Below are 114,701 nucleotides of genomic sequence, written 5' to 3'. Positions count from 1 at the left end.
GCTCGGGCACTTATCCTGGCCTTCCAAATGACTGCAGTTCCCATCGTCCCTCACCATTACCCATGCTGGCTAGAGCTAGTGCGAGTTGCAGTCCAACGACATCTGGAGGGCTGTGCGTTCCTCGTCCTGCCTTCGCCTAAGAATAGTGTTCCATCTGCGACATGTTAGAATTTCAGCCTCTGCCACGGACTCGCGGTGTGGCCTTCCAGCCTTTCCCAACCTGGCACTCCCATCTTCCCCAGCCAGCATGGCTGATGGGAAAGGGAGTCTAACGCATCTAGAGGGCACCAAGCAATTCTCTGCGTTTCAGGCCTCCATCTACAGCAGGAAGTTCTTGTTTTGAGGCTCCCAGCACAATAAAAGTCTGGAAAGCAGTTTGCAAATACATACATACATACATGACAGAGAGTCACATTTACTATACATAAGAGGTGGTATGAAGGGGGAAAGGGTACCCAGTGGTGGCTTTGTGCTAGCGGAAAGCGTTCCCACTAACGAAAGGTGGGGTACACAATGTTTGTTGGCGCCCATTATCTACTGCATCCAGATAGTCCCTCAGGCCTTCAGAGCAGCTTTTGGGGGAGGGGGCGCGCAGGGAGCACCGCCAGCGAGTAGTGAAAATTGGCTGCCCGGCCTTGTGCAAGAAGAAACGCTTTCTACTCGTGCACAGTCACAGCTGGGCTGAATCCACACATAGCAGTTATACCGTTATACCATTATCGTAACTATTGGTGCCCAATGGTGTCATGTGTACCAATAGTTATGATAACGGTATGATAACAGTATAACCGCTATGTGTAGTAGATTCAGCCCTGGTTAAACCCAATTTCTATCATACTTTGAACTTTTTTGTCAGGCAGGACACCTGCACCTTGCACAGTGGTTAGACAGGCAGAAATGTAGCTGGTGAAACTTTCCCTAGCACTGTATCTCCTTGCAGGGACTACTTTATTTTTGGGTTTCTGTCATGTAGCTCTTAAAGGTACACGAGTCTGGCTCCCACCACATAGAAGAAAGCTATGACTGCTATCACTGTGCAGAGAGTTTTGCAATTCATATTTTGTTATTGCACACAGCTACGTAAGTCACTGTTCCCATTTTACAGATAGGGAACCGAAGGTACAACAGTGACTCAGTCAGTGAGATCAAAGCTGAGAAGGGACATGAATCCTGGTCTTCCTGATAAAACTCCACTGCTCTTATCGTAACAATAGCAGCTACAAAACGACTGTCCCCTCCTGCCCTAAATTACATGCTGAAATGAAGGAAGCTTGGGGTAACTAGGGTGGATTTTTGTGTGGAAGGACTGTGAGCTGCAGTCAGTTCTAGCACTGAAACCAAGTTCTTGGACTCCAGATTCTTAAATTCTAAGTGTATGCCTTTTGCACCAGGCTCTGGTTTGCGGGCCTTAGTGTTCTAGGAAAAATAAAAAGATCCTACACACTTGAAGTCTGCCCACCTCTGTTCTAGTCCACTTTGTAGATCCCTTCCCAGTTCCATAGTGATTTTTTCTATAACTAATTTAAATTCACAATAAGGGAAGTGAAAAAGAACCATGTTGCTAAAGCATGAAAGGACCATATTTCTAAAAATGTTAAGACCAACAATTCACATTTCTTTAAATACATCATAAGTAGGAATCCAGCCAAGAGAAGATTGGACTCTTAAATGACAAGGGAGTGAACGGTGTGTTAATGGAGGACAGAGAGAATGCAGAGGAGCTTAATGAAATCTTTGTGTCTTCACTGCGGAAGATGTAGGACAGGTACCCATGCCTGAGCTAACATTTTCAGAGAGAACCAAACAACTGAGTCAAATAGACATGATAAGAGTTGACATTCTAAGGCATATCAACGAAGTAAAATTAATGAAGCAACAGGTTTGGACAGCATCCTCTCACGAGTTAATAACTCAATGGTAAAATTGCTGACCTAACAACAAATATACAACTTGTTGATTTTTAAAAGAGATCATGGGGGGAGGGAATCCAGGAAATTACAGGGCACATCTGTTTTGGCTAATTGGAGAGAAAGGTTATCACAGTGATCAAACGTATAGGAGAACAAGCTTTGCAAAAGAAAAATGAGCATGGTTCTGCTAAGGGAACTCCTGCCTCACCCACCTTTTGCAGTTCTTTGAAAAGACAGAGATGATCTGATAGACATTGTTTACTGGGGTTTCATACAGTTTTTGACAAAGTTGTTCACTGAAGGCTCCTGAGTATGCTTTGCAGTCAAGGGGTAAGGGGACAGTCCTCTTATGGATCACTAACTGGTTAAAGACCAGGAAGCAAAGAGTAGGAATAAATTTTACAGTTTTCACAAAGCATGGATGTAAGAAGCGTGGTCCCCTAATGATCTGAATTGGGATGCAGAAACAATATCAGTTGCTGGGGAGCAAGAGCAGGAGATGATTATTGTCTTTGTGAGCTGCTTGTGGGCTTCCTGGAGGCATCTGGTTGGCCACAGAGGGAAAAAGGAAGCTGGACTGGATGTCACAAGAAATCACATAGGGGAGCCCTCTTGTGGAAATCATCTGTGATCTATCTATCTATCTATCTATCTATCTATCTATCTATCTATCTATCATTTATTTCTATACCGCCCAATAGCTGAAGCTCTCTGGGCGGTTCACAAAAATTAATTAATTAATCTACTGGCAGACTATAACAAATGTATTACAGTGAGGGTCACATCTTTTGCAGTCGCAGCTCAAAAAATCTGTCATCGCTTTTTAATGACATCTGCTGTGAATTGCCAAGGAGATCATTTATTATAACATAAAGCTGCATGAGCTTGTCCAGTTTGTTCATTTGGTATATTTCTGTTATAGAAACTGTTTTGTATTCTCAGCACCAGTTTTTAATGAACTTATTTGTTTTAACACTTGTATGGTTATTCTGTTTTATTGTGGCCTGATCTTAGCATTTTTATATTCTTCTTTTCTATTTTTTGTATAGCCCCCCTCCCCCCCAATTCTACTTTTTGGTACTCATTATAGGATGTTTTTGCTTTGGGCTTATGTTATATATACAGCTGTATTGCAACTTGTATTTGTAAAGGCCTTTGTGCTATGGACAAATAATAAACAATACAATACAAATAGGGGAGCCACTTGCCTGTGGTGGCTGGAGAGGCAGCGGCTGGCTTTTTAGCTCCCAGGTGGAGCATAATTCCTGCTGAGGATGGTGCTCGGGCATCCTGAATAGGGAATGGCCATCTTCACGACCAAGGTGGAAGGATGATAAGCGGTGATAGCTGCTTAAAAATAAATAATCACATGGTTTGGCTGTGATTGGCAACAGCCCTTCAAGGTCTAAGACAGAGATTCCCCACCGCAGCTCTGCTGAGAGTCTTCTAACTACAGGTTTGAACCTGGGACTTCTGTGGGGAAAGCTTATGCTCTGCCAATGAACTATGGACCCCTTGTGTTCTAAATGAGGTTCGCCAGGGACATCACTTTGAGAAAGAACATAGGAAGCTGCCTTATACTGAGTCCGACCATTGGTCCATCTAGCCTGGTATTGTAGACAATCAGCTGGTTCACACAATCAAACAGCCTTTATTTAAGCCACAATGGGCTGTGGCATGTGCCAGTGGCCATTTTGAATATTCACTGCCAGGCTGCAGCTTGTCATGTCATGGGAATGTGGGCAGGAGGGTTGTGTAACCCTTGCACAAACCTAGAACAGGCCATGGATTATGGGAGTGTTGTTTAACCCTCACAGAACCTCCACCACCCAGTTTTGCACAACACAACAAGCCACAGCTGGGCAGTGAATATTGTGCACATTTGTTCATTGGGGCTGTTTGCATGACATGAGAGCCCACCATGGGCTATTTAACCCACAGTGAGGCTGTGACGTGTGTGGGGTGCCACCACTTTGAATATGCAACCCCTACTCAGGGGCTGCTGTGTCCTGCGAACCTGGTGGGTGTGGGTTATGTGAGGGTTAAACAACCCTCGCATAACCAATGGTCTGTTTTAACCTTTGCATAACTCACACTCACTGGGTTTGCACAACACAAAACCCCTGGAGGAGGGGTTGGATATGCAAGTTGGTGCCAGCAGATGTCGTGGCTTGTCATGGGTTAAAAAACCCATGATGAGTTATGGTGTATCATCCAAACGTGGCCATTGACTGGCACCAGCTGTCCAAGGTTTCAGGTAGGATTTTTTCCCAGTCCTACCTGGAGATGCCAGGAATTGAGCCTGGAACCTTCTGCATGCAAAGCACGTGCTCTGCCACTGAACTATGGCCCCTCCGCAGTGGCTGTTATCTGAGCAAGTATTTCAGGACATTTTATGATGGAATTCTACCTAAATGTTTGGACTGTTGAGGGACAGCCTTTTATTAGCTGCCATCCTTAGGCAGTTTATGGAACTGATGGATTGATACAGTATTTATATCCCGCTTTTCCCCTCCAAGAAGCAGTCACTCAGAGTGGCTAACAAAGTATAAAAGCACGAGGACAAAAATAACTACAATCCATCAGTTAAACAAAATTACAAGACTGAAAGCAGCATCAAGAGTAAACAATGCAAAGAGCCAAAACAAACAATTATATCATATAAGCCATGTTGGGCAGAAACGAAGATGGGCTGGAAAGTTTTAAATTGACTGATAAGCACTTTTCTTCAAGTATGATAAACACAAGGGATGCAGACTGGCCCTTCTGAAAATGGAAAGGCTCTTTCCATTCAGGGAAGGGGCTGAGAACCAGCAGAGGCTCTTGCTGGGACACAGGGAGGGGGCCAGTGTTTGCCAGTTGGAAAAAACTGCCTGCCTCCTTCCCTCTTCCATCAGTGGGAACGTCCTATCAGTTGAGTTCAACTCACAGGAACTCTGGACCCAGGATGGTCAGAGGCCCTACTTTACAGAGGCTGTTTCTGTTTTGGAGAGCTGGAAGAGGAAGTCCTTTATTTGAAGGTGTCCTCTATTTGAAGGGCTGTTCAAGTCTGGTTTAAGTCAACCAACTATAAGGAAGGAGAGCAACAGCCTGGAGGTTGCCCGTCACCAGTTAGCAGCAGGGCAGCAGACTGACCAGCAGGCATACAGGTCACCTGGGTCAGTCTTCTCCACTATGGTAAGATGTACTGTATTTCTATTTAAATGATACTTATTTCTAGCTTTGCACATATACATATAAATTTGCATGTGCAAATGTTATGCAGTTGATGTCCTTTCTTGTCCTCTTTTTTAGTTGTGCAGTTCCTCTTTTTTTGGCAGTGCAGAAGTGGCCACCCTAACCCCCACCCCTTAATGAATGTATGGCCCAAAGTGATTTGTCAGATGTGAGCAGGGAAAGCAAATACACAGTCTTCTGTGCTAGCCCCACTGAAACAAACCAGAGATTCACAGGAGCGAAGGAAGTGTTTGTGCTGGGTTGTGCACAGTGACATAAAACCATCATCAAGACAGAGGAATAGAGCTCCTAAGCCATTGTCGTACCCAATATGCTGGACAGTTTTTCAATGCAATTTTTATTTTAATCCTAAAAAAAAAAAGTGATCTCATAAGCAATCATTTTCTGCATGGCAATTCGGGAATGACTACCTTGCTCATTGTCTCACGTCTCAGTATATGCTGGAAATATTGAGTATATACACATAGACACAAAAATGCTTTTATACACATTTTCAAAGCAAGTAGCAGCCAAGAAATGGCAGCTGTTCCAGTACAAGTCAGGAAGCAAATTTCTCCCAAAGGTACCACAGAGCCAAACAGAAGAAGCCTTTAGCAATGATAAAGCTTTATTATTTGGAAAGCTCCCCCCCCCGCTTTTTTTTCCTTATGTAAGCAAAATATGAAGAGCAAATGACTAAATGGCTGAACTTTTTGCACCAACAATGCTGTTGTTCTTGTTATGTGAATTGCGTAGGACAGCCAGGAAGTCAGTAGCCATATCTAGCAAATTCCTAGAATCTGTTTCTGATTGGACCTGGCCCTACCATTCGCCAACTGAGGCAGCCACCGCAGGCAGCTGATTTTGGGTGACATGAAAAGGAAGCAAATTGTTAGTTATTAAATGTATTGTTGTATTTTCACTGTCAGGGAGGGGGAGAGATCATTTGGGATTTTCTGCCTCAGGTGCCAAAATAACAACATGACTGGCCTTGAATACTATGCATCTTGACTTGTGTGTATATATGTGTGTGTGTTCGGGGGGGTGTGTGATTTGCTCCTCCTCTTCCTGGGCCTGGGGATGGCAGGGTAGTGGTCATCATTGAAATTAACCACACACTGAATTGAGCCCATAGCCAGAGGTGGACTAGCGGGACCCTGCCCCACCCCTACTTTCTCTCCGACGTCCCCCACCCCCATTTTTTTAAACAAACAAAAACAGTTTACAATTTTGTCCTCAAAAGGCTTGCAGACCACTGCCCTCCCGACTTTTTTGGTGCCTCCCCCGCTCCCCAGAACTTTTAGGCTGGTTATGGGCCTGCACTGAATCAAAGGAGACTACATGGCTGGACATAATGGGTGTCAAACAGTTATGGAGCATTTACAGAAAGAATAGCCACAGTGATTTCCACAAAGAATTACAGTTCTCTTCTATTTTGTTTCAGTTTTCACTTTGAGAACAGGCGCCGCTTTTTCACAATTTTTGTGAACCGCCCAGAGCGCTTCAGCTATTGGGCGGTATAGACATACATGCATACATACGTGCGTACGTAAATAAATAAATAAATAAATTTTCTCTGTGTTTTCTTGCCACCAGGTTACATGTTTCTTGAAAGTATGCCAGGGTTCAGAACACCTCTCCAGTGGGTTGTTGCTTTTTTCTGGATCAGGGAACTTTCCCAGAGGATTTTCTTCAATCTCTGAGCTACTACATCCAAGTGTCCTTCATGGTGGGCACCACATGATTTTTACTTGATATCTCTAGCAACTTTTGACCATGAGCTATACTGACCACTTGAATGGGAGGCAAGTTTGCAGAATCTGATTTCATTTCATGCATCACACCTGCATGAACAGGTAACAACAATCTGTCACAAAAAAGTAGGGATAGGGGAGAATTTCATTTGGTCTGCATTTTTTGGTGAACCAACGTAATTCACATTTCCCAGTCTAATACACAGATCAGAATACTGCTCCTGGACATGATCTAGTATCTCTTCCGTTCCATCTACCACATCATAAAGAATCCACTTCGGTAAAAGGTCATTCTGCCAGATTAAAAGAGCTGGAGAGATGCTGCTGGACTTTTCAAGCTGCAGGGTTTTGTTTTGTTTTAATCATGAATGAATAAATGAATGAATGAAAAGAAAACAGCTGCTGCTGGTTTATGAGAATTCATGGGGCAGGTTTTCCTAACAAGACAATTTCACTGTGGGTGGTCATGGCTCACAAAAGACAGTGTACAAACACACACACACACTGGCAGAACAATGACTGTGGGTGCAGATCATACAGATGCTTAATCCCATACCTAGATGCAAAAGCTGACTGACCTGATGAGACAAGGATAGCCTTGGATACTTGTTACCAGAGTAGAACATTCCATACCTGGTTTTTTAAAAAGGGACCACGGAACACTTCCTGCTTACTTTATCTCTGCTCCCCCCATTTACCTCATGAGAGAACCTTGGCAAAAAGATAAAAACAACCAGCACTGGATTCAGGAGAAAAGGGAATCCACATCAAGCATTTGTATGATACGTGCAAGGGGGAATATAGCTTGCGATTCTGATTTAGGAAATCTTACCAGCACATGCACCGGAGCAGGGGTAGGTAACATGCTGCAAGTGGCCACATGCAGCCCCCCAGTGCAGCCCCCACCATCTCCCTAAATTTGGGGAACTCAAAAACAGTTTTTCCCTCCAAACAAAATGGCGTCCATAGCTGCTACGGAGCCCCTAAAAGGTCAAAATTCACTTGTAAACAAGTGTTGCTGTAATAGCAACTACAGATGCCATTTTGTTATTTTCTATTTCTTTTTTAATTCCCACCCCCCATTTCTGGCACCCACGGGGGGAGGGGGTGGCCTGCAGGGGGGTCCATGGGGCAAAAATGGGCCCTGGAGCTCCTAAAGTTTCCCATCCCTGCACTAGAGCCAGCTTTCCCCAATCTGGTATGCCCCAGATGTTTTGGACTTCAATCCCTATCAGGCCCAACCAGCAGGGCCAATGCTGGGAGTTATCGTCCAAAACATCTAGAAGGCACCAGGTTGGGGAAGGCTTCCTAGACCTATATTTTCACTTCTTGGCCCCTGGCGACATCTCCTCTCTCATCTCTACTGTTCCCTTTTTTTTGGCTCCTTGACAACCTTTCCTCCTTTTACTTTTGTGCTTTCTGACATGCTCATTCAACCATTTCGTTTTATAAGAACATAAGGTATCGCTTTATACCAAGCCAAGAAGTATCTTGGACCAGGAGCACCTTTTGAGGGTCTCCATCAGAGTCCTTTCCCAACACTGAACAAGAGATCTTTTAACCTTGGGATGGACAATGTCTGGAGGTCTGGGGGCCCTCTGGGCTCCCACTGTGGTTTAACCTGAGATGTTGGATAATGAACCTGGGAAATCAGATTGCATGCAAACTCTATGCTGTACATCAAGCTACAGCCCATACTCAAAGCCACCTCCAACTTCTCCCTCAGTTCTTTCCTGAACATCCACTTCTACCAAATTTTGCTTTACCATCTCCATTTCAAAGCATGTATCTGCCATAAAGTCAATAGGCAGCTTTAGGGAACCTCTATAGCCCTATTCAACACAAAAGAGGGCTTTCCTGGTGGCTGCTCGTCATCGTGTTTTTAATTGCATTTTGATGTATTTGTTACTGTTTTTATCAAGTTTTATTAGTGATTGTAAGCCGCCTTGAGTGCCATTTTTGGTAGAAAGGCTGGGCACAAATCAAATCGACCAATATTCACACATTCCGAAAGCGTGTTGTTTGAACATGCAAGGGAGAGGGAGCATGCCAGCTTCCTCGCTCTTGTCACCCTGTGTGCGTGCAGGACAACTGTCTGAAGTGAAGAACCTCCTGTGTCCATGGGGGCTCTTCACATGATTCGGAAAGCTGGATATCAGACGAGAGTGATGTCATGGGGCTGGGGCAACGTATTCCCCCTCCTCGCATGTTTAAACATCACACTTTTAAGGATGCCTGAATGGAGTTTATCTCTCAGGGTGCTTTCAGAAGAAGCTATTATCATGCCATCACCCTGCCTCCACAGAATTTTACAAGGGATACAGATGTTATCATCTTCCATTTGTAACCCCACCATGTTTTACCACTGCTTCTGCTGTCTTTTTTCTTAGCACACACACACAAAATCCATTAAGGAGGAAAAGATGGAATTTTTGCAAGGTATTGTTTGATTGGTAGCGCTAAGATACTTCTGTCAAGAAGCTCCCTCAGTTTCAGCCTCCTCTCGGTAATATGACAAACTTTACAGGGCTGTTGTGAGGATTAATACTGAGGGAACATGAGTGAAGTACTTTGAACCCTCTAAAGTGCAGATAAAGACATCTTTATTCTGGCCAGGCGTTTGGCACATAAGCTGGTCTGCTGCTGAAAGGGTATTTAACTGGTTGCTGTCTACTTCTTTTATTGTTGTGTCTATATATTTTATTGTGTTTTTAATTGTGTCTGTAATTTATTTCTTTTTTATGTTTTATGTTTTTAATTAAAATTGTGTTTTTAATCTGTATTTTATTATTGTTGGTTGTCTCGAGTGCCATTTTTGGCAGAAAGGCAGGATATAAATTATTATTACATTTATACTCTGCCTTTTATTTCCTTTTGCAAGGAACTCAGGCAGCTTACATGGCCCTCCTCCTCTCCCTTTTTATCTTCACAAGAACCCTGTGAGGTACTTCAGACTGAGAGTCTGTGACTGGCCCAAAGTCACCCAGTGAGCTTCATGCCTGAGTAGGGACTAGAAGCCAGATCTTCCAAGTCCCAGTCCAAGACTCTAACCATTACACCACACAGGCTGTCTTCAAATGTAATAGATAAATTAAAAATAAATAAATGGATGGATGCTAAGAATCGTTCTTACTATTCTTTGTCAAGACCTGCCATTTCTTTTTGTCCCACTTCAACAGAAGTCTTCACAGTATGGACACGTCACTTCTGAGTTCGATGCAGCACCCTGTGTGCCATAAGCACCATCAGAAATGTAAAATTGAGAGGCAGTATTCTCTATTTTCTTTCCTATTCTTACACATACTTTTCATTTTCAGTAGGCTAAATTTTAAAGAGGAGGATGGAAAGGCAATATGTATACCCTTCGCCACCACCCACTGATATTCATCTTAGGCGCTAGCTATAGAACAATCTATGTCACCACTGGAAAGAAGCCATATCTGGAGTTGATCGGCCCAAGTCTGAAAAGATGCTTCTGCTTTGCTTTCACTGATGTCAATGCTTTATAGATGCCTAACATTAGTGTGGTGGTAAGCTGCTGTGGTGGTGGTTCGCTGTAGGCCATTTTGTAACATAACAAAACTGTTTTGGAGCATTGTGTCATTTCGAAAGGACATGCTTTCAAAACTGAATCCATTTTCTCTACTTTGATGGGTTATCAGTGTGTGAGAAGAAAATGACATTCATCACAGCTTGGACAACAATGATTACATTAATACTCTGTGAACAAACGTACATTGGAACTGGGACTCACTAGGGGGTTGTTCAGATATTCAGGCATTCTGAAGTCACTAAGGAGTGAAAATGCCTTTGAAAATAAATAAAATGGTCCAGAAACTGCAGCCTGTCCAAAATAGGGTGGCAAGATTGTTAACAGGTATCGGGCGATTCAGTCATATGACTGTACCAGCTTCCAGTCTGTTTCCAGGCCCAATTCAAAGTACGGGTTTGGACATTTAAAGTTCTCCACAGTTTGGGATAGCTGGAGGGTTGCCTGCTCCTACATACATCTACCTGAACCCTGAGATCCTCTTTGGAGGCCCTGCTTCTGGTGCCTCTGGCAAATTAAGTAGGTTGGCTGGCTATCAGGGTGCCACTACCTTCTCAGTAGCTGCACCCTGGCTATGGAATGCCCTCCCAGAAGGATTCACCTGGCACCTTCTTTGTGGTCATTTTGGCACCAGGTGAAGACCTTTTTATTTTCCCAGGCCTTTCCATGGTGTGGTGTTTTTTTTTAAAGCCTTAAATTTTAATCCACTGCTGTTATATGGTGTATTGTTAGTTATGCTGTGAATTGGTCTTAGATCTCTCTCTCTCTCTCTCTCTCTCTCTCTCTGTCTCTCTCTCTGTGTCTGTCTCTGCTTGGTAAAGTTTTGTGCTGAAGTTGTTTTTGTGGCTTGTATTTTAACATTGTATTTCATTATTTTATATCGTGAGCTGTCTAGAGAATGATGTTATTGGATGGCCTATATACATATCATAAATAAATAAATAAGTAAATAAATGCAGAGGCTGTTAAAAACCAAGTTACATTTTTCTTAGTCAGGTTGGAACTAGCTGTTACAGAAAAGTGGAGCTGCAGCAGCAAACACCTGTCCCCCTCTCCTCCATAACTTCTGGGGATAATCAATGCACATTACATTATTATTTATACCAGGGGTGAGGAACCTGTAGCCCTCCAAATATTATTGGACTGCAAGTCCCATCAGCCCTAGCCAGCACGGCCAATTCCAAGGGATGATGGGAGTTGTAGTCCAGCAACACCTAGAGGCCCACACATTCCCCACCCCTGATTTATACCATGCCATCAGTGTACATGGTGACTTATAGCAGGGGTGTTGCATCTCTTTCAGCCAGAAGGACAAATCCAATTTTGGAGAGGCTTGTGTGGGCAGCATTCTAGTGGTGGGCAGACCCAAAGGGGGCAGGGCAAAAGGAGTGGGGCCAAGCACCCCAAATACCTGGATGTTTTAGCTTAAAGCACTTACTGCCAGCAGCTAAGCTTTAGGAGAGGCAATTCAGCCTCTTAGGATGAAGAAAAATGCCACAAAATGAATGGCAGTCGGAGAAAAGGAGGTATGCCGGGGTAGGGGTGTGGCTTTCTGGGGAACCCCGCAGGGCTAAACCACGATACCAGCTCAGCCAGATTTGGCTTGTGGGCCTTAGCTTCAACTCCCCCTGCCTTATAGAGTAACGTGGCAACACAGACAGGTCCTTCTTGCTCCTCAGGAGCTTACAATATGTACATTTGGGGAAGGAGGGACAGACAGACAGGGAAGCATATACCAAGTACTGTTCCACAGAGACTGGTTACAGGTGAGAATGAGGATTAAGCAGTGGAGTCTGATGGCTCCAGTGTCAGTGGGATGGTGTATCCGTTCCAGGGTTCAGTCAGAACTCTAACTGTGAAGCACCTTGGACAGCTCCTTTAAGTTCTGACTGGTTCTGACTGAAACCCGGAGCAGACCCACCATCCCACTGACATCGGAGCCACCAGCCTCCGCGGGGATTTAGGGGATAAGCCAAAGGCTACATGGGGAAGGCCTGTTTGGAGGAGGAAACTGCAGAGTCATTTAAAGAAAGTAGCAGGAGATCTCCGAGCAGCTGCAGGGGGAAGAGTTGAAGGAGTGGAGGTTGTGAGCAAGGGAATAATGGGAAACAAGGGCTGAGGCTGTGGATGTAAGAACAAGTAGTTTGTGCTGAATGCAGAAGGAGATGGGATGCATGGTATAGTGCAACTGTGCTCTTCCCAGAAGTGGAATCAGACAGCTGGAAGGAAGAAGCTAGGGAATATTGGGGGAAGTTGCTATTGAAGGAAAAAGAGCAGGGAAAAGGAAAACTAGCCTCTGTGCAAAGCTACTGTATATGCTATATATATATAATGGCGGGGACTGTCATGCGGGAAGAGGAAGAAATAAATATGTAGGAATGCTCCTGCTGGATCAGATCTAGGGTGTCCACCTAGGCACTGCCAAAAAGGAAGACATCCATCAAGAAAAAAAGGGGACAAAAGAGGATACTGATTTGCATAAATTTTCATACGCTAATTTATTTGTGTAGGTACAATTTAGAAATAATTACTATAAGTTGAAATACAACACATCTGACCATAGTGGGGAAGATTGTGACCTGGGTGACCTCTGTGCCTTGCTCAGTTTGCGGTTGTCCAGGCACTAACTGTGGATGGACAACTTCCAGGCTCCTGTGCTCCCGCCATTCTTTATCTTTAAACCAGACTTGGGATGGCCCATCAAATAGGCGACACCTTCAGATACAGAACTCTCCTCTCACAGCCCTTCAAACAGAGGACTGTCCTCTGTAAAGTAGGACACATGGCCATTCTAAGATCCACCTGGTTCAGCATTCTGTCTCCAACAGTGGCCAAACAGATGCCTTTGGAAAGCGCACAAACAGGGCATGTAGGAGATACTCCTCCCATGTAGTTCATTCTCAGCATCTAGAAATGAAAGATGTAATGCCTCTGAACCACGCCCACCTCCAAGTTTCAGGGGGCCCTGGGCAAAGTACTCCTTGGTGAGCCCTGGCAGGGTTACCTGATAGTGGTGGCCAAACTCCAGACAGCACTGGGTGGCACCATTTTTATTTCCTACAATGCCCCAGAATGATGCTACGTCAGGAGCATTGTGGGAAATTAAAATGGTGGCTAGGCCCACCAGAAATGGGAGGAATTAAAGCAGGGGGCCAGGGCAGGAATCAGTGGTGAGCCCAGCCAGAGCATTGGGGCCCTAGCAGATGCCCAAGGATGCCAGGTGCTGATGTCAACCCATCTCTGAATGGGGGGCCCAGGGGGGAGGGGGTCCATCTAACAGTGCCACTTAGACTTTGGAGCTCCACCCATCCTGTCTCAGGCTCCATATAGGGCACCTATGTTTGGGAAGAATTTTACAAGTTCCAAATAACCTTCCTTCCCCATACATTTATAGTGTAAATCTGAATCTTTTTAACCTCCGTGTGTTTGAACTTTGGGGCGCCGAGTGGCTATTTATTTAATTATTTTTTTGGACACCAATATGTTTAATACAGAGTTCATTCCCTTTCTCCATTACATCATGATGTTAGACTTCCTAAGGTTGGTCCAGACTCAGAGAGTGGAAAAATGGCAGCCAGCCATCTCCTTCCCTTCACCCTTGGGCCTTCCACTGAGAACACTGTAGCCAGCCACAGGAACCCGGCTTCTCTCTCTCTCTCTCTCTATATATATATATATATATATATATATATATATATATGCATTTTAAGTCCTATCATACTATTTGAAAAACATCTGGTTTACTTTAGCAAGAGTGATTTTGTAGATTACAGTTAAGTAGATAATTGGGAAAAGATGCTGTTTATAGAAAGCGAAATAAAAAGACAGCCAGTTCAGGAGATGTGTAAAAGTTCCTTGATAAAGAATTGGGAAGATAAAAGAACATTATGTCTATTCCTTCACAGCCCACTTAATAAGTTACATTTTCATAAATCATGTTACATTTTTGTATAACCAATACATAAAGAGAGTTTAACGGTCAAGCCAGTTTATCTTAGGGCCAGACAGTAATTATGCCAATGCGGAGTCTGTCTCAAAGTGCTCTGTGTAGAAGTTACTTGCAACATGCCTTCAGTGGCTTTACACCACTATCGTGATGTCTCCGGGCTAAAGGAGATGTGATGCTCAATCATATGTAGTTTTTCACCAACTGAAAACAACATGAAAGAAAATACAACTCCAGAAGTTGCAACCCTTAACCCTTAACCCTTTCTGCTATGGAAATCTTTCCTCTTTAAAAAAAATATCTCAAAGCTGCTTTTTTAAATTCTGGGGGAACATTACAGGTACCATATCTTTTCTTTTATGAGAGGAAAAATAGTTTGGACAGGGGACAATCTTTAGTGGGTAGAAAAACATGAGGGGGAAAGTTAAGAAGTTTCCCACCACATCCTGGGTTGGATCCAGAACCATTTTCCACCAGTGGGAAGAAATTGAGGGTTGGGGAACCCTCTGGAGAAGATTTGGAGGGCACACAGGGGACTGCAGAGGCAGGGGTGGGAAGAATGAGGAAGACCCATTCTGCAAGAGGTATCCTTCTGCTGTGTAGAATGACAGTTCTGGGTCCATAGCACTATGTGGCTGCATTTTGTAAAAAAAGAACAAGAACAAGAAGAAGGAGAAGGAGAAGAAGGAGAAGTTGTTGGAGGAAAAACTATACACGATTGAGCATTACATATAGCTTCGCCTCCAGATAGTGGTAGTGCAAACCTGCCTGTGAAAAGCCATTCCAGGTTAGCAGGGCATTATTTTTGAAGCATCTACATTGCTCTTATTTATATGCACACACAATAATCACAATCCTGAATCCATTTACTTTGAGATAATGTCCCATTGGTTTTGATTAAATAAATCGGCCCAGCCACTGGACACATAGCACTTTTGTCCTAGCCTGCATTGGGTTTATACAAACAATAACATACAAAATTTATTTCTAACCAGCCAACATAATTAGGGGTGGGGAGCGAATCTAGAAGTAGTGATCTCATGCTTTCTGTAAGTAGTTGGGACAAGGCAAATTAGATCAAATTTAGGTCCCTTCCTACCCTAGCTGAGGTCAACAAGGTTGTTCACTTGAGTAATTAGAACAAATTTGTACATCAGGAAGCTGTATTTTATTAGTAGTCTCACTTTATTAAGCACTTTTATCCTTGGGACCCACCTGCCATGGTCAGAAAGCTTTTTGATCCCACACTGAAATTTAGAAAATAATTCCCATACTTAGGCGTAATCCATTTATACAGACATACCTGGGAGAACACTCTGTTGAACTCAGTGGGGCTTATTTCTGAGTAGACATGCACAGGATTGCACTGATAGCCTATTGTGTTCCACAGGGCACCCCCACATCCACTCCTGGCAACTGGGTGCGACACTTTACATAAACACTGTATTATGCATGCTAAAAATAAGAAGGTACATTTCTTTCCATCTAGAACCTGTGGGTCATGTTGTACCGATTTTTCCATCCAGAAGAATGTATAAAGTAAGTCCTAAGAAGTGTCAGTATAGCAAGCTGTTGCTGTCTTATTATTATCATTATTATTGTCCTGGGAAAAGAAATGTCTACAGTTATATTTTTTTTAAAAAATCATCAACTGTTATATGCGGCACATGAATAACATGATGTAATCTACATAAAATTCCAGTAGGATTCATCTCTATTTTGTAGCATGATCAAGACAGATTTGTGTTTATTACTTTTACTCATCTGAGCCTGCAGTGCCGAAGGATTTGGCACCGTCGCTATTCTCTTTGAATGGTAAGCTGGCAAATAGAAACAGTGGCTGCTATAGTTTACTATACCTCTGAGGTGTGCTAATTAAGGCCCTTCTGTATCTGCTAAATTGTAAAATAAACAGAACCACCCCCGCCCCCCAAAAGGAACCAAGCTTTTCTCATCTGACATTGCAGCAAGGTACCAGGGGGTTCAAAGTCATATGGTTTTGATCCTTCAAGTTGTACGAAGAGTTGAAGTCATTCTTGGCTACCTCCTCTTCTGCAGTACTTTCCTAGACAGTAGAAGGGAAGAAACAGGCAAAGGCATCTTTGGCATGTTAGAATCTTTTCAGTGGTTTCATCTGTGTTGAAAGGGGCCCAGGAATTCCAGATGACATGGCTCTGAATGACCACTCAACAGCATGTAATGGTTTGTGATACAACATGTACTACAGCCTTCCCCAAGCTGGTGCCCTCCTGATGTGTTGGACTGTAACTGGCAAAATTCCCAGCCACTGATGGGGAATTATGGAAGCTGTGGTCCAAGAAATCTGGAGGGCAGTGGGTTGCAGAAGGCTGATGGACGACATCTCTCAGGAGGGGTTGATTCTCAACCTTCACACACACGGAATCCATTATAAGACGGATTAGATGCATGGGAAGATCCACTTCTGATGACTTGAACCCACAAAAATGGTCTTGAGAGAATCAGTCCTAAGATATTGAATAAGATTGATGGTCCATTACTGGACTGCTCAAGCCAATCCTAGAGGTCAGGCAGCCCAGAGACCATATATGGTCCAAAACTCTTTGTATCATATGGCCTCAAGCTGCAAATGTGTTTACATTATACACAGTCCTGATAAACACAGATGTTGAAGGAGCAATGATGGAGTTGGACTGCTATCAATTTCAGTGCAACATTCTTAGTTTTCTGTTTCCTTCTGGGGCAGAGCATAGTTCTGGCTTGTGAAAACTGCACGAATTTCTGACCATAGCATATTTACTAACATCAGCAAGTTCTAGTCCAAAAGAAAACTAAGAAGTCTTGTTTTGGTAAAATGAGCATCCCGCTTACAGAGACTGCAGCCAGGTGTTTCCCTGGTATGATTTATTTCTGGATATGTTTAAATAAAGAGGTGCTAGTCAATGGTATTCAAAATGGTGGCTGACCAATAAAATGTCTTGCATGCAGTGGAACTGGTTGTTTACATAGACCAGCCTTCCCCAACCTGGTGCCCTCCAGATATTTTGAACAGCACCTCCAACATCCCTGATCATTAGCCATGCTGGTTGGGGTTGATGGGTGTTGCAGTCCAAAACATCTGGAAGGCACCAGGTTGGGGAAGACTGACACAGACCATGGCAGGCTGACCTGTCTGGTATAGGCTGCACCTTAAAATGAAGATGGCTGTTGCTTTCTAGTTGGTCTCTCTGCACTTCCCATTGTTAAGAGAAGATATTTTGGATACTGGTGCATCATGGATCCTTGAAAATGGACCACTAGCTCTTCCTCTTAGTGGCCCTTTCAAATGGTTGCTCAGAAATGCTTTCATACCGTGCCCCTAAAATCAAGAAGAGATAGATGATAAATCACCTGTGATAATATCAAGACAGTTTTCAAACCATCTACCTTGCTTAAATATCCTAAAGAATTGGTATTTAGTTTTGGGACATTTCTACATTGACTCATCTACGCCAAGAGACCACAGTGTACTACAGATGGTTCTTGGGCATCTTCTAGGTTACAAACTCTGTTTGCAAAAGACACTGGCTAACACAGTTGGACATCCCCAGTGCCCCATGTGAACTGAGAGTACAGCCCAGAACACACTCAATATTTGTGTGGTTGTGCACTCCAGGGGAACATTGGTAGCCCAGGACACATGGCAAGGATCCACAAATACCATCACCAGGATTGACTGCAAACGTAATGGTGACAACCAGCGGGGAAAGTCTCTAGAGCAGACTTTTCCAACCTACTGCCCTCCAGATGTGTTGACTGCAACTCTCATCATTTCCAACCATTGGAAATGATGGGAGTTGGATTCCAACCTGGAAGGCACCAGGTTGGGGAAGGCTGTTCTATTATATACCATAAGAGGGATAATTTTCCCAAGGGCTACTTCAGGGAAGCCAAAAGTATTTATACAACATCTTCTGGTGGGTGCCTTCCTCTGTCCATGGGCCCCGGTGGTCTTACCCAGCTGCAGTGGCAGTGCTCCGATTCAAAGCTGTAATTGAAAGTTCTAGCCACCTTTTTAACATCACACAATGCCAGAGAGCAGCCTTCCCCAATCTGGCATCTCCCAGATGATGATGATGATTAATATAGCGCTTTGTCACAAAGTGCTGTTCATAAAAGAATTAACTAGACAGTTTGAAGTACATAATTACAATAATTCTAGTAAAACTTAACTGAAAATTACAATATTATAACAAGAATCTTAACCCAGATAAACATAAAATCAGCATACTTACCTCAAAAACAAACAACCACTCCCCCTCTTACTCAAAAAGATAAGTTTTCAAACCTTTCTTAAACATCTCCAAACTCTCAGTGAACTGTAATGGTAGGGGAAGGGAGTTCCACAGTTGCAGAACAAGGTCCTGGAATGCACGATAACGGGACACCGTAATCCGTGAAGTAGAGCGGGTCAGAAGAGCCTGGCCCATGGATTTAGTGGCCTGACCTCGGACATACCAGGACAAAAGAGAGGATAGATAGGCTGGGTAATGCAACCTTAGGGCCTTAAAGGCCAGGGCCTGAATCTTGTAAAGGGCCCTGGCCTTCAATGGAAGCTAGTGCAAGGCCCTACAGAAACAGGTGATATGAACAAAACAGGGAAGGTCCAGAACGATCCTGACAGCATTGTTCTGAACTAGGATTAAAGGACAGACAGAGGAAAGAGGGAGGCTTGCTAGAAGGCTATTACAATAGTCTAGACATGAAACAACTAAGGCCCAAACCAGAATGTCTGCAGTCACCTGAGACTGGAACCTGCGGATCCAGCAGATATTCATTAAGTAGAAATTTCAAGTCCTCTCTGTGCTCTCAATTATGGAGCACAGCGAGAGATGATCCACCAGGACCCCCAGGACCCTGGCAATGGGGACTGGGAAAACCTGAATACCTTGAAGGCAAAGTGAGGGGAGGGGGTAAGGAAAGAAAAGGAGAAGGACAACCAGGGTGGAAGATCAAGATTTCAGTTTTGTTCATGTTCAACTTGAGGCGGTGGGCACATATCCATGAAAAAATCTATAGTAAACAATCTCCCACCGATGCCCACTCTCTCTCCCCAAGCCAGTCAAAAGACTGATAAACCTGGGTATCATTGGCATACATATTGGTGTGCAATCTGCATCTCCCAGATCCCACACTTGGAATACTGTGTCCAGTTCTGGTCACCACACTTAAAAAAAGTTATTGTAGGGCTGGAAAAACTGCAGAAAAAGGCAACTAAAATGATCAAGAGCATCTCCCCTATGAGAAAAGGTTACAACAGCTGGGATTGTTTAGCTTGGAAAAAAGGAGGGTAAGGGGAGGCATGATAGAGGTCTACAAAATTATGCATGTTGTGGAGAGTATGGGTAGCAGGACATTTTTCTCCCTCTCTCAAAATACTAGAACCCATGGTCATCCTATGAAGCTGATTGGTGGGAGATTCAGGACAGATAAAGGGCAGTACTTCTTCACACAGCGCATAAACTATGGAATTCGCTACCACAGGATGTAGTAATGGCCACCAATTTGGATGGCTTTAAAAGGGGGTTGGACAAATTCCTGGAGGAAAAGGCTATCAATGGCTACTAGTCCTGATGGCTATGTGCTAGGTCTGGTATCAGAGGCAGTGAACCTATGTACACCAGTTGCTGGGGAACATGGGTGGGAGGGTGCTGTGGCGCTCATGCCCTGCTTGTGGGTTCCTGGTCAACAGCTGGTTGGCCACTGTGTGAACAGAATGCTGGACTAGATGGACCCTTGCTCTGATCCAGCATGGCTCTTATGTTCTTATGTGTTGGATAACAACCCCCATCATCCCCAGCCAGCATGGCCAATGGTTGGTGGAGATGATGGAAGCTGTAGTCCAGCACATCTCAAGTGTGCCTGTTTGGAGTAGGCTGCCCCAGACTGATGCTAGGTCAGGGTCATTGTGGGAACTATGCAGAGTGACTAAAACCAAGCGCCTGGAGCTGCTCAGAATGCTGAGCGAGAAAAAGAATGAAGGGAGGTCCAGGGCAGGCATCAGCAGTGGGCCCTGCAAGGACACTGGGCCAATTAGTGCCCAAGGATGCCAGATACTGACACTGGCCTGGCTGTCACAAAGACACACCTTGCCACTCCTTTCCCGTAAAACCCTCTCACCAGAGCGAGGATGCAGCAGAGATGCTCTGCCTCTGAACAGCAGGAAGTGTAAAAGCCACACCACATTGTCTGCTAGCAACAATGGGTTGGATCCAGATTTAGTTGTTCTTCGTGCAGACCCACTGAAATCAATAGGACTTACATTCATCATGGCTAACTTTAAGCCTCTTTAATTAATGGGTCTATTCTAAGTATGATGAAATCTGGATCCAACCTATTGATTGACTACCAAGCCCAGCCAACATGTGTGGTTCCCTGCTAAGTTCATGAAAGCATGTCTCCCATTACTGATCTTCTCATTGAGAAATCCGCCATAAGCTCTGAGGAACCTCAGAATTTCCCGGAATCCAGTCTGCAAACCACTGTCATAAAAGAAGAAGGGAGGGGCCAGGGTAGCTATACCATCACATCTCAGATAATTTATTTCAGCCTCTGGGAAGTTGGACCTCAGCTGCTCCTTTTCCTCTCTAATGTTTGTGTATCCTATTTTCAATTATTTTCCTATTTCAAGCTAAAAGGAAATTTTCTCAATAAAATAAATGACTATTTCCTGTTTTGTAATATCTTCCGTTATAAATCTTTTCTCAGCCCAGACCACTTCCCTTCACTTTCACACCAGTCTCTGCTAAAATACTTTCCAATTTCATTCTGCATCTTCGGCCAAAGCATAGTTGGTGTGTGTGTTTTGTGAAAAATCTGTGTACACCATGATTTCTCCACAACCTATGAAGATACTCCTTCTGTCAGCTTAAATTTACGTTTCACTATTCCTTTAAGAATGTCATATTATAGCCAATTCAGTGTAAATCAATGGCTACAACTCTGACCTTAGTTCCAGGTGCATGTTTTGCTGCCTATAAAGCCATGAGACCTATGCATGCTTAGCTTCCTGCAGCCTCGGAGCGCTGTGTGGCGCATAAAGGTAAAAAAAAGGTGTCCCCAACCAGTCGTGTCCGACTCTAGGGTGCGGTGCTCATCCCCGTTTCTAAGCCGAAGAGCCAGCACTGTCCGAAGACGCTTCCGTGGTCATGTGGCCGGCATGACTAAACACCAAGGTGCACGGAACGCTGTTACCTTTCCCGCCGAGGCGGTACCTATTTATCTACTTGCAATTTCTTGCTTTCGAACTGCTAGGTTGGCAGGAGCTGGGACTGAAGACAGGAGCTCACTCCGTCATGCGGCACTCGGGTCTCGAACTGCTGACCTGCCGACCTTCCAGTCTGCAGTTCAGCGTCTTAACCACTAAGCCACCGCGGTCCCTAATAAATAAAATAATAATAATATATTATTAATAATTATTATTAATAATAATTATTATTAATTATTATTATTAATAATATATTATTATTAATTATTAATAATATATTAATAATAATATAATAATACTAATAATACTAATAATAAAAGTGTGGCGCATAACGTCCCACCAAAATGAATGGAACATATAAGCAGATTTAAATCCCATTTGTTTTCTTCGGAACTTGAGGGCACAGTCCTATGGCTGCTAGACAGCGTCTAGATGGCCCTCAGTTCCTAGAAATCCAGCTCCCTGCCCCTGCTCCTGTCATCTCGTAAGAGGCGCAGTTTGTCCCCAGCTCCATGCCCTGGAGAGCAGCACGGAGCAGCCAAAAATGGGGCATTCCCAGGGTGGAGAGGGGACCACGGAAGCCCCATTGCGAAGCTTCCTATGTGCCATCCAGCCTCTCCCCCTCTCTACGAAGCTCCCCAGTTAGACAGATCCCTTCCGCGGTCCGCCCGCCCTGCATTGGACAGTCAGCCTCCTCTGATCTCGGAGGCAGACGACTATCCCCATAGGATTGCACCCCAAGACATCTCTAACTCTATCTGAATTGTGCCCTTTATCTTTCATTTATCATTAATCTTCATGCCAATATCAACAAAGTAAATTTCTCATCTATAAGGGATTTTGGTTTTTTGATAACATGTTTTCCTTCCAAATCTTTTAGTGTTTTCCAAATGTAGCAGCAGCACCCCAGAGCTTTTTATGAGCTCTTCAGATTCCATTCTCTGAGGCGAGTCATCTGAGAGACATTTTCCCACCTATTCCAGTTCCTTACTCTGTTTCCTTTTCTTCTGCTTTCCTGATTAACCATTATGCTGTATTCTTTTAGTACCTAAAAACTCAGGTTATTCTCTTCCTTGCTTGCTTTATTTTCTTCCTTCTTGTTGGCATCAGCTTCTGGAATGTTAGCTGATGAATCCAAAAGGGGGAAAAAATGAAATAGATTAGTATTGTCACAAGGTCCAAAGATTTAATGAGATTTTTCTCATAAATGATTTCCAGATGTTTAGTGCCGGGAGTCTGCCACACACGGACATGACCTAATGACAAGTTGCTCACTCTTTGGTAATGACAGCTACTGTTTCTCAGGAGGGCCATGGGAGATCTCGTTCTGCTTTTTCTCTGCAAAGTGATTTTGCAGGACCTTTTCTTTTTTCCTGTGGCAAGCAAATCCATCAAACTCTTAGCAAAATGACTCCTGTGTGAGTCCTAAAGCTGTGCTTCAGGGCTAACCATAACCTGGAAGTGAGTTCCCTTCAGACAAATATGGCTTACAAGAAAAAGACAGAAAGACAGACAGACAGAGAGACAGACAGAAAGTCAGTCCGTCCCTGGCATTTTTGGCAGTTGTCACCTGCCCTGGGCACCCCTTATCTTTTTTCCTGATTCATCACTCTGAGCGGTTGCAGGCAGCTGAATCTAGTCATCTTTTAAATTTCCCACAATGCCCCTGACCGTTCATCATTCTGAGGCATTGTGGGAAATTGCTCGGATGGTTAGACAGAGCCACCCACTGGTACTTGGAGGAGCACTGCCACAGCGGCCAGGTAGGCCTGCCAGCACCAACTGAAAGAAGGGGGGCGGCCACTAGAAGACACTTTGCTCTTCCAAACTGGACCCAGTCCTAGAAAGGAAGGAAGAAAGGAAGGAAGGACTCAATTGTAACAAATTAATTTTTTTAAAAGAATATATTTGCACTTATCTGGCCTAGTTCCAATTATAATTCTGCAGTCGCTATATTTACCCAGAATGACTAGCAGTGCAATCATAACCTGAATTTCCGCTGGCTAGAGGGGGCTAAGATCCACTGGGAGATCCTCTCCACCAGGGTGAAGGAGCTGGCAGAGGGGTCAAAAAAGTGGGTGAATGGGTAGAGAGCACCTCCACAGCATCCCAACTCCCTCCGTTCCAAAGACATGCTCACGCTGAATACCTAATGTTACACCTGGTCAAGAGTAGACCAGGTCCACAATTGGGATTCAGTGTATATGTACAATTTATATAAGTGATAAGCATGTGTATTTTTTAAATGTTTTGAATGTATCATTGTACTGTATTGTACTGCTATTGTACTGCTATTTTGTACTGCTATTTATTGTACTGTATATTGTACTGCTATTTTCTAATAGTAATAATATTGACTTTACTCACTTATTACAGGTTCCATTGCCTTTGTCTATGGTTTTGGAGGACCTTTACATTTGTCAAGAGTAAATGTAAACAAATTCTCCACCATTTAATTCAATGGGGAGGGGGAACTATTTCTGAAAACCCTCTCGTCACCAGCCACACCCATCCTGGAAAGAGAGAACTCTGGATGTGGTGTAAAGCCAGCATACAGTAAAGGCAAAACACCTGCAGTATGTATACCCCATGCTGCTGTCTCTCTGCATTAGGCTGTACCTCTCTGGCCCCATGTCTTCTTTGTCTCCCCCCACCCACCCATGTTGACAATGAGTATTCCATTAGAATGGAGGCAGAGGCCGAAAAGGCGAAATGCATGAAATTGTCAGGGTTGGACCTGGTTCCCTGTGAAGTCCGAAGATTCCGAAGATTCTGATTCAGGCACAGGGCCAGGAGAAGAACAGTTCGGACAGAGGGTGGGGGAGGAAATTCCCCAAAACTCTCCAGGAGTCAGGGAAGGAGAATCTTCCCAATGGCATAACCATTGGAAAGGTCAGGTGCGGATACCGCCTTCTCCTCTCCCTGTGAGAAATCAACTTCCCTCAGGAGGAGCACGACTTGGAGACACAAGAGTTCGCCATCGATCCAAGAGGGTGGAACTTATGAGAAGAGTGAGATGCTCTACCAGGTTAGCCACCCACCAGAGACAAGGGAGGGAGGACCCACCCTGAAGGAGGGGCTTAGAAAACCTTTTGAGTTCTGTGTCGTAGCCTTTTGTTAGTTAGTTTAGGGGTAACTCTCTTCCCTACTGGGGTTTTCCCTAACAGAGAACTCAGGCTTGGCTAATTAGGCCCTGGGGGCAGTCCTGGGGGCTGCCGCCGAAGGCTTGGCTCCCTAACTGGGCAGCCTGTTTCCTGAGACTGTCAATCTGCCAGCTGATTCTCCAATCCCCTTGCTGCTCAGACGGGCCCCCATGCCCAACATGCTATTGTCACCCAGTCAGCTGGTCCTTGGTGGAGAGGAGGTTCTTCACCGGATAGAGATGAGTGATGGCCTCACTAGGCCTGAGGTGGAGTTGGTGGCAGAGGACAGTGAGACAATGGCAAGCAGCTCTGAAGGTGGGGAGAGGGGTGACAAAGGATTGGAATGCTGAGGATAGGGAGGGTACGGGAGGGACCCCTGTGGCTTGGAATGAGGTGCCTGGAGCCTGGGATCTCTGTGGGTAGCATCACCCTATCCTTTGTCCTTGGATTTGCGGTTCTCAGATTGTGCAGCCCCTCCTGTGGACCATTCCATCTCTCTGGGGCCATATTAAACAGGTAAGGATAGCGTCTGGGCACTTGTGACAAGGTGCTGCTTCTCCCTGTCAGTCTGCACTCAGCATCATCCATTAGGGGTGTCCAAATACTTTAGGGAGCACCTATTATTGACTGATTGATTGATTGATTGTTACATTTATATCCCACTTTTATCTACTCCCAAAGAACCCAAGGTGGCTTACGTGGACCTCCTGCTGTCCATCTTATCCTCACAGCAACCCAGTACTGTACAAAAGTTTTCGGCCACCACCAGCTTTGTTGTTTTAGCAAAGTTTTAATGACCATCCATAATTATTTTTCGGTCTCTGTATTGATACAAACAGAAAATACAGGAAATATGTACAGGCAAAAGTTAATATTTAGTGTGACCTCCCTTGGCTCTAAGTACATCTTGAACTCTTTTGGGGAGCCTATCCTGAAGTTTTCTGAAGTAATCTTCTGGTATATTATACCAGGCTTCTTTCAGCACTTCCCAGAGTTCTTCTTTAGATGTAGGTTGTCTTCTATTTCTTTCTCTGTCCAGGTGATCCCATTGTTGTTGTTGTTCAATCGTTCAGTCGTGTCCGACTTTTCGTGACCCCATGGACCATAGCACGCCAGGCCTTCCTGTCCTGCCTGCGCTCTCTCCCGGAGCATGCTCAAGTTCATATTCATTGCATCGGTGATGCTATCTAACCATCTCATCCTCTGCCGTCCCCTTCTCCTTTTGCCTTCAGTCTTTCCCAGCATCAGGGTCTTTTCCAGAGAGTTTTCTCTTTGCATTAGGTGGCCAAAATATTTGAGCTTCAGCTTCAGTATCTGTCCTTCCAATGAGCACTCAGGGTTGATTTCCTTTAGGATGGACTGATTGGACCTCCTTGCGGTCCAGGGGACTCGTAAGAGTCTTCTCCAGCACCACAATTCGAAAGCATCAATTCTTCGGCGCTCAGCCTTCCTTATAGTCCAGCTCTCACAGCCATACATTACTACTGGGAAAACCATAGCTTTGATTAGACGGACCTTTGTCGGCAAGGTGATGTCTCTGCTTCTTACTATGCTGTCTAGGTTTGCCATAGCTTTCCTCCCAAGGAGCAAGCATCTTTTAATTTCATGGCTACAGTCACCATCTGCGGTGATCTTGGAGCCAAGAAAGTAAAATCTGTCACTGCTTCCATTTCTTCCCCTTCTATATGCCAGGAAGTGATGGGGCCAGATGCCATGATCTTCATTTTTTTAATGTTGAGTTTCAAACCAGCTTTTGCACTCTCCTCTTTCACCCTCAACAAGAGGCTGTTTAGATCCTCTTCGCTTTCTGCCATTAGGGTGGTATCGTCTGCATATCGGAGGTTGTTGATAATTCTCCCGGCAATCTTAATTCCGACCTGTGATTCATCCAACCCGGCGTTTCTCATGATGTACTCTGCATATAAGTTAAATAAGCAGGGTGACAATATGTAGCCTTGTTGTACTCCTTTCCCAATTTTGAACCAATCGGTTGTTCCATGTCTGGTTCTTACTGTTGCTTCTTGACCCTCGTACAGGTTTCTCAGGAGACAGGTAAGATGGTCTGGTACTCCCATCACTTTAAGAATTTGCCACAGTTGGTTGTGATCCACACAATCAAAGGCTTTAGCGTAGTCAATGAAGCAGAAATAGACGTTTTTCTGGAATTCTCTTGCTTTCTCCATGATTCAGCAAACGTTGGCGATTTGATCTCTAGTTCCTCTGCCTCTTCGAAACCCAGCTTGTACTTCCAGTAGTTCTCGGTTCGCATACTGCTGAAGCCTAGCTTGTAGGATTTTGAGCATCACCTTGCTGGCATGTGAAATGAGCGCAATTGTGCAGTAGTTTGAACACTCTTTGGCGTTGCCCTTCTTTGGAACTGGAATGTAAACTGACCTTTTCCAGGCTTGTGGCCACTGTTGAGTGTTCCAGATTTGGTGGCATATTGAGTGCAGCACTTTAACAGCATCATCTTTTAGGATTTTAAATAGCTCAGCTGGAATGCTGTCATCTCCACTAGCTTTGTTGTTAGTAATGCTTCCTAAGGCCCACTTGACTTCACTCTCGAGGATGTCCGGCTCACGTTCAGTGACCGCACTATCATGGCTATCAGGGACATTAAGATCTTTCCTGTATAGTTCTTCTGTGTATTCTTTCCACCTCTTCTTAATCTCATCTGCTTCTGTTAGGTCCCTGCCTTCTTTGTCCTTTATCATGCCCGTCTTTGCACAAAACGTTCCCTTGAGATCTCCAATTTTCTTGAAGAGATCTCTAGTCTTTCCCATTCTGTTGTTTTCCTCGATTTCTTTACATTGTTCATTTAAGAAGGCCTTCTTGTCTCTCCTTGCTATTCTCTGGAACTCTGCATTCAGTTGGATATATCTTCCCCTTTCTCTCTTGCTTTTCGCTTCCCTTCTTTCTTCAGCTACTTGTAAAGCCTCATCAGACAGCCACTTGGCTTTCTTGCATTTCTTTTTCTTTGGGATGGATTGAGTTGCTGCCTCCTGAACAATGTGACGGACCTCTGCCCATAGTTCCTCAGGCACTCTGTCTATCAGGTCTAATCCCTGAAATCTATTCCTCACCTCCATTGTATAAGGGATATGATTTAGGTCATATCTGAATGGTTTAGTGGTTTTCCCTACGTTCTTCAATTTAAGCTGAAATTTTGCAACAAGAAGCTCATGATCTGAGCCACAGTCAGCTCCAGGTCTTGTTTTTACTGACCGTATAGAGCTTCTCCATCTTTGACTGCAAAGGACATAATCAATCTGATTTCAATATTGACCATCTGGTGATGTCCATGTGTAGAGTCGCCTCTTGTGCTGTTAGAAAAGAGTGTTTGCTATGATCAGCGTGTTCTCTTGGCAAAACTCTATTAGCTTTTGTCCTGCTTCATTTTGTACACCCAGGCCATGCCTGCCTGTTATCCCGGTGATGTCTTGACTTCCTACTTTAGCATTCCAATCCCCTACGATGAAGAGGACATCTTTTTTTGGTGTTAGTTCTAGAAGGTGTTGTAGGTCTTCATAGAACCCATCAACCTCAGCTTCTTCAGTATCAGTGGTTGGGGCATAGACTTGAATTACTGTGATGTTGAATGGTTTGCCTTGGATTCGTACTGAGATCATTCTATCATTTTTAAGATTGTACCCCAGTACTGCTTTTCCCACCCTTTTGTTGACTATGAGTGCTACTCCATTTCTTCTAAGGGATTCTTGCCCACAATAGTAGATATGATGGTCACCTGAATTAAATTCGCCCATGCCTGTCCATTTTAGTTCGCTGATTCCCAAGATGTTGATGTTCAATCTTGCCATCTCATGTTTGACCACCTCCAGCTTACCTTGATTCATTGATCTGACATTCCAGGTTCCTAAACAATATTGTTCTTTACAGCATCGGATTTTCTTTTCACCACCAGACACATCCACAGCTGAGTGTCCTTTCGGCTTTGGCCCAGCCGCTTCACTCTTTCTGGTGCTACTTGGAAATACCCTCTGCTCTTCCCCAGTAGAATATTGGACACCTTCCGACCTGAGGGGCTCATCTTCCGGCGTCATATCTTTTAGCCTTGTGATACGTTCCATGGGGTTTTCTTGGCAAGAATACTGGAGTGGGTTGCCATTTCCTTCTCTAGTGGACCACATTTTGTCAGAACTCTCTGCCATGACCTGTCCGTCTTGGGTGGCCCTGCACGGCATAGCTTATGGCTTCACTGAGTTACGCAAGCCCCTTCACCACAACAAGGCAGTGATCCATGAAGGGGAGGTGATCCCATACTGCCTCTATAATATTCAGGTCTGGACTCTATGGAGGCCAGTCCATGACTGTCAGTATTATCAGCTGTTTTCCTCGCTAAATATGATTTCACTGCATTAGCAGTGTGCTTGGGATCGTTATCATGCTGAAAAATGAAGCCATTCCCAATCAGGCGCTTTCCAGAAGGAATGGCATGATGAATTAAAACCTGTCTGTACTTTTCAGCATTCATGAACCCATCAATACGGACAAGATCGCCAATGCCACTCGCAGAAATGCAGCCCCAAACCAGGACAGACCCTCCACCATGTTTCACTGAAGGCCGCAAGCACTCATTCGTCCATCTCTCTCCAACTCTTCTTCTCACATGTTGTTGATGACTGGACCCCAAAATTTCAACGTTGGATTCATCACTCCATAATACTCTTTTCCACTTATCCTCATTGTGAGCTTTAGCATATCTTAGCCTTTTCACCGTTCCCCTTCCACAAAAGTGGTTTCTTGGCTGCTACCCTTCCACGAAGACCATTCCTGGCCAGGCGCCTGCTGTTACTCTAGTGTAAGGGGAGATCACACTAAATACTTGCCACTTTAGCATATGGAAGCTGTTTTTTCTGATTTTTTTTCTATTGTTGAATACTGCATACAAATTTCCTGTATTTTCTGGTTGTATTCTAATGAAGAGACTGAGAAATAACTATATATGGTCATTATACCATTGCTAAAACAACAAATCTAATGGTAGCCTATGACTTTTGCACAGTACTGTAGGTTAGGCTGAGAGTCAGTGACTGGCCCAAAGTCACCCAGTGAGCTTCATGGCCAAGTGGGGACTAGAACCTGGATCTCCCAAGTCCCAGTCCAACACTCTAACCACTATTCCACACTGGCTCCTCCTATATGTCTCCTCTCCTCACTTAGGGTTAAGGGCATGCTTGGGTTCAATCCACCTGGGAGGTAACATATCTGCAGACATTTAACGGAGTCTTCGTGGTGGCAGCACACCACCATGTCAGTGCCCCGCCCCTGCATGGACCCCACCAGAATAATTCAGAAAAGGGTAAATACTTATTTTGCTTAGGTAGCCTTTAGTATGTGCCAGACTGCCTCCTGATGCCACTTTCTATTGTCTTTGGTTGAGTGCTGAAGTGTTTTTGTTGGGAGAGGAGGCTACGGTGGGTGTGGGGGGTTGCAAGAGAGCAGATGGAGAAAGAAAAGAGCAGGAAGTAGAAATCCTATACCCTCCAACACTGCAGATATGTCAGGGTTCAGAGCTGCAGCTGCCTGAGGCAAGAAGGGGTCATCGCCAGCAAGCTTTGCAGCCACACTACTCCCAGCCAATCTCCTGAGGTGAAGTGGCTTCCTTCTGCGCCCAGTTATTCTGGTGTGAATGTGTGTGTGAGAAAGGGCATACATTTTGCATATACATAAATTTTGCAAATGCTAATTTATACGTATAAGTGCAATTTTAGAAATAATTACTATAGCTTAAATAGATTCTGTGTCCCTGCTCAGGCTGCTGTCCAGGTGCTTATTTATTTATTACATTTATTTATTACATTTATTTATTACATTTATATCCTGCCTTTTCTCCTCCTTAAGGAACCCAAAGCGGCGTACATAATCCTCCTCCTCCTCCATTTTATCCTCACAACAACAATCCTGTGAGGTGGGTTGAGCTGAGAGTCTGTGACTGGCCCAAAGTCACCCAGTGAGCTTCCATGGCCGAGTGGGGACTAGAACCCGGATCTCCCAACTCCCAGGCCAACACCCTAGCCACTACACCACACTGGCTGTCTTATTTAATCATAGAATCATAGAATAGTAGGGTTGGAAGGGGCCTACAAGGCCATCGAGTCCAACCCCCTGCTCAATGCAGGAATCCAAGTCAGAGCATCCCTGACAAATGGCTGTCCAGCCTCATCTTGAAGGCCTCCAGTGTGGGAGAGCCCACCACCTCCCCAGATAATTGGTTCCATTGTCGTATTGCTCTGACACTCAGGAAGTTTTTCCTGATGTTCAGCCAGAATCTGGCTTCCTGTAACTTGAGCCCATTATTCCGTGTCCTGCACTCTGGGATGATCAAGAAGAGATCCTGGCCTTCTTCTCTGTGACAACCTTTCAAGTACTTGAAGAGTGCTATCATATCTCCCCTCAGTCTTCTCTTCTCAAGGCTAAACATGCCCAGTTCTTTCCGTCTCTCTTCATAGGGCTTTGTTTCCAGTCCTCTGATCATCTTTGTTGCCCTCCTCTGAACCCTCTCCAGTTTGTCTGCATCCTTCTTAAAGTGTGGTGCCCAGAACTGGACACAGTACTCCAGATGAGGCCTAACCAGTGCTGAGTAGAGGGGAACTAGTACTTCCCGGGATTTGGAAGCAATGCTTCTATGAATGCAGCCCAAAATAGCATTTGCCTTTTTTGCAGCCATGTCACATTGTTGGCTCATATTCAGCTTGTGATCGACAACAATTCCAAGATCCTTCTCGCTCGTAGTGTGGTTGAGCCACGTATCCCCCATCTTGTAACTGTGCATTTGGTTTCTTTTTCCTAGGTGCAGAACTTGGCATTTGTCCCTATTAAATGCCATTCTGTTGTTTTCTGCCCAGCGCTCCAGTCTATCCAGATCACTTTGAATTTTGTTTCTGTCTTCCAAAGTATTATCTATCCCTCCCAATTTTGTGTCATCTGCAAATTTGATCAGCATTCCCTGCACCTCCTCCTCCAAGTCATTAAAACAAATGTTGAAGAGCACTGGGCCCAGGACTGAGCCCTGCGGTACCCCACTCGTTACCTCTCCCCAGCTTGAGAAGGTCCCATTGATAAGCACTCTTTGAGTCCCATTCTGTAGCCAACTGTGGATCCACCGGATCGTTGTTTCATCTAGCCCACTTCGAGCTAGTTTGCTCATCAGGATATCATGGGGCACTTTGTCGAAAGCTTTGCTGAAGTCGAGGTATATGATGTCTACAGCATTCCCACGGTCTACAAGGGAGGTGACTTGATCAAAAAATGAGATCAGATTTGTCTGGCAGGACTTGTTTTTGACAAATCCATGTTGGCTTCGAGTAATCACGGCATTGTTGTCAAGGTGCTTCCAGATGGATTGCTTTATGATCTGCTCCAGAATTTTCCCAGGGATTGATGTCAGACTGACTGGTCTGTAGTTCCCAGGTTCTTCCTTTTTACCCTTTTTGAAGATAGGGACAACGTTAGCCCTCCTCCAGTCATCTGGCACTTCCCCCGTCCTCCATGATTTCTCAAAGAGAATAGACAGCGGTTCTGAGAGTTCTTCTGCCAGTTCCTTTATGACTCTAAATTTATTTAGGGTTTATGCACTGTGTACCCAGCCCAACTGGCAAATGCCCTTGGGGTGGTTTACAGTCAACAACAAGTAACGAAAATACAACTATGAAAGTATCAAGATAATACACTATCAAATATTAAAAACATTTTTTAAAAGGCAGGATATAAATGCAATAAATAAATAAATATTTAAAGCATTGAGAAGATAGTAGCGAAATGAATAATCAAGCAACACATTAAAGATTAAATGTCTGCTTAAAGTTGAAGGCCTTAACCTGGCTAACTGTTGTTGGGTGACATCTAGGCGGCTCTTCTCCCATCTTACAGTACTTTATCTTTAAACCGGACTTGGACTGCACAGCCCTTCAAATAGAGGTCACCTTCAAATAGAGGACTGTCCTCTGTAAAGTAGGACACCTGGCCACCCTAAATCTGGCAACACGGTTTCAGCCTGTGGCAGAAGAAGCTTTACTTGATATTGCTGTGCCAGGTGCAGGGAAACGGCCGGTTCAATACTGCTTGCCTTTTGGCACTGGGGCTCTGCACTGGAAGTCCAACATCCATTATCTGTGATCTCTTTTTAGGATTAGGCCCCAAGCGTCTCTGTGTTTTACCAGAAGGCCCTGCCAGCATGGCCAATAGTCAAGAATTCTGGGAGCTGAAGTCCAAAATATCTGGGGATCTACTCACCACTGTTTTAGCTGACAGTTATACTTTAAATATATACATCTAGATTTCCAGAAATGCTAGTTAAGGTCAGCAGATTGACAAAGCCTCAGACCCTGACACTGGGAGATAAGGAGAAGTGCCTGGCCTAGCAAAGCAGGTGGTAGAGCCTGATGCTGTAGCGCTGCAGCTTAGTGGCACCTGATGGGGCAGAAAGAGGAAGGTGATGGACATGGGGTGGAGCCAACTGCAAATGTTCCCCTCAACCTTTGGGTTCTGGCCCCTCCTCCTGAGATTGTAGATTCTTTCTGCAGCAAATCTGAAATATCATCTCAGACCCTGAGACCTGGCATCTCAGTTGAACTCTGTGGCGGAACAGAAGGAAAATCTGCTCGGTTCACTCTGGTAATGGCCACCCCTATTTTACATGAGAAAATAATACCCAATCATTCATTTTCTCTGGGCACAAATATTAATTTGGAATGCCAAGCCTTTTTCCTCCTATGATGGTTGAAAAATGTTCTTTGAATTGCTTAATCATATGCAGTTGGTGTTCCACTTCAGAAGCTCCCTCTTCTTTCCCCTTTTAATTATCAAAACCATTTCAGACTTTGTGTCCTTGTGCATCTGGATATATATGGTCAGCTTTTTAAAAAGGCGATTGGTTTCTTGAAATGTGCTCTGACTGTATCTTTCTCATTCTGCTATAAACATTCCTTGGCTTGGTCCTGTGGCGTCTACACGCATAATTTCCATTAGCATTAATATAAATCATCTGTACAAAGCTCTTCTGAATTACAGAGATGGGAGTGGGTTCTTTTCTTTTAATCTCCTAGCTTTTTCCTACAAGGTATAAACTGGAGACCTTCCTGCCTTGATTTAGTTTCAGAAGGTGACATAAAGGATGTGGTAGCTCAGGTTGCTGAAATTTGATATAAAATAGTGCGAGGAACGGAATTAGTGATCATTTTAGGAAGTTGGAGATTTTTGGTGTGTTTGCATAATAATCATTAGAGGTTTATATTCTCTAAATATAAACTTTTGCTAATTGTTCATGCAATACTCTTTTGCTAATTGTTCATGCAATAATCAAAGTAGAAGAGACCATCATTTCAATATGTTCCTTTCATTTGATTCACAGACGCAAAACATAAAAAACAAAACAAAAACCACCTTACCAATGTTAGAAGAGACCATGGAAGTGCACTCACAGCAATGTTGGTAAACGTGTGGCCCTCTGGATGATGTTGGATTACAAGTCCCATCATCCTTGACCATTGGCCACGCTGACTGGGGTTGATGGGGCTTGGTGTCCACCAGCATCTGGAGGGTTACAGGTCCCCTTTTTTTGGTGCCTTTTGTAAAAACCTGCTTATTCGCTAGCACAACACCAGCCAGCATGGCCAATGGTCAGGAATGTTGGGAATTGTAGTCCAAAACATCTGGAGGCTACAGTAACACATCTACAGGCGATCACCCTGCCTGTGCTTTCAGAGAGTCAGGGGAGGCTCTTCTCCAAGTTTCCTGAGTACATTATGTGACAACAAGGGAGAGAGCTTTCTCTGTTGTGGCACTCCAATTATGTAATACCGTCCCCATGGAGGTGTGACTGGTGCCAACACTGCAGTCTTTTTGGTGCCAGCTCAAACGCTTTGTTTGCATTGGTACTTTAATTGGTTAAGGGCGCAATCCTATGGGGATAGTTGGCCACCTCCGAACTTGGAGGCGACCAACTATCCGATGCAGGGCAGGCGGAGCGCAGAGGGAATAGTCTCCTCCACGCTTTGGCTGCCCTGAATTTGCAGCTAGACAGACGATTTCGGCTGCCTAACCAGGGTGCATCGCAGTGGGGGGCAGGAGGAGGCCGGACAGTGCATAGGAAGCATCATAATGGCGTTTCTGCCATCCCCTCCCCACCCGCAAGAATGCCTCCTTCCCCCCCGCTCTGCGCTGCTCTTACGAGCGCAGAGCCAGGGACAAACCATGCTGCCTACAAGGCAGCACGGGGCAGGGGGAGTCAGTTTTCTGGGAACTGACCTCGGAGCGCTGGCTTCCAGGAAATAAAAGATCCTATGGCCATCTAGACGCTGTCTAGTGGACATAGCATTGTGCTGTGATTTGATCTGTCTGTTCATCTCTTCCTTTCTTGGTTATATTATGATGATGTGGTTTTATTGATCTATTGTATTTGTATGATCATTTCAATCATATTTTGTACACTGCTCTGATATCCGCAAGGATGAAAGGTGGTTTAAAAACATTTTATTAAAATTTAAACAGCAGGTAATATTTAAAGTATTGGGACAATCTTCTCCCCCCTCCCCACCTCTCAATGAAAGCTAGCCAGCTCTGTCCACAGCAAAATTCAACTTGCTGTCAAGAGTTTTAGCAAATTCTAAGTCAAACCAAGCAAATATTTTCAGATCCCACCCCTTGGAGGTGACTACATAGACTTGGCCTACACAACTGGGATTTCTTAATGTGCTGGGTGGTTTTTCCTGTCGGTCAGCGAGCACAGCAGCTATTGGTGAAACACTGAAGAATGTGGTTGGAAGTATTTGTGTGTTACTCTTTCCAGATTTCTGGATGGAGGCATATACCACAGATCTATTGCCTTTTCTTCCTGCATGTGCATCGCCCTGTCAAATAAGCTGCTACTGTGCCAATCAGCTATTTGGTGGGAAAGGGGGACAAAAGCTAGCACAACCCTCTCATGCCCAAACAATTCCCCCAAAATAGATTGGGAACTTCTGTGACAAGATATGTGCATAGAACCTGGGCTGCTGAATCAGGCTTTGGAATGGCATGCACAGCACCGAGCGTGCATGTAAATCACAATCCAGCTAGGGACACACGAATAAGGCCTTTAGCTGATTGGGGCAACTGTAAAAGTTCCCCTATTCCCACCAAAACTATATATTTGCCAGTTATAGTAATTTACAATGAAATGTTATCCATTGTCAATCATCGCCATAAAGGTTGCAGATTTCCTAAGGAAAGGTGAAAACAAAGAACAGACAAAATCCATCTCCCCAATGCAGAGAGAATTGGTGCCAGTAGCAGCTTCTCTCCTGCAGCAGCTTTGGTGGGTGGAAGGGGGGAAGCAATTTCACTTAGAATCACAGCACAGGGGGGAGGATAAAATCTACCTCCACCCATGCTGTGGACCCAATCCTGATTGTGCCCCCCATACAACTATTTTTTTTGTTGAGTATCAGTTGTTACTGAATCATGGGTTGTCATTGAATCGTGGATTGTCGTTACATGTGAACCCTGTACTATGTTTTAATAATGGGTTGTTAACCACAAACAACCGAGAAAGAGAGCCCATGGTTTGTTGTTGGGTTGAAAACTCTGGGTTGTTTGTGGTTAACAACACAAATTTAAACCATACTGCAGGGTTCACATGTGATTCAACAACAGCTCAATGATTCAATGACAGCCCAGACTCAACCTGTACTCTGGGTTGTTACATGTGAACCAGGCCAATGGGTCATAAAAAAAATTAAAAAGATGACATGAGAAAACAGCAATATCTTCATCTGATCTTCTCACCTTCCAAGTAATCGATTAATATGCATGCAATTCACCATAAACACACACCATGGTACTGTCTAATAAATGCCATATAGGGCACAATTCCATGCATGTTTAGACAGAAGACAGTCCTACAACTCCCAGCATTCCACAGTCACCATGGTGAATGGCTAAGAATGCTGGGAGTTGTAGGACTTTTTTCTGTCTAAACACGCATAGGATTGTGCCCTTATATTAGAGAGAGAGAGAGAGAGAAACTTACAGATTGTATTACTGTGCATAATAAACCTATTTGCATTCTGACCATAAAATTATCAGTGCTTTTGAAATCTGCTTCTGAAGGACTGCTTTTAATTTTCATTATAAACTGGATCCATTCAGGCGGCACGCGGGGTTTAAATGTGCGCACCCATCTTAGGAACTGATTGGAAACAGTTGCTTTGTATATTATTAAAATACAATAGGACAGTGGAAAAGGTTACTAGATCTAAAAGGATAGAAACATCATGACAGCAGAGAAGCGGACATAACAAATGAGTCCTGTTTTTATGTCCATTCCAGGAATATGAATGGCCCAATAGACTTCAAATAAATTAATGGCCTTTTGTGATCACTAAGAACATAAAAACAACCATGCTGAATCAGACCAAAGCCCTATGTAGTCCAGCATTCTGTTCCCACAGTGGCCCACAAGCTACTGGAAAGCCTATAAACAGGACATAAGGGCAAGAGCACCTTCCTGCTCATCTTCCCCAGCAACTGGTAGACAGAGGCATATCAATGGGATCTTCTTATCAATGTGCTTATCAATGGGATCTTCTCCAACTGGGGAGAGGTAGCGAGTGGGGTACCGCAGGGCTCAGTCCTGGGCTCAGTGCTCTTTGACATTTTTATTAGTGACTTGGAGGAGGAGGTGCAGGGAATGCTGATCAAATTTGCAGATGACACAAAATTGGGTGGGATAGCTAATACCTTGGAAGACAGAAACAAAATTCAAAGTGATCTTGATAGACTGGAGCGCTGGGCAGAAAACAACAGAATGACATTTGATAGGCATAAATGCCAAGTTCTGCACCTAGGAAAAAGAAACCAAATGCACAGTTACAAGATGGGGGATACGTGGCTCAACAACAGTACAAGCGAGAAGGATCTTGGAATTGTTGTCAATCACAAGCTGAATATGAGCCAACAATGTGATGTGGCTGCAAAAAAGGCAAATGCTATTTTTGGCTGCATTAATGGAAGCATGAGCCTTGTGTGGCACAGAGTGGTAGGCAGCAGTATTGCAACTGAAACTCTCCCCACGACCTGAGTTCGATCCCAGCGGAAGCTGAGTCCCAGGTAGCCGGCTGAGGTCAACTCAGCCTTCCATCCTTCCGAGGTCGGTAAAATGAGTACCCAGCTTGCTGGGAGGAAAGGTAGTCACAACTGGGGAATGGCAATGGCAAACCACCCTGCTATAGTCTGCCATGAAAACGCCAGCATAAGCGGCGTCCCTCTAGGGTCAGTAATGACCCAGTGCTTGCACAGGAGGAACCTTTCCTTTCCAATGGAAGCATAGCTTCCAAATCCTGGGAAGTACTAGTTCCCCTCTACTCAGCACTGGTTAGGCCTCATCTGGAGAACCGTATCCAGTTCTGGGCACCACATTTTAAGAAGGATGCAGACAAACTGGAGAGGGTTCAGAGGAGGGCAACAAAGATGATCAGGGGACTGAAAACAAAGCTCTGTGAAGAGAGATTGAAATAACTGGGCATGTTTAGCCTTGAGAAGAGAAGACCAAGGGGAGATATGATAGCACTCTTCAAGTACTTGAAAGATTGTCACAGAGAGGAAGGCCAGGATCTCTTCTCAATCATCCCAGAGTGCTGGACACGGAATCATGGGCTCAAGTGACAGGAAGCCAGATTCCGGCTGAACATCAGGAAAAACTTCCTGACTGTTAGAGCAATACGACAATGGAACCAATGACCTAGGGAGGTGGTGGGCTCTCCCACACTGGAGGCGTTCAAGATGAGGCTGGGCAGCCATCTGTCAGGGATGCACTGACTTGGATTCCTGCACTGAGCAGGGGGTTGGACTCGATGGCCTTGTAGGCCCCTTCCAACCCTACTATTCTATGATTCTATAGGTAGTCATAATGAGTAGCTACTGATAGCCTAATTGTCCATGAATGTGCCTAATTCTGTTTTCTAGGGTGGCCAGGCCTTTTACAGAGGACAGTCCTCTAGTTGAAGGGCTGCCAGAGGATCATCCTCTATTTGAAGGCATCCCCTATTTGAAGGGCCATCCTGTCCAATTCCAGTTTCAAGATCAAGAACCATAAGAACTGTTGCCTATCACCAGTGAGTACTTGGGCAGCAGACTGAACAGGCAGGCACACAGGTCACCTGGGCCCAGTCTTCCACACTAAGCTGAGATGGACTGTATTTCTATTTAAATTATAATTATTATTTCTGAATTTGCATCTATACATATCAATTGGCATATGCTAATTGTATGCAAAACACTGTCCAAAAGAGGACAGTGTTTTGGATATAATGTGCATATGCTAATTGATCTGCATAGATGCAAATTTAGAAGTATTTGATCCTGCATTTCCTCTTTTTTGGTGATTCATAAGTGGGCTTAAAACCATCCAAGTTGGTGGCCATCACTACATCTTGTCTTTAGCGAATTCCATAGTTTAACTGTGTGCTCTGTAAGAAATACTTCCTTTTATTTGTCATGAATCTCCCACAGTTACAATGTTTGGGGCTATTTAGTTTAGCAAAAAGTATGTAATGACTGACATGATTGAGGTTTATAAAATTATGCATGGTGTGGAGAAAGTGGATAGGGAGACATTTTTCTCCCTCTCCAGCAATACTAAAACCTGAAGTTATCCAATGAAGTTGAATAGTGGGAGGTTCAGGACAGACAAAAGGAAATACTATTTCACACAGGGTATAGTTAAACTATGGAATTTGCTACTGTAGCAGCCATATCGGGGGTCAGACTAAGTAGCCTCATGCAGTCTCATGCTTCATGTTCTTGCTGAGCTCTTGCTCTCTGAAATATATGCTTGTAAGCTGACAAGACACAGGAATTTCTTATCTTGTCAACAAAGGCTAAGGTCATAGAATTGTATATCATGTTCTCTGCTGTTCTCTGCTTATCATGGCTACCCTATAACCCATTTCTTGTATTATAAACAATGGTGCTAGGAGAGGAAATGCTGAATACTGCAACCCCATACAGAAAGGGGCGGGGGAGATTTTGCATATGTGTCATAATGTCTATAAAAACAATCTGCTGATGTAAATCGGGGCTTTTGGCTCTTTGGAAGTGATTCCAGCCTTAAGCCCGCGCGTTAAATAAAGAAAAACTCTTTTTCCTTCACTCCGTGGTCACTCTGACTCTGAGTTCTGCAACACTACCACAAGATGTAGTGATGGCCACCAACTTGGATGGTTTTAAAAGGGGGTTAGACAAATTTATGGGGGATAAGGCTATAAATAGCTACTAGTCATGATGGTGATATATTACCTATAGGCAGTATGCCTATGTACACCAGTTGCTGGGGAATACAACAGTGGAAAAGAGCTATTGACCTAATGTCCCACATGTGGGTTTCTCCTGGGCATCAGGTTGGCCACTGTGGGAAACAGGATGTTGGACTAGACAGGCATTTGGTCTGATCCCAAAGAGCTCTTCTTACACTGTTAATACTTCTGCAATTACTGGATGATTAGTATTTATATCACTGAAACTGGTTCACCATCCAACAGGACTGTGTTAAAAAAGCAAATTGGACATAAACGCCGGGTTGGATGAATCACAGGTCGGAATTAAGATTGCCGGGAGAATTATCAACAACCTCCGATATGCAGATGATACCACTCTAATGGTAGAAAGCGAAGAGGATCTAAAGAGCCTCTTGTTGAGGGTGAAAGAGGAGAGTGCAAAAGCTGGTTTGAAACTCAACATTAAAAAAACAAAGATCATGGCATCCGGCCCCATCACTTCCTGGCATATAGAAGGGGAAGAAATGGAAGCTGTGACAGATTTTGTTTTCTTGGGCTCCAAGATCACCGCATACGGTGACTGTAGCCATGAAATTAAAAGATGCTTGCTCCTTGGGAGGAAAGCTATGGCAAACCTAGACAGCATAGTAAGAAGCAGAGACATCACCTTGCCGACAAAGGTCCGTCTAATCAAAGCTATGGTTTTCCCAGTAGTAATGTATGGCTGTGAGAGCTGGACTATAAGGAAGGCTGTGTGCCGAAGAATTGATGCTTTCGAACTGTGGTGCTGGAGAAGACTCTTACGAGTCCCCTGGACTGCAAGGAGGTCCAATCAGTCCATCCTAAAGGAAATCAACCCTGAGTGCTCATTGGAAGGACAGATACTGAAGCTGAAGCTCAAATATGTTGGCCACCTAATGTGAAGAGAAAACTCTCTGGAAAAGACCCTGATGCTGGGAAAGACTGAAGGCAAAAGGAGAAGGGGACAACAGAGGATGAGATGGCTAGATAGCATCACCGATGCAATGAATATGGACTTGAGCACGCTCCAGGAGAGAGCGCAGGACAGGAAGGCCTGGTGTGCTATGGTCCATGGGGTCACAAAGAGTCGGACACGACTGAACAACAAAATTCTACTCCACATACTTAAAACTGGTTTTATAGTCATTTCCTCTCTTCAGGGAACCGTGGGAACTATAGTTCTATGAATTGGGTTTGGGTTAGGGATCTCTAAGAAACAATGCTTAGTATCCTTATTAAACTAGAGCTCCTAGGATTCCTCAGCTAAAGTTTTAAAGATGTGGTCTAGCCAGTTTTAAAGATATGGTTTAGCATTAGATATGCCTTAACAAATGACATCCAATCTGTTTCCCCCCTCCACATATTTAAACTAGTATCAAAACCAATATAATCATTATAACTTTGTACAGCAGAACTGACTTTAGCCTGATTATAGACTGTGGCAGGAGCACATGTTTGTCCTTATAGGAACTGAGCACACCATTGCACTAAATAACAACAGCCTCAGCAGGAGAACAGGAGTATAATGTCAAAATATGCCGCCTTTGTGTTTTATATGCAAAAGCCTGACTTGAAAATATTTAACTGCAACAAAAAAATATTTTTTTTCTCTTCCTTCTTTTGCTATCTTCCCTTGTTTCTTTTTCTTAGAATACTGTAATGTTGGAAACTGAAGATTCTGATTATATTGTTGGTAGTGTTTATTTCATTTATAAAAATAAAAGAAAAATAGATTAAAAAAAAAAAGAAAAAAGAAAATATTGAACTGCAGATTAACGCAAGTCATGCAAAGAAAAACCAAACCTGCTGGTAATGTATACAGCACACACATCTGCAGTATAATACCTAATATGCAGACTTTGGTTGATTTTTGTTTTACATTAACACAAGGGTAGGCTTTTAACCTATATGTAATGTGCAACACGTTAACATAAATTACATGAAAATTGAGAGCAGATGTTACATAGCAATAGTAGTTAAGATTATCATGCTAAGGCTGTACTTTCTTGGAAAATACCCACAGCAGGCTTTGAAACATGCTTTATGTATAGAGTAATGTAGCTACTTGAAAAGAATATTTATGTGTTGGGCTCTTTTATTGCAAGAAGGAACTCATCTTGTTAGTCTGGTTTCAGATGAGTCAGACTAAATTTACAGATGGTTTGGCGGGAAGAATATTTTCCAGTAACTTATCATTTGCAATTGTCTGCATCCCCTGGGTATGACCTTTTCACTGCTTTTCTTTCTTTTCTTTTTTACAGTTCACAGAAGTCACTCCCATCTCATTTATGGAGGGGTTTTTTTCTTCATATGAAATACTGAAGCTTCCCTTTCACTGGGAAATGGCAGATCTTTGTTCAACTTCAGAATCAATCACAGATAAGAAAGAGTACAAAAGAGTAAAAGAGAATGCCAGCATGGTTAAATAACAGTGTCAAGGAAGGCATAAAGGGCAAGAATGCCTCCTTTAAAGAGTGGAGAAAGAGGACTGAAGGAGAACAGCGAGACTGCAGAGAAGCGAAATGAATTATTTGCATGAGCCTGTGCTATGGGAGCTGTTGGAGAGATAGCTGCATGTATTATTCATAGCATTGGATCCAGATTTAGGTGTGTCCAACTTACCTCTCCTACCCATGGCAGCCCCCTGAAAATCTACTCAGGGGGTCAGGGTGATGTGCTGTGAGGGGAGATCCTGGGTGATGAAAACTGGGTGGAGACACCTTCATTGAGCAAAGACTGTTCCCAGATGCAACCCACAGAGTTTAGATCTATCAATAAGTGTTCTCTGTAGTAGCACCTGGGCTCTGGAACTCCCTTCCCCAAGAGGCCCGTTCAGCCTCCTTTCTCACAGCTTTTTGAAGGGCTACTGAAGCCACTCTTTTTAAAACACCCTTTCCTGTTTAATGGTCCCCTGTTTCGGTTTTGGTAGCTTCAGGTGGCTATCTTATTATGGATGCTTTGCAATTTTATTCAAGGGGCAACATTCAACGGTGTCATTCTGCAAAGAGTACTAGCGGAGCTCAGTCAAATCTTTCTGTTGTGCAATTGGCTGTGCATTATGCTTGTGCAACTGTTTGTGCAAGTGATTGTGCAACCAGTCACATAATGGGTTGCACACGCATAATGCACAACTGGTTGCACAACAGTTCGCACAAGCATAACACACAAGCCATTACACAATGGGTTGCACAGTCACAATGTGCAACTGACTGCACAACAGGTTGCACAAGTATAATGCAGAACTGGTTGCACAACCGTGCTTGCGCAAACGTAACTTTTGTTGGGTTCTCTATTTGCACATAGTTTGGAACCTACTTTCCACTAGTGCAACGCCATTTGCGCTAATGGAATGACACAGTTGGACGCTGCCCAATGTTATTTTTTTTTTTTATGACGTGTGTTTTTATCATGTGATGTTACTGATTAGAGATTGTACATCACCTCGAGGGCCATGCCTGGGGTAGAAAAGTGACATAGGAATGGCATGAGTAAATATTAACCATAATAGCTAAATGGAATGTCAGTGTTTAGAGGCTAAGTAACAGTTGAAGACCAGATGGTGAAGAGCTGTTGCCTTTATGTCCAGCTTGCAGAATTCCTGGAGGGATCAGGGATGTGGGTGGCCACCATCGTAAGTAGGGCAATGCAGGTCTAGATGGATTCTCAATCTGATCCAGCAGGATTTCTGTGTTCTTAAAATCAAGAGCTGTTTTATACATTATGCAGGATGGGGTGGCTGGACTGCACTTCTACAGCCGGACTGAGGAACTTCTTTCAGCCTGGGGGCAGAATTCAATTCCATAGAAGCTAGAGCTGTGCACAGATGGCCTCTCAAAATTCTCCACCTTATTTGTGGGCAGATAAATTTGGGAGACAATTTCACCGAATTTCTCCAGGTGAAGGAGAAATTCTCAGCACTTTCTCCCAGGTAGGGCTTCCCATTGGCAGGGCTTATAGCACAGCTTCTTTCATTTTTGGTAAGGGGTTTGGGGCTTTTCGTGTTGCAACAGCATCAACTGTGTTGGCGGGTTGGCCCCCATTTTGCATCTACCACAATGCAGGTGTGAGTTGGGGGAAAGCGGTGTTGTGACAAGCTCAAGGGATGAGATGGAGTTAGTGTTTTGCCAAAATCTGTCCTCCAATTTCCAGAAAGTTTTCTTCTCCCATGAAAGGGGCTACCACTGTTCTGCCTCATTCCCAGGACAGTCTATATGTTAAATTTCTTTTGGTGGTGTTATTGAGCTTACCTAATCACAGCTAGCCTCCCCGGCTGCCTGCACTTCCTGATCTGAAAAAACCCTATGGGAGGAATTGCCTCATGTTGCCTTCCACTGGGCTTCAGATGAAGTGTAGGGAGCTGAGGAGGCTGCAGGCAGCCAGAGAGAAGATTGTACAATAAAAGACAGGACACTTGTGTTCAGTCCTTGGCCACCTCCTAAGTAAGGTAAGCCCAAGAAACCCAAACCCAACCCTTGAGAATTTCTCCAAAATTTCTTCAGTATTGAATTTCTTTTCAGAAGCAATTTCTCTTCTATCAAATTGAATGAGAATGGTCAAAAGAAATGGGAAGTATGTTGGAACACACAAATAGAGGCAGGGCAACACCCAGCACACCCAGCCTCAATCCCAAAACAAACCCTCTAGTCACAAATGGTACTCAAGATTGTGATCTGATACACACATACTTGACAGTAAGTTTCATTTAACTCAATGGGACTTACTTCTGAGTAGACATGCATCGGACTGTGCTGTAAATCAACCATGGTTGATAGTCAGTGCCAGTGACTACTAGTGTGGTCATAATATAACACAAGTCCTTATTAGTCCTACAGCTGGAATGGCAGTTCGTATGTGCAACAAAGGGATCTCATATTTGGTTCACGTTATTGTCTTTCCATAGATTTCCATGCAGTTGAGTTGTTAATCATCAAGAGCAGGCAAATCAGAGAATGTGTTGTCCTATGTAAACAATTGACGATCAAGTAAATGCTGAGTGTTCCAATCCTTTCATTATAAATTCTCAGGGTAATAATCAAGAATATTAAACAATCCCAAACATACCTGCCCTACCCACATCCTGTCCCCCTTGATAATCCTGTCCCCTGCCTTTTCCCACCCATGTTTTTCTTTTAAGTATTACAGATTTAGAGTTTGTCTGACGGTTATTTTCTCTCTCTCTCTCTCTCTCTCTCTCTCTCTGTCTGAGCTTTTCTTGACAAGGCTGTTAACTCAAACTAACTACTTTGGTTTTGTTGCAGAATTATGCTTGGATCTCTACACAAAGAACTTTTCCTTTGCTGTCTTTCCATACTTTCCACTACATAACCTCTAGGTGGTGCTGTGGTATAGCAGAATAATGTTATTACACCAGTGGAGTCTTGCAGTTTGTTTTGGGTTGGGGGGAAAAATACTGCTTTTTTGCTGCTCCCAGAAACCCAGTGAAAGTGCTCTTAAATAGCAGAAGTGAAACTGGAGTGTCACAACATTGTCTAAAGCACCCATAAACAACGGTGAGTGAGGAATGATGAGCACATAAGCCTCATGTAGAAAAGTCCCCTCTCTCTCTCTCTCTCTCTCACACACACACACACACACACACACACACACAAAGAGAGAGAGAGAGAGAGAGAGAGGACTTTGGGCTCATGAGGGGAAGGAGGAGGTTAAATCTAAATCTTCCTCCCACCCTGAAGGAACCTGAAGCTGCCAGGATAGCTGCTTTACTGTTGCTAATGGAGATGGGGAAGCATTGACAGGTTTCTGGGATGGGGCCTCCTCTCTTCCCCAGTGAGCTCGAAGCTCTGTAGAGGCTGTCTGTGTCTGTGAATGTGAGTGACTGAGAGTGTGAGTGAGTGTGTCTGTGTGAGAGTGAGTGTATGTGTGTGTGTGCATGTGAATGTGAGAGTGAGAGTGTGAGTATGTTTGAGAGAGTGAGTGTGTGTCTGTGAATGTTAAAGAGTGTGTGTGCATGTGAGAGTGAGTGTGTGTGTGCGTGCGTGTATGTGTGAGTGTGCACACATGTGTTGCCCCCAGTCCCCCAGCTAACACCTAATGTGGCCCTCAGGGCCAAAAAGGTGGTGTACCCCTGCTCTAACCAAACCATTTGCAGAGTCTCCAAATCACTTGTTGTTAACCAGATTGCCTGGAACTGGGCTGTCACGCACTGGGACCCTTTTTGGCTCAAGAGCGGGATTTTTTAAATCCTTTAAATAAAAACCTATCCCAATGAACCCTGCTAAAATCACCATGCACAAGGAATTTACATATTCCAGATCCAACTAAAAAGGGAGGATGCATGATTAAATAGAATGATTAATCTGGGACTACTTTGTTTTTCATAGCTTTATAATTACAAGTTTGCTGTGCCAGGTTTCTGCTAGAGATCTGTATTGCTTCAATGCTGCCTGCTCATGCAGACGCTTTTCCTTGGGGTTGCTTCATATGTGATTATTTTCCTACTCTTCATACAGGAAAAAATGTGCATACTCTTATTTACACGTTGTGTGCTGTTTGGTTTTAATTTTTGTGAACCGCCCAGAGAGCTTCGGCTATTGGGCGGTATAGAAATGAAATAAATAAATAAAATTGTTCATGCAATAGAGTTGAAGCTAGCGAAGAATGCGGCAGCTGAAGGAAGGGCATTTCACCAGTCCTTTGGCTAACAGTCAGAGCCTGGGACCAATTCAAGATGGTTGTGCTTGTGCATCTAGCATGCCTTTCCACACATCAACCCACCTCTTAAAATATCCTACATGTTTTATATGTGCAGTGTATATGTGTTTGTAGCACTTTCCTAGTAAATATTTATGTATTTGTTTATTTATTTGATTTGTACTCCACCCTTCTATGAAGAAAAATGGCACTCTAGGCAGCTTATGATTATAAACAAAACCTAACTAAAGCAATAATAAAACAAATGCATTAAAACACAGTCAAACACAATAATAAGAGAATAAAAAACAGCACTGAGCCCAACAGACCTGCTTACATGCCAAAGCCCTGCTGGAATAAATCAGTCTTTGCCTGCCGTCAGAAGGACAGCAGGGAGGGAGTGAACCTCGCCTCCCTCCCAAGGGGCCACAATCTGGGAGCGGCCACTGAAAAGGCCCTTTCTCACATCATGACCAAACGCCTCTCTGAAGGCAGCGGCCTCAAAAGAAGGGCCTCTCCTGAAGATCTTCAGATCCCGGCAGGCTCGTATGGGAGAAGGCACTCTTTCAAGTAGCCTGGTCCCAAGCTGCATATGACTTTATAAGTTATAACCAGCACTTTGAATTCTGCCTGGAGACAGACCGATGGCCAGTGAAGATGCTATAACAAGGGAATTGCGTGCTCCCTGTAACTGGCCCTGGTCAAAAGTCTGGCCGCAGCATTCTGGAGCAGCTGAAGTTTCTGAACATTGTTCAAAGCCAGCCTCACATAGAGTGTGTTACAGTAGTCCAAACGGGATGTAACTAAGGCATGTGTGACCATGGCCAGATGAGACATTTCTAGGAACAGGCGCCCTAGCCTCAGCTGTCATTCCTGCTCACTGCCGAAACCTGACCATCCAGGTTCAAGGCAGACACCAGGAGCACACTGAACTATAACCCTATGGCTTCAGGCGGAGTGTAACCCCGTCTAGCACAGACTGAGTCCCTATCCCCTGATCTCCCTTTATTTGCCGCTATTGTTTTTAATGTAATGTTAATGCTGATACCTTATGTTACTTTAATAATTTGACATTTTGTTATATAGTTGTATTTTGTTCTTATATATCTAAGGCTAAGCTGACTTGTGAGAGTATGTTTTATACTTGAAAGGCAGGATAATAATCAATTAAATAATAATAAATAGCATGGCCTTTGCAGTGGTGACGCAAGTTCTTTAGAATTCTTAACCAAAGAAGCTTGCCTGAGCCCAAGCTTTTAGGAAAAGTGTAAGGCAGTAATAAGGATGCTTAGCACCCGCAACACACATATGCATACATTTGTCAAGGGAGCTCCAGGACCTGGACTAAATAATAAACCACGTGGCAGTTGTCATACTTGCTTTGACCATTGAGCGAGAATGTTTCATTATGGAGCTTGCTAAACACCACAATTTTCATGATAGGTGATGGATTGCGATGTTATTCTTCTCATATATTCTGTACATTTTTGTTTGGAAACAACAATCAGAGATACAACACTGTACTTCGATTCCTTCAAAATATGGTGGCCAACTTTATTCTCATATGGTTCATATAGAGTACAAGGTGAACAGCATAAGCCATAAGTATAAACTCTGCATTGTACTCAAAAAATAAATAATGTGGATGTGAGGAAAATTAGACATAACATTATAAAGAAACATTGAGTTACTCTGAGCTTATCATCATTGTTTGTATCTAAAGATGGTATGACATGTTTTGGTCTTTGTGGTTTGAAAGAATACCGGTAGTGAAACATCTTACAGAGGTTTTTTTTTAATTATTATTTGATTTTTTTAAATGTATAACTCACCTTATCTGCTAAAAAAAAAATAACCCAAGGCAGCTGGCAACCTGTCATTAAAATAAATGACATTAATCAAGAAATTAAAAAAGAGAGATTAACAAAATAAACTAGCACACTAACAGCAATTTTTAAAAAAATCCCCTGGCAGTCAGTCAGAGCAGAAAATGAAAGCCAAACCACCAATTGAAATTGGGATTTGTCTCTGGCCCAAAAACTGTTCAGACAACACAGGGTTTAGATGAATCTATATAATGTCTGAGCCTAGTGGGCCTCCCAGATTATGACATTCCATAGAGTTGGGGCCATGACTGAAAAGGCACTGCTCTTGGTAGATGTCCAGTGAGCCTCATTTGACAGTTAGGCTGTGTTCCATGTGAAATGCAGAAATTCAAAGCTCATTCTCCCATGGGAATTACACATTCTGGATCAAATGCTAGTTAAGGGGCAATCCATGCTGGCTGGGGAATGCTTGGAGTTCTAGGACTTTTTTTCTGTCTAAACATGCACAGGATTGTCTCCTAAGTAGTGCTGTGCTGAGTCCACCTTGTCTTTTCTCACTTGATCACAATGAAGGCTCAAAAATCTAAGGCTGGGACCCAATCCCAAAGAAATGATAGTGGCTCCATTGAGTGTGTGGTGGTAGGCAGCTGTGACATCATCTATTCAGCCTGTGGGTGGTCCGCATGGGCTCAAAGAGAAAAGAAACACAGCTGCCATGGGTACAAGCAGTTAGGTCAATAAACCCTTAGAGTTCCATTGTTATTCTTTGTACCACCCTTGGTATGACACTGGTTGGCAATTGTTGCCTGCTTGCACTTTTTTTTTTGGGGGGGGGTGATGTTTCACCTTTTGGCAGTACGTTGTCCAGGCTCCTTGTAAGACAAGCAGTAGGAAATGGAAAAGGCCCTCTCAGGAAATATTTTCAAGCAGAATGGGAATCGTAAATAACGTGAACCAAGAAGTCTGGGACATTCCTGGCTTTTGATGTCTAATGAGTCAATTGTATGGAAACCTCCAAAAAGAGCATAACTTATGAATAAATGCGTAGTCCCCTTAGCTGAAGGCTTCCAAGGTTAAATCAAATGCAAGTGCACATCAGCCAGATGTTTCTCACATTACTGTGTTTCAAGAGTTTACTGGAAATGATCTCATCATACATAGTTAATGTAGGTGACCAAGTCTGCATGTTATTCATATCATATCATGATTTAGCTTTAAGACCCTGGCAATTCAAACTGTTGTTTAAAGTGGATACAATTTGCACTTAGCCTGTCACAGGGATAGGAGGCAGACCAACTCAGATGACTCTTAATTCATGTTGAAAGTGAGGAAATTAAATCACATATCTAAAGGAAACACTGAGGCCTTTTCTGGGAAATAAATTGAATTTGACCAGTCTCGCAAATCAACAGCACCAGTATCCTCCTACAAAGCAGGCACTCGTTAAAATGGCAATCAGTCTCTTGCAGACTGGGAATATATGAGTCAGATGAAAGAAAAGAGGTGTATGTTCTAATCCTATGTGCATTTACATGGGAGCAAGCCCTACTGAGTTCAAGAAGAGTCACTCTCCAGTAATGTTTTACAGGGCCAGTTCACATAGCAGGCAAGCAAATCGTGGGTTAATTAACCCACAATTTGTTGTGATCCATGCTGCGCACAAGGCGCTTCTACATAAACAACCTCCAATCAGAGGTCAGCGAACCCAGACTGTGCGAACCCAGACTGATCGGTTGTTTAGGGGCTAAACAATCCAGCCAAACCATGGTTTTACCGCTGGGTTGTTTAGCACCTAAACAACACATCAGTCTAGGGATGTACGAAACTCACTTACCTTTTCGCAGAATCTTTCACGGTGGGAGGGGAGGCACTCCGTCCCTCCCCCCAGAATCCTCGAACGGGGGGGAGGCAATCCGTTCCTCCCCCCCAGAATCCTTGATGGCCGGCTCCGCTCCGCAGCCACTGCCAGCCAGGCCGCAGAGCAGCCAGCCAGGGACGTCCGCAGCCGGATTTCTGGCCACGGACGGCCTGGTGCAGATGCAAATGGTGGCCGCCGTAGCAGCCGCCATTTGCATCCAGCCAGACAGCTGTGATAGGCTACGTAAGAATTTCCCCAGCCTATCATGGCTAACCTCAAAAAAAAAAACCAATAACAATGCAGCGTACGCAAATGGCGGTGGCTATGGTGGCCGCCATTTGCGTTCCCTATTTTTCGCCGATTTATCTTACGTAAATATTTACATAAGATAAAACGGCAAAAAAAGGGGGAATGCAAATAGCGTAGTGGATGCTATTTGCATTCCTTTATTTTTCGCCTTTCTAGCCTACGTAAATATTTACGTAAGATAAATTCTAGGGTGCAGCTCATCTGGCCCTGGAGATTTGAACTCATTCAAAGTAATCAGGTGTTCCTTGACCATATGCCTATCGATCTCAAGCTGCAATCCTGCCCCTTCAGCCTGCACTTTGCCTTTGCCAGGGGGGTCATAGACCCTCTTTTGGGAGAAGACTGAGCCAAAGTAGGCATTGAGCACCTCTGCCTTTTCTTTGTCATCTGTTATCGTTTTGCCATCCTTATTTAATAGCTGAACCACCATTTCTTTCCTCTGCCTTTTACTATGTACGTAGCTGAAGAAAGCCTTTTTGTTGTTTTTAGCATCCCTTGCTAACCTCAGCTCGTTCTCAGCTTTAGTCTTCCTGACACCATCCCTGCAATTCTGTGCTACCTGCCTGTACTCTTCCTTTGTTACTTGGCCTTCTTTCCACTTCCTATATGTGTCCTTTTTTGTTTTCAGGTCATCCCTAAGCTTTTTGTGAAGCCACATTGGCTTCTTCTGTTGTCTTCCACCTTTTCTTGTTGGAATTGTTTGTAATTGTGCCTTGAGAATTTCCCTTTTTAAAAGCTCCCACCCATCTTGGACTCCTTTTCTCGTTAGCGTTGCTTGCCATGGAACCTTACTGATCATTGTTCTGAGTTTGTTAAAATCAGCTTTCCTAAAATCCAGGGTACGCGTTTGACTACACTTGGCTTTTGCTTCCCTTAGAACCAAGAACTGAAGTACAACATGGTCGCTTTCCCCCAAAATTCCTGTAACTGCTCCTTTATCCACTAAGTTATCTCTTGGTTAGGATCAAGGCAAGGATAGCCAATCCTCTAGTTCCTTCCTCTACTTTCTGTAGGAGGAAGTTATCTGCCACACAAGTCAGGAATTTCCTGGAGGGGCCATGTTTTGCAGAATTTGTCTCCCAACAAATATTGGGGAAATTGAAGTCCCCATTACTACTACATCATGCTTCCTTAAAACATTGGTTATTTGCTTTTTGAAAGTTTCATCCTCGTCTTCTCCTTGATTGGGTGGCCGGTAGTAGACTCCAACCACCAGGTTCCTTTTATTCTTTGCTCCATTTATTTTTATCCAGATGCTCTCGATGGGGCTACCAAGCTCATCCTCCTGTATTTCTGTGCAGAGATATGTATTTTTCACATACAGAGCAACCTCACCTCCCTTTCTGTTCCTCCTGTTCTTTTTGAACAAGTTATATCCTTCAACTGCTGTATTCCAGTCATGAGAGTCATCCCACCAAGTCTCAGTTATACCTATCAAGTCATAATTTCCCTCCTGTATTAAGAGTTCAAGTTCGTTCTGTTTGTTTCCCATACTCTGGACATTAGTATATAGACATCGAAGACCATGTGCTTCATAGTCTGGTTTTCTTCCTACATGTGTCTGAAGACTATTACTGGGCGCTATCAGAGCTGTTCTCTCCATTGCAGTGCATGCGCCTAAGTCCATTGTTACCCCCAACATTACATCTCCCTTCCCCGTAGGATTCAGTTTACAGCCCTTCTGATGAAGTTCTTCATGCTGTGGCCAAACACATTGTTCCCATCCTTTGTGAGGTGCAACCTGTCCCTTGCCAACAGCCCATCTTCCAGTAAGTATAGCCCGTGGTCCCAGAATCCAAATCTCTCTCGTTGGCACCACCTTCGTAGCCAGTCATTCACCCAGAGTATCTTTCGTTCCCTTTCTATCCCTCTTCTAACTACTGGAAGGATGGATGAGAAAACTATCTGGGCCCCAAAGGTCTTGATTTTCCTTCCCAAAAGCTTCAAAGTCTGACATGATTTCTTCGTAGCTCGGTTTGGCGGTATCATTTTTTCCCACATGGATGAGAACAAAGGGATACCTGTCAGTGGGCTTTATGAGTGCAGGCAACCTTTCAGTCACGTCTCTAATCCATCCTCCCGGGAGACAACATACCTGGCGAGTCCACGGGTCTTCGTGACATACTTGGGTCTCGATCCCATGCAGCAAGGAGTCTCCCACTACTACCACTCTTCTCTTCTTGTTGTTGTAGGCCTGGGTTTCATCGCCTCTGTTTGACTGACCTTCAGCCTCTTGATCACTCTCATGTAGGTTCCCCTGTGATTCTTCCTCTGCAGGCTGTCCTCCAGTCTCATCCGCAAGTACCTGGAATCGGTTCCACAGCTCCACTGCTTCCACTGGTGCAGAGTGGCGTCTAGTTCTTCTTCTCCCAACTGACACCCTTTTCCAAGGAGTATCCTCTACTCCATTTTTCTTCACCTCAGCATTTCCCACTGCCTCATCTTGCTGTTGCTCTTCAAGCTTCTGGTCTTCCCTTTGCTGCTGTAGTTCCCCCATTCTGTCCAAGAACTCTTCGTGTTCTCCTATTCCCTGGAGAGTTGACAGTCGCCGCTCCAGTCCATTTACTTTTTCTTCCAGCAGCGTGATCAACTTGCACTTGTTGCAGGTGTAGGCCATGTTGTTCTCAGGCAAGAAAATAAACACTGCACACACCTTGCAGGTCACCACCACTGGAGAGTCTTGTCCTTCCATAGCTTCTTTTCCCTTTTTGTGTCTAGCTTTGTGATTGTTCTAGACTAGCCTGCGCCTGCTCCTCTACTCAGTAGAGGTTAAAAGCAGAGTCCCACTGGTGTGGAAGTGTGTGTTACAAGACAAATAAAAGAAAAAAAAAGTTAGTTGAAAAAGAAAAAAAATGTTAGGGGCCTCCCCCTTGGCCTCCCCTGCTGAACTCCCCTGGCCAACTCCTGTTTGCTCCCCCTGTCCGCTCGCTCTGGTCGCTCACTCTCTGGGAGCTTGCTTGCTTCTGTAGTCCCTGGACCAGCTGGAGCAGCTTGCTCTGCTCTGCTCAGCTGGGAGGCGGGAAACAGACTGAAGCTTCCTGGCCACTCAGCTGCTGGGAGTACTCGGGCCAACACCCCCAATTCAGCTGGAGCTCTCAGAAGCACCTGGTGAGCTCACAGCCACTCAGAAGGATAAAGGGCAGCCCCCTGGGCTTCCTGCAGCCTGCTTACCTCTTAGCCTCTGCCTCCTTTGTCTCTTCTACCACTGCAACTCCCCTGGCCAACTCCTGTTTGCTCCCCCTGGTCGCTCGCTTTGGTCGCTCGCTCTCTGGGAGCACATGTATGGCAGATTGTATTTTTGTTCCTAAAAATTTTAAGTCCATCTGAAAGGTTAATAATAGTAGTAGTAGTAGTAGTAACAGTAGTCGTTACAGTAGCAACAGTAGTAACAGTAGTAGTGGTGGTGGTAGTAGTAGTAGTAGTGGCGGTGGTAGTAATAATAATAATAATAATAATAATACCATCACCATCTGTGGAAAATGTATATTGAATGAATTACAAATAGAGATCTATTGCTCCCCCTGCTGACCAGAACTGAATATAGCCATAGAATTTTATTGGATAACAGAAGTAAGACTGCGCCGGCAGTCCAGTAAACCTTCTGGGTGTTTCTTATCTTCAAAACATTTCTGCTTCAGAGCACTCCGCAGAGACTGCTGCCCCACAGGAATGCAGGCATTAAACTGCACATAGGCAGATTGTGTGTACACGGCTACACGTGATGCATACACCACTTTTATAAGGGTACTGCCAAACATGCTCATTTCAAAACTCAATGCGCGCACACCCTTTCTCACAAACGCTTGCACATGTGTGCAAATCCCTTGTGTGTGTGTTGAGTGTAACGGGTGAACAGTCCCTGCGTAATACAGGAGAGACAAGAATTACAGCCTGAGCTGCTCAGTGTCACCCCTCGGTGTCACTTCCCAAGCACCAGTGATGGCCACCACGTCAACCAGAGCACACAACGTTTTTATAACGGCAGGGGAGAATAGGAAAGACTGCAGAGTGCACATCCTTCGAAGCTGAGCTTTGCCTATGACTATGCAAACAGCAAAGTCCTCACAGTGGCTCAGATCTACTCGCTGCCCCCCGTGCTGCTCGTGCCTGTTGCTCCACGCCCCACACTCACCTGTGCTGCCTCTGCTCCTAATAACGCTACCCCCATTGCTATCCACCACTATACCTCTGACATTTGAATTAAAAACACAGCAGGGCATATGTGCACATATAACGCCCGGCAGCATATGTAAACAAACTATGGGGTGACTTTGAAGGCATTACTTTGTTTGCTTACATATCCTGAGCATGATTATGCATGAGCAGAGTCCTTGTTGTTCTGATGGGGGTTGTGGTCAGAGAGACAGGCCCTATATATTGTAGAGAATGCAGGAGGGAGGGACCACAGTGTGTCACTTTGCTCACTGCATGCAGTAACTTCAGCTGCAGTAGTGCCCGTCCTTTTGGCAGCATATATCAATCCAGAGAGTACAGAAGTACACCAAAATCTTGGCTTCAATGGGTCGGGACTGATGCTTAGTTTAAATTTACATTAACCTCTATGGTTAGTGGGTTACATTTTCCTTGTATAAAAATAAGACAGTAAAATAATGCATACACAGTGAGATTCCTGCCAGAGCTTTGACTAATGGGTGGTATAGGAATGTTAATGTAATGAACCATTTTTCAGGACTGGCTCAAGTTTTTTAGTGCACAGAGTAGGTGTGTGGGATGTATGAGAACATCCCGACGAGACCCGTATGCCTCTAAATCCCACTGTGCAGCGTCACTGGATATTCTGCCGAACTAGCAGAAAAGTCAGGCTCTAGGACTGTACTGAAATGGGAAACATGTTTTATGGGAGGGAAAGGCTTGCTCCCTGTGAAATGCACCCATCCCAAATTGGTGATAATTCAGGAGGCTACAAATCAGGACAAGAATATTCTCCCATTCAGAGTGAGGGAAGAAAGTCATCCCTCTGACTTGGCTTTGCAAGCCATCCCATAGCCAAATCTGATTGCCTATATGGCACCAAGTGGTCATCATGAATTAAAATGATCTCTGATTGGCTGGATTACATAGTAAACAGCTACTAAGAGTGATGATCAGAAGCAAAAGAGTGCAGGAAAGACTACATTGGAGGGGAGAAACTATTGGAGAATACTTTAGACCTCTGAATTCTCCCTTCTCACATCCAAAACGTTAAACCACAACAGTTCAGCTCAGATGTACTAGATTCACACATGATTTGTGAATCTAGTACATCTAGTACATCTAGGATCTATCCCTGATGCTGTTCAATATCTACATGAAACTGCTGGGAGAAATCATCAGGAGATTCGGGGCTGAGTGTTATCAGTATGCTGATGACACCCAAATCTATTTCTCCTTAACATCTTTATCCAAGGAAGGTATGACTCCTCTGAATGACTGCCGGAAGTCGGTAACGGGCTGGATGAGGGAGAACAAGCTAAAGTTGAATCCAGGCAAGACCGAGGTGCTCATCATGAAGGGTCCTAATTCAGGTACTGAGGTACGTCAACCAGCTCTGGATGGGGTTGCACTCTCCCTGAAGGAGCAAGTTCGTAGCTTGGGGGTGCTTTTCGACCCAACCCTGCTCCTGGCACCCCAGGTGGAGGCAACGGTGAGAAGCGCCTGCTATCAACTTTGGGCTGATACACCAGCTACACCCATTCCTGGAACATGTGGCCCTGGTAATGGTGGTGCACACGCTGGTAACCTCTAGGCTTGATTTCTGCAATGCACTGTACTTGGGGCTGCCTGTATATCTAGTTCGGAAACTTCAACTGGTACAGAATATGGCAGCCAGGTTGGTCTCTGGGACATCCCGTGGAGACCATATTACACCGGTTTTAAAATCTTTACGCTGGCTGCCAATTTTTTTCTGAGCAAAATATAAAGTGCTGGTTCTTGCCTTTAAAGCCTTACCTGGTCTAGGTCCAAGGTACCTGAGGAGTCCACCATCTAAGGTCCTCTGAGGGCTCTCTGCTGCAGCTGCCTAATGTGAAACTGGCAGCCACACGCAAGAGGACCTTTTCCTTTGCCACCCCTCAGTTGTGGAATGACCTGCTGGTTGAAATGCACCTGCTGACCTTGTTGAAGGTTTTTAAGCAGGCATTAAAGACGCTATTATTCCGGCAGGCCTTCCCTTTTTAGAACTTTTGTTCCTTTTGCTGACTTTTGCATATTATTTTTAAGCAGTGTTATTTTAAGCTGTGCTTTATTGTTGGATATTTTTAAACAAATTGTTTTTAGTTCAAAGTTGTTTTTAGTTATATGTTGTTTGTCTGTATGTTTTATGTAAATGGTTTTTAAACTTTGTATACTGCATTTTAATGTTTTAACTTCTGTAAACCACCCAGAGAGCTTCGGCTATGGGGCGGTATAGAAATGATGATGATGATTTCTAGCATGGCAGACAGCAATTTATGTATGCCTATTCTGGCTGTGTGGTCAGGCCAGCTGTGTTAGCAGAACAAAGGAGAACATGCCGAAGTAATCAACATAAATTGTGGGCCTGAAAAGATGAGGAATAAGGATGGAAATGAAAAGGTGGATTTTCAGCTGCTAGAAAGGAAAGATGTGTGTATGGTTGAAATTAGGGATGTCAGAGAATTTTGCCACGAATCTCAGGGAGGCCGAATGCCAGCGCATTCGGCCCCCTGAAATCGGTGGTGAAACGGTCTGCCCCCCCCGCCGTCCCCCGGGACGGGACTTACCTTGGGCGAATCTCCCTGGCGGTGGCGGCTCCAGCGGCGGTTCGGCGGCGGTGCGGCAGTGGTGCGGCGGCGGCAGCTGTGGCGGCCGGTCTTCTGACCGGCTGCCGCCGCCACCATTTCCAAGTTAAAAAAAAAAAAAAACCGTGATAGGCTACGTAAAGATTTACGTAGCCTATCACGGCTACATTTTAAAAAAATACCGTGATAGGCTACGTAAATGTTTATGTAGCCTATCATGGCTGAGTTTAAAAAACAACAACAACAACCGCGCATATGCAAATGGCGGTGCCCATGGGCGCCGCCATTTGCGTTCCTTATTTTGGCACGTCTAGTCTACGTAAACATTTATGTAGACTATGGCGAAAATAAGGGGAACGCAAATAGTGTTCCCTTTATTTTCGCCGTAGTCTACGTAAATGTTTACATAGACTAGACGTGCCAAAATAAAGAATGCAAATGGCGGCGCCCATGGGCGCCGCCATTTGCGTACGTGCGTTGTTGTTGTTTTTTAAACTCAGCCGTGATAGGCTACGTAAACATTTACGTAGCCTATCACTGCTGACTGCAGGGACGCAAGACCCGGCCGGCAGGATTCGCGGCAGGAGGGATGGGGCACCTCCCCCCCAGCCAGAATTTTGGGGGGAGGGATGGAGTGCCTCCCCCCCACCGCAAATCAAATTTCGTAAAAGGTAAGTGACTTTCATACATCCCTAGTTGAAATGGGCTGGCTCTGTGGAGCAAAGGAAAAGGATACAGCCAACATTTCCCCTGAAATGCCTAATGAAATGTAGAGTCATGTAGTGTGTGTGTGTGCGCACACAGAATCCTTTTCATGTGTATGTGCAACTTGCTGTGGCAAATAATGCTTAGGAGAAGAAAGCTTTCTTTTTAAGGATCAGCTGCTTTTAAACAACTTTCTACCTATCAGTTTGCCTACGTAGGATGTAATCATGAAGAACACTTTGCCCCAAATTCAGAAGTGAGGGAAGAAATCAGGGGATGTGATGCCAAGAGGGAATGTGTGAGCACAGACTTTGCTTTGGCATTACCTCTCAACCCACTGAATCAGATTGTCGGTCCATCAAGCACAGCATGGTCCACCTTGACTGGCAGTGCAGCTCTCCAAGCACTCAGGGGTCTGTCACTGCCCTGCTGCATGAGATCACTTACCCAGAAAGGACGTAGCTTGAACCTGGGACTTCCTGAATGCAAAGTGGGGGACTATCACTGCCCTGTGTGCCCTTTCTGTGTGTGTTCACAAGAGCAGCTCCCTGACTAACTTGCCACAACACCTGCCCACAAAGCTGTTCATTTGTGGGCAGACCTGTAGGCGCGTGTGTGTAACAGATATCCTAGGCTCGCTTTTTCATGTATACATTGCCTTGTAACCTGCCACCTACTACATGTTATCTGGGCATGTTTTTATAAGAAAGGTTCGGAGGTGCCTCTATGGCCAGGACTGTCTCTATGAGTGGAACATGTGGTGCTTCCCCACCCCCACAAGCCCCCACCCCTGCTCCCATTTTGTTCCAGGCCATGTGGCAAGAGCATTTCGTGCCCAAATATTGCATATGTTACCCACACATGTTGCTTACAAAAACCACTTGTCCTGTTGTTTTGTAACCCTTTTGATTTTGCTTAGCTCTTTCAAGGCATAGTGTACCACCTGGATGCACATTTATCCTAGGCAGACTCACTCAACCACCCCTCACATGCTGGAAGAATGCATAAGGGGGTTGCACTGCATAGCCCCACAGCCATGTGGCTAATGCGCTTGCCACCAGAACACCTAGCAGACGTGTGACAGAGCCCTGTGCACATCCTAATGTACCTGCATAGAGCTCCTGCATGTGAGAGGTAATCTTGGGCCAATCAGGGCCTCCCCTTGCGTGGGAGACCTCTACATGGATACACTGGCACACGCATGTACGTGGTCCCTTCTCATGGTTGTCAGATGCACTGCCAGTGTGCACATCAGTGGTGGGGGCCCAAACAATGTGGCATGACCCCGCAGCACCTTCCCACACTGGGTCATGTTTCCCCTCCTCCTGAGCTCTCCTGCTCTTGATGTAACATGGGAGAAGGCAATTGCAGGAGGTCTGGGGCCACTTTTGCCCCCCAGAGCCCCTCACCAAAGGTCACAGTCCATGGGGCACTATGCAGTCCATGGGGTGCCCTACCCTAGAAAGAAAGAAAGAGAGAGAGAGAGAGAGAGAGAGAGAGAGAGCGAGCGAGCACTGGTTTGCTGCTGAAATGAGGTGATAAAACCATTCTGTAGTGCTACAGAGCACTATTATGGTGACATTTAGCTTGTTTACAAGCTTAAAGGTATGTTAAATTTTGGCTGCAGTGTGCAAAAGGGGGCAAATTTAGCTTGCAGACAATGTTTTTAATTTCAGGGCAGCATGGCATGATGGGGCACACACCAGGGGGGCAGCAGGGGCCACACGCAACTGCATGTTGCCCACCTCTAGTGTAACTGGACATGACAATGGCAGGCTAGCCAAACAGATCTACTTTGCACATGCATGGGGAGAAGAGGTGGGTTGGAGGGAAGGCTGCTCTGTCCTTCCCCTACCTGCACTTTCCCACTTCCCCAGCTGCTCTTCTCCCAGCAGGGCTCCAAGACTGGAGAAAAGTGTGACTAGGGAAAACTTCCACAACCCCTTCATGCCCACCCATTGTACTGTCTGCTTGGCCCTCCCCCTCACTTCCCCACAATGTCCAGAGCATCAGTCATTCCCCTCCTCGATCCATTTTATGTAGGGTGGTTACTGCATTGTTATGCTTTGAATGGGGGCTATAGAAAGGGTGGTAAGATACAACAAAAATGGCTCCATCGTTAAAAGCTAAAAAGCCATATTTAAAATAAACATTTATTGCATCTAACAGTCTTTTCATTTCACATATTGCTTCTCAGCTTTTCAGTGTGGACCTGCCCTCTCCTCCAAAAGCGTAGGAGGGAAAGGGCAAAGCAGGAAGAGATTATTCCCCTCCTTTTCCCTTCTCCTTTCCAACCCGCTCTCATATTTCATCACCCCACTCCAACTAAGGAGATCAATGTTCAGGAGCAGGTTCCTAAGTGCTGATCTCCTTAGATGGTTCAGGAGTGAGCATAAATGGGACATACATACAAATGTTCATACAAAGGGAGATGTCTAAAATTACAATGCATTGCTTTCAAGAGAACGCACATCCTGCTGTGTAAAGGGATACACATTTGGATGTGTATCTGAATTAGGGATGGGAGAACCAGGCATGCTCGCTGCTTTGTAGTTCCGCTCGTCTCGCTCCCATTCTCATGTGTCCTGCTTTTCTTTTCATTTAAATGGGGAAAATGCACACTTCACCCTCTCCCCATGAAAATATGTATTTTTAAGGCACATTTAAAAAAAAAATACTCAATTTTCTACCACAATTGCAAAGGAGCCTGCAGTGTGGTGGCCCCCTTCCTGTGGAACTCCCTGCCTTTGGAGGTCAGACAGGCACCAACACTATGTTGCTTCCGGTGCCTCCTGAAGACATTATTTTGAGAAGCCTTCCTTGAGCGACCAGCTGCGGTTTATTAAGTTTGGTCTCATCGGAACTTGTTTCTTTTAAACTGTTCTAATTGTTTTAACATGGTGTTTTATTATTTTATCTTTGCTGTTCACCGCTCCGAAATCTTTTGATGTGGAGCACTATATAAATATTGTGAATAAATAAACAATAACTAAATAAACTAAGTTTGGGACTTTGCTAACATCCCCCCCCCCCATTCAGGATTGCAAACAGGGCAAGTTTGAATCATTTCCAAAATGAAACAAAATTCTTGTATATTCCTAATCTGAATGTGCATTCCCCAGGACTGGACTGCATTCCACTGAAAGCAATGGACATCCACACCATGATCCAAATTTGGATGTGCATCTCACTGATATTCAATCCTGATCTAGATACTAGATCTAGATCTGATCCAATCCTAGATCTGGGAAGCCTGCTTGACCGTCTCTGGTTCTATGGAGCTGGCTCTTGGGACAAATGGGGAAACCCCTCTGCTTAGCAGGAAGTGGCCTGCTCAAGCAGAGGAGCGCTGCAGGGGATCTCCTTAACTCTCCTCGAAACGAAAGAGGAGCAGTTGTCCAGTCCCATTACCCCAATGACAGCCTTTGGGGCCAAGGAGCAATATGTATAAGCTTGCTTCTCCCCTGCTTTGTCCTCACCGTCATTGCAAAAGCTTGTTGCAAGCCACATTCATCGCCACATCTTTATGGCATTGGGTTGTGAGGAGGGACAGCTTGCTCTTTTTCCATTTGGCCCCAAAGTCATCCATCTATTTTGGGTGCTTTGTGCAAAGTTGGGGTGGGGACTTGGCCTCAGAGGTCCTTTAAAGCTGGGCAGAAAGTAGATCACCAGATGTTTTGGACTTCAACTCCTAGCATTCCTGACCGTTGGCCATCCTAACAGGGGCTTCTGGGAATTGAAATCTGCATTTGGAAATCTGCCTTCTGCTCATCCCTGTTTTAAACTATACAGGGACAGGAAATTGGGCTACTAAGTTATTCAAAGACTAATAAAGGTTTTTTGTTTTATTGTTGTTGCACTGCAGGAAGACTTTTCATCAGGCCCTTTGCTCAAACCTGTAGACTGGCTCCTTGGAAGGACATGAACTTTTCTCGGTTGGAAAACTAATAACAGTTCTCTTGCTAACATGTTAGATGTACCACTGTGCACAGAATCTGAGTTTTTCTTTGTGCAGAGATTTCAGGCACATTTCATCCATTAGTTTGTTTTTTGTTGACATTTTTTTTGCCAGTCATTCTAAATCTAGACTACATAGAGCTGGGGTGGGCAGAAGTTAGATCTCCAGATGTTTTGGACTTCCCTTCCCATTTTTCAATTCTTCATCTATATTCCTATAAAAAACAAAAAATACAAGAAAACAATTTTTTCTTATTTTAGGCTTTAGATGGATAGTTAAGTGTTAGTGTTATTTCCATCCCCACCCCACCCCCAGCTTGTATTTTTTTTTCTGTTAACTGCTTTTCATTTGGGGGGGGGGGTGTGCAGCGTACACATTATTGTGCACAAGCAAACAGTGTGTGGCCAAAGCAGTACACTAATACACAGTCCAATATATGCTGTGGGGCAAAGCACTACACGTTTTTGATTTTCAAAGACACTTTGCCCATTGCTTATTTTCCCTTGTGTACATCAAATGCCCATAAGGATATGATCAGGCTAAGCCATATGAATTTTTTTTAAAAATGTTTGCTTCATCTTACCCTTCCTTTTGTAAATGGGGAAGAGGGATGCTAAAATGATCAGGGGGCTGGAACAACTCCTCTATAAGGAAAGGGTTCAATGTTTGGACTATTTAATTTAGAAAAAAAGCAAACAAGGGGGGAGGTTTATAAAATTATATTGAGTAGAGAAAGTAGAGCAGTGCAAAAAAGAAAAAAGAAAAAGCTCCACTGAGTTCAGTGTGACCTACTCCCAGGTAATGTGAACTGCAGACAAGAAGATGTTTATTTTTCTTCCCTTAATGAGAAGAGCCTCCCTCATCCAGTGAAGCTGAATAGTGGCAGATTCAGAATAAAAGTAAAGTACTAGGGGACAGGGATTATTTTGCACTTCAAAAAAACCTACAGCAGTCATTAGGGATAGTGACCTCCTATCATCTTAAACACCTTCTGATTAGGATCTCTAATCCCCTGTGTGGTGTGAGTTTTTTTTAAAAAAATCTTTTTAGTTTTTGAGAAAAAGGAAACTTTATGTATGGTTGGCACAAAAGCCACTGGACCTGTCTGAAATTTGGCAGGTTCAGTCACCTCCATAGGGACTGCCATGACCTCAAATTCCATGCACTTATGCGGAAGCACAAAAAAATTATAGCTCTTTGCTTTGACAGATTTTCTTGAGAAAAAGCAAATTCTACCTGTGGCTAGCACAAAACCCACTGGAACTGTCTGAAATTTGGCAGTTATGGCCATTTCTGTTTTCCAATGCAAGTCAATTGGAAAATGTAAAATCTGAATAATTTGGCCATCCTCAATGTTTCCCCAAAGGGGCAGAATGGGTCCAGCAATCTCTCTCTTTTTTTTAAATTTAGGGCAAAAATGTTGGCACAAATATTGTGTGAAGCAGACTGGGGTGTGGGAGACATTAAAATGCTGGAGAGTTGACAAAATCGCTTTCTGAGAGCCTTATTAGCCCTACTCTTGGTACTTCCGCAGCCATGCTTAGGGCACAGGAGAATCTGGCCTTAGGTGAACTCCAAATTCACAAGCAGTTAAATATATATTGGAGGACTGTATAATTTGTCTGACAATTAGTATTTAAAACTATGTTTTGAAGAACAAATGGTCACTGGATATTGGGACTACTGCATTGTCATTTTATCCATTGTGGTTTTCTTGTTGTTGTTCAGTCGTTCAGTCGTGTCCGACTCTTCGTGACCCCATGGACCATAGCACGCCAGGCCTTCCTGTCCTGCGCTCTCTCCCGGAGCATGCTCAAGTCCATATTCATTGCATCGGTGATGCTATCTAGCCATCTCATCCTCTGTTGTCCCCTTCTCCTTTTGCCTTCAGTCTTTCCCAGCATCAGGGTCTTTTCCAGAGAGTTTTCTCTTCACATTAGGTGGCCAACATATTTGAGCTTCAGCTTCAGTATCTGTCCTTCCAATGAGCACTCAGGGTTGATTTCCTTTAGGATGGACTGATTGGACCTCCTTGCAGTCCAGGAGTCTTCTCCAGCACCACAGTTCGAAAGCATCAATTCTTCGGCGCTCAGCCTTCCTTATAGTCCAGCTCTCACAGCCATACATTACTACTGGGAAAACCATAGCTTTGATTAGACGGACCTTTGTCGGCAAGGTGATGTCTCTGCTTCTTACTATGCTGTCTAGGTTTGCCATAGCTTTCCTCCCAAGGAGCAAGCGTCTTTTAATTTCATGGCTACAGTCCCTGTCTGCGGTGATCTTGGAGCCCAAGAAAGTAAAATCTGTCACTGCTTCCATTTCTTCCCCTTCTATATGCCAGGAAGTGATGGGGCCAGATGCCATTATCTTCGTTTTCTTAATGTTGAGTTTCAAACCAGGTTTTGCACTCTCCTCTTTCACCCTCAACAAGAGGCTGTTTAGATCCTCTTCGCTTTCTGCCATTAGGGTGGTATCGTCTGCATATCGGAGGTTGTTGATAATTCTCCCAGCAATCTTAATTCCGACCTCTGATTCATCCAACCCGGCATTTCTCATGATGTACTCTGCATATAAGTTAAATAAGCAGGGTGACAATATGCAGCCTTGTCGTACTCCTTTCCCAATTTTGAACCACTCGGTTGTTCCATGTCTGGTTCTTACTGTTGCTTCTTGACCCTTGTACAGGTTTCTCAGGAGACAGGTAAGGTGGTCTGGTACTCCCATCACTTTAAGAATTTGCCACAGTTTGTTGTGATCCACACAATCAAAGGCTTTAGCATAGTCAATGAAGCAGAAATAAACGTTTTTCTGGAATTCTCTTGCTTTCGCCATGATGCAGCGAATGTTGGCGATATGATCTCTAGTTCCTCTGCCTCTTCGAAACCCAGCTTGTACTTCCAGTAGTTCTCGGTTCGCATACTGCTGAAGCCTAGCTTGTAGGATTTTGAGCATCACCTTGCTGGCATGTGAAATGAGCGCAATTGTGCGGTAGTTTGAACACTCTTTGGCGTTGCCCTTCTTTGGAATTGGAATGTAAACTGACCTTTTCCAGTCTTGCGGCCATTGTTGAGTGTGCCAAATTTGTTGGCATATTGAATGCAGCATCATCTTTTAGGATTTTAAATAGCTCAGCTGGAAGACTGTCATCTCCGCTAGCTTTGTTGTTACTAATGCTTCCTAAGGCCCACTTGACTTCACTCTCTAGGATGTCAGGCTCAAGTTCAGTGACCGCACTATCATGGCTATCAGGGACATTCAGATCTTTCCTGTATAGTTCTTCTGTGTATTCCTTCCACCTCTTCTTAATCTCATCTGCTTCTGTTAGGTCCCTGCCTTCTTTGTCCTTTATCATGCCCATCTTTGCACAAAACGTTCCCTTGAGATCTCCGATTTTCTTGAAGAGATCTCTAGTCTTTCCCATTCTGTTGTTTTCGATTTCTTTGCATTGTTCATTTAAGAAGGCCTTCTTGTCTCTCCTTGCGATTCTCTGGAACTCCGCATTCAGTTGGATATATCTTCCCCTTTCTCCCTTGCTTTTCGCTTCCCTTCTTTCCTCAGCTACTTGTAAAGCCTCATCAGACAGCCACTTGGCTTTCTTGCATTTCTTTTTCTTTGGGATGGATTGAGTTGCTGCCTCCTGAACAATGTTACAGACCTCTGCCCATAGTTCCTCAGGCACTCTCTCTATCAGGTCTAATCTCTGAAATCTATTCCTCACCTCCACTGTATATTCATAAGGGATATGATTTAGGTCATACCTGAATGGTTTAGTGGTTTTCCCTACGTTCTTCAATTTCAGCCGAAATTTTGCAACAAGAAGCTCATGATCTGAGCCACAGTCAGCTCCAGGTCTTGTTTTGACTGACTGTATAGAGCTTCTCTATGATTGGCTGCAAAGGACATAATCAATCTGATTTCGATTTTGACCATCTGGTGATGTCCATGTGTAGAGTCATCTCTTGTGCTGTTGGAAAAGAGTGTTTGCTATGATCAGCGTGTTCTCTTGGCAAAACTCTATTAGCTTTTGCCCTGCTTCATTTTGTGCACCAAGGCCATGCCTGCCTGTTATCCCAGTGATTTCTTGACTTCCTACTTTAGCATTCCAATCCCCTATGATGAAGAGGACATCTTTTTTTGGCGTTAGTTCTAGAAGGTGTTGTAGGTCTTCATAGAACCGATCAACCTCAGCTTCTTCGGCCTCAGTGGTTGGGGCATAGACTTGAATTACTGTGATGTTGAATGGTTTGCCTTGGATTCGTACTGAGATCATTCTATCATTTTTAAGATTGTACCCCAGTACTGCTTTTCCCACCCTTTTGTTGACTATGAGTGCTACTCCATTTCTTCTAAGGGATTCTTGCCCACAATAGTAGATATGATGGTCACCTGAATTAAATTCGCCCATGCCTGTCCATTTGAGTTCGCTGATTCCCAAGATGTCTATGTTCAATCTTGCCATCTCATGTTTGACCACCTCCAGCTTACCTTGATTCATTGATCTGACATTCCAGGTTCCTAAACAATATTGTTCTTTACAGCATCGGATTTTCTTTTCACCACCAGACAAATCAACAGCCGAGTGTCCCTTCGGCTTTGGCCCAGCCGCTTCACTCTTTCTGGCACTACTTGGAAATACCCTCTGCTCTTCCCCAGTAGTATATTGGACACCTTCCGACCTGAGGGGCTCATCTTCCAGTGTCATCTCTTTTAGCCTTGTGATACGTTTCATGGGGTTTTCTTGGCAAGAATACTGGAGTGGGTTGCCATTTCCTTCTCCAGTGGACCACATTTTGTCAGAACTCTCTGCCATGACCTGTCCGTCTTGGGTGGCCCTGCACGGAATAGCTTATGGCTTCACTGAGTTACGCAAGCCCCTTTGCCACAACAAGGCAGTGAACCATGAAGGGGGTGGTTTTCTTAGGCAAGGCCTAAAACTAGCCATATACAAAAATGCCATTAAGGTGTTCAGCAGAATGCTCTAGATTATTTGGCCAGCTTTCGATCACTTAAGTTTTGAGATGGCATGCCTCTTTTAAATGTGACCATCATGGTCAGGAGTATTTCTCGATTCTAATCTTCCTTAAGAAAATCCTTCACAAGCCTAATTGCTTCATCATCAGCTTCTATTGATTTATCTGTCCCTTTAGTTCATTTGTTTTGGACATGATGGAGGATAATGAGCACCAACTCTACATTGTCCCTTTTATAATGGCCACAATACAGATTTTTGGACCTTCATAGGGGCTGGTTTGATTATGGTAGTGACCTATAGTTATATGCAATAAAGGACCAAATGCATTATTTGTTCTTCAAAGAGCCAGAGCACAAGCTGTTAATTTAAAATTAAACTATTGCTGACACCACACTTAAATTATTGGGATCCTGATTAGTAGTGCCACAGAGTTGATAGGGATGTGCATTAAGATACACACTCTATACCCATCTAGCAAAGGGAAGGTATTCATTTCAGGCATTCTCCTGAAATGCCTAATTAAATGTGTTTGTTTGCATGAATCCAAATGGATGCATGTCCTAAAAGATAGAGGCGCTGTGCTCTAGGACTCTTTCTACCTGGATTTCTTGCTTGCATCTCTGAGCTATAAATCTTTTGAGGATACATTCAGTGCAATCAACGATAAAACTTTTCCTGGTCTGTTCAACTTCAAGCTATAGGGGGCAAAGAGTTTACATGATTCTGCCCCATGAAAACAAATGCCCAGCACAGAGAAAGATTGGGGGGGGGGGGCGAGAGAGAAAACAGATCAAACCCTTCTCCCAGCCATGCTAGTTTTTACAACACAGTACTTTTCATGGCAGAAACTTGCAAACCCATAAACCCTAACCCACAAACCACCACCAGCAGCCTCAAGCAGCACAATCCAAGAAAAGCTTCCTATTTGATTCACCAGAAAGTATATATTGGACCTGGCACACAGTAAAGGTGCTCACTTTTGATAGGCACTGGAAGCAAAGCGGACAGTAAAGGCAAACATAGTTTCATGGCACATATGGGCGGACCTGCCAAACTTCTTCCAAGACTTAAAAAAAAGTTCCCCCTCCCCCTTCTTTCTACTGTTTTGGAATAATGGAAGCTGCCTATTATGCTGACATTAGCCCTGATCCTGCAGCAAAGCTTAGAGGGATGGGGAAGTTGTGGCCCTCCAGATGTTTTGGCCTACAACTTCTTTCAGTTCTAGGCAGCATAGCCAATGGAGAAGGATCATGGGAGTTGTAGGCCCAAACATCTGGAGGGCTACACGTTGCCCAACCGTGACATGAGACTGTGCTGTAGAGAAAAAATAGTATATGTGCCTTTAAAAATACAGAAGATGTGTGCTCCAATGTTAAGAGGAGAAAAAAGTGTTTTCTCAGCAAGAACTGAGAAGAGAATTGTATCTTCTGCAACCAGAGTAGAGGGCGATTTTACCAAAAGGAAACAAGTATATCTCAAGCTCTTATGGGTTTAGTGATGCCAGAACATTCAGAAATACAGCTATTATCCTGGACAGGCATGTCTTATATAGAGCATCAACATTATACAGAGAAGTATCCATCCTCTCTTGATACTTGAATGTGTTACATTTATACACCAGTCTAGTACAGGAAGCAATACAAGTTCTGGCAGAGAAAAATATGAACTGATCACTGGGGTGGTTTGAAAGAGAAAAGCATCAACTGATCACTGGTATAATGCTGGCAGGATGAGAAAAGGTCCTGGGAAAAACAAAGTTGTTTTCTACCATAATTCAAGCTGTGCCTACAGCAGAGCTCCTGGCAGTGGTTGGTGAAGGATAACTTACCTTTCAAGAGGTGGGTGGTAAGGTTTAGCTAGTTAATTGTCCTGGTAATCACTATGGAAGTTAGCTGTATTATTCATCCATAATTGGAATCATCATGAACTCTAGGGCATATATTGACCGTGTTTTTATTCACCTACCACACTAGACCATAAGAGCAATTTTTGAACTTAAGAGAACAGTGGTATAGCGCATTTACACAGTTGTCCTGTTGTAGTGTGAACTCATAATTTGCCACAATACTAATACATGTAGGATTCAGGTCTGACATAAACAGCTGCTGCTTACAAGTTTGTACATGACCATTGCTTTTTTATTAACGGAACAGGAGAAAAAGCACTTTAACTGAAAGTAACCGACATCCATTAATCAAAAATTTACCAAGGAGGCCAAACTGTTCAGCCACATCAGAATTACTAGTACTGTAGTACCTTGTACTAAACCAAGTGCTTAACAATTAAATACAAATCAGTTAAAATGCTCCAATTAACTGGAGTATAAACTAAGCACTTATTACCTAATAGAAATACTGTCACTGTACACTTCAGTATACTCTATTCCATTTTTAAAGTGGCATAGCACTGCCACTATGCAACTCACTGAGGAAAATAATTCAATATATTTCATATGTACGATTCCTTATTTGCATAGAAAGCAACACCCTGTACAGCCAGTTCTGACCACAATGGCCTTTTGTCAGTTTACCATGTTGGCATCATATCAGGGAACCACATTCTTCCAAGATGTTTGGAAACTTCAGAATGAATTTGATCTAGGTTGTAGTCACTGTCTGGAATAAGCACTTCCTCCATAATGGATAGCTGGGTGAGTCTGCCTCCACACATCTTTACAAACTCAATAAAGCCTCGACATGTAACTTCACATTCACCAAGTCCCATGGCAGTTAGATTCTTACAGCGTTCAGCAATGCGAATGAGCTCATCATCCAAGGGTTGAAGGCCATTAGCACAGACAACCAATTCAATCAGCCTTGGGCAGTTCATTCCAATACGGCCAAGCATTGCTTTGCTTACTGCGCGGCCGAAGTAAAGATGAGTCACTGGAGTCTCCTCCTTGAAGAATGCATCAAATTCTTCTTCATATAGAAAGAAGTACATCACAATATTGACTTTGGGGGAGTGTTTAATGAGTGCATCCCAGCTTTGTTTTTTGATGGCATGAAACTCAATCTGTCCTGGATTTTCACTTACAACATCTATACGGAGATGTTCAAGATTAGCATGCTTCTCACTTGAAAGAGCCAGCAATAATTCATCACTTAGCAGATAGTAATTAAGAGCAAGTTCCCTAAGGCCATGACACTGGTCAGCAACACAAAGAATCCCTGGAAATGACAAGAAGAAAAATTCAGTACAAATGAGTGTATAAAAATCTATTTACATTCATGTCTACCATGCTGAAAAGAATCCCAAATTCTGGCCGCCAGAAACCAGCAACAAATTATTAGGTTGCAATTTTACATCTGGAAGGAAGCTCCATTGAACCCAATGGGGCTTACTTCAGAGGAGATACGATTAGGATTGTGCAGTCAGGCATCTAGTCTTCAGTAAGGCCAGGAATTTGCCTGCCAAAATAGGACCATGATTTTGTAACTGTTTTCAAATCCCAAACATTACATTAAAGTCTGATCCCACAAAGGTATTTGTTGAGTAGTACAGATTGTGTCTATGCCATTGCAGCTAAAGAATCACATATAATAAAATAATTTATTTATTAGAAGTATTTTTAAACAACCCTTCATCCTAACAAGAAGCATAAAAGGACTAAAATATGCCACAAATATAGTATAATAAAATACTGTTTGACAGGTCAACCTGAACCATCCAGGTCTTGCCAGGAAAAAAACACAACCCATTACTACCAAACTACATGAGCTACAGGGTTGCGCTGATGATGCAGCTCTTTGGCTAAGCAGTGATTAGGATTTGAACTGAATCTCTCTTGCATCCCATGTGCTATGCAAGATTAATACATTGTAGCAGGAAACAATGTGCTACCAGCAAAACTCTATGCTATGTTTAAGCATGAACCCATGAACTGCAGTGGCAATGCAGCAGCTAATAGGTTTGGGTAGCTTAAAGAGTCTTTCTACTTTGCAAATGAAGTCCAAAAAATCAGATTCATTAAAAAAAAACTAGAAAAAATAAAATACTTTGTTTTAAATAATCCTGCATTTACATTTGAAGAAATATTTAGAAGGAATTTAATCCACATATATATAGCTTTTTTACTACTACAACGACAAAAAGCTCGATAAAAGAATGTCATAAACCTGGTCAAACAAGAAGCTAGCTAGCAAGCAAGATTTAGGAATGGCATGAAAAATTCCATTTAGCAAGATCATTTTGAAACCAAATTTAAGTATATAAAAGGTTAACAGAAGTAATTCAACATGAAGTACTTCTGATTTTACGCTTTTGCTTTCTCAGATTACTTACCAGCAGGTGACACATGAGGGCAGCTGCTCATTTTAAGCAATTTTAAAGTATCACTATTGTTAGCAACAAGGACCTTCAAGGATGGATCATCTACTGGAGTGTCTTCAATCTTGATGGAAGATAATGACTTGGAATTTACAAATACTACTGTCAGTGCTGATACAAAGTGAGCCTATTCAGAAAAACAAGGAAGAAACATTTGGCATCCACTGTACAATTATATGTCCGTTGCACAGTTTATGTTAAAACAAAAACACGAAGTAGCTTTTATTAGTTATCCACTTATATTTGAGTAGAAAAACCTATTTAAGAGCTGCCTGATTTTAACAGATACATATACCTTGACAGTAAGTGATTCAAAATCCATGGCTCAGTGATTAATGATTCATTACTATCAAATGGACATTTTAGAAACAGATGGAATGGATCCATATGTAGTCATATTTGAGTATATGAAATGAAATCAGTGGGATCTAAGCTGGCCTTGACTAACTTAAGTCCCATTGATTTCAGTGGGTCTACTCTATGCATCAGTAAGCCTGCATCCAACCTTATAAACTTTTAAAACTGGTCCCTTAGGTATCCAATTTGAACAGTATAAAATTCTTAACACTATGTGATCCAGTTCAAACATTCTATTAACCGTGCAGCTTTGCCAGTGTGGCAAAGGATCTACACGTTGATGTGAGAATGTTTAAATTGCCTTTACTCATGGATCCATTGGTGGTCAGGGATGCTGACATGACTACTTTCTACATGATCCAGCAGACCCACATAATAAGATTTAAAATATTCACATAGCCAAATGAAAATTTCAGCAAATGGATGTGATTTTTTGTCGGATTATATTAGTTGAGTTGTAGCAGCCATATCGGGGGTCAGACTAAGTAGCCTCATGCAGTCTCATGCTTCATGTTCTTGCTGAGCTCTTTCTCCCTTGAATATATTGTTGTAAGCTGACGAGACACAGGAATTCCTTATCTTGTCAAAGGTCATACAGTTGTATATCTTGTTCTCTGCTGTTCTCTTCTGTTCTCTCCTTATCATGGCTATAACCCTATAACCCAGTTCTTGTATTATAAACAATGGTGCTAGGAGGAAAAATGTTGAGGATTGCAACCCCATGCGAGAGGGAGAGGAGGAGCCATTTCATATATGTCACAATGTCTATAAAACCAATGTGCTAATGTAAATCGGGGCTTCTGGCTCTTTGGAAACGATTCCAGCCTTAAGCCCGTGCGTTAAATAAAGAATCTCTTTTTCCTTCACTCCGTGGTCTCTCTGACTCTGGGTTCTGCAACATAAATGGTGCCGTGACTCGGATGTGGCAGGCTCTGAGCCAGACAGGTGGCAGTTGCCTGCTCTTGATCGCCGCACCGGGAAGACGAGCTCGGCGCATGCCTCCCTTTCTTGGCGCCACCGACCTTTTTGTCGAGTGAATGGGAGAAAGCCTGCACCGGGATCGCCCAAACGGCAGCGAGCAGCAAGAGAACCTTGGGAAGCGGAGGAAGGAACTTGAGCCCTGCCTATATCGCAGCTGCAATTGAGTTGAAACCCACATTGGAAGCCTTCAGGAGAAAGGCAAGTATATGGGAAAAAGAGGGCCCCGCCTTTAGGGAGAAAGGCCACTGGGCAGAAAAAAAGAGGGCCCCGCCTTATGAAGAAGGTCAGTGTTGGTGGTATACGTATACAAAAGAACCTACTCCTTGCGGGTAGAAGGGGGGCCTGATCACACCCCCGAGTGGGCGCCAGTACCTAGCACGCCAGTACTCAGTAGGAAGCTGAGGAAGCTGGGGAAGCCGTTTTCCGCTCTGGTAAAAAGTGGGAAAAGTGGGTGGCAGGGACATATGGATGCAGTGGAGAGAATGATTGTGTGAGTGGCTACTGCGGTTTCTGACGCATACCGTTGACCGTCCGGGTGCCCAGGCCAGTAGCAAAGTGCGTGGTGTGAAAAATCCTCTTGTGTCGGCCAGTGAGACCCCTTACTCACTGACCAATTCCCATTCCCTAATTGTGTCTGTCTTCAATTTAGGAGGGAGGCTATGGGTGGTGGGGGAAGCAAACCTTGCACCCCCTTGAGATGTATGTCAAACAAAGAAGGAAAAAGGTTTTTTTTAAAGATTCAGAATAGAGAGAGAAAACAGCAAAAAGCTCAAGGTCGAGCTGAGAGGAAAAAAAACAAGATCTGAGGCTGTTAATTAGAAAAATGTTGCAGGACAGTCTGGCTTTTAACAAAGCGTGGGAGCGTGAGAGTGTAAGGCCGAAAAAGTAGCTGTTAGCCTAGCGCGCCGAGAGGGGGGGGGGGCAGGAAAATTGCCCACAACGTTCTGAGTTGTGCAACATCATCACCTCGCCTAATTGAGATGAAATCCCTAAGAAATGGAAACTGAAAATGAAGACCCAGAAGATGAAGGCAAAATAGAAAATAAAGGTGAAGAATCAGCCCCCAGAGCACAGGCTAGACCCCTCTTCGAGTGAAAAGTGTGCCATAAGACTGTCCCAAAGCAGAATGAAGCGGAAAGACCATGTTGAAGATCTCTGTCAAGGTAACCATGTTTAGCTTTGAACTGTGTTAAAATTGCATAGAGCCTGTAGCTACTGACCATCAGCTATATGATTTCTGAAGAGCGTAACCATTAAGCTTTTGCCGTGGGATTCCCTGCAATGAAGAAATCTCACTGATTTGAGTGTCCAGTGTTACACTGCCTAAGTATGTGTGCTAAAGAGACCGAGAAACCAGACAGCATGTTCCTGGCCAAGCCAAAATCATGCTACTGCCATGCTCCTGAAAGCTGCAATAAACTGTGTAAGCTGGGAGACCCAACCTGATTGAGAAGAAAAGAAGATATTGGAGCAACTGTCTTAAAAAACAATGAGATCTGTGTAGCTGGCTGGCTGACGCTGTCAGTGATGTTACAACTTTAAATTAAGACTGTTTTCCTATTTGAGACCCCAGCGAAGAAAGCTAACCCGAGTTATTTGTTGCCCGTGCCAAAGCAAGAATTTAGCTGCCCTGTACCTCATCGTGTCCTGTTTTAAGCTTGGGATTTACAAATACAAACAAACTGAGAAGCTTGCCTTTGAAGTCCTGCAAATCACCCCACCGCCTCCCCGAAGATTAATGGCTGCCTGAAAAATGCAAGTATAAGGCGATGCCCATCACCCCCAGCGTCCTGAGTTTCGGCACTCAGTGTTTCAGTGCTTTCGTGTACCAGGTTAGAAGAGAAAAAAAAAAAAAGAGTAAGTTTTTAAAATGTCTGTGAGAGAACCTGACAGAAGTAAAATAAAATTTACAGAGGAGTTGCCCAAGTTAAAGCGTCACGGCTAGAGAGCTGAGCTGTGCCGCTCTGTTTAGACAGAGGCCTTGCTAAAAAGTTAAAGGCCCTTGTCTGTCAGAAGGGGTGTAGGGCCACACTTCCCCTTTTTAAACTCATGCAAAAGTAGAGAGCCTTTGCTGGAAACATCGCATCTTCATTGCCCAGAGCCTTCACTGTTTGCCTCCATCATCATCTGGGCTTTTTAGAGACACTCTGCACATGAACTAAAATTTTAAATTGTCAAAGACTTGCCATGGACAGTGCTGTGAAGCTTTTGATAAACTTGAACTCTCATCGCTGTGGACCATGTGTCTGTGTTTGTAGTCAGCTCAGTGTACAGCAGGCTAAGTTTGATCTGTGACTTTTAGATTTCCTTCTGCCAGAACTCATGCAGCATAGAGTTGCCGATGCAAAAATGGTGACCTAGAACTCTGCGTGTGTGGGTATGCCCGTCCCTTGATTTTAATGAGCCCTGAGCTTTCAGCCAGAAGAGCAGTATGATTGCTGGATCTGCTCCATCATGCCTTACCATGCAAGAAGTGTTTTCCATTCATTGTGTTAAATTGCAGAAAAAGTTTGTTGTATATATTTTATGATTTCTTAAATATCATAAAATATATGTGATATTTGCAGATTAGTGTTAGTTGCAACTCCAAATAATACTAAGTGTGGTTCCCAATGGATGACAAGGAAAGAAAGACAAAAGCAAGTAGAAAAGAAGGAATAGAGAAAGTAGCAGACAGATAGAGAAGAGAGGAAAAAAAAAAAAGAAAGAAAAGGCAAGAGGCAAAGAAAAAACATTTGTAAAAAAGAAGCGTGGCCATAGTTGCCCCCAGGGTAAATTAAAAGCAGCTGATTGTGCCTGGAGCTTATTACCTGGGGTAAAGTAGCCACAATAATGTAATAGTTCTTTAAAATGAAGAAGATGTAGCTAGAGGGAGAGGAGGGGCCTATCTCAAATGTGTGTCAGTGGGACTAGTGTAAGGCAGAAAAGTTTAAGTAAGTTTAACTTGAAAAAGACAAATAAAGAAACAAGGCTGGTGCATAGATCAGAAAGTTTTATATAAAAAGTTTGAAACATGATCTGCAATACAGGCAGATCAGCAAAGAAAAAGAAAGCAAAAGAAAGAGAAAAAATTTGTCTTCCCATACTAATAAATAAAAAGTGTTATCAAGCACTTTGGGAAGCGAAGTTGTTTACAGGAAGCTGTGCCTGAGAACCAAACACTTCTAGCCTATGCTAAAAATGCTTGCTAGTGTTGTGCTGCCTCATGGGTAACATGTATAGTATAAAAACCCATTTAGTGCAATAGCTCGTGGTTCAGAGAAGCTGTCTGATCCAAAAATTAAGTACGCCTGTGTGCTGTAAGTTACCCAATAAAGCCTCCTTGTAAGTACCCCCCCCCTCCGCTGGAATCCCAAAACACGTGGGGCTAGAGCGCCTCACCCAGTATCAAACCCTGCTGTTAGAAGCCATGAAAGGCAGGTATAAAGAAGTCAATTAATATGACCAAAGTGTCTAAAGTGCTGCAAGGTGCCACCGAGGCCCCAGAGCGTACTTGGAGCATCTTTCAAATGCCTATCGCCAGTACACCCCCCTTGACCCAGAGGCCCAAGAAGACGTAAACGAAAAAAAAAAAAGAAGAAGACCCAGCAGAGGCAGAAGATTCTTAAAAAAGAACCAGTGTGCCCAGTGTGGACAAGATGGACATTAGTGGCATGAATGCCCAAATAAAATAAATCAAATACACAAAGGAGAAAACCAAAGGGGCCAGAATGGGCGAAGAGGGAGACAGCTTGAGAGGGGCCGTGACATTGACTGTGAGGGGCAGTGACATTGACTTCATAACTGACACTGGAGTGGCATCAAGAGCAAGCAAACGTTAGCCTTAAACAAGAAGTCCAAACACTGAGCAAAGGTCTTCAAGCCCAGCGTCGCTTTGTCTTAAAAAAATAAGCCATTCCCATCACAGAAGTTCATCCTTTCCAACCAAGAGTTAAAGTATGAGTTAAAGAGGGAAAAATAACCCTTTGACTCCCAGATGGAAAGAACTCAGAACTGTCATACTTTCCACCCCCGCAGCTATGAAAGCAGCTAGAATTAAACCCTGGATACATTGGACACGAGTCAAGAGAGCGAGAGGGGGAGAGTAGACTGTAAACAGAAATCCTGAAAATCCTTTAAAAATCATTCTGAAAAAGCAGTAAGAAGACTCAGGCTAGACCTTACTGTGGACACACCGGGAAACTGTCCCCCTGTGTACGGTCAGACCTGCAACTGGAGAATTGAAGAAGGGGACTAGACCCTACTGCAGCTTGCCAGGTGAATAGCTGCCCAGCGTATGGTCAGATCCCAAAGAAGATCAAACATGCGTGTTGTAGTGTTAGTAGTGTTGCATTGTGTTTCCTTAATAAGGTGCAAAAAGGGGGGTCTGCCCCTGGAAAAAGAAGTTTGTCCCAGTGATTTGCTGATAATTACTGGCTTCACCTGGCTAACATCACGAGAGTAAAACATTTTTGTTTGCCAAGAGGTATACCTGCAAACAGGCTTATTGGCTCTTGCCTAATACCTGTCTGTAGACATCCTGGGAAAATTCAAAAAGATACCATGTTAAGAGTTTATGGTGTAAGTTTAACTTATTCCCAAAATGCTAATTGGGGCGTGGTTGCAAAGATCCTACCCCCTACAGAGTTCACTCTACGCACCCCCATCGTTGCTGAAACAAATGCTACGTGTGCACAAATGCTTAATTGTCAAAATTTTTTCCAGAAAATACAAAGCTATCCCTGGCCCCCTTCCACTGTAATAAAATTCAAAACATATCTTTTAATGATGCCCACATACTTTTGCCTCATGGATGGTTTTAGACATGTAATTCCTGCACTTGGTCATTTATTCCTGCCAACTTGTCTGATAACCACCCATGTTGCCTCAGCCGCCAATTGAACTGGTGCCAATTCTTCCCCTGTAGCCTGAAAAAATCCGTCAACGGCAGCCTCGAGCACTCCAACTAACTAAAAATTGTAATAGTCATGTGCAGTTATATTCTGACTCAGAAAAATTGGCCTTAGCAATGTCACTGGTTAAGGTTCCAGGTTTAGCCTTGGCTGATGGTCTGGAAATCAACCGGTTAGCTTGCAGCTTAGCCAAAAGCATAAATGCCACCTCACGAGCATTGTCATTGTTAAATAAAGAGTTGCGTGATCTAAGAGGTGCAGTTCTAGAAAACAGAGCTGGTATAGATTACCTCTTCCTTCTCCATCATTTAAGTTGTAAGACACACCAAAAGCTCTGTTGTTTTAACTTAACTGATAATGGCAATGCTGTAAATAAACAAATCAACAAGCTGCACAATATAGTAGCTTACAAAACAATAAAACAAAACAATTAGCTCAATTAGTTAACCCCTTGGCTTCCAGATCTTAGCTAGCTTAAAAGCATTGTTCATCCTAATTCTACCAGTATTGTTCATAAAAGTTCTGTTATGTCTCTGCGTTCCTTGTCTTATGCGCTGTTTAACCAATCTGTTTTATGTCTCAGCTAGTAAAACTGCTGCCCTCTATGCTCTAATAGCCCAACAAGAGGCTAAGTAATATGTATGTCACAAAAAGCTTTGTATGGTTATCAAAAATGCTATAATTGTAATGAAATTATGCATTTAAGGGGGGAATGTAGCAGCCATATCGGGGGTCAGACTAAGTAGCCTCATGCAGTCTCATGCTTCATGTTCTTGCTGAGCTCTTTCTCCCTTGAATATATTGTTGTAAGCTGACGAGACACAGGAATTCCTTATCTTGTCAAAGGTCATACAGTTGTATATCTTGTTCTCTGCTGTTCTCTTCTGTTCTCTCCTTATCATGGCTACCCTATAACCCAGTTCTTGTATTATAAACAATGGTGCTAGGAGGAAAAATGTTGAGGATTGCAACCCCATGCGAGAGGGAGAGGAGGAGCCATTTCATATATGTCACAATGTCTATAAAACCAATGTAATAATGTAAATCGGGGCTTCTGGCTCTTTGGAAACGATTCCAGCCTTAAGCCCGCGCGTTAAATAAAGAATCTCTTTTTCCTTCACTCCGTGGTCTCTCTGACTCTGGGTTCTGCAACAGAGTGTCAGTCACAAAGCTTACATAGTTTTCTGTTATATAGTATACAATATAAAAAAACCTAATATTTAAAAGGACATGTTTTGGAGGAATCTATTTTAGCAAGCAACTCATCCAAAATTGCTAACACAGCCATTCCCACTTAATATTTTCCCTTTCCATTTACTCTTCTTTGCAGATTGTGTGACTTGTCTGTGGATTTACAGGTGGCCATCAAAATAGTGACAAAGCATTTCACTTGCAATCAAAATATAAACACAATTCCTGGAAGTGCTTTCAGTCAGCATGCTTGTTCCACCATTTAGGGACCTACCATGATTTAATGTCTTTACAGAGGTAGCATGGTCTATCAATTTAAATTATAAGATCAAGTCCAATAGCATTGTTCCACAGAGTGGCTTTTGATCCAGTGAACATCTCCACTAATGGAAGAGGATATTTTATGGCAATTCCCCCCTCAGTTTCCAACCCAACTCTGTTCTGTGGGGTTGGGCCCCCCTCCAGAACAGCATGGAAATTGGCAAAAATCATTTCCTTCTCTTCCATTAGCAGAGATGTTCGCTGGGTCAAAACCCATTCCCATAAGTGGAACAGCACCACTGCGTTCGAATCACAGGTTGTACACTGGTAAGAGCACATATATAAAACCCTTCTCCCAATATGCAGTAATATTATTTACCCCAAGTTATATTTATCAGTTCTCCAAAAAGGCAATCAAGGACAGAATACTAAAATATGCTTTCTCCATTTCATATGTTTTTTCCCCATTTCATAAGCATACATAACTTCACATTCAGAACTCTGCAGAACTTTACCTTGGAAACATTCATGAAACTTGGTTTTGCTGTTGAAATCAAACCGAGCGTCTTGATAGAACAATTCACCAGTTGAGAAAGGATATCGCATGCTGCTTCTGCAGACTCAGTACTACTATCAACCTGAAGGAAGCCACACAATACTTCATTGAATTATATACATTATGCAAGCTGAAGGATTAGTTAGTTACAGACAGTACCTTCCTGCTTCTTTGTACAACCTTATTAGCAAACACTTTGATTTTTACTGATCAGATCTGCTCAAATTCTGCCCTACAGCATTATTAATGCTTCTCAGTTACTTGACTAAAAATTTAGCTACGTATCTTGTCCCAAAATGCCATTCAGAGAGTTCTTGAGCATCGACATACATGTGACATAGCCAGAGTTGTTTTTAATTTGTACACTGCCCAGAGAGCCTGAGTTATAGGGCAATTTAAAAATATAATTAATGAATAAGTATGGGTTATACCCCCCCCCACACACAGAATAGACCTGACATTTTAAAAAGGATTGTGAGTAACAAGTGTTCACTCCAAACTTGTGTGCGTGTGTGTGTGTGTGTGGGGGGGGGGGGGGCTTCCTTTCAGGATGACCCAGATAGACCTTCACTTTTTAATCCTCACAATTCTGTGAGGTAGGTTAGGATGGAAAATGGTGACTGTCCCATATTTGAATCCCTCTCTCCCTATTAGTCTAATACTCAACTCTCCACTTTCGTTTTTCACTTGAATTGCTTCAAGTACGTGGCAGATACAATGCATTTTCCTGCAATTCGTAAAGGAATAATGTGTAAGACATATTTGAAAATATCCTAACCAACTATATTATTTTCTAAAAATAGTGAATGTGAATCCCACATTACCCCTTAACACTGTCTGGCCTCCCTAGGAAACTAGGGACAGACAACATGCAAATGCTACAGCTGCAAGCACATTTCCCCTACAAATTTCTATTCTAAAAAACAAACATCAAAACAGTAAACACTTGTACAACCATATAAAAGTTTAAAAACTGGATGTATTCTACCAAGTATATGAACGTATATTATAAAATATAATGTACATAAAACCAAAATATTCATAGCTACTAAAAGGACACTTTTAGTGTATAGCAACCTATGAGCAGTATCCAATGCTGCTGCTTCACTTATGCCACTGACACAGTGCTAGCATAAGCAACCTCTAGCCCTGTTGGCATCAATGGCGTAAGTGGAGTAGCAGCATTGGATATTGCCCTTTGTTCTTTGCATGAAACAAAGCAGGCTTCTTTACCTTGAAGCTGACATACTGCAAGTGATCAGCATGTCTCTTAATAATCTGCTGGATGAGATCTGGGTGAGTAGACTTTAAGTATGAAGTAGCAGGCTGATTAAGCTCAAATTCAAACCTTCTCCAGAGATCAGGGATATGAAACACTTCATTCCATCTTCGACAAACCGAAGATGCACGGGCACGATCAACAAGAGGCAGGAATTGAAAGATGTGCAAGACTATATGGTGTGGCAAACTTCCCCAGTCCATCAAGGTATAAGGATGAGATGTGTCAAATAATGAGTTATAGAAACCAGTTTTCTGTTTTTTTGTTCTCTGTAGTGCTTGACGAACTGGATTTTCAGCTTTAACTGTCTGTCTGATCCTCTTCATTCCGAGAGCAAAACAATTTCAGGTATAAAACTGTTGTGATGTATACAAGCTACAAAGCTTTCGGTAAGTTTTCAAGTACAGTAGAGCTCTAGAAAAGTACAGAGGGCAGAAAAACATGGATTGTTAGAATTCCAAAGCATATCTGACAACTATAAAAAAGTACCTTTGCTCTGTATTTTTATTTATTTATTTAATTTCTTAATCGCCCATCTGGCTGGTCACCCGGCCATTCTGGGCGATGTACAATAATACAAACAATTTTAAAACAATAAAATTACACATTAAAACATCATTTTCTAAAATTTCCCTAGCCCACCCCAAATGCCTGTCTGAACACGTGGCAGAAGCTCATTAAAGAGAGGGCATGGCAGAGTTCCCTAGGGAGGGAGTTCCACAGTAAACAAAACTACCATAGTTTTTTTTTTCCATGTGTAATAGAGTCTATACAAAAGATTTCATAAGTTAATCACTAGCAGAGGTTTTTACATATAAAGTTAATTTACTACCTTGCAACTTTGGATGCCTAATATTTAGAAATTCCATATCCTTTCAACATTGTTTTTCACCAATGTATTGAACTAGTGAAATTAATTTGCAAGGTACTGCTTTTCTCTTCATCCATTCTCTGTTCTATACCAAGATTTGGATCGTAAAGACAAAGATGCTGTAGTTGATGGCCGAATAGGTACACCTTCATGAAAGTAGGTAAGGCCAAAACTTTTCTGTTGCAAACAAGTAAATATATTACTTGTTGCTATGTTTAATTTTATGCAACCAACAGAGAAAAGGGATGGCCTATAGCTTAGTGGTACAGCAGATGCTTTGCATGCACAAGATCCCAGTTTTAATCTCTGGAACCTTAGGTAGCGGCAATCGAAACACCTATTGAGATGTAGGAAGGTATATCTACTGAAACTTGGAACAGCTTCCAATCAGAAAATAATGGGCTATACCTACCATTGTTAGATCAGCAATGGGCAATCTGCCGCTCGCTGCCCGCCTCTGTGTCCCCCCAAGGTGTGCCTGCCTCCCTTCATGCCCCCCCCGTGTGGCCCCTGACACCTCTCCGTTTTTATTGCCTTTTTCAATTCATTTTCATGTCACCCGGCAGACTGCAGCCCATGGGGGTTCATCTCCTGTCCAAGCTGGACAATCATTGGACACACCTAAACGCTGGTGGCTTATGTCGTGCTCCTCATCCTAAATTTTATCTCACATTTAAAACTGAAGAATAATGGGTGTAAGGCCAGAGATGTAAGACAATTTATAGTAGATTTAGTGAGAACACGGCTGTATACAAAGTTCAAATATGCCTATGCTAAGTAAAAGCCCAAGATGCTTAATAGTCCTGCAATTTCTTGCATCTGGAATCTGTGCTTGTGTTAAAACAGGAGTTTTTAGTTTTGTAGGGAAGCTCAAATCCTTTCCTTGATGATAAAAACCGTAAGGAGGATCATCTTGAACACTGAAGGATTTAGCATTATAAGCTGTGTCCTTCTATACAGGAATAAGCAAGATAATCTTGAATGGGTTACAGAAATTACTTAGCTGCCAAAAAAAGATGCATAAAATAAGAGCAATGCTTTTGAAATAAAATGCTGAAGCTTAGATTTGACCCAAGATAGAGCTCAGCAATATTTCAGCTCCAGATGGAAGAAGTTCTGTAATCTTGGTGAAGACCTAGATCACTGTAGCCAGATCATTTTTGAAATGAAGAGCAGGCTACTGCTGAAAGATGTCATTTTCCCATCACTGAGATCACTGGGTTTTTTAGAAGCAAGACAGGCCAGAGTCTGAGGCTTCACACTGTTCTGAGAAGCAGTTACCTTCAGTGAAGAGGAATCCCCGAGAAGAAGAAAAAAAGAGAGAACATTTCTGAAGGTATATCCTTCTACTGCTAGGATCACTGTTGCATACGTTCTGCAGTCAGAAGACTTCAGTCACCAGGGATGTTATTCCAGCAAGGGCCGCGTACACTAAGCTCACTTAAAAATATTTTGAAGCATATATTATATTTGAGATGTATATGTATGATGAGAATATATACATTAATATAAAGGTAACAACTGAAATAAATACAATGTAAAGCCCCCCCGCCCTTCCGCAGACCACAAAATCATTACTGGCAAATAGGCCAAAGAATTTAGTTAGCAAAAGTATTCAGAAAGTACTGTTAACATTTTGGTCCTTTGTTTACATAGCAACAAGAGAGCGTAGCTATAAAAGGACGTAAGACTAAGAAGCTGCAAATAACCATATGTACATAATAGACCTTCACTGAGCCATTTAGGTATTGATCAGAGAATTAAACACAATGTCCTATTGTTACCATTTGTGCTATTATATTCAGTCTTTTGAAACACAATATTGTTTAGTATTGCAGTTACTAAGGATCTACTCAGTATACTTTTAAAGCAAGGGTATATTCATCTTGTTTCATTAATCGCCAACCACCTCCATTACAGCCTTGTATGTCTAATAGAGACTATTCATTTTCATCAGCAACAAACATGACAGGAGGGACACTCAAAAGAGATTATGGGGTGCTTCAAGCCCCACCTCCTAAAAATTGCCTGCCAGCAAGTTCCATTGCCACAGAAGCCACTTTCGCCTATGGGTTAGCCAGGCGGCAGATCTCAGGAATAGTATTTACCCCAAGAGCCTCCAGTTGCCAATTTCAGTAAAGCTTTCTAGAAAGGGGCGATGTTACTTATGTGCTTCCCCTACAGAACGGAGCACATTAATGCTTATAATAATGTTACCTAATAGTAGTGCTAATGACATTACAGAAATACATGGCCAGGTGATTTACACATATCCTCTCTCAACATATAGTGTGAACTATTTGACATAAAATGTTAGCTATTATTTGAGGTATACGGAATTCGCTTAACACTGCTCTAGGTGACATTGGCTCCCTCCAGCCAGTTTGAGCAGAACAACAATGTAGGAACTGCTAATACCATCTATCTAGGAATCATTAAACTGTATTTGGTACCTTATTCTGAACAAATGGTTATAAAACAAACAGGTGTCATGTAAACAAAAATGTTCTAAATAGATCCAAATATATTAAGTCAACTACAGCCTAATGGCTACTTGTACAAACCAGGTAGCCTTGAATCAGAGGTGCACATGCACACACACCTCCAGAGAATGTGGAAGTTCCTGTCTGACAAAAGCGCCTTTCTGGTGTCTGAAGAGCCATCCCACAGATACATCTCCCTGTCTGAGTGAAAGGGTTCCTTAGCTTAAGAGCAGGGTAGTGTCCCAGTAGAATGACTGGCCTGTGAAGTCATCCACCAAAGAAAAACTGACCTGCCAAGTCTAGGAAACCCTTATGAGGGATTTAAGGTAAGTTTGGAACCAAGTCTGGTGGAAAAATCACTCCATGCTAGTGGTTTTCAAAGTGAAAATATTTGGAACTAATTAATTTTATGAAACATCTCCAGATACCGGAATGCTGACAAAAGACAAAATGCAAAAATATTAAGGAGTCAGACTTCAGTAGCGAAGAACGCACCTGGGAATTATTTAATATTAGTTAAGCAAAGTGACTATATCCAATCACATGTGTAAATACCCAAAGCGGATACCTTTATATATCAACCAAGAAAGTTACAACTTTAAGCACTTATAGTATGTATATTATGGTATACAATAAATACTGGCAGGTATTGGGCAAGAAAGCCTCTGACACAAAATATGTTCCAAATAAGAAATTACTTTTAAGAGGCTTAAGGAGGTTTGCATTTGCTGTGGAAGAAAATTCACTCTTAACGCCCGCACTCTAAAGTACTATAGATTGTAAGCTCTTTGGGGGAGGAACTTGCCCTTTGCTTACTTTAACTTTGTAAAGCATCATGTACACTGGTGACATTATATAAGTATGCAAATTATACCACTACAGGTTGAAGTGTGGTTGATTTGCAATAATCCAATATAATTTCCCAACAAATGCATTTTGACATGCATTTGATATGAGAATCTGATTCATCTGACTAGTTCAATTCACCATATAATCATAGAGCTTCAGTATTGGGTGGTATAGAAATATAATAAAATATCTGTTGTGGGGGTTGGGGGAAAAACTAAAAAGAAAATATTGCTTAATAACTACTGTTTTGAGAAAATCTAAGGAATCAGTACAATGCTTAGGAGTCAGAAAAATATTTTCATATAACTGCATTCTAGAAGAGTCTTCTAAAAAGTGGTTTTCTATAGACAAAACTGTTTCAAAAAGCAGATATGTCCTCTGCGTAGGATACAGTTAATAAATGGCCAGGAAGAGCAATCCTATGGCCCCTAAACAGCATCTGGAGGCCATAGCATAGTTCGGATTCCTGGATCAGAGGTTGGAGATACCACTCCAGCCTTGGAGTCCAGGAGACTGAGCTCCTGCCTCCTTGCATGAAGAGAACTGCACTGGCTGAGGTAACGGGGGTGTTTCCATGAGCAGGGAGGGGGCTGGGGAGGCTGGCTTATGAGGAATTCTCTAGCCTCCTCCTTCCTGACGCCTCAGCTAGACAGGCAAAGATGCTCATCTAGCTGAAAAACAGAGCAGGAGGAGTGTGGAGACGAAGATTTCCTCTGCGCTCCTCCTGCTCTGTATGGAATCCCGTCAGTCTCTGGGTTCAAAGGCTGACAGGCATCCAGATAGGATTGTGCCCTAGCACACCCAAGCAATTTTCCACTCACCTTCTTGATTAGGTGACTACCGAATGGCAAGTGAGTACCCACTCTTCATCTCACTCTCAGCCTAAATCACACAACTGCCTTTGTACTGTTGTCGCTCAGTTGTTCTACAGTTGTAGCATGTACATCTTCTCTTTTCTCCCTTGAAGCAAGAGTGACCTCATTCACGTTCAATGTTTAACTATGGTTTAGTGTTATGTAAATAAGCCCAAGGCTTGCCCAAGTTCATGCCTTCCTCCCATCCTCTGGTACAACCTTTCGTAGATTAGAAGGTTTAGCTTCCATTTTTAACCAACTGCAATTTAGTGTTATGTCCAGACAAACTGCACGTAGTTTCGAATGATAGTTTACGAAAAACAAGCCAATTTCAAACCTTGCTTTATGAAGCTGGCATGTTTCAATAAACCAGTCAAGGTTAACAACAATTCAGGGTTTAGACAGAATGCTAAACTGTGGTTAGTTAAAAGGGGGGGGGGGGGAGGAAGTGAAAGTTTCCAATCTCTTCATGGCTGCGCCAGACGAAAGGGGGGAGTGTACAAACCTGAGGCTCAACCAGACTTGTTCACATAATGCTAAACTATACTTTAGCATTACTGTTGAACCAGGCAAGTCATTCACATGCATTTGCAGCAGGTCAAGGAGGAGACAAAGAGCAGGGCAGCAAGTAAATGACCTTCCCCACAATAACTGACTGTCCTCACAACAACTGCCAACTGGCCGATTTCCATTCTTTAATACAGCTCTAGCATTCAAGCACAATTTGTGATAATGTATTTACAAAAACCAGGAAAATCAAAAGTCCTAAAAGATCTTTGGGCTAGTGTCACAGAACACCAGCTCAGCAACACACCATGAACTAGTTTGGGAGATGGAATTCAGTAGTGTTGACCTACACATGATTGCTTCTCAAAAGTCAAGATCTAGCTCCAGTGTTTCTAGGCAAGCTGCTATTGGTTCAAACAGATCATGATGAATCTCCGTACAGACTTAGGGAGAGTCCAGAAAATGACACCCATACTGCACAGAATACAGAACTAAGATTGCAACCTTACGCACATTTATAAATGCGGACAGTTCTCATAAAGGAGAAAAGCAAAGAGTGGGCTTCCTTCATATCTATATTAGGAGCAATGCTTTTTAACTTGTTCCTAAGTAACCTGGACTTAGGGTGAGCAGTGAGATGGCTAAGCTTGTGAATGATACCAAATTATTTGGGATGATAGAAACCCAAGAGGACTGTAAAGAGCTCCACAAAATTATCTAAACTGGGTGAATGGGCAATAAAAGCACAAATGTGGTTCAATGTAATCAAGTTGACACTGGCACCTCAACCAGAGGTTAACTAAGCAGGAAATTAATCTTGGTGTCACGGTGGCTAGCTTAACGAAAATGCTGACTCAATGTCAGGCACCTGGGGAAAAAAGTGAATTCCATGGTAGGGATTTTAGGAAATGGACTGAAAATAAAGCTGCTAGTATCATAATGCAAATCTGTGGTGTAGCCACACTTGGAATACTATGTACAGTTCTGGTCACTCCATATCAAAAAGGATATTTCTTCAAAAAGGAAAAAGGGCAGAAAAGGGCAGCCAAACAGATCTGGATCATCCTCCCTACAATGAAAGGTTACAGTATTTGGCACCTTTTATTTAAATATGTGACAGGATGGGGGGGGGGGAATATGAAAGGTTTATAAAATTATATGGTGTGGAGAAAACAGATAGAGAAAGGTTTATCTTCCTCCCTCATACCATAACTTAGGGTCATCCAACAAAGCTGACTGGCAGGGCAGACAAAAGGATATACTTTCCTACATAATGAAGATATAGTTTTCCACATAATGCATAATTTGTGAAATGTGTTGCCACAAGCTGTAGCAAGGGCCACTACTTTACATGGCTTTAAAAGGAAATTAGGCAAATTAATGGAGAATACATCTATAAATCATCATTAGTCGTAGTGGCTATTTTAGTATCTGGGTTCAGAATCAGTACACCACTGAATACTTGTTGGTGGAAAGTAACAACGACAGAGAACTCCATGCTCTGCTTGTTGGCTTCTTAGAAGCATTTGGTAGCCACTCTGTGATACAGGATGCTACCCTTGGTCTTATTCAGCAAGGTTCCTGTGTTATTATGGAAAGTAAGTTCCAATGAATACAGCGGGTCTCAGTTCTGCATAAGCATGCACAGGATTATGCTGTAAGATGCAGTACTTCACCCAACATGGGAGAATAGGATTTCAAGAACTTAACTCTGAATAATTTAGGATGGATCAAGATTCACAAACAGTCTGGCTCACAGAGAGGCTACTTAAATATTACTAGAGCACAGAGACTGGGAGAGGGGAAGTGACCATAATAATCTGTCACTGAGGGATTGCTACATGCCTCCTCAAATCAGCCCTTTTCTCTAATGTTCAATGAAAGCCAAAATCTACGTTCTAGTCACTTTCCTATTAAATATATTTTCTATTTCTCTATTAAGGCTATTATGGTATTTTGGGCTGCAATACTTGTTGCATTATTAGGTGCCAGACATTTGGAACTGAATTAACTAAAGGTGGTCATAAAAATATGACAATATAATCTCACTGCAGGAATTAAAATACCCTTCCATTATCAACACTTTCCAAGGCAAAGGTTGCCTGATCATTCTTTTGCACTCTGTTTCAGAGACCTACAAAAACACATTTCTCGTTTACTTAGAAAAAGAAAATAACTGAGACCACAGCAGGTATAGCACATATATTTCTTCACAAAACATATAAAACACAACTTTAAAAATCTTTATTAATTATATTCAGGTATGCATTACAATGGCATGGTAATGTTAAACCCAACTCAGACTATGTAAGACATTTTGGTATCAGCATTCTCTTACCTAAAGAATGTGTCCAAGTTACAGTTAATACTGGATGAATGAACTGGGTTATCTGCGGCCATGAGTCAATCACCCACATCTGTCTGCTTGCACTTCTAGGCTAGGTAAAATAGCAAAGAAATTTTAATGTAGTTTGCCAAAACAGAATTTCAGAGCGAAAGTGTAAAGTTCTTTTAATGTGCAAGAATTTAAGAACTGTAACTAGCCTTGCAGTTTAGACCATTCAGCTATGATGACACACACAGAGAAACCCACTTCCTTCTCTCTTGGAAAACCAAGTTCCTATTTTTGGCACGGGAAGGTTTTTAAATTCAACCTATAATCCCTGGTTTGACAGACTTTGTTCTGTCTCTTGGTTTGACAGCACTGCCACTTGGCCACTGTGCCTGATGAGCTATGGCTAAGATCCAGAAGGGTATGAACAATTCTTGATTCCCCCCACCCAGCCAATATTCATTCTCAGAAAGTACCATTAGAGAAACCCCAAACGAGCCCTTTAAACTACACATCCCTCTCAAGTCCAAAATGTAATCTGGGTATTTGACAGAATTTTTTTTTTCTAGAAGCTATGCTGCTGTTGTGTACACAGTATCTCTCTGCTCCCTGCAAAAGAGGTGGTCAGTCCACAATAAGACCACACTCACCCACAACCTAATCATGGATGAGAAGGTCGATCTGCGTGTATTACTGAGACCTGGGTGGGTGAGCTGGGTGGGGCTGACCTGACTCTGCGCTGCCACCTAGGTACTCAGTGCAGCATCAACACAAGCTGGAGGGCTGGTGGGGAGTCGCTGTGGTTTATAAAACCTCCATCTCTAACACCAGGAAACCACTCCACTTTGGAGCAGGCCTTGAGGGGCCATAGAGACAGATTGGGGATGCTGCTGGTGTACTGCCCACCCTGCTGCCCAGCAGCCTCCCTCACCGAGCTGGCAGAGGTGGTCTCAAGTGTGGTGTTGGAGGAACCCAGGAAATTGTTCTGGGTGGCTTCAACTTCCACACTGAGGCTGTCTCTGGAGCTCCAGCTTGGGATTTCATGGCCTCCATGACAACCATGGGGCTGTCTCAGTTTGTCAATAGCACAACACATGAAGCAGGGCCTACCCTTGATTTAGTTCTTGCTCCCAGCTGTGAGATGAGAAATCTGAAAACGGGGGGGTCCAATTAACCCCACTGCCATGGTTGGATCATTTCCTGGTGAGATCTGAACTCACTGTGTTATTTTCCTTCTGCAGGGCTAGGAGACCCATTTGGATGGTCTGCCCCAGGAGACTGATGGAATCCAATAGATTTCTGAATGCTCTTGGGGATTTCCCAGTGGAGAAAGCTGGTGATCCAGCCAAGGCCTTAGCCTCACTGTGGAACAGTGAGATGAAGAGGGCCATCGACTTGATTCCACCTGAGTGCCTTCTCCAGTGCTGTGAAGCCTGTTCTACTGGTATACTGTAGCTAAGGGCAATGAAACAGGCTGGACAACAGCTAGAGCACAAATGGCGCAAGTCTTGAAGCAAAGATAATTGAACATGCTCTAGAGAATATAACTGTGCCTATTGTGTGACAGTGTGAGCAGCAAAGAAGGCTTACTTTGCTGCCCACTGTGTCCTCAAGTAGCTGTCCAGCGGAGCTCTTTCAGGTGGTCTGGGGCCTGTTAACACTCTCCCCAGCAAATGGAGCCCTGGTCCCCTCAAGGACCCTCTGTGACATTTTTGCATTGCACTTTGAGGACAAAATCGCTTGTCTCCACAGCCAACTTGATGCTGTTGTTAGCGTAGTTCCAGTCGAGGTGTCCGACACCACCATCTGCCTGATTTTGTGGGATCAGTTTCAGTTGTTACGGCCTGATAATGTGGACAAGGTGCTTGCAGCAATGCGCCGACCACATGCCCTCTCGATCCTTGCCCCTCTCGTGGCTAATAAAAGCTAGCCAAGGGGGGGATGAGTGGGTGGGTCCAGGGTGTGATGAAAGCTTCCATTTGGGAAGGGGTGGTCCCTGCTGTCCTTAAGGAGGTGCAACCACTCCTGAAGAAGCCCACTCTGGACTCAATGGTTAGACAACTACTGCCCAGTTGCAAATACCCCTTTCTTAGGGAAGGTTCTGGAAAGGGTAGTGGCAGAACAACTGCAGGCACCCTTGGAGGATACTGATTATCTAGACCCATTCCAATCTGGGTTTCGTCCTGGTTACGGGACTGAATCAGCCTTGGTCGCCCTGATGGATGATCTTTATCGAGAGAGGGATGGGGGAGTGCAACCCTGTTAATTTTGCTCAATCTCTCATCGGCTTTTGATACCACTGACCATGGTATCCTCCTGGATCGACTCTGCGGGATGCGTATTGGAGGCATTGTGTTACAGTGGTAACTACTATACTACCTGTGGTGGATTTCGTAAGTAACACTGGGTGGCCATTCCTCAGCCCCTTGGCAATTAAGCAATGGGATTCCGCAGGGTTCGATCTTGTCCCCAATGTTATTTAACATCTATATGAAGCCACTGGGTGCAGTCATTAGGGGATTCGGAGCTAAGTGCCATCAGTATGCTGATGATGCACAGTTCCATCTCTCTGTGACATCTGAGTCAGGAGAGGCTGTGCAAGTCCTGGACCAGTGCCTGAACTCAATTAATGGGCTGGATGAGGGCCCACAAACTGAAACTGAATCCTGGCAAGACGGAAGCCTCGTGGGTGAGTGGTTCCCGAGGCCAGGAGATAGGCTCATTACTTGTTCTGCACTCCCTCTGAAAGATCAGGCCTGTAGTTTGGGTGTACTCCTAGATCCATCACTGCTGCTGGAGGCTCAAGTGGCCATGGCTGCTTGGAGTGCCTTTTACCAGCTTCAGCTGGTTTGCCAACTACAGCCTCTCCTGGACAGGGATAGGTCAGCCACAGTAGTACAGGCACTAGTAACCTCAAGCCTGGATTACTGCTATGCGCTCTATGGGGGGCTGCCCTTAAGGCTGCTCCGGAAGCTGGAGCTAGTGCAGAACACAGCAGTTAGGCTATTGTTGGGAGCTGCCCCTTTTCAGCATGTAACTCCTTTGCTGAGGGAACTGCACTGGCTGCCTAGCTGCTACTGGGCCAGGTTTTTATGTATTTTATTGCTGTAAGCCGCCTTGGGAGGGCTTCTGCCCTGAAAGGTGGCAAAGAAATATTTTAAATAAAATTAAGGTTTTAGTACTAGTGTACAAAGCCCTAAACAACTTGGGACCAGGATACCTGAGAAAGCACCTTCTCCCTTACCAACCTGCCTGGTCACGGTGGTCATCGGAGGGCTTGCTCCTGGTGGTTCCACATGGAGCTATGGCCTGACTAGAGTCCACCAGGAGAAGAGCCTTCAGTGTGGTGGCCCCCTTTCTTTGGAACTCCCTGCATCTGGAGCTCAGGCAGGCACCGACACTGTGTTGTTTCCGGCGCCTCCTGAAACAGGCATTCCTTAATGGACCAGTCATGGTTTCTATTGGCATCCTGTTTTTAAAAAAGCATGATTTTAAGGTGGTGTCTTAATCTTTTTATTCTTTTACTATTTTTTGTGTTCACTGCTCCAAATTCTTTAGATATGGAGCCGTATATGAATATTGTAAATAAAATGAATAAATAAATGAACAACTTCCCCATTAAAAAGGAAGCTGACTCCATGGGCTGTCAGGGATGAATGGCAAAGCATGGACCTCCCACGCATTTGCCTCCCACGCACCAGCCACTTCCACTTTTAATCAGCAATCCATGAGCAGCTCCATTACAGGTTGCTGAGCAGGTTGTCCGAACCAGGACCACTGGGTTGTTTAGGGGCTAAACAACCCAGTGGTTTACCATGGTTCGTTGCTGGGTTAACCACTGGGTTGTTTAGACCCTAAACAATGTAGCAGCCCGGGCTCAGATGACACACTCAGCAACCTATGAAGGTGCTGCTCATGGGTTCCTGATAAAAATGGAAATGATGGGCACGCAGGAGGCAGTGTGCCCACTCTCTCCCAGATAGCTTATGAGTTGTTTAACCCATGGGCTGTCATGTCATGCAAACCGATTGAGTTCTATGCAATCGGTGGCCTTACCGTAGTGGAAAGTGTTTCTGTTCATACATGTCAGCACACCCTGTTTTCACTGACCCCCCCCCCCCCCACAGCCTTTCATGCCGTCTCTTATACTGCTCTGGATGGTCCCTCAACCCTCCTGAGCAACTTTTTTTTTGGGGGGGGGGCAAGAGGTTAACGTAGGTAGGAGGGATTGGCAAAAATTGAGAGCCTTGCCTTGTGTGAGTGGAAGTGCTTTTTGCATTAGATACAACTCACTGATTTGAAGTCTGTTTGATCTAAATCCAACACAGAGTTAGGCATGCTTAAGTCCTTTGGTTTCAATAGGTTTAAGCACGCCTAACTTTGTTGGATTTGGACTAATGTCTTCAACATAGTTTACTCCACAGCAAGCAGACTTAATACTGAAGCTCATTCATTTTAACTGACACTTAATAATAATAGTATTAGTAGTAGTATTCAGGATTTTTTGTAATAATGAAAAACAACTCCTATTACAACTGATGAACAAACTTAGTCTATATACTACTTTGCAGCGGCCAATAGGTTCCACTTTTGAAAAATCTAGCATTTTTCTTCTCTATAATTTAGCTGTCTTGCTGAATCATGTCACTGAGAAGACATTATCTAACAGACAGCAATTCTGAAAGCATTAATAATTCAAGTTAAATCTGGCGTGGGCTGGTCCATGAAGTCATGAAGAGTCGAAAGCGACTGAACGAATAAACAACAACTCCACTAGAGCGGTATTGCTCAGGGTAGCGTTCAGAGGGACAGGCTACTTCATTTTACTTCAAGGAGCAGGTTGCTTTGAAATATATACTATTGCTTTGAATATCTTTCTTTTTTTTTAAAGAAACTTGATACTTCTGGATATGGCAATATTACTCCCTTTTCCATGAGTAATGTCACAATTGTTATTGATAAACAAAGAAGCAGATTTCAAAGGATTGGGTTTCTCTTTGCGGTTCAGCCAATGATGTCTTAAACTGGCTAAATAAGAACTGCTGCAGTGGAACTTTGTATGCCTTCTTATTGATCCAATATGTGTAGTCATGGTAAACCCACTGACCCAATTCATGTAAACAGTCAACAGAAGCTGTAAATATATATGCTGCACAGTGTAAACAGACACAAAAGAAATGCTTCCCCACCCCCTTGTACGACAATAAGATTGTTGTACATAAGCTTGGGGACTAGGGACAATATGTAACACCCAACTTTATGTATAACAAAAACAGATCAATCTATTTATTTATATTTTTAATTTCTATACTGCCTAATAGCTGAAGCTCTCTGGGCAGTTCACAAAAAATAGCTCAATACTAGCTCAGAAGCATGCTGTCCCATGATAACACATATTACCACACATGTAATATGTATGTGTTATCAACAGTTTAGATTTCTGTTCCTGAATCAGTTGAGGTCAATTACATGACTTTAAAGAGATCTTAGCTTAAATCTAACATCATGCAAGTAGATTTCTTCTGGCAGATGGTTATGCTTGGGTACAACCCTTTGTATTCTAAAAACCATTTAAAACCAAGCCCACATACTTGCTGTGAACCAGCTGTGTTAATTTAGGAATTGAGAAATATGCTGCAATTCTAGGCCACAAGTTGTTAATGTCTCAAACATAAAGTGAAAGTTATGATGGATACATTAACACAATAAATATTTGTATTTTGTACTACAAAAGGTACAAGTAATAATACCTAACGAGTGATAAAGGGAATGCTTAATCATAATAATGTTATATTGCTTTAAGACTATCATTTCAAGACAGCTGCCATTGCTAGTCACTGAAGGGAGCAATCCTATGTCCCCTAGACAGCATGGGGCGGGGGAGACAACACAGGATTGTTCGGTTTCTGGGCTCCAAGGTCAGAGCCCAGAAACCATGCTCCCCCCCCCCCGCAGTTCTGGCTATGTCTCCGTGCTCAAAAACAGAGTACAAGGACTGGAAAAGGGGGCATTCCCAGGGAAGGGGAGGACTGGGGCATCAACCATACAATGTTTCCTAAGGCAACCCCACCCTCCTTCCCTCCCCATCCAAAGCACCGCTGCTAGACAGGCAAACTTGTCTGTCAAGCAGAAATGCAGGGCTGCTGGAAAGCGGAGGTGAATACTGCCTCCACACTCCAGCCACCCTGTATTGGATACTCAGCAGCCTCCGAGTTCAGAGGCTGCTAACTATCTTCACAGGATTGTGCCCTTAATTTACCTAGGTATCGCTTCCCACACAGCTATGTACCTTTGTACTGGATTCAGATATCCAAGCTAAAATTGTGATTGTTTTGCACTTTAAGCCAGGTTTAAATTACCTCTTGGGTCCTTTTGGTATCTAATTTACAACCCAGGAAAACCTAACCTATTTGCAGATGATGGCACAAAGTTTCCAATGATTCTCAAACTACTACCTATGTAAACACCACCTAAACATTCAAGTAAAACTTAATTAAGATCAGCATTGATACTTATTAACAAAATAGATCCTATTATAGAAATGCCAGCACAAATAAGGTTTTGGCTGCAATTCTATACATACCAAACAATAAACATCAAACACAGTAGACTTACTTCTGAGTATGTGTGCACAGCATTGAACTGTTTTGTGAGATAAAACTCACTAAAATGATAGACACTATCAACCCCATATGTAGTACAGAACCCAACCTGCAGATAAATTGACTAGTTCACAAAGAACTGGATAAAGAATGGAGCTTTATACAATGTTTTAAGTCTTGCTCATTTGAAAACGAACAATTTTCTCATTTGAAAAAGCCTTGGGTTTAACATCACCACTCTTAAATTATCTTACCATGACAATTTCATTGAATACACACTAGGAAATGCATTTAAAAAATAAAAACAGACACACCTCATGATATCTGATGCAGCTATTTTAGAAATAAAAATACCTACCGTGGTTTGTTCAGCCTAACGTTAAGCTCTCCAATTTGCAATGGAGATGCCTGAACACCCTCGTTTTCAAAACCTGACAAGGCAAGCAGCAACCAGAAGGCCAAATTAACACTTCTACAAAAGTAAAAATCCACAAAAGGGAAAATCTTCAAAAGGAAAACCACGCACCCATCATAAAACTACATGTCAACATCACGTAGCAGCTACTAGTTGGAATGAAAATCCTCAGGGTGTGCTTTACATTTTTAACTTGCTAGCAAGAGCCTTTTATCAAATCAAAGCACAACATTCAGTCCCCCACTCATCCCTCTTCAAGGCCCACTGGCCAGAGGTATATTGACTTGCAAACAAAGGACAGATAAGCTTGTTCACTCCGCAGCAGCTGTATCATTGTTTATAAACAGTAGCTTGAAACGTGCATGGACGCACATTCTTTTACGTCAGAAGCAGATTTTCAGCTCAGAGTGAATTAGGGAATAAAGGCGAATAACTAGCAACGTTTTATGATTTAGGAAGCTACTACTTTACCTCTCCTTTTTGCCCCACAGTTCTCCTTATAAACGTAGGGTGGCCCCTGTGGCTTTCTGACAGTACTCCTCTCTCTGCAATAGCCTTATTGACGAGCAGAAGGTACGGCTGACGACATCTGTCGTTACCTTCCAGACAGAATGTGATAGAAACGCTTTACCAGACAAATTTCTGCCTGTCATGCAGCTCTTGAAAGGCACAGGAACTCTGCCACACCCCTACAGGGTTCACCGTCCACCTACACATTTCAGGCAAACTCAGTTCACCTTTCGGGTCAGCAGGAACTCCGCCCTGTCCCCCTGTATTCCAACAGGCCCCACACGCCGCTCTAGCATCCGCCCCACCTTTCGGCCCCTGCCATTTGCTGGCCCTGAACGTGCGCGGCCGCTTCACTCCCACCCCGGCAGCGCGGGCTCAAAGTCGGGCCTGCCCCCATGGCGCAGGAGCGAATGCCTCCGCCTCGCTGGGGGCTTCTCATTCACCCACGGAAGGCCTCCCGCCAGCCCCGCGCTCTCTTACCTCAGGATCCTGGAAGCTCGCAGGGGCTGGGTGAATAGAAACGCCGGAGACAGCCGGGCCCCACGCAAGCCCAGTCACTTCCGCGGCGGCGGACTGGAGAAGGAGGAGCGGCAAGAGAGCTACCCGCCGTCGCCTTTTTCCTCCGCGCATGCGCGTGTGCGCGCACATCAGCCCGTTGACCCAGATTCCAGCGCCTGCGCGTTTCATCTCCTGTTACTTCCGCGCTACCGTGTAAGTAGTAGGTTTTACTAATAACATCTTTCTCTCTGGAGCCGACGGGTGGGGGCGGCGAAGTCATACCGGCGCACGCGCGGGGAAAGGGGTTCACGTGACTCGGGCCACCATTTTGTGGTGACGGGGATCTTCTGGCCGCCCAAAATGGCAGGGAGGGCTCTCTAGTCTGGTGGTAGGTTCAGGTTAAGGTCGCGGGGGAGTCACTAATTTGGACGTTGTTTCTTAGTGGGCAAAGTTGAAGAGGGAGCAGACTGAGGAGAACGTTCCAAAGGGTCTTTATGATGGAAAGGAAAAGCCAGCTTGAAAAAAACAGTTTAAATATGAAGAGATCCCTGTAGAATTTGGAGCAGTGAGTTTTTAGAGTCAAAAGAATGATCTCTCGGTCATAAAACCAGCATGTTCAGTTACTTTTTTTAGGTAATGAAAGGCATTGAATTAAGCTTGCCCTGTAGGGATGGTAAAGTGGGAGGGTTCACCTGTAGAAGTTGGCTGATTGACTAAAGAAGATTGACGGGAATGTTGTGAGAGGCAGAAGAATGGAAGGTGGTTGAAAGTAGATGTGAGCAATTGATGAATTGAGGAATAATTTACTGGGGGAAATTAAGGTGGTGTATCAGCTGCTTCATATATATATACACACACACACACACACACACACACGCGCTAGGGGGAAAAAAGAGTAATTGTTGAGGTCCCTTTGGAAATCTCAAAAACTGATACTAACCAAAGATTGAAGGAGGATAAGGATTGTGTGTGTAAAACGTTGGTTATCAGAGAAAGGTCTGGTAGTTCATTTCTCTTGTAAAGATGATGTTCTTTTTGGGAGGATGGTTTTAGGTTTACAAGTATTTCTAGCGAGACCCCAAATATTTTCTCCCTTGGATTGCTTTAAATGTGAGAAGTTGAGCCATATATGTAGAAGGAGTGTGCATTGCAGGGAATGTGAAGTGCATGCTTTTTAGTGATGCAGTTGCATGATATGGGACCAGTATGTTTTTACTCGGAGTGTAAGTGTAACATATGGATAGTAACAAAGCAAACTTGGAAGATATAAATTCTTGGGGTTAAGTGTAGACTTTCATATGTTGAGACTGATGAAATACATCAGAAGGAACAGTTGACACAGATTTTCACAAAGTCATATTAGGGCACAATCCTGTGCAGTAGGCGGCCACCTCCGAATTCAGAGGCAACTGCCTATCCAGTGCAGGGCAGGAGAAGCACAGAGGGGATCATTCCCTCCACGCTTCTCCTGCCCTGCATTTTCAGCTAGACAGCCGATATTGGCTGTCTAGTTGCGGGAGGGCGAAGTGGGGGAAGAGGCTGCTGGATGACATATAGGATGTGTCGTACCGGCATTTCTGCCTTCCCCGCCTTGGAATGCCCTATTTTAGCTGCTCCATGTTCCTCTCCCGAGTGCGGGGCTGTTCCACGCTGCCTGTGAGGCAGCACGGAAGGTGGGGGGAGGTCAGTTCTCTGGGAATGTGGGCTCCAAGGTCGGTTCCTGGAAAACCAGATGTCCTCTGGCTCTCTAGCTGCTGACTAGCGGCCATAGGATTGCTCCCTGAAAGAAGTATCTAAAATGACAGGATGTTCATTATTCAATAGTATTTAAGTGCTATACACCAAATGACTAGACATGTATTATGGAATGTAAAGCCAATTTGGAGCCTCCAAGTCTACCAAGAGTTTGGTAATGCCTTGGTGTGGTTCCTTACACCATTTCCTTGTGCCCTTAGGGTGCAATCCTATGCACAAAGTCCTATAACTCCCAGCATTTCCCAGCCTGCATAGCTGGCTGGGGAAAGCTAGGAGCTGTAGGACTTTTTTTTCTGTCTAAACATGCATAGGGTTGCACTCTTTATTGTTTGCAATTGTTCTTACAAAGTGCCATTGGGATCCTGCACAATGATATATAGGCAACATCAGAAGCCCTATTATGTGTTAGCGGGAGACTGGAAGGTTGGGAATGCCTCAGACTGATCCAGGGGCATTGTTATGTGAGCTGTGAAAAGTGGGAGGGACATAGAATGAAGAGAAAATAGAATTGAATGTTAATTTAAAGGGTACTGTTGGAGCTGGGCAGTTGGAAGAGAAGCAGCAGAGAAGGCCAAGGAGGGAAGAGCGACCGAGGAGAAAAAGGCAGCAAAGTGAAGTGGAGCTGTTGGGAAAGATAAGGGAAAGCAAAGGAGGGTGAAGATAAAGAGACAGCAGCTTTCAAAATGCAGCAACAGAAGGCCAAGGAACTGTGAAATTGTCACCGTCCTAATAACTGTAACACTATTGGTAATTAACAATTATGGATTAGGGTTGATTTGTATTTGATCTGTACAGTTCTACTTATTAATACGCAACTCAATGAAAATCGTTAAGCTAAATAAATACTTATATTTGACTCCTGAATGATTGCCAGTCTGCCCCTCCACATCCTGATAAGAGAACTCAGAGGTATTACAAGGAAGGGGATGGTGGTTTTGTGAGTGACAATTCTAGTGCCTAACCAGGGAATAACTTTTACCAGATCTCTCCTTTTTACTTCCAATCAGAGTGCTTCTACGAGGGATGTAGAAGGAACTTATCAGAGGGTGCTCCTGTGATTTCATTATATTTTGTAACTGTGACCCTGTTTGAACGTAATGGCAGTATTGTGTGGTAAATCTTGGGTTAATTAACCCATGAACTGTGAGGGTGTGAGCTGCTTCTGGTTTCGACTAACAATCCCGGAATGTGGTATTCGAGGGTTGTTTCCATGATGTCCGAACAGGGAAACTTGGGGTTGTTTGTGGGTTAAATAACCCCGGGCCCATCTAAATGGGAGGTTTTATATGATGCTGCTGTTGCTTTAAGTCATTAGGGACACATGATGTGGCCACTCTGCAGCCACCCTGGAGTTTACCTGTATGGAAGCTGCATTTTTACAGAGTACTTTTACTTGGTTGTTTTTCATTAATTCAGCTCCCCTGTGGTCCAGTTGCTGTGTTCCATCCCTCCACTTTATGACTGGGACGTTTCTATGGGTGTGTCTTTCCCCTAGCCTAGGTAACCTAGGTAACCAACATAATTCACCTGCCTTTCTAGCACATCAAAGCGCTAGAGTGCTCTTTTGAGCCTTCAGAATCACCTTGCACTCTCATTTCGCCAGTGGAAGTAATTAGCCTCAGTGATTGTGCACTTCTCTGATGTTTGAATTAAATCGCTTCCCCAATGTTACAGTAAATCACTCTCTGCAACAGTTCGCTGAAATGGGGGTGGGGTGCTCTCAGGGGGAGCCTTCGGATGCCGCACTGAAGAATTTGGGATTTTGACCTCTTCAGGCAAAGGTGTGCACTTTGGGGGAGAGGAATAACTCTGTGACAGTTTGTTGGAAATGGATGAAATTGGTCGGGTGGGATGCTCTCAGGGGGAGCCTTCAGATGTTGCACTCGAGAATCAGAGATTTTGGCTACTTCAGGTAAAAGTGAGCACTTTGGGGAAAAGGTGGGGAGAGGAATAACTCCGTGACAGTTTGCTGGAATGGGGCAGAATTGGGGTGGGTGGGATGCTCTCATAGGGAGCCTAAAGATGCTGTACTGGATAATTGGGTTGTTTCTAGAGAATCGTGAATTGGTTACTCTCCATTCATAATAATGTAGCAGAGGAGCCTGGACATGGGCTGGGAAACAAGCCTCTCTCATTGGTTGAGCAGCCCCTGCCCAGTTGATGACATTAGTTCTACTCCCTCCATTCAACCCAGAAGTATGGTCCTTTCAAGCACTGTGTGACCTGTGAAAACTGGATTATCAAGGTACGGTACAGTTAGCTTTTCTTGCTTCATGTGTCCCTGATGGACCAAATTCCATCAGGGACACAGGGCTGATTCCACGAAAATCCAGATATTACTCTAATGTGCTTCTCATTCTGTTGTTGTGAAGATTCCCCCCCCCCCCCACACACACACAGTTAACTGAAGCCATGGGTTAATGGGATTGTTTAACCCACGAACAACCCCACAGAGGTTGCTCAGGACTTTTACAAATGGCTTGAGAGCCTACATTAACTGGGAGATACTTGAACCTACTGTTGCCTTTTCGGTGGCTGTTGCCGACACCAACTCCCCAAGCAGACATGTGGAGTTCTGCGGAGTTCCCACAACTTGAGTTGAATTTCCCCCGTGATTTTTAACTGTGGCTGTTGGTACACCGTGGTCAGGATACTACCTTCCTGCTAAAAGTGGTGCCTAGAAGTGGCTGCAGCTTATAATAGGGGCCATGCATAAGTCCCAGGCAGCTGGGAAGCATAACCTGTGGGGGTGGGGGGAGAGAGCAGTCATACAACAAAGAGTACAGCAATTGCCCACAAAACATGGGATGGGCGGGGCGGGAGGGAGGCATATCACCTTTTGAAAAACACCAAACTGTAAAAATTGCACAGAAAAAATACACCTACCTCTTTAAAATTGTATAGGTTACGTAGTTAGGGATACCTTGAGGATGTATTTGCTCACAAATTGCTCACAAAACCATGGGAGGATTGAATCCCTTTTTAATGTTCCACTTCAAAATCAACTTTAAAGGCACCTAGCGCAACCACCCCAGCTATTTTTCTGAAACTTTGCAGGTTTCTTCTGTAACAGCTCCTCTATGATATAACTGGGGTTCAGGTTTGACGTCCAGATTAAATGTGGTGGCCTTTGAATCAGTCTGAACTGAGTTGGACTTTGCTGAATCACGGTCCAAATTGAATCTCGTGGTCTGTGCATACCTCTAATAAAGAATGCATGTATATGTTTTGACATCAGATCATATGTTGGAGCATTTGGAGATAGTTTTGAAGTGCTAATATATAAGCAGCCTACTATTCTTAGTTAAATGAGTTTCTGTATTCAAAAAACTTGGTGTACTCCTAATTGCATTTATAAGGAATCTATGGATTCAAATGGCCATTTGTGTGTAGACTTGGAATTGCATTTTTAACTGTGATTGTTTACTCTCACTGTGATTAAACAAGGCTTCACATACAGAAGTAAGGTTCCGCATGCATATCCCTTGGTGAAAGGAATGTTGCATATGTTCTGAAGCTGATCCAGCAGCTGGGAATCCATGTGCGTTGCTGGAAAATAAGCTGCACTCTTGCTGATCAACTATTTAAGAGAGTAATGGGGACCTAACATAAGAGCCATGCTGGATCAGACCAAGGGTCCATCTAGTCCAGCATTCTGTTCACACAGTGACCAACAGCTGTCAACCAGGAACCCACAAGCAGGACACGAGCACAATAGCGCCCTCCCGCCCATGTTCCCCAGCAACTGGTGTTCATAGGCTCACTGCCTCTGGTACTGGAGGAAGCACATAGCCATCAAGACTAGTAGCCATTGATAGCCTTTTCCTCCAGGAATTTGTCGAACCCCCTTTTCATGCTATCCAAATTCTGTGGGAGCAAATTCCATAGTTAACTATGCACTGTGTGAAGAAGAGTTTCCTTTTATCTGTCCTGAATCTCTCACCAATCAACTTCATGGGAAACCCAGGTCCTAGTATTTTGAGAGAGGGAGAAAAATGTCTCCCTATCAACATTCTCCACACAATGCATAATTTTGTAGACCTCTATCATGTCTCCCCTTACTCACTTTTTTTCCCAAGCTAAACAATCCCAGCTGTTGTAAACTTCTCTCATAGGGGAGTTGTTCCAGCTTCTTGATAATTTTAGTTGCCCTTTTCTGCACTTTTTCCAGCTCTGCAATATCTTTTTTAGGTGTGGTGACTAGAACTATACACAGTATTCCAAGTGTGGCCCTGCTCTTCCTCACAACACCAAACAGCATGTTTTGCGATTGCTTCTGCCTTTGCAAGGTTACATATGCACAGACTTGGCTGATGCAAATGCAGTATGTTGGATTGGGGTAAGGAAAGTCATACCAATTTGTACAGATATTGCATTATTATACTTGCTCTGACGAGCTAGTTCATAGGAAGAAAGCCTGGATTCCCATTCTTTAAAACTGAAATGTGTTTATTTTAATATTTCTTTGCTAACTTTTATGGCAGGAGCCTCTGAAGGTCGCGTACAACAACTAAGAAACAATGAATGGTGGTCTTACCATGATTAGATACTGCAGTTCTGATGAGTTGGAATTACCAAGGAGACAGAAGTGACATCAGCAATAATGCCTTCTAAGTAGGTTAGTATGTCAAGATTCATGAAGGCTGCCTAGTAGTTCTATTAATCACCTGTGGTTTTCAGGTCTGTATATCATGCAATGTTCTTTAGAGCATAAGTGGTTAGCAATTTTTTTTGTCCTTTATATTTGGTAGAATCAATTTTAAATTGCATCTTCAGAGGCTCAAAAGACTGGTATAGTTTATCTAATATTTGTATTTTTCCAGCCTTGGATGCAGTTTTGTGTTGCTTTTCAGAAAAGAAATATGTCAGGGTTTCAAAAAATGGTCAGTATGATGTAACATAAATCCTATAAATAAAGTATTCGTTCAGCAATGCCATCTATTCTTCCCCCAACTTAAAAATAGATAAGGTTTATAATCAAACAGTATATTGTAGAACTGAAATATGTTTGTACATGAGATAATCTTTAGAACGTCAAGTAACAAGAATAGAAAGCAGAGAGTAGGAATAAATGATCAATTCTCCCAATGGAGGGATGTAAACAGCGGGGTCTCGCAGGAATCTGTATTGGGACCAATGCTTTTCAGCTTATTCATAAATGATCTGGAAGCAGGAGTGAGCAGTGAAGTGACAAAGTTTGCTGATGACCTCAGGTTATTTAGGGTGTTTAAAACAAAAGGGATTGCGAGGAGCTCTAAAAGGATGTCTCTGAACTGGGAGTATGGGCATCTAAATGGCAAATGTGGTTCAATGTAAGCAGAGTGGCAAGAGACCTACACAAATGTCATAGCAAAGCACTAACACTGAGCAGAAAATTGTGCAAATTTCAAGGTGGGGCAGTGAAACAGAAGGGGAAATTGTGCTACTCTCATGGGAGAGCAGTAACATGCAGGGGAATATTGCACAAATCTCATGGAAGAACAGTAAAACAGAGGCAAAAAATGCACAAATCTCACAGCAGAGTACTAAAACCCACGCAAGATCAAAAATAAAAATTAAAACAAAAAGTTCTGAAAGCTTTCAGGACATTCTCTTCAGGACATATTTCTTCTCTCTTTTTAGGAGCATGGGGATGGAGGACACTGAAAGGATGAGGGAGGATGGTGGCAGCACTAGCCAAATCGTGTGGAGCAGTGGGGGTTTTCACTGCTCTTGCTGAGCAGCTCTCTTGCTGTTCCTGACAATCGATGATGAAGTCGCTCTTCTGGGTTCGGATGAAACAGCAAGCCAGCATGAGTATGAACAACCCTAACAATCCATGGATTTTCAGGTGTCTTGTTCATGGAAAAATAAGCCACCCTGCAGAAACCGTGCCGTGTTTGCACAACACGATCAGCTATGGTGGGTTGTGATGTCGTGGGAACCAGGTCAATGTTGAATATGTAGACCCATATTATGATTGTCCACTCGGCGAGCTTTTCTGGTTCTTTCAGACTCATTCCTCCATTTACCGTAAACCATTACAGCCCTCAGCCAACATATATTCTGTTGGTTCTGTCCCTGCCCCATGGGATTTGTCCTGACTGAGGGGTGCTACAAGTTTGTCTTCTCCCTCATGCTTTTTTATTGTTTTTAAACTTTTAAAAAAAATTCAGTACAAACATCTACCCAGTCCCTCCCCCATCTAAATGTTCCATATTTACAGATAAAGATACATTATAATGCCAACTCCCTGTTCATAACTTGAGAGGGCTAGGATCTGGTAGTTGTTGCCCTCTGCTTGTGGAGGCAAGCTCTGCTATGGGTGTCATCATGGTGGTGGCCTCCCCTTTGCCCAGGTAAGCGGAAAGCTATTGACAGCAATAAGCCTGTAAACGGCATTCCAGGACCAGGTTTAAGTTGACTTTGAATCTACTGGATCCAAATTCTATCTGGGCCCTTCTTACATCAGCCTGGAATTTTCATTGGAAAATTCCCTCCTGGTGTGACCACGCTTTGCTGGGAGAAAAGGACCTTCCCCCTCAGTTTACCCTGGCTGGTACCATTTGTCATGGCAGAGGATGAAATTATGGATCTGTGTTGTTGCTTCTCTTCAGCTCCCTGGCTCTACTAAGGATTGTCCTGTAAATATTTAAATAGAAAGGAGAGGGAAGAGGATGGTTAGTATCATGCATGTTTCTTTGCAGATGTGAAGAAAACAGCTGGGCAGAAAACAACGGAATGAAATTCAGTAGTGATAAATGCCAAGTTCTGCACCTAGGAAAAAGAAACCAAATGTTCAGTTAAAAGATGGGGGATACGTGGCTCAACAACACTACAAGTGAGAAGGATCTTGGAATTGTTGTAGATCACAAACTGAATATGAGCCAACAATGTGATGTGGCTGCAAAAAAGGCCAATGCTATTTTGGGCTGCATTAAAAGAAGCATAACTTCCAAATCCTGGGAAGTACTCGTTCCCCTCTACTCAGCACTGGTTAGGCCTCATCTGGAGTACTGTGTCCAGTTCTGGGCACCACATTTTAAGAAGGATGCAGACAAACTGGAGAGGGTTCAGAGGAGGGCAGCAAAGATGATCAGGGGACTGGAAACAAAGCCCTATGAAGAGAGACTGAAAGAACTGGGCATGTTTAGCCTTGAGAAGAGAAGACTGCGGGGAGATATGATAGCACTCTTCAAGAACTTGAAAGGTTGTCACAGAGGGGAAGGCCAGGCTCTCTTCTCCATCATCCCAGAGTGCAGGACATGGAATCATGGGCTCAAGTTACAGGAAGCCAGATTCCAGCTGAACATCAGGAAAAACTTCCTGACTGTTAGAGCAATACGACAATGGAACCTACGGATGTGGTGGGTTCTCCCACGCTGGAGGCATTCAAGACGAGGCTGGACAGTCATCTGTCAGGGATGCTCTGACTTGGATTCCTGCATTGAGCAGGGGTTTGTACTCGATGGCCTTGTAGGCCTCTTCCAACTGAACTTCCTACTGTTCTATGATTCTATGAAGCCACCACAAAGAGGGTGTATATTACACTGTGTATAACTTGACAAAGTTTCCCCATATTAATTGCTATTTCCTTGTTTTTGGAACTTTACTATTATATATCTATTCATGGGCTGCTAAGGTCAACAGATGTTGAATCCAATTGTGAACAATTGGGTTATTTCCAAACCATACTACATGACTTTCCAGTAAGTCGCATTTAGCAGGAATGTATCCAGCTAAACCTTATGGCTTATTACATCCAGTAGGGAAGGGATGCCCATAGGTTGTTAGTTCCTCAAGAGGGAATAGTCCTGGCTGCTTTAAAGGAGGCAGTATTTAGGCCACTCTGAAAAAGCCTAACCTGGAAAATGTTAATAGCTATAGACCAGTTGCCAATTTCCCCTTCCAGGACAAGGTGCTTGAGTGGGTGGTTGGTGACCAGCTCCAGACACTCTTGAATGCAACTAATCATACCCATTTCAACTGAGCTTCAGACTGGTTTTGGAATGGAAACTGCCTTGGTTGCCCTGTGGAATGACCTTTGCCAAGAGAGGGACATGGGAGTGCCTTGGACCTTTCAGCGGCTTTCAATACTGTTGCCCATGGTATTCTGGATAGGCCATCAAGGCTGGTGTTAGAAGTACCACTCCTACTTGGAAGGCTGATTCCAGAAGGTGGTGCTGGTGGATGATTGCTCTATTCCTTGACAGTTACACCACGGGGTGCTATAGGGCTCTGTTTTATCCTCCATGCTGTGCAACATCTACATGAAACTGTTGGCAGAGCTTATCTGGAGATATGGACTGAGGTTTCACCAATAAGCAGATGACACCCAGATTTATCTCTCCTTTTCATCAAGTCCAGGCGAGGCAGCAGGTGTTCTGAATCAGTGCCTGGATGCAGCAGTGGATTGGATGAGGAACAATAAACAGACTCAATCCATACATGACAGAGATACCGTTAATGGGTTGTTCATCTGCCCAGCTGAGTGGTGTTCGACCTGTTCTGGAGTGAGTTTGCAGTCCCCCAAAATTATCAGGTGTGTAGTTTGGGGGCGCTCTTGGATTCAGCATTGTCACTGGAGGTGGACTTGGTGGCACAGAACACTTTTTATCAGCTTAGGGTGATGTACCAGCTATGACCAGTTAGCCATGCTTTGATAACCTCTTGTCTGGATTACTGCAATGTGTTATACAAGGAGCTGCCTTTGAGAATGGTCCAGAAACTTCAGCAGGTCCAAAATAGGGCAGTAAGATTGTTAATGGGGACTGGCCACTATGATGATATTATGCCAGTGCTTGATGATCTGTATGGTTGCCAGTCCATTTCTGGGCCCAATTCAAAGTGCTGCTATTAACCTACAAAGCCCTAAATAGCTTGAGGCCCAGTTACCTGAGGGATCCTCTCCCTCCATATATATTTGCGCAGACCCTAAGGTCACCTTCAGAGGCGCTTGTCCTGCCAAATGAGGTTAGGTGCGTGGCTACTATGGAGAGGGCCTTTTCAGTCGTGGCACCCTAATTGTGAAATGCCTAACTGTGGAATGCCTTCTGCAGAGGGGCTCACCTGGTAGCTACACTCTAGTCTTTTCAGCACCAAGTGAAGATCTTTTTATTTACCCAGGCTTTTTAGTTTTAAAAATGGTGTTATTGTGCTTTTAGATCTTTTCACTGCTGCTGGCTTTCATCTTGGCTTTTCATTATGGTTCTATTCTCTTTTAAATGTAAGGTTTTTATATTTTGTTTTATTACATCATTGTATTTTATGGTTTTAAGTTTTGTTTTGTGAACAGCCCAGACAGCTGCCCACAGTAAATGTAATTCTTACTCATTTGGACATTTTCCCACAATGCTTTATAAAGCACAGCTCAGGTCTATAGTGTCTACTCAGAGGTAAGTCCCAGTGCAACAGGCATTGCAAAGCACAGGTCAATTCTATATATGTCTGCTCTCGGGGAGGGGGGGGGGAATACCCCTAGACTTTTAAAACACAAGCCTCTAATTTCCATGCCTCCTCCTCATGTGGCCAGTTTAAATACTCTGCTCTTTAAGTAGACCCTCGGTTTGTATTGCTGTCCCAGCACTGCTAATAGCAGCAGCCTTTTCCCAGAGCCTAGCTGATGAGCTGGGCTGGTGGGATGGGGTGTCAGGAGTAGGTGAGGGCTACACAATGCATAGCCAGCAGTTGCATGTGGGCCACAGGCTGTCCACCCCTGCACTAAAGCATAGCTGGTTTTTTTTTTATCCTAAATGAGGTTTTCAAGACCATGTTGATCCTGGATAAGGCCTCATTCCAGGAGGCCATCACTATTGGGAAGCTCCACAGCATATACACCAAATTGGGCTGTGGGTGGGGGATCCCTGTGAGATGCTCAGGCACTTGAATCACTCTGGTGTCCAGTGTGCCCTGCACAAGGTCTGCAGTATAAGCTGCAGCCTGAAATCTACATTAGGTAGTTCGACAAATTTCAAGGCTGCTTTCCAATGGGAAGGTTTTAGGGGGTTTTCTGCTTCCAATAAAGCCTCAGGTGGCCTAAATCCAGGGCAGACGTGTCAGAAGTACAAGTGTTCATTGCTCTTAGACAAGTTTGCTACTGCCTGAGTCAAGTGGAGCAAGTCTGGGGAGTCTGCAGCAGCAAATGCATCTGGGCCCAATCTGGCAATAAGAGTAAGATTAAGTTGTAAATACATCCAGGCTGCTGCAGGATGTAATTCAAAGCCGGCTTGTAGTAGTTCAAAGGGCTTGAACACATTCTACTTGGTGAATAGTTTTGATAGAGAATAGATGCCCTTTCTGGCCCAGGTTTTACACATCACTTTTCCATTGGCTATCAAGATGTGTGGGCTGCCTAAATAGTGTGCTGATTGTATGCAAATAGGTTGAATTGGAGCTGGTTTTCTGGGCCTTCTAGGCCTGCCTGCCTGTTGGCTCATATGTGTGGGATATTTAAAGTTGTCCAAGCACAGCACAGCTTTATAGTAGGGCTACCTCTGTTTTGGCCCACTGAAGTATGTAATAGTCTGATTCCTTTAGCCAAAACTTTGCCTGAGTGATCAGGTATATATTGTGGTAAACCCACAGGTGGGGGTGGGGTTAAACCCACCTTGAACAACTGAGAGTTGTAATTTTGAGTATCCAGTTGGGAGCCCGTATACCACCTCACTTTAAAAAAACGAAAAGAACGGCTGGTCAGTTTGTTTGAAATATTTTTGAGAAATTGTGAGGAGTTCCCCCAGGATGTAAATTAGTCTAGGCAAGACATTCATATTTAAAATGTTGTCTTTACCTCATAGGGTCAGAGGGAAGAGCAACCAGCTGTCCAGGTCCATTTTCATCTTTGCAACAATGGTCTCTAAGCTACCTTTAACTGTCATTTCTCATTTTTTTTGGTATGCAGTGACCTAATTATTTTAAATTTTCTTTTTTCCATATGAATGGCCAACTTGTGAGATGATAACTGAAAGGAGCTTTTTACAAGACCTCCACATGACTTTGGACTCCAGTAGCATGGACCCTATATTACAAATAAATAAATTAACTATATACAGATATGATAATCCAGGTTTCACATTTTTTCTCCAGAGACTCTGGAGGTTGCCAAGCATTTCACGCACAAAATTCAGATGAAAGTTAGCGCAGTAGCTGTACAACATAAAATCAAGGAAGTCTCTATAATATTATAGCAGCTGTTAAAGGAAGAGCTATTGAAGTTGTGCAATGCTGACATTGTAGAGCCAGTTGATTAATCTGAATGTGTTTTTCCCATTGTCTTGATATGAAAACAAAATGGATTTATTTGCATGCACATTGATTTGGGAGATGTAAACTCTAAGATAGTAGCAGAGTGTCATCCCTTACCCAACATCAATGGAATGTTGCTTACCTTGAAGATAGCCTCAGTCATTACAACAACTTTGGATATTTCTTCAGCATATGATTAGATTTCTTTAGTTAGGAATTCTTGAAAATACATGATTTTATCACCCTGGAAGAACTGTTGCAGTTTAAAAGGATGCCACTGAGACTGACTTCTGCTTCTTTAGCATTTTAACAAATGATGCATGCAATTTTGGTGATATATCAGGGGTCACATATTTCCAGTATGACATATTGGTATATGGCAAAACTGTTGCAGAATATGATGCTATTCTGAGCTGCTAGGAAAACTTCGACATGGTCTTACCATTAGTGCACAAAAGTGCCAGCTCAGTACCAACTCAGTATCATATTTAGGACTCACAATATTGGCAAATGGCAAACAACCTAAGTTGGACTTGGTGGAAGCTATAAAAGAAGCACCAGAACTCCAGAATACATACTTTGGTCTTTTTTAGGACTATGTGAGTATTATTCCAAGTTTGTGACATTTGCTGTGGAAGTGGCTCTTTTACATTATCTGTTAAGAAGTCTTTCAGTGGAATGAAAATGCAGCGTTTCAGTCCACTAATTTCTTTTGAAAGGATATAGCCTTCAGTGGGATGAAAGTGCCAAGACAGTTTTCAAAGAAACCATTTGGCTATATCAGAGAGTAGGGATGAACACTCACCCAATTCTGCCTCGCGTGCTGGTTGCTGGACCCCTGCTGGCTGCCCATCCCTGCTGGCTGTGCCTGGCGAGCCGCCAGGCAGTCCACAGGAACCTGGTGAGCTGTGCACTGTGCACAGCCACTCAATCCCTCAGTGAGCCACCATTTGGGGTAAAAATGGCAGCTTGTTCTTTGACGTAAAGGGCCGTTTATGCAAATGGTGGCCATAAAGCTGCCGTTTACTCAAGATTACGGTTGTAAATGGTCCATTTATGCCTGCAATCATGTGTAAATGGCTGCTTTATAGCTACCATTTGTGTAAAAGGCCCTTACATAAAAGAATGAGCTGCCATTTTTACCCAAAATGGTGGCTTGGTGGACCAACGGGGCCTGCTGCTATTGCCCGACTAGGTGTGTGCCAAGTTGGGCAGGTGTGGCGGACCATGAACTGGAATCCTGGAAGCCAAGTGATGGTAGGGAAGTCCACCGGACTCCCCCTTCTCCCTGGACTCCTGCAACATCCCTATCAGAGAGTCCAGTACCTACTTCCTTTGATACCAGCAGAACAATAATTTTCACAACAAATGCTTCTGACTGTGGTCTGGGTGCAGTCTTAACCCAGTTAAACTATGAAAGAGAAGTTAGAATTGCCTTTGCTTCTAGAACACTTACTGAATCTGAAAAACAGTTTTCAGTCATTGAAAAAGAAGTGTTGGCATGTTTTGTGGCAATGCAACACTTCAGAACCTATCTGTGGGGCAGGAAGTTCATTTTGTGCTTAGATCAGAAATCTTTATCTGGTTTATTCACCACTTCGGGATTTGGCTGAGCAATGCCAAGAACTGGTAAGTGGATTGCTAAACTGATGGACTTTCCACATAGGAGTATTGACTGGGTGCCTGGAATACCATTGCTGATTGCTTATCACACCTTCCAATCCCGAACAAAGATAACAACATATGAAGAAGGAGACATGCACAAATGCCACCAATTGCCACACCTACCCAAGGGGCTATCACTTCTTCAGAATGGAGAGCATCCCTAAGTGCGGATCCAACACTTAATTTTCTGAAAGCTTACATAATGAAACGATGGCTATGCACAAAGAAGACACTGGAACTACTTCTTCCTTACAGGCAAGTAGCCAGTGCATTATATCTACATGATTATTGGATAGTGATGACAGATTGTTTGGTTGTTCCAACATAACTACAAACAAAATTGATCCGTTTAGCCCATTAAGGTCTTCTAGGAATAAGTTTGACAAAAAGGCAGCTCAGAGAAAACATTTTAGTAGCTGGGAATGCATAAACAAATTGAGGAGGTCATTAGGCATTGCATGACTTCTGCTGCAAGTGATAAATCTCTGAAGGTGTACTCTACTCCATTAACTCCAGTACAATACAGCCCTGGTAGCCGTGGTTGATGATTTATGCCAGGGAATGGATGTGGGGAGTGTAACCCTGTTGGTTCTTCTGGACCTCTCAGCAGCTTTCAATACCATTGACCATGGTATCCTTCTTGATTGTTTATCTGGATTGGGCTTGGGAGGCACAGTTTTTCCTGGAGGAGTGGTCTCAGGAGGTGGTGTTAGGGGACTTTTGTTCCACCCCATGGCCATTAGCTGATGGGCTGCCACAAGATTCCATCCTGTCCCCCATGCTTTTTAACATCTACATGGAATTGCTGGGAGAAGTCATCAGAAAGTTTGGTCTGAAGTGTCGTCAGTTTGCAGATGATACTCATCTCTACCTCTCGTTTATTTATTTATTTATTTATTTATTTCTATACCGCCCAATAGCCGAAGCTCTCTGGGCGGTTCACAAAAACTAAAACCAAACAACACACAATAAAACAATTTAAAATATATAGAACATTAAAACCACAATATAACAATACAACCACAATAAAACCTAGCAGCAGTACAGGAGTTTAAAATACAGATTTAAAACAGCAAAGATAAAAATTTAGAAAGCTAAAATGCCTGGGAAAATAAAAAGGTCTTCACCTGGCGCCGAAAGGAGTACAATGTAGGCGCCAGGCGAACCTCACTAGGGAGCTCATTCCAGAGCCGGGGTGCCACAACAGAAAAAGCCCTCCTCCTAGTAGCCACCCAGTTCACTTCCTTTGGCAGGGGCTCACGGAGAAGGGCTGCTGCTGATGATCTTAAGGTCCGGGCAGGCACATATGGGAGGAGGCGATCCTTCAGGTAACCTGGCCCCAAGCCGTTAAGGGCTTTGAATGTTAACACCAGCACTTTGAATCGGGCCCGGAAATGGACCGGCAGCCAGTGCAGCTGGAAAAGTACTGGCATAATATGAGCTCGCAGGCCAGTCCCTGTTAACAATCTTGCTGCCCTATTTTGGACCAGCTGAAGTTTCCGGACCGTTTTCAAAGGCAGCCCCACGTATAACGCATTGCAGTAATCCAGACGAGAAGTTATCAGAGCATGGATAACTGTAGCTAGGCTATCTCTGTCCAGATAAGGGCGTAGTTGGTATACCAGCCTAAGCTGATAAAAAGTGCTCCGTGCCACTGAGTTCACCTGTGCCTCAAGTGACAGTTCTGGATCCAAGAGCACCCCCAAACTACGAACCTGATCCTTTAGGGGGAGTGCAACCCCCTCCAGAACAGGTTGATTATCACCTAGCCGGGCAGACGAACCACCCACTAACAGTACCTCCGTCTTGTCTGGATTGAGTTTCAGTTTATTGGCCCTCATCCAGTCCATTACCGTGCCCAGGCACTGGTTCAGAACAGCCACTGCCTCACCTGGTTTTGATGAGAAAGAGAGGTAGAGCTGGGTGTCATCCGCATATTGATGGCACCTCAGCCCACACCTCCGGATAACCTCCCCCAGCGGTTTCATGTAGATGTTAAACAGCATGGGGGATAGAATAGAGCCCTGTGGAACCCCATGGCACAATTGCCATGGCACAGAGCAATAATCCCCCAGCACTACCTTCTGGAATCGGCCATCCAAGTAGGAGCGGAACCACTGTAGTGCAGTGCCTCCAACTCCCAACCCAGACAACCTATCCAGAAGGATACCATGGTCGATGGTATCGAAAGCCGCTGAGAGGTCCAGGAGAATCAACAGGGTCGCACTCCCCCTGTCCCTCTCCCGGCAGAGGTCATCCCACAGGGCGACCAAGGCAGTTTCCATTCCAAAACCAGGCCTGAAGCCCGATTGAAATGGATCTAGATATTCCGTTTCATTCAAGAGTGCCTGGAGCTGTCCTACAACCACCCGCTCAAGCACCTTGCCCAGGAAGGGGATGTTGGCCACTGGCCTATAATTGTTAACATCCTCTGAGTCCAGGTTAGGCTTTTTTAGGAGTGGTCTAATTACTGCCTCTTTTAAAGCGGCAGGCGCCACTCCCTCTCTCAAGGAGGAATTTACAACCTCCTGGACCCAGCCGGACAACCCCTCCTTGTTTGATTTAATAAGCCATGAAGGGCAAGGGTCAAGCACACAAGTGGTCGATCGGACTTGGCCAAGCACCTTGTCTGCATCCTCAGGCCTCAGTAACTGAAACTCATCCAATAAAACTGGACCAGACGGTGCTCTGAACGCCTCTACCAATGGAACTGCATTAATCGTGGTGTCCAATTCATGACGAATCTGAGCGACTTTATCCTCAAAGTGCTGCGCAAACCCGTCACAGCGTGCTACTGAGGGTTCCACCGTCTCTCTCCCTGGCCCAGAATGTAACAGGCCGCGAACCACTCGGAAAAGCTCCGCCGGACGACACCGAGAAGATGCAATGCTGGTGGAAAAGAACTGCCTCTTTGCCACCCTCACCGCCACAGAGTAGGCTCGATAGTGGGCTCTTACCTGTGTTCGGTCAGACTCAGCACAAGTTTTCCTCCACCTGCGTTCTAGCCGTCTCCCCTCTTGCTTCATTGCCCTCAGCTCAGGTGTATACCAAGGAGCTGGCCGGGCTCTGCTCAGAGGGAGAGGGCGCTTGGGTGCGATCGTGTCAACCGCCCGAGTCATCTCTGCATTCCACAGAGCGACCTGGGCTTCAACAGGAGCACCAGCCATACCAGCAGGAAAATCCCCCAGAGCCCTCTGGAATCCATCGGAATCCATTA

The 114,701-nt window shown here is 43.7% G+C and overlaps 1 protein-coding gene and 1 long non-coding RNA gene across 44 annotated transcripts; one reads left to right on the top strand and one right to left on the bottom strand.

The window, feature by feature from the left end:
• Positions 1-69,190: 69,190 nt before the first annotated feature.
• LOC146354470 (F-box/LRR-repeat protein 21-like) lies at positions 69,191-96,975 on the bottom strand. Of its 28 annotated transcripts, none has more exons than XM_084838965.1 (10): positions 96,824-96,975; positions 96,305-96,432; positions 95,777-95,849; positions 88,823-88,922; positions 85,945-86,083; positions 83,073-83,231; positions 80,875-81,334; positions 79,601-79,723; positions 71,359-71,530; positions 69,191-70,244 (listed from the first exon to the last, which is right to left on the bottom strand). In XM_084838965.1, exons 7-10 carry the CDS (start codon positions 81,244-81,246, stop codon positions 69,601-69,603), a joined length of 1,311 nt encoding a protein of 436 aa, XP_084695091.1. In that variant the 5' UTR covers positions 81,247-81,334; positions 83,073-83,231; positions 85,945-86,083; positions 88,823-88,922; positions 95,777-95,849; positions 96,305-96,432; positions 96,824-96,975; the 3' UTR covers positions 69,191-69,600. The 28 variants fall into 28 exon arrangements, with proteins under 28 accessions (XP_084695091.1, XP_084695099.1, XP_084695081.1 ...); XM_084838973.1 differs by having other exon boundaries at positions 88,823-88,917; XM_084838955.1 differs by lacking the exon at positions 85,945-86,083.
• A 163-nt stretch (positions 96,976-97,138) lies between these two features.
• Positions 97,139-109,629, top strand: LOC146354469 (uncharacterized). Of its 16 annotated transcripts, XR_014788414.1 has the most exons (7): positions 97,149-97,474; positions 100,271-100,377; positions 100,690-102,935; positions 103,081-103,214; positions 104,219-104,497; positions 105,283-107,117; positions 109,372-109,629. It is a non-coding gene; the product is annotated as an uncharacterized LOC146354469 (long non-coding RNA). The 16 variants fall into 16 exon arrangements; XR_014788401.1 differs by having other exon boundaries at positions 97,140-97,474; positions 105,283-109,629; XR_014788403.1 differs by having other exon boundaries at positions 97,144-97,474; positions 100,690-100,841; positions 102,788-102,935; positions 104,219-109,629.
• Positions 109,630-114,701: the final 5,072 nt, after the last annotated feature.

Source organism: Heloderma suspectum, chromosome 2, assembly GCF_057233095.1.
Source record: "Heloderma suspectum isolate Gila_16-S chromosome 2, 16-S_ref, whole genome shotgun sequence".
In the NCBI taxonomy this organism is placed as follows: Eukaryota; Metazoa; Chordata; class Lepidosauria; order Squamata; family Helodermatidae; genus Heloderma; species Heloderma suspectum.
Note: the sequence above shows the minus strand (reverse complement) of the source record. Positions and strands in the feature narration are given on the sequence as shown.

Excerpts from the sequence above, each read along its gene's own strand:
- LOC146354470 (XM_084838956.1), bottom strand. The coding sequence starts at position 81,246 with ATGAAGAGGATCAGACAGACAGTTAAAGCTGAAAATCCAGTTCGTCAA. Across the intron at positions 79,724-80,874 it reads TGCAGTATGTCAGCTTCAAG|GTTGATAGTAGTACTGAGTC; the intron begins GTAAAGAAGCCT and ends GGCTTCCTTCAG. Across the intron at positions 70,245-71,358 it reads CCCTCATGTGTCACCTGCTG|GGATTCTTTGTGTTGCTGAC; the intron begins GTAAGTAATCTG and ends TGTCATTTCCAG.